The sequence below is a fragment of the Engystomops pustulosus genome, chromosome 3 (assembly GCF_040894005.1).
Source record: "Engystomops pustulosus chromosome 3, aEngPut4.maternal, whole genome shotgun sequence".
Lineage (NCBI taxonomy): Eukaryota > Metazoa > Chordata > Amphibia > Anura > Leptodactylidae > Engystomops > Engystomops pustulosus.
The window spans coordinates 153214059-153342595 of NC_092413.1; the positions used below are offsets into that span (position 1 = coordinate 153214059).

At 42.2% G+C, this 128537-nt stretch overlaps 1 protein-coding gene and 1 long non-coding RNA gene across 3 annotated transcripts; both read right to left on the minus strand.

The window, feature by feature from the left end:
- Positions 1-2418: 2418 nt before the first annotated feature.
- Positions 2419-88136, minus strand: LOC140122124 (probable cation-transporting ATPase 13A4). Of its 2 annotated transcripts, XM_072142615.1 has the most exons (30): positions 87992-88136; positions 73253-73426; positions 70750-70884; positions 65312-65382; positions 64606-64686; positions 63293-63362; positions 57808-57942; positions 57654-57726; positions 56706-56837; positions 55449-55619; positions 54943-55100; positions 53041-53229; positions 52558-52619; positions 51794-51944; positions 50726-50812; positions 48856-49012; positions 47861-47978; positions 47616-47740; positions 40198-40361; positions 34244-34357; positions 33794-33873; positions 32829-32871; positions 31200-31309; positions 26866-26962; positions 22096-22168; positions 12997-13171; positions 9765-9937; positions 9034-9122; positions 5681-5761; positions 2419-4856 (listed from the first exon to the last, which is right to left on the minus strand). In XM_072142615.1, the coding sequence occupies exons 1-30, from the start codon at positions 88049-88051 to the stop codon at positions 4608-4610; spliced, it is 3597 nt and encodes a 1198-aa protein (XP_071998716.1). In that variant the 5' UTR covers positions 88052-88136; the 3' UTR covers positions 2419-4607. The 2 variants fall into 2 exon arrangements, with proteins under 2 accessions (XP_071998716.1, XP_071998717.1); XM_072142616.1 differs by lacking the exons at positions 2419-4856; positions 5681-5761; positions 9034-9122; positions 9765-9937 and having other exon boundaries at positions 13034-13171; positions 26909-26962.
- Positions 88137-96878: 8742 nt separating this feature from the next.
- Positions 96879-99077, minus strand: LOC140120590 (uncharacterized). Its single transcript, XR_011853894.1, has 2 exons — positions 98878-99077; positions 96879-98521 (listed from the first exon to the last, which is right to left on the minus strand). It is a non-coding gene; the product is annotated as an uncharacterized lncRNA (long non-coding RNA).
- Positions 99078-128537: the final 29460 nt, after the last annotated feature.

Consider the following 128537-nt stretch of genomic DNA (forward strand, 5'->3'; position numbering starts at 1 on the left):
ATAGACTTCACCGGAAGACTTCCTGGTGGACCGCTGCTCTGAAACAGCTGGTGGGGCCGGCCCCTCCTCTCCCTCACTACAGGATGTGTCAGGCTGTCAGGCACATCACTTCCTATTCAGAGGCTGCCTGCACTGCCCTCCCACCCTGATGCATCCATATGATAAACTAACCTTCTGCAGACGTCAGCCCTAGTGCTGGGCTCCTCATAAGCCCTGGCCTGCACATTACACAGAGCTTCTCCAGCTAAACACAGGAGGCCATGCCCCCATAGCACAGCCCGAGCTGGTGCATGCTGTGTCTGGGGGGGATAGGGGGCTGGTGCATGCTGTGTGTGGGGGGGTTAGGGGGCTGGTGCATGCTGTGTGTGTGGGCAATGGAGGGCTGGTGCATGCTGTGTGTGTGTGTGGGGGGGTGGAGGGCTGGTGCATGCTGTGTGTGGGGGATGGAGGGCTGGTGCATGCTGTGTGTGTGGGGGATGGGGGCTGGTGCATTATGTGTGTGTGGGGGGGAGGGGGCTGGTGAATGCTCTGTGTGTGGGGGGGAGGGGGCTGGTGAATGCTCTGTGTGTGGGGGAAAGGGGGCTGGTGTATTTTCTGTGTGTGGGGGATGAGGGGCTGGTACCTGCTGTGTGTGGGGGGGATGAGGAGCTGGTACCTGCTGTGTGTGTGGGGGATAGGGAGCTGGTGCATGCTGTGTGTGTAGAGGAAAGGGGCTGATGCATGATGTGTATGTGGGGGGGGGGCTGGTGCCTGCTGTGTGTGGGGGATGGAAGGCTGGTGCATGCTGTGTGTGTGGGGGATGAGGGCTGCTGCATGCTGTGTGTGTAGGGGAAAGGGGCTGGTGCATGATGTGTGTAGGGGGGGTAGGGGGCTGGTGTATGCTGTGTGTGTAAGGGAAAGGGGGCTGATATCTGCTGTGTGTTCTGGTGTATGCTGTGTTTGGGGGGAGGGCTGGTGCCTGCTGTGTGTGTGGAGGATGGGGGGCTGGTGCCTGCTGTGTGTGTGGAGGATGGGGGGCTGGTGCCTGCTGTGTGTGTGAGGGATGGGGGGCTGGTGCCTACTGTGTGTGTGGGGGATGGGGGCTGGTGCATTGTGTGTGTGGGGGGGTGGGGGGATGGTGCCTGCTGTGTGTGTGGGGGATGGGGATGAAAAATGTGTACATCAGCAGTATGCAAAAAAACGAGCATGTGAACCCGATCACATATGCGTTTTAATGCAAACGCATGCAATCAACACCCTGTGTCTTGTATTGTGTAAATGCAAGACACCAGGCGCTGATTGTGAACGCAGGCGTTTGCATACAAATGCATATGCGAACGACCGCAGGCCGCCCCAATGCGCTTTGCGTCCCTTACAAAACGAAATCAAAACGCTAACGTGTGGCATCACCCTTATTGTCGCATATGGTTAGTTGACCCCGCCTACTTGAGTTGGCCATGCCTACAGTAAATTGGTCCTGCCCATACCATTATATATATCACTTTAAGTCTTTTTCCAGGGCCACTTGTTGAGGGCATGTGTTGAGGTTTTCCAGGGCATGTGTTGAGGCTACTATTTACTGCTGGGGCATGTGTGAGGGCTACTATCTACTGCTGGGCTATGTGTGCCTCTTACCTGTATACTGCTGGGGCATGTGTGAGGGCTACTATCTACTGCTGGGGTATGTGTGCCACTTACCTGTATACTGCTGGGCATGTGTGAGGGCTACAATCTACTGCTGGAGTATGTGTGCCACTTACCTGTATACTGCTGGGGCATGTGTGAGGGCTACTATCTACTGCTGGGGCATGTGTGGGGGTTTATATATAATGCTGGGAATATGAAGTGGTTACTGCTGTGGCAAATGTGGGTCTACTATATAATGCTGGTTATGTGTGGGGCTTATTTTATACTGCTGGACATGTGTGGGGGCTACCTGTATATTGCTGGGCATGTGTGAGGGCTACCTTTATACTGCTGGGCATGTATGAGGGCTACCTTTATACTGCTGGACATGTGTGGGGACTACCTGTATACTGCTGGGCATATGTAGGGGTTACTATATACTGCTGGGGAATGTGTGGGGGCTACCTGTATATTGCTGGGCATGTGTGAGGGCTACCTTTATACTGCTGGGCATGTGTAGGAAATAAATGTATACTGCTGGGGATATGTAGGGCTTACTATATACTGCTGGGGAATGTGTGGGGGCTATGTGTATACTGCTTGGGACCCAAGGGGATGTAAAAAGAATTATAAAAGCAATATTAACTTTTTTTCCTTAAAATGAACCTCTGTTTCCAGAAAACATATATAAATTATCAAATAATATCTTAAAAATGAAACAAAATACCAAATATATAAAAAAAATGTAATTTATTTTCCTAAACAGTAAAAAGTAACATAAATAACCATCTAAATCATCACTTTTTTGCCACTCTTAAAAATTCTAATAAAAAAGCAATCAAAAGGTTTATCAAAATGTTATCAATGAGAGCGACAGCTTGTCCTATAAAAAGACAGCAGCTTTATGCCTAATATAGACAAATGTGTACATTTCTCTCACTGAAAACAATTTGCCCGTGTTTGTGTGCCATGTGTCACCAGTATGGAACCTTTAGCCATACTGCAGGTAGGCAAAATTGGGCCCTTTGTCACTTGCAAGTTACCCAATTTTGCATTGCCATAGAAGAATATTGGGGGTCAATTTTGGCACATAACCAGTCAGACTTTATTTTCTCTCATTTTTTGAATCCCTAAGCTTTGACAGAACCCAGCAAAACTCTGAAGCTTGTCATTACAACATTTGACCATCTGCTGTTGGACCAGCTATCAAGGCTCCATTTTCAGGATGCCAACACGATTCATACTAGTACCCAAAGTATACACTACTGATGGGGCACATAGTGGGCATGTGAAAGAGTGCTGCTGTACTTTTAGAGATTTTGTTGGAATAATTTCCTGGTATATTGCCAAAAATGTACAGCCCTTGAGCTACCACAGTGAAATATCCCAAACAGAAACAACATTTTGGAAACAACACTCAGGGTATTTGTCAAGGATTATAGGGGCACTTTGATGCGAGAATTTTTCAATAAATATGACATTTTATTGTCTATATGTTGCACCCAGCTAGTGCCACTATGAAAAGCCATCCACATACTTAGTTAAATCACATTGACAATTCAATACCTATCATGGTATACTGTTCCATCGCCTTATTTAGCCATGTTTATTTATTTATTTTCAGAAAATTGCTCTTCCTCAGACAGAAAGAAGTCACCATGTCAGCCTTTACCCTGATATGGGTGTCATGAAAACAATGTAAACTTATATCACTTTTCCTAATGTATATTTTTAACATGCTTCAGTCCATAAAATGCAGGTGTTGCATTGCATGATCTATGAATCAAGGTCTGAATTAAAGTAAAATTCATATAGTCATTTTACAGGCTTCTGAATTCTAATTTTAACAGATATGGGCCACATGAGTGTCATAGGCACTGGGTCCCACACAGTGGCATTGTTAAATAGTTGAGTTAGCAGTATTGACACCCTAGTGATGACTGAAGGTGAACAAGTTGGGTAGTAAACCAGGTCACTAGTGAAAAAGTGGATTCCAGAGAATTCCTGACAAGGGGTAAGACAGAGTGGTTGTAGGAGGAGGTGAGAGTGACACTGGCCATGTGAAGAGAAATCAGCCTACCTCCCTACCCCTTCTTTAGGAATTCACGTCACCCATTATTAATATGGGGGGGTGGCATGACTGTATACTGAATCTCTCTCACTTCAGACTGGACATCAATAAAAATCTTCTATGGATGAATGCTGGCTAAAATCTCATGGGTAAAGGCACCTCAAGGTACTTTGAGGTTTGTAGGGTTGGGGGGGGGGGGTCGCTGGTGACAGGGTCTCTTTAAATTCCCCCACTGTCTTTTGTGATTCAAATATTCATGGCATAATCAATCTCCCTCTAAAATCAATGGGAGAGAGCTGTGTCTTTTATTTTCCTAACCTGGGAGACTTATTTCCTTATACCTTATCCAGAATTCTCAGCAGAGGATGCATGGTCTTTAAGACTCTGCCTACAAAGAAAATTTCCATAAGGAGTTCAATCCCCTTCTTGTCAAAAACAGAGAGTTACAGTGAGCTTAAGGGCTGAAGGTATAATCAACATTAATTATTTTTCTTCAATCCAAATTTATTTCATGTTAAAACATTAAAACCAGTAGTTACCTTTTGCCCTATTTTAATACAGTGATTGATAGGTGCCATGTAGTGATACAATAGCTTTACAAGCTTAAGTCACATTACAATATTTCCTGTTTTTGCTTTCTATCAGCTAGGGTCAGGTGATGACAATTGTTCTGTTCTATGCTTCAGTCTACCAGAAGGAGGTTTGTAGATAATCCAGGAGGAGACAAAGGCAGCCGCAGGATCATGACAGAACAATTAAATGTTCTCTAACTATCCAGAATCCCATCATATTACAACTTCTGTAACTCAAGTCTTTCTAACAATCGACCATTCCTTTATTAGGTTGGTAGGCCATGTTAGTCCTTTAAATGCAAGAAAATGTGCAGATGGATGTCATCATTGCTTTCACTGTATAGCAATGTAGTTGTATATTATTGTAGATGGTCAGTTCCATTGGAAACAATTTTCTCTGCTCCAGCATCAAAAGTTGGGTTATCATACACATGTTCTTGTACTTCAACGGTAAGTTCTTTTTGATGAGAGTATTGTGTTTGACCCTGAGGAGGCCATGTTGGGTCATTACACAATGCTCTTTCTAATACTCTATACTGACTGCTTGATCTGTAGTTGACGCATGACTTCATCAGTAGCCACAGTCTTCTGTTTTCAATAAATCCTTCCTGTAAAATATAATATTGTTTTGGAACGATTATGTAAAGATTTCCTTAGTATACAATATTCAAGGCTGCCAATAGGAGGAGTAAACTGAAGATGGAGATATACAATCCATATGGAGAAGTTATAGAGCTGCTATAAAATACATAAATTTCTATATTTAGCATACTGTTCTAGCAAAACTACATTGATTACAAATATTGACATAACCTTCATCAACTATATACAGTATTTTTCGGACTATAAGGCGCACCGGAGTAAAAGGCGCATCTGATTATAAGGTTGAATGACCAGCAGGTGGCAGACCTGTGCACAGTACAAGGCAGCTGTTGTCTGTAAGTAAGGTTCATATATAAGGCGCACTGGACTATAAGGCGCACCTTTGATTTCTGAGAAAATCAAAGGATTTTTAGTGAGCCTTCTAGTCCGAAAAATAGGGTAATATTAAAAATATGCTAGCAACAGGATATAGGATACAATTATTTTAGATATATGAGCTTTGCCTGATTCAACATTATTATAGACATTAAAGACTACAATTTTCTACAGGCATAGTAGCTAATGGAGGACTGAGAATCATTCATTTGGAGCTGCTGAAGCATTTTCTTGTAGGATATAAAATGTCCTTTCTCAAATTATCTCTTTATGCAAAATTTTCACCCTTTTACCTATAAGACCTATCCTCCAAATTCATAGGCAAATGAGAAGAGATGTGTCAAGTTTAGAGGCTGTGTCACCTTAAGGGTTGCAGGGGCGGTGCCCCTAACTTTGGTTCTATAGTACCTACATACATGATTATGTTGTCATGTTAAAAATCACAATTTCTTACCTCAACTAAATATGAAACAACAAAAAGTACGGCCACCATAATAATGGTATTCCACCTCCAGTAATATGGCGTGCAAACAAGCTGTGGCAGAAAAGAAATAAAGGTTTATTTTAGCAAATTTTATTTACAGCACCTAACACACTTTTATAGAGCTAAATGCAATTTTTATGTGGTTGTGTATGACTCCTTAAAGGAAATCTACCACTTGAAGTGGCAGGTTTCAGATGGAAATACCGGGCACCAGCTCAGGGTGAGCTGGTGCCGGAGCTTATTTTTGTGAGTGTTTTAAACCGCGGTATCGCGGTTTAAAACACTTTTTAAACTTTATAGCCGACGCAGGGAGGTACGCGCTCGGCGCTTACCATGCGCGCGGCTCTCCTTCACTTCCTATGTAGCCGCGCGCACGGTTGCGCGCATGGTAAGCGCCGAGTGCGTACCTCCCTGCGCCGGCTATAAAGTTTAAAAAGTGTTTTAAACCGCGATATAGCGATACTTCAAGTGGTAGGTTTCCTTTAAATGGGCTTTTCTCAAAACTATGTGATCTTGTGATAAGTTAATACAATATTAGGATGTACTGACAATCCTATTTTCATGTATGTGTGGCCACACTATGTGGAGTGGGGAGGTGGGAATTGCATCCTTTATTGATTTTATTAGTATGTTGTGATATTGTGTTACATCCTGTAACCTGTTTGATCCATAACAAGATTGATCTGTCTATTCAACCTTACAATCTTGTTAGCCACCCATCCTATTAGCCATCACTGATGGAGGTGGCAAGAATCTGACAAGAACTCACAGCTTTTTAGTAATCTCCTGCTGTTCTGCTTTAGAACCTTATATAAGCAACAGGAACTATAGTAAAGCATCAGTCAAAGGAGCCATAGCAAAGATCCCATGTTCTCTTCTGCTCCAGACATCGCTCTACTCTGGCTCTACTCATACTACTAGCATCAGAATCCAGATACAGTGCCTTGCGAAAGTATTCGTCCCCCTTGAACTTTTCTACCTTTTGCCAATTTCAGGCTTCCAACATAAAGATATAAAATTGTAATTTTTGGTGAAGAATCAACAAGTTGCACACAATTGTGAAGTGGATTGAAATTTATTGGATATTTTAAACTTTTGTAAAAAATAATAAACTGAAAAGTGAGTGTGCAATATTATTCGTGCCCTTTACTTTCAGTGCAGCGAACTCACTCCAGAAGTTCAGTCTCTGATCTCTGAATGATCCACCTATGTGTAATCAAATCTCAGTATAAATCCACCTGCTCTGTGATAGTCTCAGGGTTCTGCATCATGTAAACCAGGAACACACCAGTCAGGTCCATGATACTGTTGTGGAGAAGTTTACAGCAGGATTTGGACACAAAAAGTTTGCACAAACTTTTAACATCCCAAGGAGCCCTGTGCAAGAGATCATATTGAAATGCAAGGAGTATCAGACCACTGCAAATCCACCAAGACCCGGCTGTCCCTCTAAACTTTCATCTCAAGAAGACTGATCAGAGATGCAGCCAAGAGGCCCATGATCACCCTGGACAAACTGCAGAGATTTTCAGCTAAGGTGGGAGAGTCTGTCCATAGGACAACAAACAAGTCGTAAACTGCACAAATCTGGCCTTTATGGAATAATGGCAAAAGGAAAGCAATTTCACACAGTTGGATTATATTTATCTTCATCAGACATTTTGGACAACATTGGATCATTCAGAGATCCTCACTACACTTCTGGAGTGAGTTTGCTGCACTGAAAGTAAAGGGGACGAATAATGGTGCTTGCCCCACTTTTCAGGTTTTTTTTTACAAAAGTTTAAAATTGTGTCTTCACAATTGTGTCCCACTTGTTGTTGATTCTTCACCAAAAAATTACAATTTTATATCTTTATTAGAGATGAGCGAGCACTAAAATGCTCGGGTCCTCGTTATTTGATATGAACTTTTCCAGATGCTCGAATGTTCGTATCGAATAACGAACCCCATTAAAGTCAAAGGGAGACCTGAGCATTTTTTCACTGAAATAACACATTAAAAGAACAGTGAAGAACAACAATTTACAGATGTTTACAGATGTTTTGTGTGTAAGAACACATTGAGAGAACACTATTCTTCACATTGCAGGTGTTCGCACGTGTCTTCCGATAAGTTAGGAGATGTGCGCGAACATCTGGAATGTGAAGAATAGTGTTCATTCAATGTGTACTTCACTTAAATGGTCCTGTGTTCCCTGCGTTCACTGTTTTTATTCTATTCTTCACATTTCAGATGTTCGCGCACATCTCTTAACTTATCGGAAGACACGTGCGAACACCTGCAACGTGAAGAATAGTGTTCTTTCAATGTGTTCTTGCAAGGAAGACATCTGTAAACATCTGTAATTTGTTGTTCTTCACTGTTCTTTCGTTAACTAAATGCTCATTATCGCATCAAGCTCGGACGAGTATACTCGCTCATCTCTAATCTTTATGTTTGAAGCCTGGAATGGGGAAAAGGTAGAAAAGTTCAAGGGGGCCAAATACTTTCCCAAGGCACTGTATATACATACATTATATATATATATATATATATATATATATATATATATATATATCAAGTCTATTAATTTTTACTTAAAGTCTCAGCATATTTTTTAAACATTCTTTTTTTGGAAAAGGAGACCATAGAAAACTACAAACCAGGCCAATATGAATCTTCATATGTTGTGGTTTAAGGGCCATAACTTCCTTTTTTATGCATTACTGTAACAATTTTTACAGCAGTTGTCTTTGAGACAAATAGGGCTAGTAAAAAAAATAAAAACGGTAAAGGACCTTTTTTATTTGTTTATTTTTTCGGGAGTTAAATTTACAAATAGTGGGGAAGAGGTTTCTTGTAACCTATATCATATTTTTCAAATTAACTCAAAATGAAAATTAGGAATAAATTCACTGGTGTGTGATGGTCATTTTGAGAAATCATATGCATAGTCTCAGACAAATGGGGCAACTACGGTGATTTTTTTTTTTATAATATAAGAGAGGGATTTTTATTTTATTGGGAAATATTAATATTTATTTCTAAATATTTATTAATCCTTGTATTGTGTGTTTTCCACTGTAACTGGGGCATCTATAAGAGACTCATTACAAGCGAAAACCACCCCATGTGGGGGCAAATGTCTGGTCCAGAGTTATTTTGAATCTGATCATACACAGCAGCTCTGCACAATCTTTGCAGAACCAGGCAATCATGTGACCGAAGGGCAACGCCGGTCCTCTATTAACTTCATGAATTGTGATCCATGCCAGCTGACATTTTTTTGTGATTTTTAGCCAGAAAACCTCCTATATCAATTAACAGAAATACAAGCTTACCTCCATAATACGATACACAGATTCCATATTGGCAAAATAGACAAATAAATAGGCAGCCAGTTGTGCAATCAGCATTATTGTAAACAAATCTACAAATAAAAATGCACAAAATGTTACAATATTGATGATTCATTTACATTACACTTTTAAGGCACAGGAGGATGATTACATCTACCATGTACCATGAGTATGCACTGCCTTTAACTTCAATAGTTAATTTAAAAAAAAACTGTACATGCATGGCACATTAAAAAGCTAAGCTGAGTTGACTCTCAAATTTAAAGTGTTGCATATAGAAACCAGCACACTTCCTGACATGCAGTTGCCAATATATACTGCAAAAATAAATTACTGCCAAATATCATGCGCATGCTCTTCGTAGACAAATTATGCCTTCCCATAATTGCACTTGTAAACTGATGTTTCTGCTCTGTTTAAAAACCCCTAAGCTGCAGACCTGACAGACTCCCATTAGGCCGTGGCCATACGTTTTTCTGGGGGTGGGGGACGGGACTCGACCTATTCTCAGTTTTTAGTGAAACGCATGAAATTGGTTACGCATATGCAATTGGGTGAGCATTGCAGCAAGGAAGGCTGATTAGTAAATTCTGATCCTTATTACTGAAAACTTTGTGAGCGAAACATTCTGGATTCTAAAATTTTTCATTTTATGAACCTTTATTACACACACAGGCCAAAACAAGCAACAACTGGCCACATATCATACTTACAGTTAGTATAGATTGGCTTTCTGAAAGGTCGTCCCTTACAAAACACGAATTCTACAATTATGAGATTCATCCCACTTACAAACCAAATAGTGGTTGTTAGGAAATTTCGATTAACCAAGAGAGCCTCACTTATTGTATTGTTCTCTACACTGTGATTCAGTGGAAGACATCCACTGTAAAAGAGAAAAGAAGCCAAAGTTAACAGACCTGTGAAGTTTTCAGTATCTTATGTTATTAATCTCCAGCCTATATGCTGTTTTGTTTTATTTAGTTTTTTTAATTTCTGCATTCCAAATGAAACAAATTTTTATTTTTCACTTTACAAATTTCAATTTTAGCTGTTCAGTTTTCCTGTATATAATTTTTTAAGAAGCCATAGAAAAAGTATTTTCTTTATTTTCCTGACATTGATGGCAGAATTTAAGGTTTCTCTTAGACCTCAGGGTGACTCTTATTATTTTCTTGCCCTATGGCAGTGATGGCAAACCTTTTAGCGGCCGAGTGCCCAAACTGCAACCCAAAACCCAGCTTCTTTATCCAAGGTGCCAACCCAATATTAAAGCAGTAACTTATTGCTCCCTGTTCAACAACTTTCAATCATATTGGCCACCTGAGGACAACAACACAGTAGAAAGATGGAAGATTTTCATAATTTTAGCTTCTTTCCAGTTTCCCTCTGTACACAGAGAATCGTGGGGCCAGCAGGAGGTCCTCCAAAAATAATTTGACCGTGTCTAATTCTCCCTCTTCCTACAGTCCCAAGTAGCGAAGTCAGTATCAAAATATGACTGAAAGCAGCATCTTTTAAGATGCTTGGAACTGCAGGAAGATTCTTTGAGTCCAGTCTGGTGTGCTGGGGCGATGGCCCGGGTACCCACAAAAAGGGCTCTGAGTGCCGCCTCTGGCACCCATGCCATAGGTTCGCCACCACTGCCCTATGGTATATCTTATCCCCTTTTGTTCCTCTTCTATGAGACTCTATGGGTAATTTAGTACATGTTTTTTGTCTAGTTAAGTGCTGGCACAGTTATTTCCTGTGATTTTATGTGTTCAAAGCCATTAGAACACATGCTATGACTAAGAATCTTACTGATTTTAAATGCCTCAATTTATTTTTAGGGAGCAATGCTGGAAATTAATGTCCTCAGTTTTGCCTGGATGCTGGACTACTTTGCACTTTTGCTTATTCTTGGTTATACACACTGATACCGGCTCAGGATTCCGTGCACCAGCGTGCAGTTGGTGTAGTTGTGTGTCAAACACAAGGCCCATGGGTCAAATCCAGCCCGCGACCCTGTGTTATTCGGTGCAGCTTTTTTTCCCCTGCCCCTTTGTTGTGCTCGTAGAGAGTGCAACATAGGCGTAGGGCAACTACAATACTTATCTTTCCTCACTACCCAGGCTACTGGGGTCCCAATGTGGCTACTGGGGGAGCACCGTGGCTACTGAGAGTTCTGAAGGAGCACTGAGGCTACTGGGGGCACTAGGAGCACTGTGGCTCCTGGGGACATGGGGAAGCATTCTGGATTCTGGGGGGCACTGGGGGCACTGTGGCTACTGGGTGTGCACTGTGGCTGTTGCTGTGGGGGCACTCTGACTATTTTTTTCGTTGTTGGGTACATACAAGCCATGTCGGTGTCTCAGGTTATTGTTATTTACACTATGTTCAACATCTTGGTTATCCTCACAGAGATGATTGTAATTGTATCACTGTATGAATGTAACTACTAAACAGCTCAAGTAGAAACATTTATACAGTAATAAAATGACAGTCGGCTCCCTTTGAGGCAACCACAAGGCTGACGCGGACTTCCGTAATAATGAGTTTAACACTCCTGGTGTAGGTGGAAGGTGAGCTGAGATGATATTGCTTTTTGGTTTTTGTCAGTATACAAAAGGTGACAAATATTTCATAATTCTTAGATTTCTGGATGGTACCCGATGGATGCCTCTAATTTGTCCAATACTTCTCACCATGTTACAACCATAGCATTATGAGCTTGAATAGAGGTGTGGGGGAACACTAGATAGATGTGTCTCCAGATATAACTATTTAAGGTCCAAATGTTCTGTTCTTGTTTAGCTCTGAGGTTTTGATATTTATGAGCTTTTGTCTGACCTCCACTGCTGCCTGCTACTCTACAGTACTTTGTTATAACTGGAAAGCAAGAAAGCAGAAACCATAAGAGAAAGCATATTATCACAAGATGCACTTGACAAAAATATCAGTAAAGTAGTTATTTTATGACTTATAGTTATTCATTGCAACAACTGCCATTTTGAGCATTATGGATTTTAGCACTCTACCCATAATTTGGTAGAGAGTCAAATCCATAACCTTCAAAAGACTTTTTCGGTACCCAGGGATTGTTCCAGAGCACCAGCACCATCATCCTCTAATTATTTACCCTACTATGATTGGGAGGAGATACCGATCTACTATAATTTCTTTCTCTTAAAACTATTATTTGCCGATTGGTAACCTGTCAGCTTATTTTTCCACAATTGTGTCAGGCAACAGGGGTAGTGGACCCAGTCGACTACCGCGAACTATGACGTAAGCTGACACCTGGGACCGTAGTCTCCGGCAGATGGACATATTGTGGTGTGGTACCACCAGGTTGTTCTACAGACGCAACTTTGTCATGGCGGCGGCCAAGGCGTAGTACAGAATTGTAAGGGAAACTCTTGGTCGGGGACAGGCAGGAGGTCGAGACAGACAGCACAGGATCAGAGTCAGGGAAGTTGCGGTAGGTCAGGACAGGCATTGTAGTCAGGAACGGAATCGAGGTCACAATGGGAAATCGGGATAATCACGAAAGGCGGCCAGCGGCAATTATCGTTGCTCTGGGTCTTTAAATGCTAGCGAGCCTAGGAGGTGGGATCGCGCGCACCACAGAAGCCACAAAGACCGACTTGAGCCGGGAAGGTCAGTTACCATGCAGGCTGGCTCCGGGGGCACAGGGAGGAACACGGCTGTGCCTGCGACCTGGAATATGGGTCGCAGGAGCACCCGTGCCGGTTACAAACGGTTTGTGTGCAGTTGTCTTGTTATAAGGTGCGATGAATAATAATATCAGGTATTACTTGCAAAAGATATGCTTATGATGCCTATTATTGACCTCATTCAGTTGACCTATTTTGCTTTATTGTTCTTTTATGTCTAAGTTTTAACACAATGTTTTGTTTTAATAATTTTTTATAAAAATCACAGTTGATAAAAAAAAGTTACCTGAAGACGTCAGTGTCATGGTACCATGGCTGTTGCTGGACCACAACAAATGCAATTGTTTGTACAATTAAACTACAGATGACGTGGAAGAGCATTGACAATAACAAAGGTGGAGAAATAAGCTGTCCGGAAGGCCGATAGGGAGCCAATTTTAGGGCTGGTCCAGTTAAACTCACTGCAAAAGAATACTACGATGTAAGTGTATTTGTTAAGAAGATTTTGAGGCTAAATATAACATGATATACAAAAAAATTTAAATTAACCCTTACAGGACTCCCTCATTCCAGAAGCGATAACTTTTTTATTTTTACGTTAACCGAGATGTATATGGCCTTGTTATCGCAAGACAAATTGTACTTTTTAGTTGTGTTATTTTAAAGTGCGGTGAAATCGACAAAGAACTCATTTGCGGCATATTCTTGTGGGTTCTGTTTTCATGGCTTTCATTCTGTGCTTCAAATGATATTTCCTCTTTATACTATGGGTTGATACGCTTACATGGATACTGAATTTATATAGGTTTTACTAGAAAAAAAAATTATTGTACAAAAAAAATCTTTGCCATTTTGCAAAATTCTGAGGCCAATAACACTTTAGTGTACAGACCTGATAATTCTTTGTTCAAATACTCATGGATAGAAAAATGGCGAAAAAGTGGCGATTGGGGCATTTGGGTGCTATTTTCCGCTACAGTATTCACGGCCAGGAATAATCTTTTTATATATTGATAGAACGGGCATTTTGAGAGGTGACAATACCTATCATGTTTATTATTTTTACTGTTCATTTATTTTTATGCGTAATCTAGGGAAAAGTGATTTAAACTTTTGAATTTTTTGTATTTTTTTTTATATTTTTAATATATTTTATACTATTATTTCAGACCCCCTGGGGTGCTTTCTACTGCTTGCTCATACTATATACTGCAATACTACTGTACTTTTGATATTAAATCATATAGTTACATCAATTGTAATAGTTATTTTGTTGTTTACATTGTGGAATGTGTGATCTAAAATATGTAGGAGCTACTTTTCATAAATTTAAAACAAGAATGTTGGAACACCTAGGAGATATAGGAAAAAAGAGACTATGATGATTGTTCCGAAAAAAAAATGATCTCAGGTATGTCCAAAATTTGAATGAAAAACATTGTGGTAGCACTCAGGGATTTACGGCCTATGCTATAGAACAAACTCAATATTTACCAAGATGTGGTGATTGCAGCAGACAATTATTTGGTAGAGAAAACTATTGGATATTTCATTTAGACACTCTGTTCCCTAAGGAGATGGATTATAAATAGAGATGAGCGAACATACTCGTCCGAGCTTGATGCTCGTTCGAGCATTAGCGTACTCGAAACTGCTCGTTGCTCGGACGAATACTTCGCCCGCTCGAGAAAATGGCAGCTCCCGCCGTTTTGCTTTTTGGCGGCCAGAAACAGAGCCAATCACACGCCAGGAGACTCTGCACTCCACCCAGCATGACGTGGTACCCTTACACGTCGATAGCAGTGGTTGGCTGGCCAGATCAGGTGACCCTGGGATAGACTAGCCGCTGCCCGCGCTGCTCGGATCATTCTGTGTCTGGATGCCGCTAGGGAGAGAGCTGCTGCTGGTCAGGGAAAGCGTTAGGGTGTTCTATTAGAATAGTGTTAGGCAGGAGTGATTCAACAAGAACCCAACAGCCCTTCTTAGGGCTACAATACCGTTATACTTTTTTTTTTTTTATTTGCAGCTAGTACCATATTGTGAGGAATTTGCAGGGGGACTTGCTACCATTGTGTTTAGCTCTTAGTGACACACATATCCACCTCAAACACCAAAGTGGGAAAATTTATTAGGGGTTTGATTTCAATTAGGCACAGTCTGGCAGTTTCTTTTTATTTTACGTTTATTTTATCATAACTCAGCGTCATCTCATCAGTGTGCTTTCCTACTTGGCTAGAAAATAGCCAAAGGAGAATCCAAACGGCTTACTTACGCCTACAATAGCGTTATATATATTTTATTTCTGGTTGATCTGCTGGTGGCTGTCCTTGCTGCAGTGCATATACTAGCCAATTGTCAGGAATTTGGAGTGAGACTTGCGACCGCTGTGTTTAGTGCTTAGTGACGCACATATCCATCGCAAAGACCGAAGTGGGAAAATTTATTAGGGGCTGGATTTCAATTAGGCACAGTCTGGCAGTTTCTTTTTATTTTACGTTTATTTTATCATAACTCAGCGTCATCTCATCAGTGTGCTTTCATACTTGGCTAGAAAATAGCCAAAGGAGAATCCAAACGGCTTACTTACGCCTACAATAGCGTTATATATATTTTATTTCTGGTTGATCTGCTGGTGGCTGTCCTTGCTGCAGTGCATATACTAGCCAATTGTCAGGAATTTGGAGTGAGACTTGCGACCGCTGTGTTTAGTGCTTAGTGACGCACATATCCATCGCAAAGACCGAAGTGGGAAAATTTATTAGGGGCTGGATTTCAATTAGGCACAGTCTGGCAGTTTCTTTTTATTTTACGTTTATTTTATCATAACTCAGCGTCATCTCATCAGTGTGCTTTCCAACTTGGCTAGAAAATAGCCAAAGGAGAATCCAAACGGCTTACTTACGCCTACAATAGCGTTATATATATTTTATTTCTGGTTGATCTGCTGGTGGCTGTCCTTGCTGCAGTGCATATACTAGCCAATTGTCAGGAATTTGGAGTGAGACTTGCGACCGCTGTGTTTAGCGCTTAGTGACGCACATATCCATCGCAAAGACCGAAGTGGGAAAATTTATTAGGGGTTGGATTTCAATTAGGCACAGTCTGGCAGTTTCTTTTTATTTTACATTTATTTTATCATAACTCAGCGTCATCTCATCAGTGTGCTTTCCTACTTGGCTAGAAAATAGCCAAAGGAGAATCCAAACGGCTTACTTACGCCTACAATAGCGTTATATATATTTTATTTCTGGTTGATCTGCTGGTGGCTGTCCTTGCTGCAGTGCATATACTAGCCAATTGTCAGGAATTTGGAGTGAGACTTGCGACCGCTGTGTTTAGCGCTTAGTGACGCACATATCCATCGCAAAGACCGAAGTGGGAAAATTTATTAGGGGTTTGATTTCAATTAGGCACAGTCTGGCAGTTTCTTTTTATTTTACGTTTATTTTTTCATAACTCAGCGTCATCTCATCAGTGTGCTTTCATACTTGGCTAGAAAATAGCCAAAGGAGAATCCAAACGGCTTACTTACGCCTACAATAGCGTTATATATATTTTATTTCTGGTTGATCTGCTGGTGGCTGTCCTTGCTGCAGTGCATATACTAGCCAATTGTCAGGAATTTGGAGTGAGACTTGCGACCGCTGTGTTTAGCGCTTAGTGACACACATATCCATCGCAAAGACCGAAGTGGGAAAATTTATTAGGGGTTGGATTTCAATTAGGCACAGTCTGGCAGTTTCTTTTTATTTTACGTTTATTTTTTCATAACTCAGCGTCATCTCATCAGTGTGTTTTCATACTTGGCTAGAAAATAGCCAAAGGAGAATCCAAACGGCTTACTTACGCCTACAATAGCGTTATATATATTTTATTTCTGGTTGATCTGCTGGTGGCTGTCCTTGCTGCAGTGCATATACTAGCCAATTGTCAGGAATTTGGAGTGAGACTTGCGACCGCTGTGTTTAGCGCTTAGTGACGCACATATCCATCGCAAAGACCGAAGTGGGAAAATTTATTAGGGGTTGGATTTCAATTAGGCACAGTCTGCCATTTCCTTTTTATTTTACGTTTATTTTTTCATAAGTCAGCGTCATCTCATCTGGCATAGCAGTGTGCTTTCATACTTGGCTAGAAAATAGCCATAGCAATAGGATAGCATTGTTTGGCTTTAAAAACTAAAAAACACAAAAAAACCCAAAAAAAACTAAAAAACACAAAAAAAAGTTACAAAAAATGAAAGTTATAACTTTCATTTTCAAAATGTTTAACCCGAGGGCTAGGGGTAGAGGACGAGGGCGGGGACGTGGCCATCCAACTACTGCAGGGGTCAGAGGCCGTGGTCCTGGGCGGGGTGAGACACCACCTGCTGATGAGGGAGCAGGGGAACGCCGCAGAGCTACACTCCCTAGGTTCATGTCTGAAGTTACTGGGACTCGTGGTAGAGCACTGTTGAGGCCAGAACAGTGCGAACAGGTGATGTCGTGGATTGCCGACAATGCTTCGAGCAATTTGTCCACCAGTCAGTCTTCCACGCAGTCCACCCATGTCACCGAAATCGGCACTCCTCCAGCTCCTGCACCTCAGCCTCCACCCCCCCAGTCTGCCCCCTCCCAGGAAAATTTGGCATTTGAACCGGCATACTCTGAGGAACTGTTTTCTGGACCCTTCCCACAGTCACAAACCACTTGTCCGGTTGCTGCTGAGCAATTTTCCGATGCCCAGGTTTTCCACCAGTCGCAGTCTGTGGGTGATGATGACCTTCTTGACGTAGTGGAAGAAGTGTGTAAAGAGGTGTCCGACGATGAGGAGACACGGTTGTCAGACAGTGGTGAAGTTGTTGTCAGGGCAGGAAGTCCGAGGGGGGAGCAGACTGAGGGATCGGAGGATGATGAGGTGACAGACCCAAGCTGGGTTGAGAGGCCAGGTGAACACAGTGCTTCTGAGACGGAGGAGAGTCCTCGACCAGAACAGGTTGGAAGAGGCAGTGGTGGGGCCAGACGGAGAGGCAGGGCCAGAGCAGGTGCATCAGCGCCAAATGTGTCACGTAGTGAAGCTCCCGTGGCGAGGGCTCCCGCGGCGAGGGCTAGATTTTCAGAAGTCTGGAGGTTCTTTAAGGAAACACCGGATGACCGACGGACTGTGGTGTGCAACCTTTGCCAAACCAGGATCAGCAGGGGTTCCACCACTACTAGCTTAACTACCACCAGTATGCGCAGGCATATGAATGCTAAACACCCCACTCAGTGGCACCAAGCCCGTTCACCTCCGGCCGTGCACACCACTGCTCCTTCCCCTGTTTCAGCTGATAGTCAGCCCCCTGCCCAGGACCCTGGCACAAAAACCCCATCGTCGCCTCCACGATCCTCCACAGCATCCACCAGCGTTCAGCTCTCCATACCGCTGGAGCGGAAACGCAAATATAGTGCAACCCACCCGCACACCCAAGCCCTTAATGTCCACATCTCCAGATTGCTTAGCCTGGAGATGCTGCCCTATAGGCTAGTAGAGACCGAGGCCTTTCGCAACCTCATGGCGGCGGCCGCCCCTCGGTATTCGGTCCCCAGCCGCCACTACTTTTCCCGATGTGCCGTCCCAGCCCTGCACCAGCACGTGTCAGACAACATCATCCGTGCCCTGACCAACGCCGTTTCTGACAAGGTCCACCTGACCACAGACACGTGGACGAGTGCTGCCGGGCAGGGCCACTATATATCGCTGACGGCACATTGGGTTAACTTGGTGGAGGCTGGGACCGAGTCTGACCCTGCGGCTGGTCATATACTGCCGACGCCGAGGATTGCGGGGCCTACCTCGGTCCAGGTCTTTCAGGCCTACTATGCCTCCTCCTCCTCCCACCCCTTCTCCACCTCCTCCTCCGAACTACCATCCGTGGGCATGCCGCCATCAGTCGGTAGCTCTAGGCACAGCAGCAGTGCCGTCGCTAAGCAACAGCAGGCGGTGCTCAAACTGCTGAGCCTAGGCGATAAAAGACACACCGCCCAAGAGCTATTACAGGGCATCACGGCGCAGACTGATCTGTGGCTGGCACCGCTGAACCTGAAGCCAGGCATGGTTGTGTGTGACAACGGCCGTAACCTGGTGGCGGCTCTGCAACTCGGCAGACTGACACATGTGCCATGCCTGGCCCACGTGTTAAATCTCATAGTTCAGCGTTTCCTCAAGACATACCCCAATCTGTCTGATTTGCTCACGAAGGTGCGCCGCATCTGTGCGCATTTCAGGAAGTCCAGCACAGATGCTGCCACTCTCAGGGCAGCGCAGCGCCGCCTCCAACTGCCCGCTCACCGACTGTTGAACGACGTGCCCACGAGGTGGAATTCAACATTAACCATGTTATCCAGAGTTTACCAGCAGCGAAGAGCAATTGTAGACTGCCAGATGTCAACTTCCACCAGAACTGGTAGTCAGGTCAGTCAGCTTCCTCAAGTCTACAATGAGGAGTGGACGTGGATGTCTGATATCTGTCAGGTGCTGAGTAACTTCGAGGAGTCAACACAGATGGTCAGTGGCGATGCCGCCATCATCAGCCTCACCATCCCGCTGCTTGGCCTGTTGAAAAACTCTCTGATCAGCATGAAGTCGGAAGCTTTGCGCTCGTCACAAGAGACGGGGGAAGAAGATTCCCTTGTTGATAGCCAAAGCACCCTTAGGTCTGTTTCTCAGCGCATATCGGAGGAGGTGGAGGTGGAGGAGGATGAGGAGGAAGAGGAGGAGAATGTTGGCGAGACACAAGAGGGGACCATTGTTCAGTCCTTCACTGTTCAGCGTGTATGGGCAGAAGAAGAGGAGTTGGAGGAGTTGGAGGAGGAGGAAATGGACAGTCAGGCCAGTGAGGGGAGTGAATTCTTACGCGTTGGTACTCTGGCGCATATGGCAGATTTCATGCTAGGCTGCCTATCCCGTGACCCTCGCGTTCAAAGAATTTATTCCAGCACCGATTACTGGGTATTCACTCTCCTATAGTACTTTATGCATTTAATTTTTCTGGAGGGCCACCTACCCGGTCCTCTGTTTTAAACAATTTTTGGGAGTGCCACATACAGGCACTCAATCTATTTCATTTTTCTGGAGGGCCAGCTACCTGCTCCTCTGGTTTGAAAACTTTTTTGGACTGCCACATACAGGCACTCAATCTATTTCATTTTTCTGGAGGGCCACCTACCTGCTCCTCTGGTTTGAAAACTTTTTTGGACTGCCACATACAGGCACTCAATCTATTTCATTTTTCTGGAGGGCCACCTACCTGCTCCTCTGGTTTGAAAACTTTTTTGGACTGCCACATACAGGCACTCAATCTATTTCATTTTTCTGGAGGGCCACCTACCTGCTCCTCTGGTTTGAAGACTTTTTTGGACTGCCACATACAGGCACTCAATCTATTTCATTTTTCTGGAGGGCCACCTACCTGCTCCTCTGGTTTGAAAACTTTTTTGGACTGCCACATACAGGCACTCAATCTATTTCATTTTTCTGGAGGGCCACCTACCTGCTCCTCTGGTTTGAAGACTTTTTTGGACTGCCACATACAGGCACTCAATCTATTTCATTTTTCTGGAGGGCCACCTACCTGCTCCTCTGGTTTGAAAACTTTTTTGGACTTCCACATACAGGCACTATCCAAATTAAATTGTCTCCATAGCAGCCTCCACACGTTGTCTCCATTGCTACCTCCAAAAGTCGTCCATATAGCTGCCTCCATACATCGTCCCCTTATCAAACGAGGTGTGTCAGGCAGAAATTTGGGTTGTTTTCATGGATTCCACATCAAAGTTGTTAACTTTGTCGCCACCCTGCTGTGTTATCCACAAAATATACTGGCAAACTTTTATCATTTACCAATATTATTTCAGCGCTTCTTGCGCATCTGTTTACATTCCCCTCACCCGCCATATCCTAAACTTATAAGAACGCTACTACACTTGATCTTATACAAAAGGTTCTTAGAAGTGCTTTTTGGGGAGTAGCCTAGAGACAGGGGCTTGGATTGGCGAAAGCTCGCCTGGCAGCGGAGCGCCAGCTCCATGCCAAGATCCAACTAACATAGTTTTAACTGCAGCACCTTTAATCTACTACTAGTTCACTGCCTCCATACATGGTCCCCTTATCAAACGAGCTGTGTCAGGCAGAATTTTGGGTTGTTTTCATGGCTTCCATGTTAACTTTGTCGCCACCCTGCTGTGTAATCCACAAAATATACTGGCAAACTTTTATCATGTACCGATATTATTTGAGCGCTTCTTGCTCACCTCCTTTGGTTCCTCTCTGCCACCCATTGGTTTGAAGCCTGAGTCCATTTAGGGTATGTCGCCATGCCACTCTCTAGCCTGCAGCTGCTGCCGCTGCCTCTGCATGCCGTCCCCTATAGTGTCAGGGTCAATTATTGGATGTTTTAGATGCTATCTTGCTTCATTCTGTCACTCTGTCATGGCCATGCTGTTGCCCATAATTTTGGCATAATGGTGTGATTAAGCAGCCTCAGAGGCATCCATGCATGCTGCCCCTGCTGTTTCCTGTCCATTTCCGTGGTGTTTCCATCCTTTTCTGAGGTTCCCAGGTGTTTGGCCAAGCTTCCCTGTGCAGAGCCTTGGTCCCCTTGAAAAATGCTCGAGTCTCCCATTGACTTCAATGGGGCTCGTTATTCGAGACGAGCACTCGAGCATCGGGAAAAGTTCGTCTCGAATAACGAGTACCCGAGCATTTTAGTGCTCGCTCATCTCTAATTATAAACCCTAATTATGTTCCATTACTGATGAAAAGAACTATTTCATAGTTAGTTGACTTATTTAAACACCTACTGGTCTGAATGGATGCTTAAATTGTCTCCCACATTTCTTTTATAATTTATCTAGTGCCGATGCACACTGCGCATGCGTTGTGAACGAGTTGTTCCTCAGGAGAGCGCTTGTGGTTGGTGTTTACCGGTGTTTGCATAAGATAGCAAACTTTTATGTACTGTAGGCAGTAAGTCTTTTGATACATGGAATGTGATATTATTTAGAATGTACTTGGATCTTAATTGGTACAAAGATTAAAATATATTATTGACATATCAGCATAAGTATATTATAAGTTTGTATGGTGAATTTTATAATACTGATGGTGTATTTTGGAAATTACTGTTTTTAATTATATCATCTTTTCCCCTTTTTTAATCTGTATGTATTCAAACAGGGAGTTGAGATGTACTGCTACAATAGTATAGTATAGGTGAAAGGACACACTGTAGGAGGTTTATTGGTAATGTTCATTATTTATATTCAGTATGTAAAAGAATGGTTTGTACATAACCTTAGTATAAAGTATAGTGAAATTACTCTATATACAAACACTAGTTGTCATATATCATGTCTACAACACTTACTTGTCAATGTAACGGTGATGGTGATAGCCATATCTTGCATTAGGTAATGGCGAGTTCCAAGAACCTTTTGTTTCTGCATAAAAGGGGAAGGAAAAAGGGTAGAACCGTTAAACACATAAATAAGAATAACATTACAGTGAATTTAAGTGGACGATATGTTGCAGAAATATTTGAAAATCGCACCATACATCTGATAGCAGCGCAGCTCATGCAATTGCTCAATGTATAAACTGCCTTTTACTAAGTATGGAGCTCAGATATTTCTGGAACATATCAGCTGTTTCGAAATGCACCCCTACCAATGGAGTAAAAAGTTTTAAAGCGTCTAAAAATAATTCAAACAAATTTTTTGCACTTTTTTATAGGAAAATTCTTTATCAAAAATGCAATAGAAACATTAAAAACATAATAATCAAATGTATTCATGAAAATCTGCATATGAACAATCATAGATTGTTTCGCCGACCCTTTGTGGCACGCCCCGGAAGAAGCTGAGAACGGCGAAACCCAGGGTCGGGCCAGCGAGTGGAGCTGGCGTCCCGTTTTGTAAACTGTTTTATGCGCATTTTAAACATACTCTTGTGAGTATAACTTTTAAGAATAAAATACAAGGTTTTAAGAACGTAGTATGCGATTTGGTGCCTACTTTCTCTTTTAGTTTTTGCTACCACACTGTTGAGTGAGTCTAAGGAGAAAACTGCACCTTAAGGACGTTCTGAATAGTGACCTACATCTTGTTGCCAAACTTTCCTCATCGGTAGAATATAATTGAAGATCTTTGAAAGAATTTTGAACAACAGCCGTATTGGAATCATTGGGAGCTCCGGTCAGGGTTTTTTATACTCCTTTTTTTATTGGCTAAACATATTAGGTAAACACACCAAGGTGACAAAAAGTGGGCCCCCGTCGAGGCAATGTGGATAAACGCCTATTGCAACTAGAGGCAAGATGGATCGATTGAATTCATTGAGTCCCAATGGTTTAAATGAGGGGTTCACCTTTGCAGCTTTCTTGTAGGAAGTTACATGCTTTCTCCCTTGCATTATAATACATTGAGGGTACCAGCCCCGTTTTCATGCACTCTTCTACCCCCCCTCCCCCCCCTCTTTGGTGGTTTGTCTCTTATGCCCTATCTATAGAAAACAGCGCTTAACAGCGCTTGTTATAAATATCTATACCTAAATGAACTATATATGTGGGATGTAGCAAAATACATTATATTTTTTAATAAAAAAAAAAAAAAACTTTATATTTTGGAATAATTTGCTAACCTATCAAGATAAATATTCAGTTGGAATTAGAACTATATTATTCTACATAAATTTGATTCCTATCATCATTAATCCATTGCCAATCATGCGTTGCACCTTTAATATAAATCTATACAAACAGCCATGAGAAACACATTGGTTTAATTCAAACATAATAGTTTCAACTGGTAAGATTGAATATGGCCCAGATCGATTTTATAAATGGTTTGTGCCTCACCGAGTATACTTTAAAACGTATGAATACAGGCGCCCTATACTTACCATCTGGCGTAAAGAAACCAAGTTCCCACACAAGCGTATTTGCCAGCCCGATGTAGGGCCTTGTAGTCTAAGTGCCGGCGCATGCGCTTTTCACCCTACGTAATGAAAAAATCAAAGTCCACGCGCATGCGCACTTCAACACCCCTACGGACGGACCTATAACCTAAGTGCCAGCGCAGGCGCACTGCCACTATCCTTTCGGTGAAGGGAAGTAAAGTCGGTTCACATGCGCAGCGCATAAGTAGGACGTAAGTACTAAGCTCCAATTGGAATTCTTTATATCGTTGACAGGTACCAACCATTGGACAAAATCCTGTAAACCCCATGGATGACCTATCCAGTATTGGTCTGGCCGATCTGACATCACAAACGGAGTCTTTAAAGCCTGACTCCTCATTTCCAACACTCATATATAGCCCAGGCACCCCTGAGGACGCCATCATCTTGGCAAAACATGTCGGGGGGGGCTATTATCCTTTTTTAGACAGCAATGATATGGTGTTTAGGGATCAGTTCATATGTCCATTAACAGTTAGAAAATGAGGAGGAAAAATATTCATAGACAGGGAGAGCTCTAGTGGATCTACATACCAGTAAATAGTGACTTGGAAGTCAGCCAACGGTAGCACACTGCAACATCAGTGAATACAGTTTTAGCAACTAAGTTGCAGAACTAATAAAAACAATACTGATTTAATACATAGACAAATCAGAACTATACCACTGGCGACCTCTAGTGGTTCCCCCTGTATTGAACTGACACGATAGACAACTCCGCTCTATGGAGTTTCTACAATATCCTACGCCATGGATTTGTAGAAATTTTAATTGTGTGTTTTCAAATAGGTTTCAGCAATCCAAGTTAACTTTTAATATGTTCGACCATTAAAAAGTCTAAGTTTTAGACCAATGGGTCTCAGTGAGGTCCCCAGGGACCTTTTTTGTAAATAACTAATCTGTGTGTATGGACCCAGTCACATAACACATCCACGTTTAGCACTTGATTTAGCAAGAAAAAAACACAGCTATAATGGTGGAAAAAATACACCACATTTATCAACTGAGAATTTCGAAAAGAATGCAAATTTAAATCGCAAAACTGCACTATGTAGGAGTTAGTGTAAGTTGGTCCATTGCTACGACAGGGAGGAGATTTATCTTAAACTTGCTCAATTTTAAGTTTGAGGTATCTGAGAATTTCCTATGCAAAAACATTGCAAAAAGGCAGAAATTGAGCAGATGTTAAACATAGGTGCGACTGGTGCAGTCTATTCTCATAGAACACACACAGCTGAAGGCATTCAACACAGCACATACACCGGACTATAAATCCGACTATTAGAAACCTGCCAGTCTAACACATAGACAATTGTGCAAAATACTGCCTGATAATAAATCCCCCCATAGATTTAAAACATTCCATCCCATTGTCCTACCCGCCACAAGTTTCTCCACTGGCAGGAGGAAGAAAAGAAGAAGGAGAAACAACCCTCCTATGTGTTATTCCTTAACCAACACTTCTCAATTTGCTGGCCTGAAACTGAGAGCCTTTGCCACCTTTCTATAGTAGGAGGGTCTTTTGCACTGCATTTGTGGACTATACAAACAATTTCAATATTCATAATTCTTACAATCAACCTCCCAAAGCTCTATAGTTGCTCATCATCTACCAGACTAAGGACAGTCACATTCAAATTCAATGCAGTGAAAACATATCCAAAGACATCTTTCCAAAAGATATCTATTGATGGAAATGTCCATACCGTTTGAAGGAAATGTGCCTCTGGGAGTTCACACCTGCCATACAAGTCTACTGGAGTGGACCGGTAATAAGATTACTTCCCTTAGAATTTTAGACCATGCTCGATATCAATTTCTCTTTAAAGTCAGATGTAAATTTGCTGTATAAAGATACAATGGTGAAGAGCTCAGCATGGAAGTAAAGCTCTCCCTGCCCTCCATTGCTGGGATTGACATCATGCACCAGACTTCAGGACACTCAGTTAGTGATGTCCCTGCATCCAGGACTATCACTTACAGGGAAAGGGACATAAAGACCTTGGGGGTCATTTATCTATATTTTTCTTCCTCTTTTTAATGTCTTTTTTTAAACATTTTTTGGCACATTGCAAGTTTTGCGCTTTGTTGGGGACATTTTAAAGTGTCCTCTGGACATTTATTTTTCATTAGAAAGACCCATGTATCTTCTATTCCAGATGTGCTATATGTCGCAAATGTGCAAATGACATTTATCATTTCAAATTGTCTAAAATTTGCAACATTTTTGGCGGATACATTTCCAGACCAAACCATACTTAGATAAATGGAAAACTTAGAAAATGGAAAAAAATGACTTGAGACATATGTGAGACATTTTTGCCACATTTGTAACAAATGTTTTAAAAAGAGATCTGAAAAAACACAAGAAAAAATTGAGATTGATAAATTACCAAAGAAGCAGACAGAAAAACATAAAAGGAAAATGATCTGGAAGGTGTTAATCTGTTTAACAACAAACTGGTAGTTATTTTTTAGGTCAAATTCAGCTGACAGGTTTCCTTTAACATCTAAATATTGAAAAGTAAAAAAAAATACCTCCAAACAATTTTAGATTAATAGTTAAGAGTTAAAAGTTACAGTGTTATGTAGAGAAACTGGACAGGAATATAACAATGTTAAGTCGTATTCTATGATACTGGCAATTCCAGTTTTTGGGACAATATAATGAACCTTACTTTTTTTTATTTGAGTATAGGACATCAGTCTCTTAATGAGGCTAAAACTCATGACATGTCATTTTCGATCTGTCTTCGATCAAGGTAACACAGCTAATACACAGACAGTGCTTTCTGTACTGTACATAGTTGTGTCCATAAATTTTTATACTAACATGATGCAGAGAATTTAACATGACTTGTCAGCCAGGACATGTAAAAAGCCTTTTTTCCTCTATTTTTGTTAGCAACTGTAAAAAAAAAAGCAAAAACTGCATCCAAAAGGTCCGTCTGACAGATTTCATTTTGGTGGCAAAGCACACCCTCAGACATACCGGGATCCTGGGGCTTATTAGTATATCCAGTTTGCAGTATGTTGGCCCGGGGGTGGGGGATTAAGAATAGTGTTTTCCCCTCAATGTATTAAACCAAACAAGCTTTAGAATTGTTTAAAGAATGTATATCCACAAAAAGATCTGTACATTTCCAACAATGCACAAATGTAACATATTTTTTGATCATACCCAATATAGAAGCACCAAACATATAAGTTCAATCATAGCATACATTGCTATATACTTGAACATGCAGAATGAGGTGACAAGACAATTTCTTCCTTCTCTGAAAAGTAAAATAAAAAATGTAAATAAACATTAATAGTAAACATTAAATACAAAAATACAAAGACTAATTGCAGAATTTATTTAATTGTGTACACCTACAAAAAAGCCACATTTAGAAAAGTACTTTTCTATACACAAAATATTACCTACAATCATAGCCAGAATATGGAATATATGTAATTCTTTACTATTACAAGACATCCTCACATTATTTATAAAATCTATAGATCACAAATTCACAGAAGACAATACACCAAAATAACAGTCATGAATCTATCTACAATAGCAAACATCCAACATCCAGGTGGCATATTTTATCGAAAGTAAAAAATTAAAACCTTTAGTTCAATTTGGTTCACTAGGCTTAAACTAACCGTGACAAAACACCATTCCAGTACACTGAACCTCTTGAATTTTCCTGCTTGAAAACAATAGATCAGAGAGAGAAAAATGTAGTTCTTGTGCTATTGTCATGATAGAGGAATATGGGAAATCATTAGACATATTAGATAATCTGCTGGTCCTGCCAGAATAGTTTGGCTCAGCCAACATTCCTGTAATATGAATTGGGGTGTGGTTTTGTTTAGGCTGAATTAAGGTGTATAGTTCACTTTATGGATTCGTTGGAATCATTTATATTTTAGTAGAAGTTTAGCTCATGGTGGATAGAGGGGACCAGACTACCCATCTGCATGGCATTGTCAGAGTACCGTGAAGATGTATTGGTGATAATAAGCTCCAGGCCTGGTTTGTTTAGTTTCCGCTAACTTCTGTTACTAACCTTGAAATAAAAATAAACCAGGAGAACAGCCCTCTCTTGCTTCAAATACTGTGGCCCTGTGATAGCCTCCTGGACATTATACCTATGGCATAACTGGAGCATGCAGAAGTAGGCAGTTGGTAATCTCACTGGGTTTGGTGGAGATTAATTCCAATTTTTGGTTGGTTTTCTGGATTAAGCTGTTTGGATTAAGGAGAGGGTCACCTGTCTACAGCTTCTCACACGCTCCATGTCGGACATCAAAACTGTTGTTGTATTTACATATGTTGTTAACTTTGGCCTAAACAGGAGCCTACAATACTTTATCTCTCAAGTGCAATGTTGTTTCAATTGATGAACACATGGTAAGTGTGTCTTTAAAGTACAATGTCTAGAATGCATCAAAAAATGTTCCACAAACTCATTTTGTGGAGACTACAGAAGTAGGCAAGAAAACTGTGGGATAAAGGATAGTGTACAGTAAAGTACAGTTCTCCTGAGTGTAGAATGTCATAGCATCATAGAGGTTCCTCTTCCTTAAAGATGCTGTCCCAACTTTTCAAGTTATCCCCTAACTATAGGAGACCCAGCAATCCAGGGAACAGGAATTCCGTTCTCTAAATTGATGAAGCTGCATGTCACACATGCATTTTGCCACTACTTCCAACTATTATGGGAGCAAAGGAAATCGCCAATCACATTGCTGGGCTATCTTTGGCAATCAGCACCAGAGACATTGAATGGGAATGTTTGTAGCTCAGGGGTTTGCTCAGCTATTTCAACGAGTGAACGCACCCTCAAGCACTTCCCTGTGGAGTAAGGTTCTCTGTATTAAAGAATGATTCATCTTTATTGGAAGAGGAAGATTATTAGATTATTAGGGATGTGTGCAGGTTGTTTAAAAATAATAGGCAGTGCAGCTATTATGGGTCAGGACAATGCAGAAGGAGAAGGATGGAGAATGAGCACCCTGGAGAAGAAGGAAATAAAACTGGGTAGGTGTGACCACCTGAAGGAATGACGTTGGTGGGAATGGATTGTCGGACTTACAGTTTTTAAGCTCTAATTAGAGATGGGCAAATCAATTCTAACTATTCTAAATTTGTTTCGAATTTCAGGAAAAGTTTGATTTGTCACAAATCCAAAGTTTACAGTGTTTCATGGGAACGAATTTCAAAAGATTTTTTTCCCCCCTTTATTAGCAAAATGGCCACAAGCACAATGCGGTACATGGGGCAGAGAACTCTGGGAAGAAGAAAGGAACATGGCGGTACTGTTCCTCAGTGTATGGGGGTAGTGTTCCTCACTGTACGGCTGTATTCTTCAATGTATGGAGGTAGTGTTCCTCACTGCATGGCCATAGTGTTCCTCACTGCATGGCCGTAGCGTTCCTCACTGCATGGCCGTAGCGTTCCTCACTGCATGGCCGTAGCGTTCCTCACTGCATGGCCGTAGCGTTCCTCACTGCATGGCCGTAGCGTTCCTCACTGCATGGCCGTAGCGTTCCTCACAGCATGGCCGTAGCGTTCCTCACAGCATGGCCGTAGTGTTCTTCACTGCATGGCCGTAGTGTTCCTCACTGCATGGCCGTAGTGTTCCTCACTGTATGGCAGTATTATTCACTGTATGGAGGTAGTCAGGGGTGTAACTTGAAGGGATGCAGAGGATGCGGTCACAACCGGGCCCAAGAGGCTTTTGGAGCCCATAAGATCTCACTTTCCCATACGAGAAGATTAGTACTATAAACCATACATTATAGTCGGGGCCCTGGCACAGACTTTGCACTGGGGCCCGACAACGTTAAGTTACGCCACTGGAGGTAGTGTTCCTCACTTTATGGCTGTATTCTTCACTGTATGCAGGTAGTGTTCCTCACTTAATGGCTGTATTCACTGTATGGTGGTAGTGTTCCTTACTGTATGGTGGTAGTGTTCCTTACTGTATGGTGGTAGTGTTCCTCACTGTATGGTGGTAGTGTTCCTCACTGTATAGGGGTAGTGTCCCTCACTGTATGGGGATAGTGTCCCTCACTGTATGGGGATAGTGTCCCTCACTGTATGGGGGTAGTGTCCCTCACTGTATGGGGGTAGTGTCCCTCACTGTATGGGGGTAGTGTTCCTCAATGTATGGGTGTAGTGTTCCTCACTATATGGGGGTAGTGTCCCTCACTGTATGGGGGTAGTGTTTCTCAATGTATGGGGGTAGTGTTCCTCAAAGTATAGGGGTAGTGTTCCTCACTATATAGGGGTAGTGTCCCTCACTGTATGGGTGTAATGTTCCTCAATGTATGGCGTTAGTGTTCCTCTCCGTATGGAGGTAGTGTTCCTCAATGTATGGCGGTAGTGTTCCTCTCTGTATGGGGATAGTGTTCCTCACTGCATGGGGGTAGTGTTCCTCACTGCATGGCGGTAGTGTTCCTCACTGCATGGCGGTAGTGTTCCTCACTGCATGGCGGTAGTGTTCCTCACTGCATGGCGGTAGTGTTCCTCACTGCATGGCGGTAGTGTTCCTCGATGTATGGCGGTTGTGTTCCTCACTGTATAGGGGTAGTGTTCCTCACTGCATGGCGGTAGTGTTCCTCACTGTATGATGGTAGTGTTCCTCGATGTATGGCGATAGTGTTCCTCACTGTTTTTTTTAAATTTTTCCATATTCTGGCGCTAATAAGTTTTTTATACTTTTGTGTATGGAGCTGTGGGTGGTGTAATTTTTTGCGACTTTTCATGATGTTTTTATTGCTATCACTTAAAACACTATAAAACCTTTTGATCACTTTTTATTGAAATTTTTTATAGTTTTCAAAATAGCAAAAAAGTGCCATTTTCGACTTTGGGTTCCATTACGGGGTTAATGCAGTGAAAAACCGTTATTATATTTTGATTGGGCATTTTTGAACCCAGCGGTAGACTTTTAGTTTCACTATTTTTTCAGACTCTCTAGGGTTGTCTGATCGATCCTGTCATATACTGCCATACTACACTCCTCATTCATTACAATATGATGATCGCACATTGTAATGAAGGGTTAAACTGAGGCAGCCTTGGGTCTTTGGAAGACCCAAGGCTGTCATAGCGATGGATCGCCGCTTCCCAATGACGTCACAGGGAGCGACGAACAAGATGGACGCGGCCATCTGGCACCATTTTTTCAAGTACCGACCATGTGTGTTACCGGTAAGCCTTTGCTGAAATATGCAGGAAAGACTTACCGGCTATGGAGAGGGCTCAGCCAGTGAGCCCTCTCCATGCACCCGCACCCGGCTTGTGATGTACTGTTACGTCAAATGTCGTGATTCGATTCAAATCGAATTTTATCGGAAAATTCTGCGAACCATGACAAATCGAATTTTGACAAATAATACTTAGCAGATGCAATAGACAGTAGCTAACACTACCAAAGGTGTCCCTTAAAATGATTATTTAGCATAATCCAAAAGAGAAACAAATTACAATTTTCATAAGCCTGGAAAACTTACTTGATAAGTTTTGGCACACATTCAATATTAGGGGTTTTTGATGTAAATGGCGATGCTACGGAAGCCTCCAGTTCTGACAGAGAGATTCCAGCATGAGCCATTTTTAAAGCCTGAAAAACAACATTAGATTATTTCAGATCACAGAAAATCCGAGGTGAGCCGATAGGCCACACCGCCTACGATTTCAACAGAAAACAGATTTGTTCTGGCTGTAAATTTGGAGGTTGTATTTATAAATATGGATTTCATATTGAAAATAGTCCAAATGTAGCATTATTTCACTGGTATAAGAAAACCTATTTCTCTGGGTTTTACAAAACATATCATATTGCGTCATAGTATTTGCTTCAAAAAATTTTGATATAAGAAACAGTGTGGTTGTTGATTTGACTTATGCAAATAGGATCAACATTTTTTGAAAGTGGCACATTTCATAAATAAATTACAGCAGGTAGTTGCACTGAAATTTAAGTTGCACTTAAACAAACTAGGTAAATTAGATTTAACACAAATAAATTAGTTGTGTACTCTGTATTTCTCAAACTTTTAGGCAAAAAAAATTGAAATCAAAAGCCGTATATTATATACTGTTGGTACAGAAAGTATTGAGACCCCATTAAAATTTTTTGTCTTTGTTTCATTGCATATTTTATTGAATCACTACGTGTTACGGCTCCAGGCTGGAGCCTTTTCAGGTGCAAAAGAAATTTCCTGATGAAGGCTCCGGCCCGGAGCCAAAAAGCGTAGTGATTCAATAAAATAGAAATAGTCAACTACCAGTTTTCTTGTGGCCATTGGACGTTGCAGCGCCTATACCAGTGGTGGCGAACCTATGGCACGGGTGCCAGAGGCGGCACTCCGAGCCCTTTCTGTGGGCACCCGGGCCATCGCCCCAGCACATCAGACAGGACTCAAAGAGTTTTCCTGCAGTTCTAAGCAACTGGGAAGCAAATATGCTGCTTTCAGTGATATTTTAAAGTGACTACTTAGGAAGAGGGAGAATGTGTAGACAGGGCCTAATTATCTTTGGAGGACCTCCTGCTGGCCCCACGATTCTCTGTGTACAGAGGGACACTGGAAAGAAGCTACAATGATGCAAAATTTCCATCTTTTTTTTCTACTATGTTGCTATCCTCAGGAGGCCAGTATGATTAAACGTAGTTGAAGAACAGGGAGCAATAAGTTACTGCTTTAATTTTTGGGTGGCACTTCGCAACCCCAAATGAGGGTTTGGGGTTGCAGTTTGGGCACTCGGTCACTAAAAGGTTCGCCATCACTGGCCTATACCATCGAGAGCCTCAACCCCAAGTGCATTGCATCTATCCTGCTCATCCACCTTCCTGGGTGAGCGGACCACAAAAGAATCTCGTGGCTAGCAGAGTCTCCAGTCTCCCGGAATGCTCAAGAGCGACTTTGTTCTCTGACACGCTTAGACCCTTCTGTTACCAGGTGAGAGTTGCAACAATCCACCTTTCACCCCTTGTAACAAAACCACTTGAGTCTCGTTGAGCTTTTGCTTTTCTGTTTGTGGTCCATCCTACCCTATACGAGCGGAAAGCCTCCCCTGAGAGGACACACTCGAACCCAGTATTTTTCCAGATATTAGAGAAACTATTGATGGTTACTTACTCCACAGTCATTAGCTCCATCACCACACATTCCAGCATAATAACTAAGGGAAATAAAAGAAAACAATACATTTTCTTTTTTTAACTGCATACATATACTCCTCTACATACAGAAATTTAGGGCAGTGGGATTTAATGGGGCACTGGCCTCCCGATGTATTCAACCGCTAGCTCTGCTGGCATTCAATTGTCCTTTAGCCTAGACCCATTAAGATTATGAAGGGGCATAGGCAATAGCTAGCGTGCAGGCGCATTAGAGAATCAGCCTATGTGGACCCACTTCACCAACTGCCACAGTCCCCTTTATGGCCCCTCCTCGGTCAATTGGTGTGGAGGTGGTGTGAGAGGGAAATTAGTGATATTGTTGGTGGTTTGCACGGAATTGTCATTATTTCTGAGCTTGTATGCCAGATAATGGTGTATGAACCCTAATTAAATGTAATACACCTGATCTTTTATTTGTTTCATGAAAAATTTGTAGAGGGTGTACCACTAGCTTTTCATATTTGGTAATTTGCTAGAGTCTCATTTCAAGAAATTAGTTTCCACAATAAGTCAAAGTAACAAGAAATGACATCCATATCCAATATGATCTGTGACTACTGCTCTCTATCCCTACTGGTTTTCAGGTTTTATAGAAACACTTAGTTCTCTAATCCATCCCCTATAGAAGTACACAGAGTTTGCTGAAACAACATAGTTCAAAGAGTATGACAGCTTATATTTGACAGCAGGGGGCTGCAGGAGCATGTTGAAGTTTAGATGAGATCCCAGTGGTGGGATCTAACCTAAACTTCTTTCAATGGAATGCCCCTCTAAAACTGCCAATACTAGAAGATATATATATGAGATGAAGGTTTTTACTTAAATTCATTATCGAGATCCTTGTGATTATATAAGTGGATAACTTTGGATTTCCACAACTTTCAAACTCAAGCAGAGTATCAGCTAGGTAAGTTTACTTACTCTATTTTCTGAAATTCTTCAATAAGACTTGATTTTTGTCCTGGACTCATTCTGGCAAAAATGGTTCCACTGACAAGAATCTGTAAAAAAGTGTATTTAAAAGTTAATATAAACAATAGTGCAAACATATAAGTATTTATATATGGGCCATTTAAAAAATATATATATCAGACAATGTTACAAAGGCTGCAGTGTAAAGCTTGCCAAAAATTGTTGCCTCATAAAATTGCACTTTTGCAGGTAAGACTTAGTCTTACCTGCAAAATCACATAGGACACAGGACGGCAGGGCTTCCTTCCGGACCATATGGATGTGGCCTGAGGGGACTTCTATTAGTAACAAAGACTGTTTCTCACAGACATTAGAATACAGAACAACAATATTTAATTGATGGCATAAAATATTTGCTGTAAGTGCTGCTAGCTCATATAACATTATCCTTATACTTACTTTGGGAAGCAATTCATAGAAATTATTCACAATAACTTCATATGATTTTCCTGTCATTGCAAAATAAAATTTCTTGATCTTGTTATCTGGGTCACAGATGTTAATGCAAGAGTCCTGTGCATAAGGAGGAAAAATTTATTATTTTAACATAATCACAATATACAGCATAGTGAATGTAATGGTGTCGAGACTCTACCACAGTAGCAGCACACAGCAACAGGGTATGTAAGATCCAGCAGTAAACTAACCAAACTTTCTAGTTTTTCTGGCTGCAAAATATCATTAATAAATTATATGTGCATCAGCTGGAGAAATTACCCTCTTAATAATCTAATTAATCTAAATTTTCTAAGTACAACTATTTAAGTGCACAGAATTATTCCAGAACACGCATTAGAGAATATGGCCTTGCACTCCATCATAATCGTCAAAATCATAATTTTCACCTGGTCTCACCATCATTCACTGGTATGTCTGCTTAATTCGACACTAAAAGTCCCATAATCTCTTGTGTTTCTCTGCACCCCTAATGTTTATTAGTATGAGTAAATGTATATCTGTTTCCCTGTTCTCCCTGGAGACTTCCTGACTCTTTTCTGGGTCTTTCTGCCCTCTTGATTAACACCTGGTATTTGTAACTAATTTCTCCTGGTGTATAAAGAACAGACTACAGGTCACACCTGACTGTGGTCTTACCCAACTTTTCTATGTGCAACTATTTAAGTGCACATAGTTTCATAGTTTATACGGTTGAAAAAAGACACTTGTCCATCAAGTTCAACCAAGGAAGGGTAGGGATTGGATGAGGAAAGGATTTAGGGGAAACAATTCTATATAACATAACAATCAATGTTATTTAGGTGTAAAAAGGCATCTAGACCCTTCTTGAAGCTCTCCGCTGTCCCTGCTGTGACCAGCGCCTGAGGCAGGCTATTCCACAGATTAACAGTTCTCATAGTAAAAAAGCCCTGTCGCCTCCGGTGATTAAACCTTGTTTTCTCCAGACGGAGACAGTGCCCTCTCGTCTTTTGATTTGATTTAATCTGAAACAACTTACCACCATATTTTTTTTATGGACCATTCATATATTTATATAAATTAATCATGTCCCCTTGTAGTCGTCTCTTCTCCAGACTAAATAAATCTAGTTGTTTTAATCTTTCCTCATAACTAAGACCCTCCATACCTCTTATCATTTTTGTGGCTCTACGTTGGACCCTCTCCAGCTCCAGGGCATCCTTTTTATGGACCGGTGCCCAGAACTGGACAGCATATTCCAGGTGTGGCCGAACCAGTGCCTTGTATAGTGGTAATATTACATCCCTATCACGAGAGTCCATACCACTTTTGATACATGACAAGATCCTACTAGCTTTAGAGGCAGCTGATTGACATTGCATGCTGTTATTCAATTTATGATCTACTAGTACCTCCAGGTCCTTCTCAACAAGGGACTCTCCCAGATTTACTCCCCCAAGGACATATTTTGCCTTTGGTTTATTGGCCCCCAGGTGCATAACCTTACATTTATCCACATTAAACCTCATTTGCCAAGTGGATGACCAAACATTCAGTTTGTCCAAGTCACCCTGCAAATAACCAAAGAAGCGACAAAATGAGCGTGCGTTACTAAAACATAAAATTTATTGATATGCGTTAAAATGGGTCCTTCTACCTGCAGCTCCAGGGAACGGCTATGGGGGCGGCTTGTGCCCCCTCATATGCCAATTTGTTCCTGGGGCTGTGGGAGAGGGACCTCTTCCTGTCGGATGGTGGAGATGCAATGTGCTGCGTCCTCTTTTGGGCGCGGTACATTGATGACATCTTCATCATCTGGCAGGGAGATGAGGATGGACTGAAATCCTTCTTTGATGTGCTGAACAATAACCAACGGAATATTAAACTTACTTGGTCATTTGATTCCAACTCCATAGATTTCTTGGATATTCGTGTCATGAAGGACTCCTCAGGATATCTTCAGACGGACGTCTTTAGGAAAACTACATCAACTAACAGCTTACTACATGCCACCTCAGCTCACCCACCTCAGACCATCAATGCTGTACCCATTGGTCAATTTTTACGCATGAAGAGAATCTGTTCTTCTTCTGAAGAATTTGAAAAACAAGCCGAAGATCTCTCGTACCGCTTTCTCGAACGCGGCTACATCAAGAGAAGTATTTCCAAAGCATACAGAAGAGCTTGTACTACTGACCGTAACTCTCTTCTCTACCCTAAGAAATCTGGGAAAACTGTAGAACCCCCTCGATTCATCACTACTTACCACAACCGGTGGAAGGATATGCAGCACATCCTTCAGAAATTCTGGCCGATCCTTACTTCGGATCCCATTCTGGAAAAAATAATAACCCCCTTCCCATCTATTGTGTCCCGCAGAGCACGCAACCTCAGGGATTCACTTGTGCATAGTTACTTTGTTCCTGACCCACCTACACGAATTTTTGGAGCACAACCACCAAAATGGGGCTGCCTTCCGTGTGGGAAATGTATTGCATGCCCAAATGTGGAAAAATCAACACACTTCTCCCGATCAGACGGGACAAGACAGTACAAGATCACATGGCCCATCAACTGTACCACCAAGGGCGTAATTTACTATGCCACGTGCCCATGTAGAAAAATTTACGTGGGCATGACGACACAGGAACTTAAACTCAGGGTACGCGAGCATGTCACCGGGATCTTGGCTTCATCAGCTGTGCTCCAAGAGGAGGATATCCTGAAGTTGAAACCTATACCTCGGCATTTTAAGCAAACTCATCACTCAGATCCATCAGGTTTTAAGGTAATAGGAATAGACCACGTTAACTTAGATCTTCGTGGTGGGGCTCTAAAACGGAGATTACTCCAATTAGAGTCGAAATGGATTTGGACACTTCATACAGTGTCCCCTCACGGACTAAATGAGAACTTCGGGTTTTCTGCCTTCCTGTAGATATTTTTCATCTACAGGCTCACCCTTCTGCCTTTTTCTGCTGCTCTCTGTGTCCGTCTCTTGTGGTGCTCCTTCATGTTTTTAATCCATTTGTATGTTTAAAAATTTTAACTCATTTTGTCTTTTCTCATTTTTTCTTTTAGTATAGAACGTTAATTCTGTGCCGGAAGACTTGGAAGCCACTTATGTTTATTGCCCTTCGGCGACACTGGACAATCGTTGGAATGATTTCGTTTCGTCATTTGCCAGTCACCAGGACCGCGATGCTCTGTTTGTCTTAGCGATCTTTCTACCCTGCCTCCACTTCATCTTTTCTCCTGTCCCATGGTCCACCACACCCTTGTTCACTGTGCTTTCTTTCCACCTTCATGTTTTTTTGGCACTTTTTGCTGCTTTTCACACACCATTTTTTGCACACTCACCTTTGTCACTCAGCGTCACTTTTCGCATCTTATCTCCATCATCATGCCTTTGGATCATCCTCGCACTCATGCACCTGCGACTTTGATTATATGTTGCATATGACCACTCAGCACCTACCTGTGCTCACTGCTCTCCATCTCTCCAGGACCTCTCACCTGTATATGGTCCCGGTGTACCATTTCACATCACATCACTTTTCCTTGCAACACTTTACGTTCTTCCGTCCTTGCGGCTTTTCATCCGCTGACGGTCCTCTTCTTGTAGTTCGCATACTCATCCACGTTTGCACACTCACCATTGTACACTCACCTCACACCACCCATATCACTCACATCGCATTTTGCACATCACTCACACCACTCACTTCAACATTCACTTTTTATATAGTTGGCTGGGCAACCTGCTCTTTCTTTTGCCAATGTGTGTAGCACTTGGTTTATGCACATTCATCCTACATTTACATATTTTATCATTTTGCTTCAAGACACTGGCGATACATTATTTCATCCCACATCCAACATGGCGTCTGAAGTCCTTAGGTGCAAGGTGCGCATGCCCGTTGACCGCTGTGCGCCCGCGCGTGTGGGCGGCGGCTCATGTCGTCATCCGGATCATGTGACTTGCTCCGGGTGACGTACTTGTCCCGCCTACCCACAGCGCGGACGCACAAGTCACGGACCATGCGCCCAATATACTTCACCTCCCGCTCATCTGGCGCAGGTGCGCCTCGGTTCTCCTATTGGCTAGCTTCCATGATTTAATCTTTCCGCGCCGTCCACAGCACCACCCCTTGACAAAGTCCTGCGAGGACGAAACACGTGTCGGGGAGGTGCTGGGCAGCTCTCCTCTTATGCGCTGGTGATACTTTATAATTGTAGGTATAACTGTTTCATTTTTCTATTTGCGCTTCCATTAACTCATTCAGTACTGACTGATCTCTAGGGTTTTGCACTATGCACTTTATGATGTTATGAAATATCTTGTCTATTGTCTACTAATTATTTGTGCTGCCCAGCGCCTATCTTTGGCTGTTTGCCTTGTAACCACCTGGTATTACGTAATTGTCTTATTTTTTTAACGCATATCAATAAATTTTATGTTTTAGTAACGCACGCTCATTTTGTCGCTTCTTTGGTTATTTGCTTTCTGAGCTTAGCAATTTGTACATTGTTGGTGCCCTACATCTATTGTGGCAACATCGTCTTAATTTACGGTACATTTGGTCCATATTTTGCTTTAATAGGTCTTTCAAGTCACCCTGCAGCCTATGAACATCCTCCATAGACTGTATTACACTTAATTATTCACAATAAGTCAGTCCATAGACTGTATTACACTTAATTATACACATAATTATTCCAGAATTGAATCAGAAGGGAACAAAGTGACATAATCTGTAAGAATTTTGTCTTTCAAAATGTTATCTGAAAAGTGCAATAACCTCTTTTCTCTATCACCTTCTCACTCCGAATCTTTTGTACAACATGATGCCACTATAGGTGGCTGCCTGTGCATTGGTTTTGTCTTTTTAACTCCCCCCCCCCCCCCTCCTACATACCCAACCCTCCCAGCGGTACCAACTTGGCCTCTCACCCTATCTCTCCCCACTAAGCGGATCAGCAGCAGAATGGACTCCATGACAAACAACTGTTTGCAACAGAGTGCTGGAAACGGATCCTGGCAGACAAAAGCACCAGCATCAGCTTCATCGGAGCACCTGAAATGTAAGTGATAACACCAAAGCCTTACCGCAATGCTGGGGGAATTCTGCACCAAGGCACCAGTAGTAGCCACAACCAGGCTTGGTACTTGGCATAAGTGGAGCTGTAGGCAGTGACTCTTCTGCCAAACCAACACCAGCAGCAGCACACCACTAGTTCACCACAACACTGTTAACACCATATGGGGACCACTCGTGTAGTATCCCCTACACATGTCTGTCTAATATGTGTCTATGTGTCATTGTGACTGGTATATTTTTGTACCGTAATTGCTTCCCCAGGTAATGTTAAGTAATGTGTTCATGTAACCTGTATTGTGCTGTATCACAATGTCCTATAACTATGTTGCAACCAGGGAACTAGCAACATATAAGAATGCACTCAACATGCCTCTAAAAGTATTTATGTATTTGTATAGTTTAACCTGTCTCTAACTGTGTAACAATTGCCGGAACACTATGTACAAAATAATTCCCCCCAGAGTGTATTGTATTGTATTGTTTGACCAAATAAGTTAAGCAACTATGCAGTGTTTTATTTATGAATATAGTTCATGTTGTATTTCTTCAATTGCATGTTATTCAAAAAAAGTCCTGGTTTCCTCTGCACCTAACGCACCATATGACTACATTTATGGGAAACTATCGTCATAAACGTATGATTTTTTTAAAACATCCAATTGAAAAAATGTTTATATATGACAGATGAATTAAATGAAATGTGAAAGCCCCTTTAACTTTTTGAGGAAACAAAGATTTTATAGAACTGTCACTACCTGCTGGTTTATTCTCTCAGTAATTTACCTTTATGGAACAGTACACGCTTGAGGCTAAATGCATAATACTGCCAATTACCTTTGTAATGTGACCATTTTCTTGATTTTCTTCACTATTTCCCCAGGTAATTGATGCTGGAGAATTTTCCTCTGGGGCACTTGCTTCTATGACAATCAAGTGGCTTCCTGGCGGAATCATTCCTGAAGCTTTCCCAACCGTGCAAGCAGTCTGAAGATTGTCTCCTAAAGAAAACATGTACCTGATGATGTACCTCACCTCGATGCTATAATGCCCATTACTGGGGTCCCTTTTTCCTTTAACCATGGTTCTAGTGGGTAGGTGTGGATCGCTTTTGCATTATATTTATTATATATAGCTTTTATATGTTATTCATTCCCTGGATATCCTCACAACATTTGTACTTATGAAGTACTATTTTTAACATATGTACTTACTGAGGACCACAGGCACATCTACATCTTAGAGATATTTGATACCTTCCACAGTCATCTGTAGGATGGTTTTGGTTTGGTTTTTGTAATAATTATGCATTCATGCCGGCACATTTAGAGCATATCATCTCTACTGCAGAAGAAATAAAGCTGGTTCTCTAGTGCCTTCTATAGGTAGCTATACTGGAATCAAGTCCTGTCTCAAGTGCCTTAAAGGGGTTTTCCCACAAACAAAAGTTAGGCCCTATCCACGGGATAGGGCCTAACTTGTGGATCAGTGGAGGTCTCAGCAATGAGACCCACACAGATCACAAAAACTAGGGGTTCAATGGGGTCCCACGTAACTCTGTTGGATCCCTCGTCGCTCCTCACACTAATGGAGCAGATGGCCATGCAAGATCTTTCTGCTCCATTAATCTCTATGGAGTTTTCGGAGATAGGTGAGTGGGACCCTTGGCAATTTCCCAGGGGTCCGACGGAGGTACTTGGGACACCATTGGACCCATTGTTTTCGTGGATATGTCTAACTTTTGTTTGTGGGAAAACCCTTTTAACCCCTTCCCGACATTTGACGTAATAGTACTGCATGGCGGGAGGTGTGTTCCCGCAAAATGCAGTATTATTACGTCAAGCTTCTGGCGCCGGCTCCTGAACGGAGCCGGCGCCAGAAGCTGCAGGTGCCGGCTATATATTATAGCCGACACCTGCCTCTAACACCCGCGATCGGAGATTTCTCCGATCGCGGGTGTTAACCCCTAACACGCCGCGGTCGCGCTGACCGCGGCGTGTCAGAGGCATTTAAAGCTAATATAAGTTGAATCGGACCCCCCCGCGGCGCTTACCGGGGGGGTCCGCTGCTCCGATCGCAGCCCCGGGACTGCCGGTGCCCGGGGCTGCGAGATCTTGATCCGGAAGCCGGGTCCGTGCCTCCTGGCAGGACCCGGCTGTAAGACACTGGGCATGCGCAGCATGCTCAGTGTCTTACATTACACAGTGCAATACATCTGTATTGCACTGTGTAACCTGTAAAATAGCTTGAACAAGTGATCAGAAGATCACTTGTTCAAGCTTAGATGCCATTAACTGTAAAAAAAAGTTAAAACAATAAAGGTTTTTTAAAATAAAAATAAATAATAAAATAAAGTGAAAGTCCCCCCAAACACCACATTTCCCTGTACACAAGCAATAAAGTATAAAAAACACCAAATCACAAAAAAACCCCACTTATTTGGTATCGCCGCGTCCGTAACAATCTGTACAATAAATCCTAATCATAATTGGACCCTCTAGGTGAACGTGGTAAAAAAAAAACCCAAAAAACTTGCCAAAAATTAAAACTTTTTATCAAATTGCTTTACAAAAAATGTTCTAAAAAGTGATCCGAAAAAGTTACAAGCGCCAAAATGATACCACTGAAAAGAACAACTTGTCACGCAAAAAATAAGCTCACAACCAGCTCCGTCAACCAAAAAATACTATAGTTATGCTGCTATAAAAATGGCAATACTAAAACAAATGCAATTTTTTCTATTCTAGTTTTCCTTCAATAAATTTGGACAAATATAAATAAAACTATATAAATGAGGTATCACCGTAATCGTAGTGATCCGTAGAATAAAGATAATATATTATTGTTATGCTACAGTGAACACCCCCCCAAAAAAATGCTAAAAATCCAAAACAAGAATTGATGATTTTATTTTCCTCCACACGAAAAAAGTTAATAAAATTGCTTCGATAAGCTAAACACCCTCTAAAATAAAGGTTTTTTTACAGTGCATCTCGTCTCGCAAAAAATAACCCCTTATTTGTCTAAATTGCTTAAAAAATAAAGATTGTATAGCCTATTCCCAACGCGCGTTGTAATAGAACGGTGTGGCAGGTAGTGACTTGCCAACACAATTCAGACACATTGATCGGGGCAAGATGGCGGCTGATCCTGAAAGCCATCCATCCTGCCCCATTGAACAGAATGGTTACGTCCCCCCGCACCCCCCCCCCAGTTCATGATCGGTGCTATTGGCTCATCAATGCAGACCAGCCAATAGCAGCGAATTTACTTATGGCGTCAGTAATACCGGTCACCATGTCTGTAGACACGGTGATCGGGGCAGGGTGGTGGCTGTTCCTGACAGCCACCAATTGTGCCTTGTGGTTCAGAAGGGTTTTGTAGCCCCCCTCTGTCCATGTTTGCTTCTATTGGCTGGTCGATTTGGTCCAGCCAAAAGCAGCAATATTCGTCACAATGGGCATCGCTAGGGTGAATAAGAGAAACACTTGGCGATAATTTCCCTACGAAAAACGAAGATATGGTACAAAAGCGCTGGCTGTGCACATTGTACAGATTATGCTGTACAACTCTTACGTGCTGTTCCAATGTGCAGGTCCTGCCGTATCATTTCTCCGTTTTCAAGAGGAAGATATTAGGAAACTAATATTGGGAAAAGAAGGACGGGGCCCCAGTATCTCTGGTTTAGATGTTCCTGTATTTTGCCAGGGCAGCATTTTCCCGGTGAATTCTGCTGCTTCTAATGGTAGGACTCAATAAAGAGTCTGTTCCAAAAGAGGAGTTAGGATGGACACTACATACTACTAAGAGACCTGCGACAACTCCAGAGTGACAAAAGTTTAGTTGGTCCCTTGGTATATTCCACCTCCTTATACGCAACACATTCACAATTGACACCCAACCTGTTGTGAATTAATTTAGGTAACATGAATAATTTTAACAACTGTTATGTCCCGTTGCTCCCTATACCCCTCGATTATCTCATAAGGGGCGCCACATAACGGGCACTGAACTTTCCAGAAATAATTGCAATTTGCATCTTGGACTCCATTGCACATCGTATTTGGAAACCACCTGTATGTTCAAAATGCTCATTTCACCACGCGTATTACACTACACCACATATTACACCTTGCTATATTCCCCAAGGGGTGTACATTGAACAATTAGGGTCACTTTTCGGGTTTTCCTCTGTTTTGGTACCACTACGGCTCTCCAAATGCATCCTGACACATGTGAAGGATTTCTGTAAAATTTGGCCTCTAAAAGACAAACACCCCTCTTTTCCTCTACTGTGCGCCCATAAAGCATTTTATATGCACATGTGGGGTACTTCTACACTCGGAAGAAATAGTTTTACACCTTTTTCGGGGTTATTTAATATATTATCCCTTGTGGCTTACAAAAATTAGGAGTAAAGTGACATTTATAGGAAAATTTTCACCTTTTTAATGTTTAGGGCCTAATTGGATCATTCACCTATAGGGGCAAATACATATATAACACACTGCAAAATTCTCTAAGGGGTGTGCATTCAAAAATTAGGGTCACTTTTCGGATTCTTCTCTGTTTTATACCACTAGGGTTCTCCAAATGCATGTCAAACATTTCTTTCAAATTTGGCTTCTAAAAGGCAAACCTCCCCCTTTCCTTTTACTGTGCGCCCATACAACATTTTATATACACATGTGGGGTACTTCTACACTCGAGAGAAATAGGTCTACACATTTTGGGGGGGTTGTTAAATTTTTTTATCCCTTGTGGCTATAAAAAATTAGGGGTACAATGACTTTTATAAGAAAATGTTCACCTTTGTCCTATTTAAGCCCTAATTAAATCAAACAGCTTTATGGACAAATACTCATATTACACCCTGCTAAATTCTCTAAGGGGTGTGCTTTCCAAAATGTTGACACTTATTGGGGTTCCCCTCTGTTTTGGTACCACTACGGCTCTCTAAATGCATCCTGACACATGTAAAGGATGTCTGTCCTAAAAGGCCAACGCCCCTCTTTCCCTTCTGAGCTTCACTGCGTACCCATACAACATTTTATTTGCATGTGTGGGGCAATTTTATACTCGGGAGAAATGCTAGTACACATTTTTTGGGGTTGTTTAATCTTTAATGCCGTATGGGATACAAAAATTAGCCGTAAAAGTGACTTTTTTGGGAAAATGTTCATCTTTTTCCTTTTAGGGACCTAATTGAAGCAAACACCTGTGGGGGAAAATACACATATTACACCTTGCTGAATTCTCCAAAGGGTGCACTTTCCAAAATGGTGACAATTGTTGGGGTTCCCCTCTGTTTTGGTACCACTAGGGCTCTCCAAATGCATCCTGACACTTGTAAAGGATGATTGTCAAATCTGGCTTCTAAAAGGCCAAAGCCCCTCTTTCCCTTCTGAGCCCTACTGTGTACCCATACAACACTTTATATGCAAAAGTGGCGCAGTTCTGTGCTTAGGAGAAATAGTTGTACACATTTATGGGGTTGTTTCATCTTTTATCCCTTGTGGCTTACAAAAATTTGGGGTAAAAGTGACTTTTTTGAGAACATTTTCACCTTTTTTCCCTTTTGGGGCCTAATTGAATCAAACACCTCTTGGGGCAAATACACAAATTACACCTTGCTAAACTCTCCAAGGGGTGTACTTTCCAGAATGGTGTCTCTTGTTGGGGCTTTCCTCTGTTTTGGTACCACTATGGCTCTCCAAATGTATCCTGACACATGAAAACTTTTTCAGCCATATTTGCCCTGCAAAAACGAAACAACGCTCTTTCCATTCCAAGTGCCCCCCTGTGCCCGTACAGCAGGGTACAGTGACAAAATGGGTATTGGCATACTCAGGAGGAATTGCCCTCAACATTGTAAAATGCATTTTCCTTTTTAACCCATTGTGAAGGTGCAAATTTTAGTGTTCAATGAATCTATAGTAAGATAAAATTACATTTCTGTAATTTCACTTTCATTTATCTTTCACCCTCATGAAACGCTCATAGGGTTAACAAAATTCCCAAAGGTTGTTTTGAATATTTTGAGGGGTGTAGTTTCTAAAATGTCATTTGTGGGGGTTTTCTGTCATGTGGGCCTTATAAAGTCACTTCTAACTAAACTGACCCTCCAAAAGTAGGTTTTGATGAATTTCGTGTAAATCTGAAAAATTGCACCTAAAGTTATAAGCCTCCTAACATCCTAAAAAAAGGAAAAGATGTTTGAAAAATGTTGCCAAGTTAAAGCAGACATATGGAAAATGTTAGTTATCAAGTTATTTTAGTGATATGACCAACTTTCCAAAAAGTAGAAAATTTTGAATTTTGAAAACATTGTTTTTTTCAAAATTTTGGGCAAATTTCCATTTATTTCATAAATAAATACTAAATATATTGATTAAATTTCTCGACCAACATGAAGTACAATGTGTCACAAAAAAACAATCTCAAAATCAACTGGCTATGTTAAAGCGTTCCAAAGTTATAACCACTTAAATAGACACATGTCAGATTTTAAAAAATGGGCCGTGTCAGGAAGGTGAAAAGTGGCTTCAGCGTTAAGGGGTTAAAGTATGACTAGAGATTTTACTGAAACTTGACACATCTATGCAGCCAGATTTTTTGTTAATCCAAATCAGTACAGAACAGGGTAAAGCTTGGCTGATGAAAATGCCTTTGATACAGAACCTGCAGGTACTGCTACAAGCTGGATTTCTGCAAGAAAAACAAGTACCCTTAACCCCTTACCGCCGAAGAAACTTTTTACCTTCCTGACATGGCCCATTTTTTCAAATCTATAAATGGTTATAACTTCGGAACACTTTAACATATCCAAGTGATTTGTACTTCATGTTAGTTGAAAAATTTTCAATTTTCTACTTTTTGCACACATTGTCATAACAGCAAACTTGATAACTAACATTAACCTAATGTCTGCTTCATGTGGACATGGATTTTTATGCATCCTCTCATTTTTGTAAGTTGTTATGGGGCTTTGAACTTTGGTGCGATTTTTCACAAAATTTCATAAAAAACACAAAATCACGCTTTTGAGGGACCTGGTCAGATTTAAATTGTGTGCAATTTAGAAAAATTTACTTTTTTTTAGCTAAATAATGTGTTTTTCGAATAATGCATACCATACATTTTCAGTGGATAAAATACCATAGCTCCGCAAAGTTTGATACCCAATTTCTCCCAAGTACCCCATTACCCCATATTTGGTAGTAACCTGCTGCATGGGCACATGCCAGGGCATTGAAGGGAAACTGCACCATTCACAGCAGATTATGCATTGGCCCTTTTTAACGGCTATACAATCTTTGTTTTTTGACAATTTGGACATACAAGGGCTTTTTTTCTGAGACATTAGATGCAATTTTTAAACACTTCATTTTAGTGGGTAATTCGCTTATTGATGAGATTTTATTAACCCTTGAATGTATGGAGGAAAAGAAAAATTGTAAATTCTGGTTTCTTTTCTTCTTGTATCTTTTTAGGGCCTTACACCATACCATAAAAATAACATATTATGGTATGCTTATTATATAGATCATTACGATTATGGTGATACCTCATTTATATTGTTTTTTTAATTTATTTTTACAATTTTACTGAAGAAAAACGTATTCTTATAACACAGTCTAATACAGATATACACACATGTTACAGCTGGGTCCTGCCAGGAGGAAGACACTACGCAGCCCCGGGGGGGTCCAATCTAGTGTGACCGTGGCGTGTAAGGAGTTAAAGTCTGTGATCAGAGAAAATGTAGATCGTGGGTGCTAGAGACGAGTGCCAGCTGTAACATACAGCTGACAACTGCAGCTTCTGACACCGGCTCCGTTCAGTGCCAGAAGCATGATATAATAGTACTGCATGATGTGGGAACTCACCTCCCGCCATGCAGTACTATTATGTCAAATGTTGGGAAGAGTTTAATAGTTGTGTCAAATACATCTCACCCAGCCCATATAGTAGCACTGCACTGACAAGAAGCATTAGCTGTGTATATCCAAATATCTGTCTACATTTGCCTGTCTTTGTACCCCTTGTCCATATTTCAAGGCTTTCTAAAGAGTAGAGCATTGACTTACAGTGCAACTACCCAGAATGTAGTATGTACTAATTACACATTTGTATTCTTTATGCTTAGATTGCCACTTACAATAGGTTACATGGTAGTTTTACTTAAGATGTATGAAATACAGTCACAAATTAATAATATTTTTTTTTGGTCATTAAATCAAACTACTGCATACCAGTTATCATAACGGTCCTTATCTTTGCTTCCATTAGTTCCTGCAGCACTGGTTTTGTCTCAGGTTTGAGTTTATTCTCCATTATAAGAAATCCAAGAAACACTAAATCAGATTCTACTTCTTCCCTGGTAAAACATGATAATAGGAATTTCTAAATACAAAGTATATATCTCACCAATGAGTTACAGCGATGATCAGTTATAATAAACAACCATATCTATTGATAATATGTTATATATTGGTACCTCTCCAAGCCTTCTATAATCTGGACATTATTTGTAGATAATTTCTTATATGCCAGAGAAATCACTCGGAAACCTTGTAAAGTATAATGTTCCAGTTCTTTGGTGAAATTCAAAGGCACTGCATAACAGAAATAAGAAAATGAATGATAAGCTTAGTGGCCATAAGGGTGTGTGTGGTTACCACTCTATAGGGTTGAGGGAGTTTATCCATTCCTATCAAAAGCAAGGCCAAAGCAGGGGAAAACAGTATGGCTGTTTTATATAAGGTGGACAGTATTCTATAAGCTTCTTGATTGTATTACTGGACATGACCATAAAATATGGTCAGGTAGGGAACCTCTGCCACCGCAGTTTCTCCAACACAATGGGGAAGTTGTAGGAAACATTTTGTTTAAACGTGAAGGAGTAAAATACCATCTCATGCGTGTTTTTGTGATGGTTTCTTGGTGTGAGGAGCATCAAAGTAAAGTGTTTGCTGTTTGAATTGCTTTTATCCATTGGATATCTGAGAAGGTAGCATTTAAATCTGATTCCCATTGGTGCATGTACGAAAGTTTTGTGAATTTTTTTGAGTTTTCCAAAATAAAATAACAGACAAGACAAGAATCCCAATGTACAAATTTTTATGTTGGAATATTATATGTATGTTTATGAAAAAATAAATAAAAACAAGTTTAAAAAAAAAGGAAAATGAATGACAAAAGATATTATGTAAGACATACACCATGCTTATCATTCCATCCCAAGGCCCACAATATTTGTGCATGGTCATACCTAATTGTAGAAGGCCTGCTTAAACAATGTATTTAATCTATTTAAAATTCCAATATCTAAGTATATTGGCTGCTTTTGGCAAGTACAGAGTGGTCTCCTATTCCCTTACCCTTTGGAAAATCATAGTCAAAAATCTGATGTATCATGGTGACACAGGAATCGGTAGACAGGTAAGAATGCATTCTGTTTAGGGTCAATAATTTTTATCCTCATATTAATACCTGTTTCTTGATTACAAAATTTTTCCACCATTTCTGGAGCTCCTTTCATAAAAACAAGAAACTCATCGCTTCCCAAGACTTCAACAATGACGGACATGCGCTGCAGGCTGGATGAGAACGGAAACTGATGCAGGATCGCCAAACCTTCCACTGGAACCTGATTAGAAATAATATGTTTTAATTTAACCCCTTAAAATATTTTATTTTTAAATTGTATTTTTTCATTTGAACTATTTTTTTTTAGACCCTCTAGGGCAGTGGTGGAGAACCTATGGCACACGTGCCAGAGAGGACACGCAGAGCCCTCTCTCTGGGCATGCGCACCATCTCCCCTGCTTTCTCTTTATTGATCAGTGAAGCTTCGGCAAGCAGGAAAAGCTGCTGATCCCGATAGATCCAGTGATCTATCTCCCTTTAGGCTGCATCCTGACCTGCTCTGTGCTCGATAGTGCTGCCTTAGACACAGCAGCAGGTCAGTGCCCGCCCCTCCTCTCCCTCCCCATCCTCTCCTGCAGCCTCGAACACAAGGAGAGTGAGGTAAAATGGCCACAGCTGCAGCTGAGTACAGATAAGGTATATGTGCAGCCCCTGAGGAGGAGGGCAGGAGCTGCTCTGTGTGGTTTTCAAAGGCAGCAGCTGAGTGTTCAAAGTTGGACCTGTCAGGCAGCTTTGGGACACTGAACAACTATAGGTGCTTATAGTTTAGTGTCCCAAACTGCCCTGTATGACAGAGATCCATGGCCACATATATACTGCCCTTGGCCCAGATCTCATGTTGCTGTGCTATGCTGCCTGTGACCCTGGGGTGCACTACACCGCCCTCACTGACTCTGGACCAAGGGAAGTGTGTATGTGACAGGGTAGATGGCTGTCATATGTTGTGATTTGATTCAAAATTCACCTTGGCTCCATACCCTTCACCCTACAATACACACTTTGCCCTACACTCCCCAATCCTTCTTATTGCTCCTGCTACTGTCAATATTTGTTCCATGAGCAGCTAAAGCATCATAGCCTTCCACCCCTGTTTAGGATGTGATGTTGGTCTTTCTTTAGTGGTCTGTTGAATCAGTATAGTGGTATTTATCTTGTTCTACTGGTAAAGGTCATCGTGCGGCAGTATTATATGTCCCTTTTAGAGTGGTAATTTCGGTTAATATTGGGCTAAATAGCCGTGTTGGCACTTTGCGATGATTACATGGACTTTGGTTTGCAGTTTGGGCACTTGGTCTCTAAAATGTTCGCCATCACTGCTCTAGGGTCCTTTGACCCTAGATGGTCTGATCGTTCCTACCATAAACTGCAATAAGACCGTATTGCAGTATGTGGCATTTTTGCACAGCATTCATTACAATGATCCACTGGCTCATTGTAACCAAACTGCAGAAACCAGACAGCCTTGGGTCTGCCAAAGATCCGAGGCTGTCATGGTATGTGTTCTTACTGGTGATAAGCTGATGCAGCATCAGGTTGATTGTGCAACTGGTCAGACAGTTTTCTATCTTGCTGGTTTGTTGACTGATTTTAGAAACTCATTATTAAAAGTTATGTTTTATGAATTTTGAAGCCCTGTTTGGATTTTGGCTCTTGCATCTAGTGGTGTTGACGGGGCTGGGGGGCTACTCCACCCTTCCCTCCTTTTTGTACTTTTTGGATTCACACAGAATACTTAGACATGCAATTAACTTTTTTATTCTTACTTTCTAAATTATTCAGAATGTATTAAATGCAGATTGCAAAATCATTATTTTGTTTAAATAAATATTTCTGATAAAATAATAATCTTGAGAAATGGCTACTCTGCCCTGTTTATTCTCTCTATATATAGGTTCCATACCATATTTTGATGAGAGATTTATAGAGAGTTTACCATTTTAGAATCTGGTCCAGGTCTCACAATTTTATGCTGCTGTGATTCCTCATCTTCATTGTTTATCGGGTCAGTGTCTTGTAAAACCTAAATGTATAAATGAATAAATACTGATCACATTGTACATCATTATACAAACATACTCTGCAACCTGATCTGATGTCATAATTTTAGCAAGTTTCAATTACCGTAACTATGTTCTGAAAGAATCTATGAAGCATGCACTGAACAATAAAATCTTTGGGGCAGATTTTTCAAGCTGTCTAAAAGTCAGAATATTTCTAGTTGCCCATGGCAACCAATCACAATTCCCCTTTAAAATATTCATGAGCGCTGGCAAAATTAAAGCTGAGCTGTGATTGGTTGCCATGGGCAACTAGAAATATCCTGACTTTCAGACAGCTCAAGGAATCTGCCCCTTTGTGTCTGAATTGTGTTCCCAAGTTCCTAGGTGGTAAGATGAATACTTGGATGTTTAGTGATTTAATGCTATAGGATCATTTTTAAACTAACAAATGTATTCAATGAAGTAAATTTGATAATATTGTCTGTAAGCTAGACATTGCAAAGTCAGACTTATCTGTTATAAACTATGCGAGTATCTAATGGTGAATGATAAATCAGTTGCATTATGATACTGTCTAATCCACAACTACTTTTTTTCTTTTGAATAAACTTAGTGCATGGCATTTACATCAGAACTTTTGGAACATTTTTAATAGTAAATCACCCCACCATGCCTACTGTCTTAATCAATACCTTAGCATTATGTTAAATTGTGATGTTCCAATTGTGGTGCTAGTTGGACATTGGTTGGGATTTATCATGGCTTTTATGGATGAATACCAACCATGTACAAGTCTTGAGTTAGTCACAATTACGTGCAAAGGAAGCGGAGTGCCACTGTTTGATAAATCTGCACTACTGTCTCTATGTGCTAGAAACAGCTCTCATCAGTCCCATTACCTTGATAAAACAGTTTAAATACTGGGCTAGAACAGAACAGAAATATAATGGAACATTTTCATAAACATGACAGTAAAGAATTCTAGGTTACACAGAACATACCCAGCCTGTACCCTGGAACATTTTCAAGTCCAATGGGTCCCCCTGTATTGTTCCATCCAATACAATCAAAGAATGACAACTGACCATTCCTGCTAGTAGTGGACTCCATGACAAGCTAGTCTCAGGCGTAAAGCAATATTTTTCCTGGAAACTGCAAGGCAATGCACATATGATCACAACAAAACAATATTAAAATATTAACATCATTAGGATAGGTTAACAACATCAGGTTAGTGTGGACTATCAACTGTTCCAACAAGCACACCATGCTGCTTCTCCCTCATCTGCTCAATTGAAGCCAACCAGACTACACCTTGCCTGATTCCCCTGGCGATTCTTGGGTTCTAAGGAATGCCTGCTTGATTTAAATGGCCAAAGAGGCCCTTAACCTGGCTCTTATCAGTTTCTGCCTGCCAAAACTATGTCTTGTGTTTTGGATTCTGCCGGAATGCCACCTGGACTTGGAATGTTGGACTTTTTTTCTGGGTAATCTCTGGTGCTTTGTAGACTGGTGTACTCTAACCCACCTATAGCAATAGCTTTCCTGACAAGGACACTTGGATAATGCCCTTAGGATTAGCCCATAGACAAATTGCTTAGGTTTGTTTAGAACCTGCTGTTTGTTATGTGGGAGAACTATACAGTACATGGAAGAAGGAGCAAATGAGCAGAAGGCTTCATCCACATTGTAGTGGCCATGACAGAGTACTTTTTGCTCATCTCCCTTTCAAATATATTGATTATAGGAGTTGTGATGAACTTACCTTTCTCCATCTGAAGGCACAATACCCCATAATTCCATTCCATCTTCAGTTAAGGTACCTGTCTAGATAAATTAACATTATATATTGAGCCATTCAAGGATATAAGTAAAATCAGTGGGTTTGATTTTAATATATTCATTGTTGTGGTGATTTGACTAGGTAAGAACACAATGGCAGATTTAGTTATATTATTGAGGACAGGTATAGTCCTGAAATGTATAGTGACAGATGTTGGATTTTTTTAAAGACCTATAAGTTGCTTAATATGTATCAGCATTGTAGAGAATTTCTATAACATTTTCCACCCCACCTCATTACTTTCAATTTATATAACTTCGCTCAGAAGCCCCACCCATTGGCAGGCAACTAGAAAACCATTGTTATTGTAACAGCTTCTACCACAATATCATTTATATTTAATAGGTGAACCAATTACCACATGCATCTGGTGCTTTACTTCAAAACAATGTTACAATACTTTACCTTATCAAAACAGATAATATTTAGCTGCCCGCACATGTTAATCCTTTGGGCACTTAGACAGAATATGCCGTTTCGCTGAAGCCGAGTTTGGGAGTACAAAATACAGACTGTGACTCCTGCCGGTAGAGCTGCTGGAATACTGACAGTAATAAGAAGCAGTGACCACAAGACGGTGTCTTTTGTGGAAGCCTAAAGGTGGTTCAAGCACAAATACAAGATTACATTATCAAAAACATAACTCAAACCTATGATCACTATTCCCTGTTAACTAATATTTTACCTTTTAATTATAGTATATAAGGATAGTCTTGCACTGCAGAGTGCTATCCAGAAAACATGTGCTGGCTACAAATCGTAATGATGTATAATGTGCCCCCTGCACTGCCCCAACAGAGTGGAACAACTTTTTTGGAACTATTTTCTACTACTGGTGAGAGGCAGCCTTAGATTTGCGCAAACATTTTTGACTTTTTTTTTTAAAAAAGTCAAAATTTTCACATTTGTATTCCGGTAAAAACTCTGGGAACACTACAGAAAACTAGTTTTGTGAAGTGCAAAAATTTTGCACTGAGCAGCCTAGGGATTGATAGGAGCTAAAACAGCAATAAAACTGAATAAAATTGTAAAGTAAGGGGTTAAAAATTTAAAATTATGTTTATTGTGTAAACACCACTAGGCTGTTAAAGGATTGTGAACCAAACATACCTTGAGAATGCTGTAGCTACACTGATGCAGAAATATATCTTGTTAAATCCCTTATCCAAGTGACTTTGCACAAAAAACATTTATAAAATACAGGAGCTTGGGAAAGCTGGGTGCATACTGTCTGCTGTGTTTCACAGAGCTTCACAACTGTTCAGGCAGGACTAATCAACCTGAGCTGGATGACTCATACACAGCAAGTGGGGGATGATGCAGCGATTGATTACTTTTGCCTGTCATGGACAAGACAGTGAATAGAGCATTATCTGAAGCAGTGCATAATTAGGGTTAGAGGAGAAGTGCCAGGGCAGCCACAGGAACAACCTCATTATAATAAATTTATAATTGATTTTTCAGCAAAACCACTCAGTACAGGGATTAAACAAGATATGTTTATGCATCAGTGTAGCTACTGTATTCTAAAGGTATGTTTGGTTCGTAATGCATAAAAACAAATGGTAGATTTCCTATAAAATTTGAGAGCTTTCTTTCATAGGCAAACCCTTTTAAGATATGAATCAATGATTATTTTGCAGATGCCTCACTGGCACCTAATGTTAATATAAATCACGTTTTTAACAGTAATTTCAGCTTTGGAGAGCCCCTATCCTACTTCTACCATTGACAATATGGTAATGACAAAAAGGTGAATTTCTGGCCTCTCAGGGATCACCTGGTGGCATTGCACAGGGCCCTGAACAAGTGACACCCCAACCACTTAAACTTATGTAAAGCAATATACTACGAATACATAAGCAGGGCCGGCACCAGCACTTGGTATACCTGGGCAAGTGGCAGGCCCCAATGCTGCTGGGAGGGGGAGCCCACATAAGGCTGTACATAAGGAATCTATAGGGGTGAGGGGGCGGTATCTAAGTAATTCATAGGGTGCAAGGGGGGCGTTATATAAAATACCCATGAGGGGGCTGTATATAAAATAACCATAAGGGGGCTGTTTGGGATGACAAACCAGGGAATATTTTAGGGAACAGGAGACTGTTTTAGTTTCTGGATTTTTAATTCCACTGTGTGATTTTACGGCAAAAGGGCCTTCTGAGGCTCTGTCGCCCAGGGGCCTACTGAAACCTGGAGCAGACCACACACATAAGGAATAGTCCACAGTTGTTGATGTGAAAATAACTGTTGCTATTACGTTATTATATCATGGATCAAATTTTCTTTATAATGTAAGCTACTTACACCACTTTTTGCATAGACAATAGCTGTGTAAATCACGCCAATCACCGTAACAGCAACTAGCCCCATCAGAAATCTGATTGCGTCCCTATGGAGTTTGAAGTTAACTGGCTTGGGGTAGAGGATAGACCTAACAAGGTCACCTTTTGCTGTATTAAATCCTAAAACATTGAAAATAATATTCATTAAATAAAAGATATTATATAGAGAGATCACAACCCCCCCCCCCCATAGTAATACACATGCTGGACCAGTTAGACAGTCACTGGCTGAATCAGCTGTCGCTGTCTACAAGTATATATGTAGACAACACAATCCTTTACATTTGCCCTGCTTGAATGGCAGCCTCAAGACAACTCTCCCTTAACAATTTGGAACTAGTCCTACTCTTAAGTTTACTTAAGTCAGGTGCACCCCATGTGGATCATGTCTGTGTATTATTGATCTATAAACTCACATTTCAATATTTGGAATATGTTTATAATACACACTAATTATATTCACATTACCTGTTCTTACTACAACAGCTTTTACTGAACATTTTTGGGAAGCTTGAGTCTGGATGACCTCAGTTCCACAGAAGAGCACATGTCTTTTGTAATCCTCACCACTGTGTACCTTCCATGGAACAGAATTGTCGACATTTGGCAATGGAGTCTTTGTCACTGGAACACTTTCGCCTAAACATACCAGTAAAAAAGGCAATATTTAATAGGGATATTATTTGATAAGGAGACCCCAAAGCGTCTGTAAAAAAAACCCTCTTAACTATTTAATGGATACAGTTTTCAGCCCCATTCAAGGGGTTGTCTCAAGTTTGACTGCTTCAAGATAGGAGGTAAAATTCTTATTGGGGGGAATCTCATTCAAGTCAATCATGGATCATAAGGCTGTAAGCATTCTACACACTTTTCATATTGTATGATTTAAAAAAAAAATTAATTAGCATTTTATTGCATCAAATAAGTATTTGATACCCTTCCAAACAGTAAGAATTCTTTCTCTCTGTGTTAATCTGCACTCGTTACATGTATTATTTCCATCTGCTTGAACTCGTTTCCTGTATAAAGGACACCTGTCCACACACTACATCATTGACACTCCAACTTCTCCATCATGGGAAATACCAAAGAGTTGTCTAAAGACAACAGGGACAAATCTGTAGACAAGGCCTGGATGGGCTGCGGGACAATAGGCAAGCAGCTTGTTGAAGAGCCAACAACTCTTGGCACAATTGTGGTGAGTGATCAGTTTAGTTTTTTTTTTTACCCACAGGCTATACCCTACAGGTTGCTGGCAGGGAATACATAATAATAAAGGGTGGGCTGGCTATATACTTTGAGGGGCTGGCAGGCTATATACTACAGGGACTGGCAGGCTATATACTACTGGGAGCAGGCTATATACTACTGAGGGCTGGTAGGCTATATACTACTGGGGGTTGGCTATATACTACAAGGGACTTGCTGGCTATATACTGGGAGACCCTCGGCTTATACTCGAGTCAATAGGTTTTCCGAGTTTTTGGTGGCAAAACTAGATACTTCTGCTTATACTCGGGTATATACTGTATCAGTTTTATACTTGGTATGATTGAGGTCTCTAGGATCAATACATAACATTGTCTGCAGGTTTTGATGGTCAGAACTGCTGATGTCCATTGAAATATTTTAATTTTTATTACCACCCTTGTATTTTGTCGAACAAATGTCCATATAGTGATCGAGTCAAATATGACAATGCAAACTTTCTTTTTTCATTTTTACCTGTTAACATTCCTTCATTAACAACACAGCTTCCAGTAATTAATAAGGAATCGCAAGGCAAATAGATTCTCCTCCCTGTCAAAATCATGACATCTCCAGGAACCAAGTACTGAGATTCAAGTTCTTGTATATCTGAAGAGAAAATGTAAATTCAGTTCTTGACCATGTAATCCATGATAACATCCTTAATGAAAAATCATTGGTGGAAATAGTGTACAATATTACAGTATAGTGTTAAATATGAATGACAAAATAAGGGGCTTTTATTTTGTTCCCAGGATAGGAGCTCAGAAAGGACCAGCTTGTCCATCTGCAGCTGAAATTTGAATAGGTGTTTAAAAAAACTATTTTAACCTTGTTTTTATGTGAATAATTATAATAATTTTTAAAAATAATACTTATTTCTGCAATATGTGCTCATTAAGCCTAATAACAGACTTACGTTTGCCAATTCTATAGGAATTTTTATTCCATTTTACAGGATTACAATGGAAGATGACAGCTCTATAGCAAACACTATCATTGCATCCACCACTGACATTACATGAAGCTACAGCTTATCTAGTTCCCCAATCTGAACAGATCATGCCTAGAAATCTCTCCCACAGATATCAGCGTTGGTCTATTGTTGTCAATAGACTTGTGGCTGCTGTAAGGCGTGCCACTAAATGTTGTTAATAGAATAGAAGCTCAATCAAGACGACAGCACCCACAAAAGAACTACTTACAAATGAATCAGAAGATTAAAACAAATATGTTTTTCATACATTTACTTTAAGTGTCAGATCTGGCATACAGAGTAAAGTAACATGTTTGCTGATGAGGCCCCCATTATACAGCTAATAATGTGAAAACATACATTTATTTCTAAGCTTACCTTTTCCTAATAAAGTTAAACTTTATCTAGATAACTAATAACTAAGAGCTAAATATTGATAATCCAGTTACCTCCATCTTTGCCAAGAATGGTGACCTTCATGCTGTTATTAGATGAGACCATTTTATGTAATTTAACAGATTGCTGTGAAGAAATAATGTAATTAATTATAAGAAATTACCCAAAAAAGTTGTAATAAACTATATAGAATCTGACATCACTTACCATCCTCAGATTGTATATAGTGGCACCAATGGAAAGCAGGGTTATGGCAACGAGAACGGCCGAATACTCAATGTAACCAATAGCGAACCAAAGACTCAAAGAGAAGGCTTGAAAAATATAATAAGGATTCAAAACCTGTAAGAAATCACAGAGCTCAGTATTATTTGATTATTAATAAATAAAGCTGGATGTATGTGTTTGTGTGTATCTCTGTTAAATGAATTTGTACTGTTGCAATCACCAAATTTTGTACAGTTGTTGCCTGTGACTCAGGAAACATCTTTAGACCAGGTTTTAAGACAAAATTTTTACCCCGCGCTTTCCAAAATCCACTTATTACCCAACATATACAGAAACTATTGCTGATGCTGCTGTGGCATTTGAAAACTGAGCCGTGATTGGCTGCTGTTCTTCTACAGGTCATTAATATGAGCTCTCAGCTGTGATTGATTACTATAGACAATGAGTAGAAGACGCTTATGTATGAGGAAGGAAGGATAGAGACAGAGATAGGTGGAGACTTATCTGAGGTAAAACTATTCCAGTTGCCTATGGAAACTAATCATAGATCAGCTGTCATTTTATAAGCAGCTGTGGGAAATTGAATCTTGAGCTCTGATTGGTTGCCATGGGCAACTAGAGCAGTTCTGATAAACATGACAGTCGGAGACAGAGACAGTCATTGAAATGAGAGTGTCAAAGACCGAAAAGCACTTGAATGAGAGTGCCCGAGACAGACAGTCACTTAAAATGAGAGTGCGAGACAGACAGTCACTTAAAATGAGAGTGCCGAGACACACAGTCACTGGAATGAGAGTACCCGAGACAGACAGTCACTGGAATAAGAGTGCCCGAGACCAACAGTCACTGGAATGAGAGTACCTGAGACCAACAGTCACTGGAATAAGAGTGTCCGAGACCGACAGTCAATGGAATGAGAGTTCCTGAGACCAACAGTCATTGGAATGAGAGTGCTCGAGACAGAGACAGTCACTTGAATAAGTGAAAGAGATTATCAGAGACAATGGGGTTCATTTACTAAGGGTCCGAACGCCGCACTTTCGTCGGGTTTCCCAAATATTTATGTTTTGCACCAGGAAGAAGAAGATGAACTCCGGCGGACCTCAGCGTAGCAGTGACAACTGCTGGATATCGGGCGCACGACCTTGGTGAATCCCAGCAGAACCGAATCCTTGTCCGACAACGCGCCGCGGGATCGTGACTGGACCGGGTAAGTAAATGTGCCCCAATGTTTGGTAAACAAGGGTGCCACTCTCCAATTGTGTGGGATGGTGCTTTTATCAGATTCTCAATCCAAATATCCAATAGAAAAGAACAAAGCAAAATATTTGTCCTAAAGCATTTTTGATAAATAATGCTAACCAATATATATCAAATGATATAAAATATGCTCCATATATTTGTCTTCAGATGACCAAAACTTCACACAAATATTCTTGTGATTTTTTTTTCGCTTTAATGAATATTGCACTTTTGGTGGAGATGCAAATACATGATATTTGAATTAAAAGAAAAACTAAAAAGAATTCAAAAGGATGTGTGCTGTGTTCTTTTCTATCAGAGACATACAGTCACTGAAAGAGACTGCCAAAGACAGACAGTCACTGAAAGGGACTGCCAGAGATAGACTGTGTCAGTGACTGAGACAGTCAGTGACTACTTACTATCCCGGGCAATTACAGGAGCTACAGCTAGTCTAATATATAAAGCTGAGGGTATGTATGTATGCATGTATGTAAATCCACTAAAGGAATCTGTACCATTGCATTTACAATCACCAAATTTTTCACAATCGCTGCCTTTGACCCAGAGAATGCCATTTTCACCCCTTGTTTTCCAAAATCTACTTATTAACCACCATATACAGGAGCCATTGTCTGCTGCTGCCGTAGCACTTGTAAGCTGAGGCGTGATTGATTGCTGTTCTGCCACAGGTCATTAATATGAGCTCTGAGCATTTATTGGTTACTATAGGTAATTAGTATAAGACAGCTCATGTGCGAGGTAAGAGGGATAGGGATACAGAGATAGGGGGAGATTTATCAGAAATATCTGAAGTAAAACTGTTCCAGTTGCCCATGGAAACCAATCAGAGTTCAGCAGTATTTTTAAAAAAGCTGTGCAAAAATTAAACTTGAGCTTTGATTCGACGCCATGGGCAACTTGAACAGTTCTGCTCTCAGACACTTCTGATAAATCTCCCCATAGACAAAGTGACATTCTGAGACAGAGACTGGAATGAAAGTTTCAGAGACAGTCACTGAATGAGAGCATCAGAGACAAACAGTCACTGAAAGAGACTGCAAGAGACAGACAGTCACTGAAAGAGACAGCGAGAGATAGACAGTCACTCAAAAAGACTGCCAGAGACAGTCACTCATAGAGTGACAGTCACTGACAGAAAATCAGAGACAGCGACGGTCAAAGAAGTTTATAAAAAAGGTACTGTCAGTGACAGAAATTATCAAATACAGAGACGCTGGGAGCTACAGCTAGTATATCATATTTTTAGGATTATGTCAGGATCCTGTTGTATTTTTACGCTTGACTACTAGTGGTTGCGGTTTCGATATTTCTGAAATTTTGATTCCTGTGTGGGTCTTACTACAAACACTGATTGAGTATTGTGACTTCCAATCTACTGCCCCTAAGTTCTTCTTATGTCTACTGCTGTTCACATCTCCTCCATTCATCCCTGCAACTAGGTTATTTTGCTTGGCTTTCTCAAATAAATAGGCAAGGGCCATTGGAGTTTGAGAAAGTCCTGGTATGCTAGCAGTTTGGCATACACGCTGGTGGGCTTTGTGACTGTCCTTGCGGGAACTCGATGGTTGGCACAGTGAGAAGAAGGAACTGTAAGGTACTATATTTTTAATATATCACCTGCCTATATTGCCTGAATATTTTATCATAATTTAATTGGGAAAATTACTTTCTCTTGTTTTTTAACCCCTTCCCTTCGCGGCCCCTTTTTTGTTTTTGTGTTTTCATTTTTCACTCCCCACCTTCAAAAATACATAACTTTTTTAATTTTCCATGCACTTAGCTGTGTGATGGTTTGTTTTCTGCGTAAAAAATTGCACTTTAAAATGGTAGTATTTAATATTCCATGTTTGTACTGGGAAGTGGGAAAAAAATTCCAAATGCAGTGAAATTGGTAAAAAAATGCATATGCGCCGTATTCTTATGGGCTTGCATTTTACGGATTTCACTGTGCGCCCCAAATGACATGTTTACTTCATTCATTGGGTCGGTGTGATTAGGGAGATACCAAATTTGTATAGGTTTTATAATTTTTCCATCTATTTACAAAAGTATGACCTTTTGATCACCTTTTATAGAATTTTTTATATTTTTTAAAATGACAAAAAAAGTTTCGACTTTGGGTGCTATTTTACATTACGGAGTTAAACACAGTGAAAAACATATTTTATTTTGATAGATCCGGCATTTTCAGACATGGTGATACCTAATGCGTTTATGATTTTTTTTACTGTTTATTTATAACAGTTCTAGGGAAAGGGGGGGATGGATTTTAATTTTTAGTCTTTTTATTATAATTTTTTTTTTAACTTTTTTATTTTTTTTAAACTATTTTTCTGGCTCCCTAGAATACTTTAACCCTAGGTTGTCTGATAGATCCTATCATATCATGCTACAGTATGTCAGTATATGGGGATTTTCCTCCTCATTCATTACAATGTGCTGTTCGCACATTGTAATGAGAGGGTTAAAACGAGACAGCCTCGGGTCTTCGGAAGAAGAGGCTGTCAAGGCGACGGATGAAGCCGCCACGAACAGTGAGTTAACAGCCGCAATCAGTGCTAGCACCGACTGTGGGTGTTAACGGTAAGCCTTTGCTGCAATATCAGCCTGTGAGCCCTCTCCATGCACCCTCACCCTGCATGTGACGTAATATTAAGGTCACATGTCAGTAACGGGTTAATCATGGATAATAACAGTCACATTTCAAATATCTTTAAATACATCAAATGAATATGAATAAAACTAAATTAGTGTTTAACTCCCCTTAGTGTACTTTGCACCTAATATTAATTGGCTAGTTCCTTTTTACAGACACCACTTCTAACAAGTCAGAAAACTTCCTGAAAATGGTCAGTTCAGGTGCAAATTACTCCCATAATACCAAGCTAATTGAAAAAGTGCCCCAAATTTTAAGATACATATCTGGAGTTGTCCAGTCAGAACTTCATCATAGATGAGGAAAAACTCGCCTGGATGCCCAGAAGGCACAGAAAAGACCTGGCTGACCAGGTATAAAGGAGCAAACCACACAGGATTCAAACATACAGTATTATCAGTACTAAGACTTTTCACAGGATTTATGACTCATAAACCCGACTTTTACAAATTTCTCTGTTATCATTTTGTTCCTGTGGTTATATTATGTTATGCTTTAAGATGAAGCTTTATTTTAATTCAGTGACAGTGTAATGTTTCTGTAATCTTTTTATCCTTTGGTCAAAGGTAGGACAATGTTATAATATGTTTTTTTTGAAAAATAAGTTAAAATAATAAAACTATAGAATAAAATACACATTTAGTTTTAATTGTATTATTTTATAATAAACACATGTCCAACATATCTATTTTACCCATACAATAAAAGAAGCAAAAATATTAAAACAAAAAATGCTAAAATGTAGTCTTTTCTTGTCCATGTGTTTACAAAAAAGGAATATAAAGCTTGGTAACCTCTAAATAACAGGACAAACCTAGGGATACTATGAAATTCAGCTTGGGGTTACAGCATTCAGACGGAGAATGGTCTAGATCAGTGATGGCGAACCTTTTAGCGGCCAAGTGCCCAAAAAGCAACTCAAAACCCCCCTTATTTATCGCAAGGTGCAATCAAAAATTAAAGCAGTAACTTGCTGCTCCCTGTTCTTCAACAACTGCAACACAGTAGAAAGGTGGAAAATTTGCATCATTTTAGCTTCTTTCCACTGTCCCACAGAGAATCGTGGGGCCAGCAGGAGGTCCTTCAAAGATAATTCGGCCCTGTCTATTCATTCTCCCTTTCCTACAGTCCCAAGTAGCGAAGTAATTATCAAAATATGACTGAAAGCAGCATCTTTTAAGTTGCTTGGAACTGTCTGGTGTGCTGAGGAGGAGCCCACAGAAAGGGCTCTGAGTGTCACCTTTGGCACACGTGCCATAGGTTCGCCACCACTGGTCTAGATCTTTCTGTGAAAAAGACATAGTCCAGTGTACTTCTGGATTTAGAAGTGCAGGAATCTGCTGTTGTTAGCTGCTGATTGACATTAAAAGAAAGTGATTGACAGCTTTTTTTTTTTTATTGCCAATCAAGCAGAGAGGGTTATCAATAATGATTAAGACACCCACCTCCTTTTCAACTAACAGCTCCCTCCACTCTGCATTGGCTACTTTTTTTAAAAAAAATTGTGCTGTACTTTTTCTTGTGATTAAAAAACAAACTCACCTCTTTAAAAAGCAGCTTCCAGATTGGAGTCACTTCTACCTCTACTGTGTTCAGACCACATACTTCTCTTCTGTATAATAACAATAATTACAATAACATATAAATAAGATGTAAAATAGTAGACCAACAAAATAGTTATGATCTCAGAAACTTAAGAAAAATTATTAAATTAATAGGTTTTCAAATAACTGTAACAGTTAAGTAAAAAAGAAGCTTTCTATAGAATGACAACAAGCAGAGATCTAGAAAACCATAAGGAATTGCTACAGAAATATATTTTAAAATTGCATAATTTCTCATCATATAAACAATAGGGGAGATTTATCAAAAGCGTCTGAGAGCAGAACTGTTCTATTTGCCTGTGGCAACCAATCAGTCTTACATCAGACACCTTTTTGAGGTCAATGATACAAATGAAAACATCAATGTTCTAGCCAGACAAGTCACAATGGCAGCCGTTTTAAATAAATCCCAACAGGTAGGGGGCAAAAGTATGTGTAAATATTTATTTTGTTTGTGTATTTTATTTTTGATCATTTCATCTCAGTCCCTGCATTTGGCTACATTTGTGATCACTGACATATCCTACAATGTTATTGTAGCATGATTTTTTTGCAAATCTATAACATCCATGCTCTAGCTGTCCATTAACCCCCTCTTGTTCCCATTTCTGATTTCATATGGAGGCATAAAGCAGAGTTTTGCTGTTGGATTACAGATTTATTATAAAAAGAAGAATACTAAACATGGTAAACCAGGGACACATACTTATAGATTCACACTGTGCCTGTGGTAATCTTCTTATATTAGTTATCCATGGCCTCCTCCCTTCTAAAAACAAACTTTTAAAATTATACTATTGAGTCATTAGGGCTTCTGGGGGATTTTACCACAGTCATGGTGCCCACCTATTAGTAAGTGTCCCTGTTTTATCATGCTTCATTTTGATGGTGGACTTCCTTTAAATAAGGCAACTTTCTGTACATGTCTGACTTCCAAGAAGCCTAGCCACAGGACTTGGGATAACATGTCCATAATGCCGTCACCCTCTGTGTCTCTCTTCTCACTGTCCATCCACAATTACAGAGATTGAGACTGAGAGGAGTTGCATCTTGCTGCAACTCCTCTTATTCACTAGAGCTCAAGTATGTAAAGAAAGAAGCATGTAGGGTCCACACACGATACAAAAGTAAGTAGCAGGACTGCTGCATCACTAAATACTCAGGGATATAAACAAAGCATTAATGGCACACTTATGACCTCTTATGTACAGGAGTTGCCAACCTCTAACTATTTTACCTATTTCCACTCACCTCATTTCCTGCTCTTCTTTAGTGAAACCAGAACCAAACCTTGTGTGTACATCTGAACACGAGTACTCATCTTCTAGAGCCCTGAATCACAAAGAATATATGGGGATAAGAGAAATAACACATAATAAAATAATGGGGGACCATTGAATATATATAATTTTGCAACTAGTTCTCCAAAAGTATTTTGAGCTGTGATTGGATTAACAATGTTTTTGGTGAATAAAATTTGGAAGTTTAAAAATAAGGATCAGGAACTTCAGACATTACTTGGCGTTAACCAACACATGTTAATACATAATGGCCCACAGATATATTGTTGTGTCTGCAGCAGTTTTTTGTCTATAGTTGCATATAAAAAAGTGCCTTCGGAGCTTGCACATGTATATAGAGTATTATGTTTATGCACCACATGTTTTAATACTGTGCACATAAAGGGGCGGGGTAGTGTGTATTTCTAGTTTGCAACACATTTATTACTGAGATGCGACACAATACTGTCACAACAGCATGAAGTAAAGTGCACCAAGAAAAAATATGTGCAACTGTGTCGTATTCTGAAAACTGACCGGATCAACTAAGAGCGTGCGACCCTATTAAATTATGTATCGCAACTTGCAAAAAGCAAGTGCAAAGAAAAGTAATGCAGAATGCACCAGTTTTAATATATCTGGGCCACTATGTAGAAAAATATTAGAAATTAGCTCACCCAATTTTTTGAAAATTTCCTTCCAGTGTGTTCCAAGCATATCTGATTTTCTGTACTCTTATACAGCGCACCTAACAAAAGGTAAACAAAATCATAGCTTCGGTGCTTATGGGACACTACATGGAGCTTTTTTTCACTTCTGCATAAAAATGTTATGTTAAGTAAGGAGCCATGCAGAATTTACTTAAAGGACACCTGTCATCAGGTCTGTGTCACTTGTCCTGTCACTACTACCTGTTGGAGCAGCTCACAAGAATTCCAACCCAGCCTTTATCTAGTTATTTCATACATTAATCATTGTAAAATCATCTATTCTTTATTATGTAAATGAGGCTGGTCAGAGGCAGTGATGTCACCCCTGTTCCCCCTCCCCTCTCCTCCCCCTGCTCATGTCTGTGTACATAGCTCCCAACCGTCCCGATTTTGACCGGACTTTCCCGTTTTTCGTACCTCTGCCCCGCGTCACGGGCAGCTATGAGATTGTCACGGATTCTCCCCCCAGGTCCCGCTGTGTCCCGGCACTGTGTCCGCATAGTAAATACTTTGAAAGTCTGAACTCACAGTACAGAATGGCTTCTACAGACATCGGGAGGGAATCCTTTTCAGAGAAGTGTCGGGCTTAGCGCAGAGCAGGGACCACGTCATCAGCTTCAGATCAGCATCTGTCCATATATGGTCACTGCATCTCCTAGGGTTCCCCAGAGCAGACATCGGGAGGGAATCCTTTTCAGAGAAGTGTCGGCTTAGTGGAGAGAGCAGGGACCACGTCATCAGGTCAGATCAGCATCTGTCCATATATGGTCTCCAGGGCTTCCCCAGACACAAGCTCTTTATATAATTAAATTAAATAAAGTTTTGCCCAGGCTGAGATTTGAACCTGGGACCCTCTGCACCATAGACAGGAGCTTAACTAACTGAGCTATAAGCCCAGTTATACAGAGCTAAGGATTTCTGGTAACTAAGACATGTTATCAGCCAGTGTTACATTGTGACAGACTAATGCACTGATATATAGAGAGGGATCTTATCAGAGATTATTATTGTAATTATTGAGACTATTATTATTATTATACATTTTATTATTTTTATTATTATGGAGATGATTATTAATAATGGTAAAAATAATAATCATCTCAATAATAATAATAATAATCTCCATAATAATAATAATAGTCTCAATAATTACAATAATCTGAGCAGATCCCTCCTCTATATACCAAGGCAGTAAATCTGTGTCACAGTGTAACAAAAGACATAGTTCTTAGTTACCAAAATTCTTCACCTTGTTATTCACAGAGGCTATAGCTCAGTTGGTTGAGGCACTGTGTTATTATTGTACATGGACACTGCAGGTTCTGGGTTCAAATCCCAATGAGGATACTTTTTTTTTTATTGAGATGATTTTTATTATTTTAATATGGCTAAAATTTGGGGCGTGGCCAGGGAGTGATTGGGGGTGTGGCTTAGGGGGATCGCGTGCCGCCATTTTGTCCCTCTTTCCTTTTCACAAATGTTGGGAGGTATGTGTGTATAATGTATAGTAAAGCATTGCTAGTGTGTGTATGTCATCTGCTGACATGCTGCATCCTCCTAATATACAGGTGAGAGACACAGACATCAGCTACACATGAATCTGACATGTTCTGCTGTAACATGGCTGCAGCCTGAAGCTGCTGTATCTCTCCTAAACACACACACATGCACACACAGGCTGCAGGGGGTGTGGCCACCAGCACCAGGAAGCACATCATTATACAGCCTCACATCATTATACAGGCTGTCAGTCAAGCACTGGGGGTGTGGCTGTGCCTCCCACTCATGAATAGAGTGGACAGCTTGAATATGCTAATGCTTCATTGGACATTTTACAGATCATTAGCATACAGCTTTAGGACCTCATTGCTTAGGTTTACAGGCATGTAGAGGGACAATGAAGGGATAGAGGCAATGCTCTCTAATGGCAGTTTATGAAAATATATTTAGTTTAGGGGGGTTATTTTGCATGACGGGTTCTCTTTAACTGTTCAACATTTTTTTAAACAAACCATAGAATATAGCTAATTGTATTGTGGCAACTACAAAGCTTGATTTTCCCTTGTAATGAGGTTGTTCACTCTAGAGGCAGCAGAGAGAAGGAGAAGCTTGGCAGAATAATATTTCATTCATTTTGTGGGAAAATAATAACTATAACTAATTAACCATGTTCTTTTTAGTGTACTTTTGAGTCTACTTACATAAGTAGCTCTCATCCACTAAAAGGCTACCCTTCCCAGAATGAACAGATATTGTAATGAATAACAAACTTATCTCCATGTAATCTATTATACCTGACTGCGGATTGGCATTAAGTTCACTTGAAAGGTTTCCTTCAATTCCTTTATTTTGTACAGAAAATGTTACCTACATTTTGATATAGAACTCTTTAGAGCAATGTGTACTTCCCAGGATCACTGCAATGCAGCATGATGCTCAAGGTGGATGCACCATGTAGGGGCATAAGTAGGAGAGGCTGGGGCCCAAAGCAGACAAGGGGCCTCCATTACCTTTAAAAATATGTATACACATGTTTATACAATCAGACACATTTATACACTCATATATACACACATTTATACACTTATTTACACATACATGTATGTATACAGTCATACACACATATATGCACACAGCATATACACATAATATACACACTACAGAGTAGATACAAATTATATATGGTCCTTCCTGACGTAGAAATATGCTACAGCCTGTAAACTTGAACTGGTGTGATGGTATAATAATCTAAATGTCTGTTGGTTATTTCAGGGCGTCTACACCAGTTTTCTGGCATAAGAAATGTTCACCAAAATATATACACTGCAGATCAAAATTAGAGAACTATGTATGATCACTTGATTTTTCAGATATAATGTAATTTCCATTGAGCAATATTTGGTGGATTTTTGTAATCAAAGTATACTAACATAAAACCTTTATTTTTCAAAAACTTTGATGATCCAAATTAGAAAATAGCAATGACTTTAGCGCAGAGAAAGATTATAACTACATTTTCAGTAGGTTACACCAATCACCAAACAATAGACCATAATTTTGTCATCATAATTTTCTAGAGGTTTTTCCTTGGGTCACTGTTCACAATACTCCACAGAAAAGTTGAGTCTAGCCTTTTGATTCTTTCTGCTAATGAGAGGTTTGGTCACTGCAGAATGGACTTTCAGTCCAAACCAGAGGTGTATTTAGTAGACTTCTTCATGCCCCCCCCCCCCCTTAGAAAATATGCATACAGTATATAACCACATACATAGAGTATATACACACACCATGCACACATATACATCATTTACACACATACAGAATATCAGAAATATAGCATATTGTAGGGGTTCAACTCAAATGGTAGCCTTTAGGCGTCTTTATTTTGGACATAAAAATAACAGGAAAAAAGGGCAAAACAAAACACATAGTCCATATGATAAATCTCAGTCCATGTTATCAAGCACAGTTCACATTCACAGACACAGTACCGTACTTCACCCTCCTGGGTTAGGAGCACCTTTTCAGTCCTCAGACTTCCCCACACAGGAAGGCCCAGCTCTGGCTCTGCTATTCCCTGTGTTCCACTCAGCTACACACAGGTAGGGAACCACCCACCCTTCTCCTAAAACAGGTGGCTTTACATAGGGCTGTAAGCCTGGCCTGGACCGTGGGAGTAGCCATCCCACCCAGCACTGTGACTGCTCCAGAAAAAAACCTTCCCGGATCAGCTGCATTGCAGCTATGCTAAAATAACAAAAGTGTGTCAGTGGCCGAATGCCGCTGACACCAGCAATATTGGTTTTTACTTCACCAAGGCCCGGCACCACGGTGACACGTATCTACCATCCACCACAACACCTTGTGCCTTTCTACAATATATATATATAGCATAAATACACACATATGACATATACACACATACATTTATACACTCATACACATGTATACATACATACACACATACTGTCCACATTTATCAAAAACAGTGCAAACTGTACTATGTGCATTTTGCCTGTGTTGTGTGCAGGGTGCGCCTGTTTCATGAATTGTGGAATTGTTCTTCATGAATCTGGCACTCTCTACACTGCTCTGACAGACCGCACCAATTTTTACATAGGTTGTACAACACATTTCTGTCAGACTCTGCATGCTAAATGTGGTGCATGGTGCAACTGTGCACCAAAATGCCCCTTTCATTGTCGAATTTTGTGTTGTGTTGGGTATAGAGCAACAGCGACACAAATGAGTCGCGTGCGACGGATCTGTGGCATGGACACTTTGTTTATGTTTGCAGATAAAAGAATGTGCAAAGTCTGACAGAAAACTTTAGTAAGGGTTTTAATAAATGCGACCCACTGACTATCAGGCAGTCTTCTTATTCCAGGGATCAGAGGTCACAGATATGATTTAATGCAGCCCAGTAGCTGCAGACCACATTGGGGAAGTCTACGGCAGGAAGTACAGAGTAGAGTTTCCTGGGTTTCCAGTCCTGCAGTACCCTCCCATAACATTTCTTGTTGTACTGCGGATTGTGTGTACTGTTATTTGCATATTATGCTTTATAATGGTACGGATGCTCCATTCTTTAGTTTGTCAGTTTGGGTGGCTGGGCCTTATGACACTGCACGCAAAGAGAACCTGTCATGAAAAATAACCCCCCTAATCTAAATAGATTTTCATAAACTATTAGAAAGCATTGCCTCTATCCCTACATTGTCCCTCTACATGCCTGTAAACCTAAGCAATGAGGTCCTAAAGTTGTATGCAAATAACCTGTGAAATGTCCAATTTGTCATTAGCATATTCAAGCTGACCAGCTTATTCATGAGTGGGAGGTACAGCCACACCCCCAGTGCTTGACTGACAGCCTATATAATGCTGTAAAGGCTGCTACATGTGCTTCCTGGTGCTGGCCACGCCCCCTGCAGCCTGTGTGTGTGTGTAAAGGAGAGATACAACAGCTCCAGGCTGCAGCCATGGTATAGCTGAACATGTCAGGTACTTGTGTAGCTGATGTCTGTGTCTCTGTGTATTAGGAGGATGCAGCATTTCAGCAGATACAGCACACACACAAGCAATGCTTTACTATACATTACACACAGACATGAGCAGGGGGAGGAGAGGGGAGGGGGAACAGGGGTGACATCACTGCCTCTGACCATGTGACCAGCCTCATCTACATAATAAAGAAAAGATGATTTTATAATGATTAATGTATGAATTGACTAGATAAAGGCTGGGATGGGATCCTTGTGAGCTGCTCCAACAGGTAGTGTTGACAGGACAAGTGACACAGACCTGATGACAGGTGTCCTTTAACAGCTGCTATGTTACGCCCCTGGCATTATACGAATCAGCCATAGTATTCGGATTTAGAGCTTAAGATACTGAACAGAACATACCTTGTAATCCGGCTTGATTAAAGTTTTGTTGATAAGAGATTTCTCATCCGAGATCACCTCCTGTAATCCTTTATCTGTTGATTTAAAAGGCCCAACCCAAAATACTTTTTTCTTTGTGTATTTTTTAAAATCATCCTAAAAAAAAATGAAAATCGTGAATAATGAGAACTATGCTGTTAGTGAATATTTAATTTGAAAAGCGCTATGGAATTTGATGGCGCTATATAAATAAAGATTTTTATTATTTGCTAAATACACTCACCGGCCACTTTATTAGGTACACCATGCTAGTAATGGGTTGGACCCCCTTTTGCCTTCAGAACTGCCTCAATTCTTCGTGGCATAGATTCAACAAGGTGCTGGAGGAAATTCCTCAGAGATTTTGCTCCATATTGACATGATGGCATCACACAGTTGCCGCAGATTTGTCGGCTGCACATCCATGATGCGAATCTCCTGTTCCCCCACATCCCAAAGATGCTCTATTGATTGAGATCTGGTGACTGTGGAGGCCATTTGAGTCCAGTGACCTCATTGTCATGTTCAAGAAACCAGTCTGAGATGATTCCAGCTTTATGACATGGCTCATTATCCTGCTGAAAGTAGCCATCAGATGTTACAGGGTACATTGTGGTCATAAAGGGATGGACATGGTCAGCAACAATACTCAGGTAGGCTGTGGCATTGCAACGATGCTCAATTGGTACCAAGGGGCCCAAAGAGTGCCAAGAAAATGTTCCCCACACCATGACACCACCACCACCAGCCTGAACCGTTGATACAAGGCAGGATGGATCCATGCTTTCATGTTGTTGACGCCAAATTCTGACCCTACCATCCGACTGTCGCAGAAGAAATCGAGACTTATCAGACCAAGCAACGTTTTTCCAATCTTCTACTGTCCAATTTCGATGAACTTGTGCAAATTGTAGCCTCAGTTTCCTGTTCTTAGCTGAAAGGAGTGGCACCCGGTGTGTGGTCTTCTGCTGCTGTAGCCCATCTGCCTCAAAGTTCGACGTACTGTGCGTTCAGAGATGCTCTTCTGCCTACCTTGGTTGTAACGGGTGGTGATTTGAGTCACTGTTGCCTTTCTATCAGCTCGAACCAGTCTGCCCATTCTCCTCTGACCTCTGGCATCAACAAGGCATTTCCGCCCACAGAACTGCCGCTCACTGGATGTTTTTTCTTTTTCGGACCATTCTCTGTAAACCCTAGAGATGGTTGTGCGTGAAAATCCCAGTAGATCAGCAGTTTCTGAAATACTCAGACCAGCCCTTCTGGCACCAACAACCATGCCACGTTCAAAGGCCTCAAATCACCTTTCTTCCCCATACTGATGCTCGGTTTGAACTGCAGGAGATTGTCTTGACCATGTCTACATGCCTAAATGCACTGAGTTGCTGCCATGTGATTGGCTGATTAGAAATTAAGTGTAAACGAGCAGTTGCACAGGTGTACCTAATAAAGTGGCCGGTGAGTGTAGGTTACAGACAGGTCTAGGGCTAGCAGTCCGAGGGAAAGGAAAAGTATGCAAGCGACTACTTAAAATAACTTAAAATAGTTTTTCTATTGTTTTAGGAAATAGTGTATTTTTTATTATTATTAGGTAGTTATAAGGTATTAGCTGTTCAGTGGTGGTGATTTTTCTGCTGTGCCCAGGCTTCCCAGTCCCACACTGTATTTGCAGCATCATAATATATTTATATTGTTATTTAGTGTGTAGGGATTCTTTTTGCTTTTTTTTCTATCACTAGATCTCAATGCTTTTGATAGAGTTTGGAAATATTGGCCCATGAGATTGGGTTGGAAGCAGCGTTGAGTGATCAACCTCCACCCTGTATACAGAACCTTATGTTTAGTGCATTATGCTGATAGTTGCTATGTTAAAAATCAACTAGCTGGGTGGTGTGTAGATTCTCAACAGTATAGTGTGAAAGATATTTGGTGTGTGATAGTAGTTGAGTTCAAAAGTGGCGAGTCTGGTATAGAAGGTTGTGAAGAAATAAAACCACAGGTATATTGTGGGAAATGAATGTGACCGGAAACAGCGGAGTGAAAAACAGAACATTCTGGTGGTACAAGTATAGTCAGGATTCCCAGAGGTATAAATCCATTTATATACGGAACAGACAACATGTTCCACATCTCTACAGCTGGTGCTTCATCAGGTCTACTAAGTGATAAAGAATAAAACACAGAAGCAACTAAACGTTTGTATGTTTTGTATGTTTGTAACAAAATGTCTGGTATACAGGATTGTATATGTGTGATGAGAATTTTCAAGCACCTCCTCCACCCTTTGAAGTGACCAGAATCCTACATGCAACAGTTCTTTCTGGATGGATTTTGCGTACCAAGCTTGTAGCACACCACTTAAATGTGTAATGGGCAAATAGTTTAGTATTAAATATTATAAATTTCTGTCTCAGTTCATTATGGTCCTCAAGTTTTCTGCTTGCAGCCATTTAAAAATCTAATAGTCAGTGAAATTGGATATACATACCGTGGTTCTCAGTAACATAATATTAGCTGTCTGAAGGTCACATGGAGTGCATTGACACCAGACATCCCATTCTGGTTTCCAATAAAATAAGAGGAGAAGAAACCCAAGGGAAAAGATATATCCAATAATGCACAAGACTTGTCTCCACATCAATGTTCTGTATCCAAACAGCTCCTGTGAAATCAAAGCAACAACAGGCTGGACTAAGAATAAGCCACAGAGAATATTGCATAAACAAAAGAAAAGGGGGACCTTTTAACAATATTTAAGCTCTGAATATTCATTCATCCCAAAGGAAGCACAGATCAGTGGTTGAGATTAAGTTGTGCTGGTTTCTGCATTACTTAATACAGACAATGTATAATAGACCCTATGGGGGATATTTATCATACGCCGGTGCTCGTGTGCCAGCGCATGATAGGACCATTGCAGCATTTTTGCCGCACGATACATCAAGAGGCCTCGGCTTTATGATGTATCGGGCAGGCTGCTGCGCAGCATTTATTCTACACCAGAGAGGGCGCCGGCAGCAGCGAGTGCGGCGGCATGGGAACAGTAATGCCCTGCGCCGGCACACTCCGAGCTACGACCTCCCCTCGGCTAGCCGCGCTTCCCCATTGCTTCCCTTCACACCCCACTGACGAGCCGCAGAGACCCTGATAAATATGCCCCTATGGCTCTTATTTTGTATAATGCCCTTCTTTGTGGCACCTAAACTGCACAATGCCTCCATAGTGGCCCTCCCTGTATACTCCATTGCTAGCAAATAAAAATCTCTCCTTACGTCCATCAGCAAATCTACTTTAGTCTTTGATGTCAGCAGATGTAAAAATAGCCATTTCTATTATATTGCACATGTTATCATCCAGTAGTGCTACAGGCTAACGAATCCCTTCCTAAATATTGTGTAATCACTGAGGATGCAGATTGATTTGAAGTTGGAGTATACTGCCCAGGACAGAGGCACATCCCTTGAAATCCAGGATTATCTTACTGAATCAAGAGACAGATAATCCTCTGGCAAATTTCCCTTCCACTCACAGAAGTCATGACTTAAATGTTCCCTTGCCACCATATGAATCAAAATCTTGGGTGTGTGTGAACCTTTGCCACCATATACCATGTAGATTCTGAGGGATCTTTGGGTGACCTCAGCACCAGGCTTTTGTTTTAGAGTGGATTGTGGGTGCATTGTTTAATATTACCCTGAATATTAAAAAAAACTTTTTCAGTTGTTATGAAGTGATGAATAATTAGGAGTGCAAATATTTTAAATGACTCAAATCAATTTGGCAGGCATTAATCGTTTAATTATGGTTCTTGACGCACCAAAGTTTTTAAAGGATTTAAAAGTAGATACAATTAAAATGGTAACATTTTGGAAGCTACCTGAGATATTACAACATATGTCTTAGTCATTGAACTAGGGAACTCATTAAAGACCAGAAACAAAAAAATGTTTGCAATACCTTCTTTGAACAAATGACGTGACTGTTTGGAGACGTGTTTCTCAACCCCAGACCCCGGACTGTTGAGAAACACTGTTCCAGAGAAGAGATTACAAATTTGTTCTGCTATTGTGATTTCGCTACCTGCTGCCTCAGAGGCTGATCTAAGTGTGAATATGTGAGTCAGGATATGTGTACGCACCTCTGTGTATCAACATGTAAACCCATGTATGAAAGTGGGTCGATGTGAACCCTGGTGCCATATTTTTAATAAAAAATCTACTTTATTAAAAAATGGGGGAGATTTATCATGCACAAGCATATGATGAAATCCCCCGCCCCTTGGGAAACATCAAGAGGCTCCGGCCACTTGATCTTTCTGTCGGCCGTGTTGTGGAGCATGCCTTTAATTCTTCACTTCTGAAAGTTCGCTTTCTGCAGAAAGTGCCTGAGGAATCCCTGTCCACTGCCGGCTGTACCCCTTTCACACCCACTTAGCGTGGAGGTGGCATAAAAAGGAAAATAATCGCAACTACTGGTGGTTCGCCGGTAATTGGGATTTTCCACTCACTTCTGCAGGGCTTCCCCTGAGATGCACCAATTCTTTAGAATTAATTTTATTCTAAATAAAAGATCGAATATGACAAAATTGAACCCGTGCCTCCCAAATATCTTTTTTTGTGGGGTAATATCCATTGGAAATTACCTACTGAGCCTATGTACAATAATACACTTGAGGCGCATATCCAGCGCCTAAAAGGGGAAAGATGTGGCAGCAGTACATGCCACATAAGTTCTCAACAGAGTTGTGCCTCAATTCTAGAACAACACCATAAGGTTAGTATTAACCTATTCCATCAGACGCTAATGGCCTATCTTAATATGATCTTGCGCTTGGTAGCGCTGCTTTGCCTCTGTTTATTTTTTTTTCTCAAACATCACTAATTCTCTGCAATGCTCAACCCCTTGTAGACTAATATCAAACCTTCAAAGCTACTCTAAAGTGTAACTAGGGTGTTATTCTGCATCACTGGCCACCCCATGCATGTGATGAATGCCCTGTTTATCTTTGTTATTTAGTGCCCACACCCTCCACCCCACAACAACCACTTTGCCCTACAGACCCCCTGCCAAATTGGACTCCCTAATCCTTCACTATGCTCCCGTAATAGAAAATAGTGCCTCAAGTTGAAAATGCCACTTTTTCACCATTTTGCATCATTTAAAAAATGTAATAAAAAGTGATCAAAAGACCACACAGTCCTCAAAAACATCATCTCATTTTGGAACAAATGACACCCCACACAGCACCGTACACTGAAGTATGCAGTTAGGGCCATAAAAATTGGCTGTAGAAGATGGCGAAATTAATTTTTGTTTTTGTACAGAAGGCTTTAATTTTTGTAAATGTATGAAAACATTATAAAAACTATATAAATTAGATGTCCACTTAATGGTACCGACCCAAAGAATAAAGGAGAAATGTACTTCCCAGTACTCGGCATGGAATATGAAATACTGTCACTATGAAGTGCAATTTTTACACAGAAAACAAGCCATCACAGAGCTCTTTACATGGAAAAATAAAAAAGTTATAGATTTTTGAAGGTGGGGAGTGAAAAATGGAAATGAAAAACAAAAAGGGCCAGGTCGTTAAGGGGTTAAGCAGCATTTCCAATAAAACCAATGAATGAGCCAGTTACTGCAATTTTGGAGCAACGGCAGATTATTAGATGTTTGCACACTGCATCTCTTGCCTGTGTGGGGAATGGGGTGTAGCAGATTGCAGTGGGTACCAGGTACTGAGGCAGGAGGTGGTGGAATGAAGTGCGATTTGTTACGCAGAAAACAAGCCTGCACAAATGTCTTTCCATGGAAATCTAAAACAGTTATAGATTTTATACGGTGGGGATTGAAAAATTGAAAGGGGTTTACTCAGGACTATTGTCACTGTATGGGTTAATGAGTATATGGTGTAACATTCCTCACTGAATGGTGGTAATACCATATTTGTCACTATATTTGCTCCTAGTATAGCTGTCAGGCTTGCGGGTTGTGGACCACTGCAGACGATGACTCAAGCCACTACCTGGTACCCGGTTTTCACCAGAGCCCGCCGCAAAGCGGGTTAGACAAGCTGCGGCGTGATACCACCAGGTCGTTCCTCAGGCGTGACTTGTCTGCAGTGGCGGCCAAGGTTGAGGTACAAGAACGGCAATCAATCTCGTGGTCAAAGTCCAGGCACAGGGTCAAGGCAGGCGACAGAGATGCAATGTCAGGATTCAATCCGAGGTCAGCAACAGGAGGTCCAAGCAGGGGGTACGGGAACACAGAACAGCAGCACGGAGGAACACAGGTATACGGAAACACGGAGGAGCTCAGGTAACACAGGAACACGGAGGGACACAGGAACGCAGCAGACACAGGAACGCAGGAGACACAGGAACGCAGTAGACACAGGAGACTCAGGAACGCAGGCTAATCGCAGCAAAGCTTTCTCTCAGGCTGTGAGGCACAAAGATCCGGCAGGGCTTGCAGGAAGAGGCAGGCTTACATAGATTTGGGCAATATGGCCAGCGCCAATTAATGGCCCGCTGGCCCTTTAAATCTTGAGAAGGAGCTGCGTGCGTGCCCTAGCAGTCGGGGACGCGCGCGGACCGCGGAGGGAAGCGAGCCGGGAGCCGGGCCAGGTGAGACGCGCTGGCGGCGTACTGGCGGGGGCTGGGCAGCACGGGTGAGCCCGCGACCCGCGATATGGGTCGCGGGACCACCCGTGACAATAGCTTTATTGGTATTTCTATAATGGTCTTTATTACCAGAATGATTCCATTAATGTTGTTATAATGGTGGTGCCATGATGTGGCAGTATTATTTATCTCTTGTATAGTGGTATTCTGGCATTATTGCTCTGTTGGCACCTTGCGATAGAACCGTTGCAAATTGGTTTGCAGTTTGGCCACTTGGGCTTTTAAAGGTGCACCATCACTTTCATAGACTATAAGCTCTTGTGAACAGGGCTCTCACTCCTGTTTCATATGGCTATGTTGTTACTCATTAATGTCTTATTTTATTTGTTTATGTCCCACCAAAATATGTAAAACACTGTGGAATATGATGGTGCTATATAAATAAAGATTATTATTATTAATATAATTAAATCAACATATATTCTACAGCTTCGTCATCGTCTCTCCATGCATTATAATTTAGGCCTCATTCACATGGACATTTAGAGGACGTATGTATGGCCTCAAGCTTGAGGGCTTATATACGCCCCCCATAGACAGCAATTAGCAAACGGAGCGATTCGGTGCCGCACTGCATACACCGGGAAAAGATAGGACATGCCCTATCTTTCTCCATGGGGAGGGGTCACCGCTCCTCCTCTCCATGGTGCCGGATGTGTGCCCCGCTGGGTGAATGTAGCCTTATGGTGTATTTCTAAAGCCTGTTGCAATATTACCAGTGATATGGAATAATTCTATGTATTTAGTTGTCTTGTTATAATTGCTTATAAAACGTAAAACTATTTTTGCTATCTACTAGTGTGAGATGACAGGAGGCATCTTCTTTCTCATAACTGTTAATTTTGCTGAATTAGTTAAAAATAAGATCACATATCTATGTTTGCCATAGTTCTTCTCATTGTTTGCTTTTGACACTGAAAGAGGTCAAGGTAACCGACCATGTCCTGTAAAAAAAACTGTGTCTGCCAAGGCTAACTAGCGCCCTCACACCTATGTCCTCTATACATTCCATGTTTGTGATTGTTTTTTAATTCTGTTATTTTATATTGTGTTAATTTGTGATTGGATAATGTATTCCTAATTAAATGTACAATTTTTGCATATAAACTGTATGTCTCATGAGCTCATGTACAGAGCTCATGCATATGCATAATATGCAAAAGACATTCGTAAAATTGTTACACCATGCTGTTTTATGGTATCTTAGCTGAAAAGAATGTTATAATAACTGCATACATTATATATGTTTTGCCTCACAGAGTTTTAAAAGGCCTTAGAAAAAACAACTAGGAAAAATTAGTGTACGGAGAAGTCAAGAAAGGACTCCTGGACATAATCCCACTTCAAGAAACAGCAGGGTCAACCACTGAATCCAGAACCGATGTCCACGTCTGTATTGTGCTTTCAGTTGTTCTATTCCATCACGTAAAGAGGAAACCCGTAAAGAACTATTAATTTCATTAGTTGTATAAATACATCAGTTTTCATTCGTTGGTCATAATTTTTTCAGTTTGGCTTCAATGTCAAAACAATCATAGCCAGGACAATAGGTAGGCAGTGGTATACATCTGCCTAGGTCAGCACCTAGGTCAGTGATGGGCAACCTTTTGAGCTTGGTGTGTCAAACTTCGCCAAAAAACCAAGCATAACTCGGGTGCTGTGTCACCTTTAGAAAAAACCTAATTTTGTAATAACATGTCCAGCAGCGGCCTGCCCTTATTAATAACATGTCCAGCAGCGGCCTGCCCTTATTAATAACATGTCCAGCAGCGGCCTGCCCTTATTAATAACATGTCCAGCAGTGGCCTCCCCTTATTAATAACATGTACAGCAGCGGCCTCCCCTTACTATTAAAATGCCCCTAGCGGCCTTCCTTCCCTAATAAAATACCCCTAGCGGCCTCCCTTTACTACTAAAATAGCCCTAGCGGCCACCCTTTACTACTAAAATACCCCTACCGGCCTCCCTTTACTACTAAAATACCCCTAGCGGCCTCCCTTTACCACTAAAATACCCCTAGCGGCCTCCCTTTACTACTAAAATACCCCTAGCGGCCTCCATTTAAATATAATATAATAATAAACTTATATACTTACCCAGTGATGTCTTCTTCCCTGTAGCTTTACTGCAGGTCTGACGATAAAGGCGTCTCGGCTCCTCCAGGTTGCACCGCGCACCTCGGGTCACGTGACTGATGTGACCTGATGTAAGGTCGCCTCAGTCACGTGACGAGCAGCGCGCATTGGACTAGCAGCCTGGAGGGGCCGGAGCAGTTGCAGACAGTGGGCGGACCAACACGGCGCCGGACAGGTGAGCAGGGGGCAGAAACACAGGGACGGGGGCAGCGTAGGGGTAGCAATTACACAGGGGCAGCACATTACACAGGGAGGGGGACGGACAGCGGGCGCTGGGCGGTCGCGTGTCACCAAAAATGACTACGCGTGTCAGTGCTGACACGCGTATCATAGGTTCGCCATCACTGACCTAGGTCTAGATAGGAGAACAGTTTCAATACGCCCTCCTGTGGCTGTTCATCAATGTTTTAATGCATTTTAAATAAAATATGCCACTTCTTTGTTTTTCTCTTACAAATGCAAAGCAAAGCATTTCTGCTGAATGGAAAGAAGAGTGAAAAATCACCTGTTACCTGCGGCAAAAGGATCAAGAGGTTGAAATTCCCAACATCTGGTACTAGGGAAGAGTCAGGAAGCCAGAAGAAAATAAAAGGTTCAGCTAGTCCTGTCAAATTCCCTGGGTGTGAATAACTCATGTTTGGCTGATAAATGCATATTGTTGGCTTATAGGTGCAGTTTGAATTTTGGACTTTCTTTTAATGCTATAAAACCAATGGTAATGAAAGTCTAGTGAGCTCACCTGCAGTATTATAAATTACTGTAGAGGCTCAGTAGACGTAGGTGCAGTATGAATAGCATGATAATTCTAAAATATAGTTATGGCAATATTTAATGATAGTTCCCTGCCCTTACAGCTCATCAATGTGTCAATTATGGGCTGTTTTTATGTTGTGTTGGCAGGTTATTTGAGACGGAAAAGAAATGTTACACAATCTGACCAAACAGGTTGTGCAGGTCTGCTTAAAGTCGCTGAGAAATTATTTAAATGTGGCTGTACGCTCACTGAGGAGATATAAAAATATATAAAATGAAAAACATCTTTGCTGCTCATAGTGCAGATTTTAATTCTGATAAATCTCTTCAAAAGCTTAAAGTTAATTCGTGATTGGTTTCTTTAAGTTTGCAGAAAAAAAACACATGAAGGACTCCAAGACTATGGGGACATGTATAATTATCTCTGCTGGTCAAATTGTCTCATTTTTGTGACTTTTGTTGTTTTTGCAACTTTTCACCTGTCGTTTTTAAACTGCACCTTAGTCTGCACCTTGTGCAGTGTGTCTTATCTATCTTTATTTTCCAGAAGTTCCGTGCGACTTTTCACTTATGTATCACTTTTTTTGCTTATTTTTGTGACTTTTTAGGCGCAAATCGGCACCTGATCCAGGGTAGATGAAAAGGAAGGATTTTTTTCATGGATCCTATTTAAATGTTTAACATTATTTACAGTAACCTGTTTTTTGAACATTCAGAAATATTAGCATTTTCTTTTTTTTTTATTTATTGGTTACTTCTAAGGGTGAGGTCACACGATGCTTTTCAATTGCGTTTTGAGGTGATTTGCCTAATTACATTACTATTAACATTTGCGTTTCCAAAACGCAATATAAACGTGATTTTAACGCATGTGTTAACATCACGTTTACTATATTTTTTGTAAATGCAAATGTTAACAGTAATGTAATTAGGAAAATCACCTCTCCTCAGCTTTTGTAATGTGTTTCACAATGCAAGTAAAATGCAAACGCACCCAATGTGATCACACCCTTAACACCATGTCTGACCGCAACCTCATGTGTCGTCATCTCCCTGGGGTGTGACTAGAGTGCTTAAAAATGCAGGACACAGTGAAGAACACATTGCAGATGTTTCCATACATCTGCTAACTTATCAGAAGACATTAGTGCAGAAAGGTGTTCTTCACAATAGTATGTGAAGAACAATATGTGTGAAGAACACATTGCAGATGTTTAACATCATTTTCCTTTTTGAAGTTCCACGAATATTCCATTGAATAAAAAAAAAAAATAAACAGGACTGACTTCCTTATTTCTCAATAAAATGACACATTTTATTGCAGAGCCTTGTTCCCCTTGAAAAATGCTCGAGTCTCCCATTGACTGTATTGGGGTTCGTTATTCGATACAAGCACTCGAGCATCGGGAAAAGTTCAACTTCAGTAACGAGCACTCAAGCATTTAAGTGCTCGCTCATCTCTAGTTATAACATTGGAATGTTTTAACATATGTAGATGATTTTGAGATTGTTTTCATATCTTTTTTTTTTTTTTTGAGATTCTTCATTTTCAAAGTTTGAAATGTTCTGCTTTCCAGATAGCTAAAATACCCAAAAATCAAGATAACTAACATTTCTAGGGTGCCTGCTTTATGTGATATTTTATGTGTCCTCTCTTTTTTCTAGGATGCTATGAGGCTTAGAACTTTAAGTGCGATTTTTCAAATTTTCATGAAAATCGCCAGAACTCAGCTTTCAAGTGACTTTGAAAGGCCTAAATAATAGTAAAGCCCCTATATAAACTACACCCCTCAACGTATGTAAAATAACTTCTATTAAGTCTATTAACCCTTTAAGTGTTTTACATGGGTTAAAACTAAATGGAAGTGCGATTTAGAAACTTTTTAATTTTTTGGGAAATACATTTATTTAGTATGACACTTTCATAATGAATAAAATGATGAAATCATGAAATGATGAAAAGTTTGATGCCCAATTTCTCCTGAGAGTAACAATACCCCATATGTGATGTTAACTGCTGTATGGACACATGGCCGGGCATGGTAAAGAAGCAACGCCATTCAGAGCAGATTTGTATTGTCACAATGTACAGGCTATAAAATTTTAAGTTTTTTGGTAATGCGAACATATGAGGAATGCCTCGGGGCACACGCTAGACCCCGGGGCTGCCGCAGGATGCATCAGATCCCCCAGTAAACACACCAGGGAGGTCCGTTCAACGGGGAACACATTTACATGCCACGGTCATGCTTGAGTTTTTCCGATCCCGAGTGTTAGTGCTGGGTCTGGGCTATGATGTCACAGCCCAACATCAGCGAGACCCAATGCACTGCAATCTTCTTAATGAGCGCCGTAAAAATTTTTATTCATGGCCACATAATCACATTAGTGTATTAAAATGAACCTAACCCAAACTAGTACTAATGACAATGTGCAAAGTCATCCAAGACCCTCACACATAACCATACTGTATATTGTCTCCTCTCTCTTAGCCATCATGGTGAACATAAGTTTCTAGTGATGCCCCATCATTCATGCCCCCGCACATGGCACATTTTTAAAAATATTAGTCTCCTGTATGGGTCTCCTTTCATTCCTTGTGACAGGAGAGGCTCCTCCTCTCCTCTTCTTCTGGATACCTCTAATTAAGGGGTGTCAAACTCATTTTCACAGGGGGCCACATCAGCCTTGTGGGTGCCTTAAAGGGGCTGAATGTCATTTTATTAATGTAGAAATGTATCTACTCAAGTTGTTTACTAACCACAGTTGCCCCCACAGTGCCCCCCACTTTCCCACTGTGATAATACCACTGCAGATGCTTTGGCCCCCTTTAATGAAATTTCCACAGCAGAGCCCCCCTTTAATAAAATGGCCATTGCAGAGCCCCCCTTTTATGAAATGGCCATTGAAGAGCCCCCCTTTAACCCCTTCCCGGGTGCAGGTGCATGGAGAGGGCTCGCGGGTCGAAGCCGAAAGGGCGAAACCTAGGTCGGGCATGAGGTCCTCTGGCATTTTTAACCATTTTGATATGCATGCTTTTAATATTCTGTTTGTGAGTATGCTGGAATAAAATTCATTTTACTGTTATCCTTGGTGATCTGCACCATCTGTCCACATTCTTCCTGATACAGGACCGGTGCTGTGATCGCGTGCACGAGAGTGTAGCATGGTCTCCCACAGGATCCAGTATAGAGAAGTGAACATCGTGACAGGAGGAATTACTGAGGAATTTCTTCCATCTTCGATCTATAAGGAGACCGTTCTGTAGAATTCTCAATCTTAACGTTGTATTGTGGAGTTAGAGCACTAACATTGTTTTTTATGTAAAGTCTGTTGCACGCCTTATGTTAAAAGTGATCCACAAAAAAGTTGTTGGTGACCTCTATCGGTCCAGTGTGGGGCCGCGACAGTTTCATGATTTCTGGCATACGTACTTAATGAATCTGCCGCATCCAGCATTATACATGGGCAGAGAACTTTTAGTGCAGTTTCCCACATTCTTTGTAAATGTGCCCCAGGGTCTTCAATAATCTAGTGCACACTGCATGCGCTGATAGTGCTTAAACTGAGTGCACTATGTCAGAGTACATTCTGCACAGTCTACAGAAGGGACATACCTGCCACCCAACTCCCCTATAGGAGCAGGTTTCTGTTTTGCCGATAAGAAAGATGATTGACTATTGTGAACTCATTCATTTTAAAAAAAAAGCCAAACTCTTCCCCATTAATCAGTTAATTGTTTAGTCGGATATTGGGTGACTGTTGGTTCTCTAAAACTGATCTTCCTGGGGCCTAAAATCTGTTTTGAATTAAAGAGGGAGAAGAATGGAAGACTTCATTTAATACATTTGAATATCTGTTAATGGCATTCGAAGCGTGTGATGCCCCGGCTGTCTTACAACAGTTGATAAATGATATCTTATAGCATATAGCATCAGTCACTCATAACGATCATATCAGGAATCAGGCCATGTCTTCCATCAGGTAGGGCGGCAACACCTCGGGTGCAAGTCGGTGGAGAAAAAAGGGGGGCAAACAGCCACCCACATTCCTTACACCTCGTGTCCTGGTGATGTCATAGTGTGCACACGGGCAAAGTGCTCGGAGCTGGATTGTGCTATTGCTACCTACATACTGGGTGGGAGGAAGCACTGTGCTGGGGCTACCTATATACTGTGATGGGGGTGGTGGGTTGTAGTGTGCTGGCTTGTTATGTACTTGGGGGGCAGTGTGCTGGATACCTATATACTGAGGGCAGTGTTCAGTGCAACCAGGACTTGGTCCTGGTGCTGTATTTCTGTATGAAGTTTGTGCATAATGGCTCCAAGGATGCACAAGCATGGAGGCAGTGCTCTAGGGAGGAGCAGGCAAGCAGGGACAGAAGAGGCTACTGCTCTTCCAGGGAGAGAATACTCCATGCCCCAGTAGTCTCTCCAGAAAAAGCATATTATTTAGATAAAATGTAGTTTTGTGTAGATAGTAGTCTATAATTAGCTAAAGATAGATTATGGTTTAGAATGTAGGTAGCAACCTACCATCAGATCTACTTTAATAGCAGTGACATAACTTGGAAAGACTGGGCCCCATAGCAGACTTCTGCATTGGTCCCCTTACCTTTATAAACAGACGTATTTGTACACACCTGTTCATACAATCACACAAATTTATACAAACATTTATATACTTATATACACACATTTATACACTCATAGTATATACAGTATGGGGGTTATTTATCATATGCCGGTGCCCGTGCAAAAGGGTATGATAGCCTCGCCGCTGCCGCGTCTGCGGAACGCTTATTTCTAGTCCAGGCCCTAGGGTAGAAAATTTGCTGGCAGCAGCAAGTTCTCAGGTGTGGAGACAGGAAACTCTTGTGCCAACCCACTTCCCGTCTGCCACGCTTCCATCACGCCATACACATAAATTTCTTATTATTTATTCATTCTGTACCCCAGGCCCGTCTCTCTGTGTAACTGCTGAGAGTAGCGCCTACAGGGCCCTGCTCAGAAGGGACATAGCAGGATGGGCCTGGGGGCATGCCTTACCACAGCAAACCCTGTAGCAGCCACTATGAATGCTACATCAGTACTGTAGTTACGCCACTGCACATATATATCTATGTGCACGCACACATACATACACACATATATATATATATATATATATATATATATATATATATATATATATATATATACACACACATATATGTACAGGCGGTCCCCTACTTAAGAACACCCGACTTACAGGCGACCCCCAGTTACAAACAAACCACTGGTAATTTACTGTACTTTAGTCCAAGGCTGCAATGATCAGCTGTTAGTTATCAAAGATGTCTGAAATTAAGACAATCCAACAATTTTAAAATCCAATTGTCACAGAGAATTATACTCACCTCCAACTCATTCCAGCACTGGTCTCCTATAGATAGCAGGCATCAGAGTTTACACTGAATGCCTACTATCTATATAGGCTATTAACTTACCCGTAGAAGTGAATGTCACATTTCTTCGCAGTGGTAATAGTAGCATCTCCTCCAGCTTCCCCTGCAGTTGTTGCAATATTAACATTGGGTCACCTCAGTCACGTAACCAGGGCAGACGCACCAGAAGGTGGGGGGACGCTTATTTGGTGCATTGGCAAGCAGGGCAGACTCTGCCAGGGGCAGGGACAGAGTGAATGACGTGCCTGGCCCAGGAAGCATAAATATACTAAAGAATACCTCTGTCTCCTCTCCACTGTGGAGTAGAGAGGGGCAGGGTGAGTGGGGATTAGGTAATGGCAACGCGAGCAGAGCACTGTCCATGACAGCGCATAGACTACGCATCCTCCATGTAATGAAGTTTGGGGCATGCAGCTCTGGAAGCCAATCTTGGTGACAATCATGGCTCCCCGTGACGTCATCAGGGAGGCGCGAACGGTTGCCATGACAGCCTTGGGTCTTTCGAGGACCCGAGACTGTCTCGTTTTAACCCATTTATTACATACTACATACAGTAGTATGGCAGTATATGCTAGGATTGATCAGACAACCTAGGGTTAAAGTACCCTAGGGGGTCTAAAAAAGTGTAAAAGTAAAATAAAAAAAATTATAATAAAAAAACCTAAAAAGTCAAATCACCCCCCTTTTCCTAGAACTGATATAAATATAAATAAACAGTAAAAATTGTAAACAAATTAGGTATCGCCGCATCCAAAAATGTGCAATCTATCAAAATGTAATAACATTTTTTCACAGTGTTTAACTATGTTTAAAAGTCGTAAATGGCACTTTTCTGCAATTTTTTAAAATATAAAAAAATCAATAAAAAGTGATCAAAAGGATGTACAGTCCTAAAAATGGTAGCATTGAAAATGTAATCAAAAGTCGCACAAAATGACACCACCCACAGCTCCATATACTGAAGTATGAAAAAGTTATTAGCCCCAGAAGATGGCAAAATGAAAAAAAAATATTGTACATGAGGTTTTAAATTTTGTAAATGTATGAAAACATTATAAAGTCTATACAAATTTGGTATCCCCTTAATCGTACTGACCCAAAGAATAAAATATATATTTCACTTGGGGTGCACAGTGAAAGCCGTAAAATCCAAGCCCACAAGAAAATGTCGCAAATGCGTTTTTTCACTATTTTGACTCCATTAGGAATTTTTTTCTGGCTTCCCAGTACACGGCATGGAATATTCAATACCATCACTATGAAGTACGATTTGTTACACAGAAAACAAGCCATCACAGAGCTCCTTACATGGAAAAATAAAAAGTTATAGATTTTTGAAGGTGGGGAGTGAAAAATGGAAATGAAAAGCAAAAAGGGCCAGGTCAATAAGAGGTTAAGCAGCATTCCCAATAAAACCAATGAATGAGCCAGTTACTGCAATTTTGGAGCGACTGCAGCTATTTGCCTGTGTTGGGAATGGGGTGTAGCAGATTGCCGTGCAATGGGTACCAGGTACTGAGGCAGGAGGTGGTGGAATTTGGGTGCTACGGGTGACAATTCCTACCCAAGGATGAGGGGGTTTCAGGTGGCTAATACCCGAGCAGGGTTGAGGGTGCTATAAAATTTGATCTTGGGCCCAGAGGACTCTAGGAACACCAATGTAACAGATTATGTACTTGCATGTTACATATGTAATTGTATTCTAAAAGTAACTATTGTGCTATTATTTTCTTTTAAAATACATTACTTCTATGTTTTACCATTGTCCCCTGTCAGAAACTGATGCATAAATGTGTATGTTGTGATAATCTTTATCATTAAAGTATATACTTTAAGACAGGAAAGATCGGTTTACATTTACAAAGGTCAATGAATTAGAATTTCGACATAAATACCTTGTGCTAAAATTTTGGCACAGGCAATGATTATTGGTTTGTATTACAAAGAAGAAATACGCATAGGAAAGTGGGAACTCAAAGTGACCCAAACCCATTATTGCTATGTAATAGATTTAGACTAAAATAACAGCCTTGTTACTCTCTTAGACAGCATTAGTATGGTATATTCAAGTCATTATCTGTCCTTATTTTCACTTTTCTTTATAGTACATGTAATAATTATTTTACACTTTTTTAAGAAAAAAAACAGTAACTAATATTAAATGAATGAAACTGATTTTGCATTCAGTTTCATCTTAAATGTCGTCTCACCATTTCATTCTCTTCCCCAGGGTTCAGTAGGGCACGCTGGTCTTTATTTTCGGTATCCATTTCTTGAATTTCGTGGATGCCTTGGATCACAGGAGCTACAGTCTGTGCACAGGTTTCATGCAGCGTTTGGAGTGAGTGTCCTCAATAGCTCCTATTCTTTCAGCATTAAACAATGAACACACCCTCTTAATTAACTCATCTCCACTCAGAAGTTCTCAGTGCTCACCTACACTATTGTATTCAGTGAAATGCAGGATTGTGGCTTTCAGTTTGACGTTTACATATTCACAGATGTGTCCAGCAAATATTTAACCAAATGCTTAGCACTTTATTCCTAATAATTTAAAGACAGCAGCTTACAAATATAATAGGCTATGCGGATAGAAACTACAGAATCGCATAGTAGTCAGATAAAACATATCAACTGATAACCCTGGAACCTCTTTTACACTTGTGTAATTTGTACACTGTCTATAATCAGTATTTGTAAACCCAGACCACAAATGACATGAAAAGACAAAAGTTATTATAGAAAACTTGACAACCTCCTTGCTATTCTGCATTCAATGTTTTGGCTTATGAAAAATTATTGTTGAACCATCACCCTGCTCCCAGTCAGGGCCAACAAGACTATTGTCAGCACCCATTCAATGGCAGCGAACCCACAAATCACTATAGTGGAGGTCTCCTATGTTTCAATAGAGTGCTTGTCATTTACTAATAAAAAACAATGTTAGTGCTCTAACTCCACAATAAAACATTAGGATTGAGAATTCCACAGAACGGTCTCACCCAGTTCCCTATAGATTGAAGAAAATCCTTGGTAATCCTTTCTGTCACAATGTTCACTTCTCTATACTGGATCCTGTGGGAGACCACGCTACACTCTTGTGCACGTGATCACAGCACCGGTCCTGTATCAGGAAGAATCTGGACAGATGGTGCAGATCACCAAGGATAAGAGTAAAATGAATTTTATTAAATCGCATGGTGAATAATATTAACCCCTTCCCGACATTTGACGTAATAGTACTGCATCGCGGGAGGTGCGTTCCCGCAAAATGCAGTACTATTACGTCATGCTTCTGGCACCGGCTCCTGAACGGAGCCGGCGCCAGAAGCTGCAGGTGTCAGCTATATATTATAGCCGACACCTGCCTCTAACACCCGCGATCGGAGATTTCTCCGATCGCGGGTGTTAACCCCTGACACGCCGCGGTCGCGCTGACCGCGGCGCGCAAGGGGCATTTCAGAAGAATCGGACCCCCCCGCGGCGCTTACCGGGGGGGGTCCGCTGCTCCGATCGCAGCCCCGGGACTGCCGGTGCCCGGGGCTGCGCGATCCTCCTGCCGGAAGCCGGGTCCTGCCTTCTGACAGGACCCGGCTGTAACACACTGAGCATGCGCAGTGTATTACACTGTGTAATGTGAAGAAGAGCTTGAACAAGTGATCAGTGGATCACTTGTTCAAGATAACCTGTAAAAGTTAATAAAAATGTTAAAAACACTACATAAAAACACTACATAATAAAAATAATTAATTAAATAAAGTTAGAGTCCCCTAAACACAAATATTCCCTATACACATGCAATAAAGTGAAAAAAACACAAAATCGCCAAAAAACCCCACATATTTGGTATCGCCGCGTCCGTAACAATCCGTACAATAACTCAGAAACATTATTGGACCCGCTCGGTGAACGCCGTAAAAACAAAACCCGAAAAACACGCCAAAAATTTACATTTTTCATAAACTCTCTACACAAAAATGTTCTAAAAAGTGATCAAAAAAAGTTATGTGCGCAAAAATGGTACCACTGAAAAGAACAACTCAACACGTAAAAAATAAGCCCTAAACTAGCTCTGTCAACCAAAAAATATTAAAGTTATGTCTCCGAAAAGATGGCGATGCAAAAACAAATGAGATTTCCTCTATATTAGTTTTTATCCAGTAAAATTGTAAAAATAAATGAAAACTATATAAATGAGGTATCACCGTAATCGTAGTGACCTATAGAATGAAGATAATATAATATTTTTAGTGTACGGTGTATGACCCCCAAAAAATATGAAAAGAAAGTAAACCAAAATTGACAATTTTCTTTTCACCCATACATTCAAGAGTTAATAAAATCTCATCAATAAGCTAATGACCCACTAAAATGAAGTATTTGTATAGTGCATCTCATGTCGCAGAAAATAAGCCCTTATATGTCCAAATTGCCAAAAAAATAAAGATTGTATAGCCAATAAAAATTGACAATGCATAATCTGCTCTGAATGGCGCAGCTCCCTTCGATGCCCTGGCGTGTGCCCATACAGCAGGTTACCACCACATATGGGGTATTATTATATACGGAAGAGATTGGGTATCAAATTTTGTGGAGCGTTTTGGTATTTTATCCACTGAGAATTTGTATATTTTTTGAAAAACATATTAATTTAGCCAAAAAAAATTTTACTTTCAAAATTGCATCCGATTTTGTTTTAACCCCTGTAAAACAATTAAAGGGTTAACAAACTTCATAAAAGTTGTTTTACATACGTTGAGGGGTGTAGTTTCTATAATGGGGTAATTTATGGGGTTTACTTTTATTTAGGTCTCTCAAAGTGATTTGAAACCTGAGCAGGTCCCTCAATAGCAGGATTTTGCGTTTTTTATGAAAATGTGAAAAATGGCACCTAATGTTCAAAGCCCCATAACATCCTACAAAAATAAGAGTATGCATAAAAAACCATGTCCACATAAATTAGACATTTAGTGAATGTTAGTTATTACGTTTTTTTGCGGTTATGACTATGTATGGAAAAAGTAGAACATTTTGAAGTTCAAAAATCAAAAATTTTTCCAAATTTTCACCAAATATCTGATTTTCTCATAAATAAATGCAAAACATACCACCAAAATTTTTCAAATAACCTGAAGTACGATGTGTCACGAGAAAACAATTTTAAAATCACTTGGATATGTTAAAGCGTTCCGAAGTTATAACCACTTATAGTGACACAGGGCAGATTTGAAAAAATGGGCCGTGTCAGGAAGGTGAAAAGTGGCTTCAGCGTTAAGGGGTTAAAACGTAACATTTATTTCATCAGTAAAATATATCAATCTAAAAAAGACCACTATTGCCACAAATACTGCACCAAAACCAACACCTTTTTACCACTATGGAGTATTGGCATATATACAAATTATATACAAGGCACACATATACGTGCCATCGTAACCAACGATGACAAGGGGGGTCCCAGACAATTTGTGCCTATGGGAGAAAGTCACTGGTATTCACAATACATACAGACAATGTACCAATAGAAGGACAGCCAAACAATGAACGCAATAGTTCCAAAAAGTCAAATACCATTAGATCCAGATCATGTTAACTTACTGATCTTAATACAGACCCGGTAATAAGAGTAGTAATGCTGAAACAATTATCACAGTATGCGGGAAAAAAATGGAAAATTCTTACCAATCCTGGGTGCAGGAATAGACCATCAAATTCATGCAGATGATGATGAAACAATATGTCCCTTACAAACTAATACAGCACCTATTGTTGTCCATAAACTCCCGTCCTGACAAGGACGGTCCACAGCTGTTTCCTGTTACGGGACCATCTGATGACGTAGGGGTGAAACATCAAGGGCGAGCTACATGATAGGGACCTATATGTGTGCCTTGTATATAATTTGTATACATACCAATACTCTATAGTGGCAAAAAGGTGTTGGTTTTGGTGCAGTATTTGTGGCAATTGTGGTCTCTTTTAGATTGATATATTTTACTGATGAAATAAATGTTAAGTTTTAATATTATTCACCATGCGCTTTAATACTGATTGTATTTATAGTGTGTATAAATGGCCATTCCTGTAGTAAAAATAATTTTATTCTAGCATACTCACAACGAAATATTAAAAGCGCGCATATCAAAATAGTTAAAACTGCCAGATGACCTCATGCCCGACCTAGGTTTTGCCCTTTCGGCTTCATCTGGGGCCTGATCTCTGAGCAATTTATATTTTCAGGTGCATTTGAGAGAGAAGTTAACCCTATATGGGGTATAGCTGGAAACAAAAAAACTCTTTTCCACATGATTCTCCCAACAGCCTATGACAGTGATGGCGAACCTATGACACGGGTGCCAGAGGTGGCACTCTGAGCCCTTTCAGTGGGCACCCAGGCTTTCACCCCAGGACAGAGTTCACCAGGCTGTCCCAGACATCTTGAGATGCTGCCCTTTTTTTTTAAGGTGACAGATCCTTGACTGATTAGAACTGCAGTAAAAGTGAGAAGCTATAAACAGGGCCAGAATATCTTCCCCTTGATGGCCCCATGATTCTTCCCGCACAGAGAGAACCTGGAGAAAAACTATAATGATGACTAAATTTGCCCTTGTGCTTTAAATTGTATTGGTGTCCTCAGGGGGCCGAAACAATTTAATGGGAGCAATAAGTTACTGTTTAAATTGTCGCGTTGGCACTTGATGTTAAAATAGGGGGTCTTGGTTGTAGTTTGGGCACCTAGTCTCTAAAAGGTTCGCCATCACTGGCCTATCAACATAACAATATCATCTTACATCCAAACTTAGTTTACAAATGGCATTTGCAAATAACATTTATAAATATATCCTGACCACATGCATGAAGCACCTACACAACATATATCTAAACAAAACACATTCAATTTCACTTACCTATCTTCTAAAATACAGTAAGACCTAAAAGCTATAAAACATGTAGTATTCCTATTTGATCCTTACAGTCTCGAATCTCCCAACAAATTAAAACAAACCACCTCACCCTCCATATCAGCTCTCAGATCAGCTCTCAGATCAGGCACACACTCCCTTACAAAAAAATATTTCAAAGGAGTGTGGCCAGCCATGAAAGAGTGAGGCCGCATGGACCCTGAGCTCCGCTGTGCATCCCTCCTCATCCAGCGCCATCAGGCACCCAGGCATAGGGAAACCCACCAGAAAAGGGCTAGTTAAGACCCCTCACCCACGGCCACTTCTTCGCCGAGAATATGGCCTCAGCTCCTCTCAACACGCGGAGCCAAGATGGCCACCGCCACCCGTCCCCGCCACAAGCGGCTACAGTGGCTCTATCAGCACCAACAGCAGGTACGGGCGCAGCATTAATTAACCCCGGCCGCTCTGTTTCAACCCCAAGCAGCGCGTCTGCGAAGCCAGCAGCCCGGTTCGAAGACAGAATTATGGCACACGTCGCATCAGAAGAATTGGCACATGCTGCTCCCAATCAGCCTACCACCTACCTGATGCCACCGCCTCAGTGAGGTCTTGCAGAAGCACCAGCGGGGTGCAGGGCCTGCTACCAGCAGCGCAGGAGCTGCTACCAGCACCGCAGAGCCTGCTACCAGCACCGTGGACGACATCCCTCTGCAGGGGGAGGAAGAAGAGGAGCTACCCGGAGAAGGGATAGATCCAGACCAGGCCGAGACACGGGCTGGAAGTCCACCCAGAACCCCTACAGGTGACAGGCACAGAGACATGAGTGGGGACCCAGGGACTTAAGCCCTCACAAAACTGACCAGAGGCCTTCCTGTGAATACAGGACTGGAATCCCCTTAACTTCCTCCCTGCCACATGGGACACATAAAGGGAAAATGCCCACATCTGCTCACACAGGGCATACACCTAACCCATACCCAGGAACACTCACTCCTGCTAGGGGCTTGATGTAAGATCCCTCTTCAACACAGCTAGGACTCACTGGTGAGAGAATGCCCACCTTATCTGATCTTCATACCTTATATGCCTCTTTGCCCACTAAGGCTAACATGTCTAACTTCGCAGCGCAGATCACTGCCAATTGCAAGCAGGAACTTGCTAAACTTCACTATGAGATTTCAACGCTGCCAGGCAGAATCGATGTCCTAGACCAGGCCAAATCCTCAATGGAAACGTCCCTTGAGACCTTACAAGACACAGTTCAGTGCCAAATGCTATTTGCTATACAGCAACATATAGATGATATCGAAAATAAAAGTAGGAGCAATAACCTATGTATTAAAGGCCTGCTGGAAAGCGTCTAACAAGCTACTCTTCTCTCAACAGTGATCGCTATTTTCAATGGCCTTTTAGAGCGCCCACCATATATTGAATCGATGGAGCTCATCGGGCCCTAAGACCCCCTGACCCGAACTTCCAAACCCCTAGAGATGTCATCTGTCGGATCGACTTTTATGCGCTGAAAGAGCAGCTTCTCTTCAAAATCCGCTCCCAAAAGCAGATAACATACCAAGGGTCTACCATAAAAATAATGCCGGACTTATCCCGCTATACACTAGCACAACGTGCTGTTCTTCGACCCCTCCTAGATTTGCTGCGTGAACGTGACTAGAGATGAGCGAGCACTAAAATGCTCGGGTACTCGTTTTTCGAGATGAACTTTTCCCGATGCTCGACTGCTCGTCTCGAATAATAATTGAAGTCAATGGGAGACTCGAGCATTTTTCAAGGGGACCAAGGCTCTGCACAGGGAAGCTTGGCCAAACACCTGGAAACCTCAGAAAAGGATGGAAACACCACGGAAATGGACAGGAAACAGCAGGGGCAGCATGCATGGATGCCTCTGATGCTGCTTAATCACACCATCATGCCAAAATTATGGACAACAGCATGGCCATGACAGAGTGACCGAATGAGGCTAGATAGCATCTAAAACATACAATAATTGACCCTGACACTATAGGGGACGGCATGCAGATGCAGCGGCAGCAGTGGCAGGCTAGAGAGTGTCATGGTGACATACCCTAAATGGACTCAGGCTTCACCAAAGGAGGTGAGCAAGAAGCGCTGAAATGATTTCCTATGTGAACAAAAGGTTGACGGTATATTTAGTCGATAACACAGCATGGTGGCGACATAGTGACCAAGTTCCATAACGTATCTGGTGAAACACCCGAAAAATGAGCCTGACACAGCTCTTTTGATAAGGGGACGACATACGGAGGAAGCCATGGAGACGACTTCCATGATTAAGAGCGACAGTATGGGGCATTCATATTGCGCTGCTATGATTGCAACTTCAGGTCTCCAGCATGGCGGCGACAGATGGGCCGAGTTCCACTATGTATCTGGTGAAACACCTGAAAATTCTGCCTGACACAGCTCGTTTGATAAGGGGACGATGTATGGAGGCAGTGAAGTAGTAGTAGATTAAAGGTGCTGCAGTTAAAAATAAGTTAGTTGGATCTTGGGATGGAGCTGGCGCTCCGCTGCCAGGCGAGCTTTCGCCTATCCAAGCCCCTGTCTCTCGGCTACTCCCCAAACAGCACTTCTAAGAACCTTTTGTATAAGATCAAGTGTAGTAGCGTTCTTATAAGTTTGGGTTATGGTGGGTGAGGGGAATGTAAACAGATGCGCAAGAAGCGCTGAAATAATATCGGTAAATGATAAAAGTTTGCCAGTATATTTTGTGGATTACACAGCAGGGTGGCAACAAAGTTAACAAGTTTGATGTGGAAGCCATGAAAACAACCCAAAATTCTGCCTGACACAGCTCGTTTCATAAGGGGACCATGTATGGAGGCAGTGAACTAGTAGTATATTAAAGGTGCTGCAGTTAAAACTATGTTAGTTGGATCTTGGGATGGAGCTGGCGCTCCGCTGCCAGGCGAGCTTTCGCCAATCCAAGCCCCTGTCTCTCGGCTACTCCCCAAACAGCACTTCTGAGAACCTTTTGTATAAGATCAAGTGTAGTAGCGTTCTTATAAGTTTGGGTTATGGCGGGTGAGGGGAATGTAAACAGATGCACAAGAAGCGCTGAAATAATATTGGTAAATGATAAAAGTTTGCCAGTATATTTTGTGGATTACACAGCAGGGTGGCGACAAAGTTAACAAGTTTGATGTGGAAGCCATGAAAACAACCCAAAATTCTGCCTGACACAGCTCGTTTGATAAGGGGACCATGTATGGAGGCAGTGAACTAGTAGTAGATTAAAGGTGCTGCAGTTAAAACTATGTTAGTTGGATCTTGGGATGGAGCTGCCGCTCCGCTGCCAGGCGAGCTTTCGCCAATCCAAGCCCCTGTCTCTAGGCTACTCCCCAAACAGCACTTCTAAGAACCTTTTGTATGAGATCAAGTGTAGTAGTGTTCTTATAAGTTTGGGTTATGGTGGGTGAGGGGAATGTAAACAGATGCGCAAGAAGCGCTGAAATAATATCGGTAAATGATAAAAGTTTGCCAGTATATTTTGTGGATTACACAGCAGGGTGGCGACAAAGTTAACAAGTTTGATGTGGAAGCCATGAAAACAACCCAAAATTCTGCCTGACACAGCTCGTTTGATAAGGGGACCATGTATGGAGGCAGTGAACTAGTAGTAGATTAAAGGTGCTGCAGTTAAAACTATGTTAGTTGGATCTTGGGATGGAGCTGGCCCTCCGCTGCCAGGCGAGCTTTCGCCAATCCAAGCCCCTGTCTCTCGGCTACTCCCCAAACAGCACTTCTAAGAACCTTTTGTATAAGATCAAGTGTAGTAGCGTTCTTATAAGTTTGGGTTATGGCGGGTGAGGGGAATGTAAACAGATGCGCAAGAAGCTCTGAAATAATATCGGTAAATGATAAAAGTTTGCCAGTATATTTTGTGGATTACACAGCAGGGTGGCGACAAAGTTAACAAGTTTGATGTGGAAGCCATGAAAACAACCCAAAATTCTGCCTGACACAGCTCGTTTGATAAGGGGACCATGTATGGAGGCAGTGAACTAGTGTTAGGGTAGGATTCAAGACATCCTCTTTTAGTATGCGTTGGCTGCGTGTTTCTAATCAATAAGCATGTGTGCACATTGTAAGAAATTAATTCAGACACATTTGCTGATTTAAATCTCACTCATGAGATCATGGCCATGGCAAATCTGCACTGCTAGAACTTTATTTGGTTTCACAAAACTATATAGAAATTATGGAAGAAGCAGAAGGGGCGGAGAATTCCCAGCTCGTGTAGTCTCTTGATTGGAGAACTTCCTTGCTGTTGCTTATTGACGTCAGGATTGAAGTCTTGTTGACATTCTTTAGCTTTAATTGTTTTCATTATGATCACGAGGCCAGCGCCATCTTATAATGAAGTCTCTGTTACAATGATTTTAGGAAAATAGAACAAGTAGAAATGACAGGATTTGATCAATCAGCAGGTTTACCTTAACAGTCCCCCCTAAATCCTGGAATTTCTCTCAGCTACTCTTAGTCTAGAAGGACCTATAGATCTGCCCATATGTGCTTCGCTCTCCTCTTCACCAGTTGGATGACAGCAGACCCCTGTTAGGTGTGCCCCCATTTAGTGGACTTTCACATATGGGAATCAAATCTCTACTCTACCTCTCCCTACTCCAGGGGCTGCTTGATATGTTTCAGGGGTGGTTGATCATAGAGGGATATCTTCATTATGCAAATTTAGGTAACTTAAGTAAGGGGTCTTTGGCTTGTCTAACTACTGATACCGATGATACTAGGTGGACTTGATGAGAGGGACCACATAACCCGCAATAAGTGACAAGAGCAAAATCACAATCCCCAATATCATCCGCACTTAAAGGAAACCCTTCCAATCCCCCAACTACAAAGTGAAGGATATAGCGTCCACTTCTGAGTTTCTCTTGAGGTCCCTGGACAGTACTTCAATCTTTTCAAGAGCATGGGTAATGGATCCATAGGGGGCGATGTCATCCGGGATGTACATGCAACAAGCCACTCCCACCATCTTACAGACTCCTCCCTTCTCAGCAAGGGTCATGTCCAAAATCATGCAGTTCTGGGAAGCATCTCGGATATAATTTACAAATCTCTGTTGATTACAATAAAAACAGTTACCCAACCAATATCTTTACTCATAGCTCTCTGGGGAATAATGGACTCTAGACTTGCCCATATCTGATTGTGGGCCTTGTACTCATCTGGGACCCCCCTTGGTGCTCCCACTGTATCTATATAAACGTTGTCATCTAGGTGCTTCTCTCTCAGACCTCCAGAATCCTTTGGGATTCTCTACCTTTTCTTTATGTGTCTGATCAACCTTATCCCTGGGGATCACGAGGAAGGAATACACAAGTGTTATCACCGTACACTCACCTTCCCAGCCTCTAGGCCTAACCTGACTCTCCTATCCCCACAAATCCAGTACACATCAGACACTGCTAATACAGGGTTACCTGTGCTGTCAATGTTAAAGAAGGTCATTGTCGTGTTGCACCAACCGTAGGTAAAGTCTCCTACCCTGGGGGCATCCTGGTCACCCCTATAGTTACAATGATAGTCATGGTTGGGGTGTCCCTGAGCATACAGTCAGTCAGAAGAGACTGACTAGCAAGAAGAATAAGTAAGCATGGAATAGAAAGCGTGGAAGCATGCTGACTTCCCTCTAGCTTCACAGACGTGGTACTGGTCAGCAGGACTTGGAAAGGACCATCATAGCGAGGCTCCAGACTGTCTCTCTGGTGCGTCTCTTTACCACCACGTAGTCTCCAGGCTTCAGGTTATGCGTCCTGAGGTCTCTGTCTGCATCTGAAAAAGGAATCAGAAACACTTTTGCAAGGCCTGGCTCAACTGTATGGCATGGTTCCACCTGGTTTCCTGCCATCAGCTATAGGGCCTTTGGGAAGTCGGGGCCTAGTCTGGGTGCGCAGCCAAAAAATACTTCAAAGGGGGGCAATCCCATCTTTCTGTTGGGTGTGGTCCTAACTGAATGGTGGGCAGCGGGAAAGCACTCGCACCATGGTTTCCCTGTTACTTCCATAGCCTCCTGGATCTCTAACTTAGGAGTGCTGTTTAGTTTTTCATTCCCACCACTAACTTGGGAAGGGCAAGGGGTGTTCAGGGCCTGTTCTACACCCAGGAGGGACAAGGTTTCAGGTCTTTACCTGTCCAGTGAAGTGGGTTCTGCGACCGGACTCTATGGTCTCTGGAAGACCAAACTTGCAGAAAAATCTCACTCACCAACTTCTTGGCTGCAGCTCTGGCAGTAGCCTTGGTCATGGGAGAAGCTTCTGGCCACCCTGGAAAGAGATCAATGCACACAAGCACGTTCTCCTACGTACCACTTTTTGGTAGCTGGATAAAATCCATCTGCAATCTCTGGAAGGCTTCTGTGTCAGACGGCAGGCGAACTAATTACAATGGGTATGTGCAATATGATTACTAATTACTGCTATCATGATAAATACATTTGTTTACCTTTAAAGTAAGATATAAAATAGAGCTGTCTTATTTGTTCCATGATAAGCTACAATGAAATGTGTGCTCTTAGATTAAGATATGCCCCCCATTTGGATGTACAGGCACTATGCACTTTAAACATTGTATACCGATTTTAGGATCATTCCTCCTTCTGGATTCATAGCATATCTCCTCAGGCACACCTCCCTTAGGAGGGCAGCACTTATCCCCATGCATCACCCTGCAAGATTTGTCTGATTTTGTGTAGTGTCTCCGCTTCCCCTTATATGTGACCAGCCTGTTCTCTTTGCTTTTAAATTGTTTGTCATTTGATTTGTAATAAAGATATAATTGTATTTTGCAATTTTTTGGTTGGAATGACTTTTTTTGTAGATAGGTTTTGTGTTTATTGAAGTCAACCACGATGTATATGTATGAGTTTATTACAACAGTGGAATAGGAGAAGGAAACCCAAGGAAATATAGATTGAAATTATATGTTACTATACTCCCTCCACTGTATGTACATGCGTGCAGCTGCATTGTTAGTACTAATCTCTGGAAGGGATACAGCGGCTTGGGTGTCACCTTCTGTGGGGACTTTACCACCTTACCTGGGCTTTGGCGGGCACAGACTATACAGGCTTTCACTAGTCTAGTGACAGGGGTAGTAATGCCTGGGGCAAACCACTTGTGGTTTATGAGCGCTAGCATGGCCATTTTGGATATGTGTTTGTGTCCGTGGCCTACTTGACTTACTGTTAGGTGCAAGGCTCCGGGCAGGCACACCCTCTCTCCCAGCATCCAGGTCCCATCGGCATCTGGGCTCCAGCTTTCCTCCACACTTCCTTCACTTCTGATGACTCTCGGGCCACCAGGGACTGGAACACCTGTGGATCAAACTTTTAGCTCAGAACTCACCGCTGAGACTTCAGGACAGTCTCCAGGCTCCATCTGTGCAGCTGCCTTCGCCATCCCGTCAGCCACATACTTGCCCTTGGCTTGTGGAGTTACCAAATTGTGTGTGGTTTAACTTTTACTATCCCCACCTCTTGTGGAAGTAAGAGAGCATCCATGAGCTCTTTAACCAGCATGCCATGCTTAAAGGGGGTCCCTGCAGGGGTGAGGAAATCTCTAGCCTTCCATATGGGTTCATAGTCGTGTTTAGACCCCAGGACTATACCTTGAGTATAGATGTTTGTCCTTTTACCTTCCACCAGCTGTAGCGCTTCCCTGAGTGCCGTCACTTCACTTCCTGCGCTGACCTATGTGGAGGGAGTGGTTCTGCTTGTACTACCTCATGTGCACCACTGACCACTGTATATCCAGTGTAGAACCATCTGTCTTCTCCTGGAGACCTGGAGCCATCTATGAGAAAAAACTCAACATCTGCATTACTCACCCTTCTCTCCCCCCCTCTGAAACCTGGAAGACTGGCGATAGAACGAAGGATTCAGAGCTGTGCACCTTATCAGTGTGTCCTGGGGCATCAGGAGTGCACACTGGAGTTATGAGCTGTCTGGCCTTGGCTCACATGCTTGGGCTGTACTTGGGTGAGGACACTGTGCGAGGTATGTGGGGTTTGAACAGTAACTGAGTGATCTAGGATCTAGGATCAACTCACTGACCTTGCTGAGCAGATTGCTGGCTGCAGCTACTGACACATGAGGGGCTCCCCTCAAGACTGAGTCTAACTGGGCCTAATAGTGGGCCACTTGGGAGGCCACCATGTTCCTGGGCTAGGACACCTGTGGCCTAGATACTCCGTGCAAAATAAAATAAAATGTCTGGTTCAGTGGCATGTGCCTAGGGCCGGGGAAGACTTGCCAGCTTAGGGCTATGGAATGCATCAATTGCCTCCTGACTAAGGGCAAATGGGGAAGAGGCAATTCAGTCAGAAAAGGGGCAGCATTGGGCTGGAGGCAGCAGACCTTATCCTAGGCCTCTAGGAGCTGGCCAGTCCTAGAAACATGTGAAGAGGCTTAGGGCCTCAGGGCAGGGGCACATTCTGGACTGCCAGCTTTCTTTCCTCTGTCAGGTATCTGCCTGTGGCTGAGAAGCAGTGGCCTAGGAAGACCACCTTCTCCTGGCAGTATTGGAGTTTGTCTCTGGAAACTTTACAACCCTTCTGGAACAGAAAACACATAAGGTCAATAAATGCATCCAGGCAAACAAAAACAGTAGGTCATCCGCATACTGAAAAGGAGAACATCCAGTAAGGGGCTAGTCTGCCAGTCTACTCCCTGTAGGGCCGTGGGGTATTGGCTGGGTGAGTTTTACCCCCCTTGTGGGAATCTACATCAGGTATACTGGAATACTACAATGGTAAAGGAAAATAGGTCCTGGCAATCTTCATGTAGGGGCACAGAGAGGAAAACATTTGCCAAATCAATAACAGTGAATAATATGTCACTCTCAGGGACTGCTGCCAGTCTGGGCTAGGGACCACTGGGCTTCAGTACACTCATTGGCAGCTTGGAGGTCATGGACCATGCTACATGTATCCGGTTGTTCTTTCTGAATCATTTCATGACCGGGAATGGGCTAAAATCATCATCGGGCTAGCAGTGGAGAGTCACACATCAGTTCTACAATGAAAGGCAGTAACTCTGTTTGGGGGGGCCGTTCAGAAGGGGGACTGTTCTCGCTGACATCCCTGTCCATTACCACCACCCCTTGTCCTGCCCTGTTGGGGGCGTCTCCGCCACTCACTATAGTAATGTCTCCTCCCCACAGTCGAAAACACGCCCACTTGGGTCGGTCGGTTGAGACTATTGGAAATGTTGTCAGTCCCTTTGCTGTGGTCTGTGAAACTGGTCTCTGTTTCCCTCTGGCTTTCAGTCACAATCTTATCAATCCCTGTATACGCAAATCTGGTAGAGATGTCTCCAGTCCGTTAACACCTTTGGTAACAACCCATTACAAAACAGATGTACACTACACTGTCAGGTCATTCCCCATGTGTCCCAAAGCTGCAAACCGTTCCCACGGGACTCTTCCATTACCGTGTGCGTCTCCGCTTTATCTCATCCAGACATATAGGATTCTCTTAACTATCTATAAACTTTTGGCCAGACTCCAACATCTCAACCAAATCCAGGTACACTTATGTTGGTTTTTAATCAAAAAGGAACAAAAGTCAGTAATAGGCTCTGTAATACAGTTGGGGGGCTAGTTCTTGCTTAGATTGTTCATGAGTTACACAGGAGGACATCACATCATACTGTATTCTTGTTCCACAACCAAATAAATTCCTTCAAGTCTTTTTTAGATTGTCAGGGAGAAGTCTAAATGCAGCGATCTGCCCCCTTATGTAAACAACTTCAGCTTACTGTAGCGTCAAGGTCAGAACAGAACACAAAGTGATAACACAGCTCAGACAGAGCCCTAGATTTTTGGAGAACTTCAGCGTCAAGGCCATGTACATGTCTTCACAAAACAAAACGCAGCTCCAACAGCCCCCACCCTTCTGTTAACCCCTTAAACGCCAGAAAGCAGGTACCAGAGACATTGCAACACTTTTTATAGTAATTTTTCTCTAATTGTCGGAATCAATAAATTTTAATAATACTCAAACAAACAACATCCCTCACTCCAAGACCCCTAGCAGACGCCCGAAAAGATGAAAAAAAAAACGTCTGGCAGGACGCCCCAAGCATGGTCAGATGTTGTCCTACAAAGCCCCACAACAGCTTTTATGGTTGCCAACAGCAATCAACTTTCAGGGACTTGAAGGGAATATAACTTAAAATGGCCGCCACTGAAAAATAAACCGACTTAAGATGGCCGCCACTGAAGAATGGTAGGGCGTGTCATCTTCTCTAACCACCAGATACAGGGGTGCAGTCTGGATTACAGGGGCCATTTTTCACTCCAAGGAAAATATAATTGAATCTCTTTTTCTCAAATATCACCTGTCTCTTTCTTAAACGGCACTCTGAAGGATCCCTGTCACTCTGTCCTGGTCCGTCAGTCAAAGTTGGAGGTTCTCAGAGTCTGTTTGCATGTTTACAAGTTGTACAATCATCAGATCCTCTAACACAGTGTTTCTCAACCTTTCTAATGCTGTGACCCCGCAATACAGTTCCTCATGCTGTGATGACCCCAAACCATGCAACTCACAGTAAAAACACTGTAAAATTGCGGCTCCGATGGCTTTAGGTGACCCCTGGTTTTGGTCGTTCGACCCCCGCTGGGGTCCCGACCCACAGGTTGAGAACCACTGCTCTAACACATCCCAAAACTCTCAAACCTTCATTATTACTTTTTATTTCACCGCAAACCTGTTCCATTAAATCAAATTGCACTTTTTCAACAGTCCTACTTAATTCATCCTACTTGACTCAACAACCTTCTCTCTACTTACATCAAGCAATCTTCTGTCTACCTCATTTTTCCCTTCTTTGCACTGAACTATCGCTAGCGCACCAGTGGTTCCCTCTGGGAGGACGTCCTTTCTATTCCGAAACCGCAGCATAATTTGTCCGAGACCCTTACCGTGCAGCTGCTCATGGCTTAAGGGCTGACCTTCAAGCTCCCCGATCACCAGTTATAGAGACTTAGCTCACCGCGTGTCAGTTACAGAGGTTTATCAGAAGGTCTGACCTTCAAGCTCCCCGATCACCAGTTATAGAGACTTAGCTCACTGCGTGTCGGTTAGAGGTTTATCAAAAGGTCCCCGCTTAACGATCTCCCTTTTTCTCTTAATTCCTGTCAAAATCCCCAGACACCCGTTCTTTACCCGTTCTCCTATTCTGGCGGCCTATGTGTGCAGACATCCGTCCTTTTTCTCCTAATTCTAACGGCCATATGTCTGATCTTCACTGCGGCTTCGCTATACTCCTCTCTATATGAACTTCGAACGTCCTCCCCCTCCCTTTCTGTTCTGGCTCAGCAAAGCGCATACACACAGCAGCCAAGGCACTTCTCACACAGAACTATATAACAATTCAGACCCCGATGCAGGACACCAGGTGGCTATACACATTTACCCTCCAATCCCAGCAGTCTACAGCCACAGGTATCACCACTCCCCGAGTCACAGGCAAGTCACAGGTTAACATATGTTATCTGAAACTTACCGTGATCGTGGGCTGATCAGACCCAGTCGGGAAGTGGTAACCCCAGAGGCTGCAAACGGTGCTGGAACGAGGGGGCGTCCTGGTCATCCTGATCGCGAAATCCCAGCGGTGCCTCAAATGTTAGGGTAGGATTCAAGACATCCTCTTTTAGTATGCGTTGGCTGCGTGTTTCTAATCAATAAGCATGTGTGCACATTGTAAGAAATTAATTCAGACACATTTGCTGATTTAAATCTCACTCATGCGATCATGGCCATGGCAAATCTGCACTGCTAGAACTTTATTTGGTTTCACAAAACTATATAGAAATTATGGAAGAAGCAGAAGGGGCGGAGAATTCCCAGCTCGTGTAGTCTCTTGATTGGAGAACTTCCTTGCTGTTGCTTATTGACGTCAGGATTGAAGTCTTGTTGACATTCTTTAGCTTTAATTGTTTTCATTATGATCACGAGGCCGGCGCCATCTTATAATGAAGTCTCTGTTACAATGATTTTAGGAAAATAGAACAAGTAGAAATGACAGGATTTGATCAATCAGCAGGTTTACCTTAACACTAGTAGTAGATTAAAGGTGCTGCAGTTAAAACTATGTTAGTTGGATCTTGGGATGGAGCTGCCGCTCCGCTGCCAGGCGAGCTTTCGCCAATCCAAGCCCCTGTCTCTAGGCTACTCCCCAAACAGCACTTCTAAGAACCTTTTGTATGAGATCAAGTGTAGTAGTGTTCTTATAAGTTTGGGTTATGGTGGGTGAGGGGAATGTAAACAGATGCGCAAGAAGCGCTGAAATAATATCGGTAAATGATAAAAGTTTGCCAGTATATTTTGTGGATTACACAGCAGCGTGGCGACAAAGTTAACAAGTTTGATGTGGAAGCCATGAAAACAACCCAAAATTCTGCCTGACACAGCTCGTTTGATAAGGGGACCATGTATGGAGGCAGTGAACTAGTAGTAGATTAAAGGTGCTGCAGTTAAAACTATGTTAGTTGGATCTTGGGATGGAGCTTGCGCTCCGCTGCCAGGCGAGCTTTCGCCAATCCAAGCCCCTGTCTCTCGGCTACTCCCCAAACAGCACTTCTAAGAACCTTTTGTGAAAGATCAAGTGTAGTAGCGTTCTTATAAGTTTGGGTTATGGCGGGTGAGGGGAATGTAAACGGATGCGCAAGAAGCGCTGAAATAATATCGGTAAATGATAAAAGTTTGCCAGTATATTTTGTGGATTACACAGCAGGGTGGGACAAAGTTAACAAGTTTGATGTGGAAGCCATGAAAACAACCCAAAATTCTGCCTGACACAGTTTGTTTGATAAGGGGACCATGTATGGAGGCAGCTATATGGACGACTTTTGGAGGCAGCTATGGCGATGACGTGTGGAGGTAGCAATGGAGACAACGTGTGAAGGCAGCTAAAAAGACAACGTGTGGAGGCTGCTATGGAGACAATTTAATTTGGATAGTGCCTGTATGTGGCAGTCCAAAAAAGTTTTCAAACCAGAGGAGCAGGTAGGTGGTCCTCCAGAAAAATTAAATAGATTGAGTGCCTGTATGTGGCAGTCCAAAAAAGTTTTCAAACCAGAGTAGCAGGTAGGTGGTCCTCCAAAAAAATTAAATATATTGAGTGCCTGTATGTGGCAGTCCAAAAAAGTTTTCAAACCAGAGGAGCAGATAGGTGGTCCTCCAGAAAAATGAAATAGATTGAGTGCCTGTATGTGGCAGTCCAAAAAAGTTTTCAAACCAGAGGAGCAGGTAGGTGGTCCTCCAGAAAAATTAAATAGATTGAGTGCCTGTATGTGGCACTCCCAAAAATTGTTTAAAACAGAGGAACGGGTAGGTGGACCTCCAGAAAAATTAAATACATAGAGTACTATAGCTAGAGCCAGTTGGCCCTGGCAAAAAATAGCCAGTTTCCTCTGCTTTAGTGTACAAAGAGGAGGAGAAGGAGGACAATGAGGAGGAGGAGTGCATACATTATTCAGGTTGAGCTTCTTTCACCTGGTGCAGAATGAAAATGCGGAGAAATCCAGGCTTTATTTATCTTGATAAGCGTCAGCATGTCAGCACTGTCAGTTGACAGGCGTGTACGCTTATCGGTGATGATGCCACCAGCTGCACTGAAAACCCGCTCGGACAACACGCTAGCGGCAGGGCAGGCAAGAACCTCACACTCCTTTCCTCTCCAGGTATGAGAGTGGAAAGATTTTGCTTGTACCGTGGGTCCAGGAGAGTGAATACCCAGTAATCGGTGCTGGAATAAATTCTTTGAACGCGAGGGTCACGGGATAGGCAGCCTAGCATGAAATCTGCCATATGTGCCAGAGTCCCAACGCGCAAGAATTCACTCCCCTCACTGGCCTGACTGCCCATTTCCTCCTCCTCCAACTCCTCCAACTCCTCTTCTTCTGCCCATACACGCTGAACAGTGAAGGACTGAACAATGGTCCCCTCTTCTGTCTCGCCAACATTCTCCTCCTCTTCCTCCTCATCCTCCTCCACCTCCTCCCATATATGCTAAGAAACAGACCTAAGGGTGCTTTGGCTATCAACAAGGGAATCTTCTTCCCCTGTCTCTTGTGACAAGTGCAAAGCTTCCGACTTCATGCTGACCAGAGATTTTTTCAACAGGCCAAGCAGCGGGATGGTGAGGCTGATGATGGCGGCATCGCCACTGACCATCTGTGTTGACTCCTCAAAATTACTCAGCACCTGACAGATATCAAACATCCACGTCCACTCCTCATTGTAGACTTGAGGAAGCTTACTGACCTGACTACCAGTTCTGATGGAAGTTGACATCTGGCAGTCTACAATCGCTCTGCGCTGCTGGTAAACTCTGGATAACATGGTTAATGTTGAGTTCCACCTCGTGGGCACATCGCACAGCAGTCGGTGAGCGGGCAGTTGGAGGCGGCGCTGCGCTGCCCTGATAGTGGCAGCATCTGTGCTGAACTTCCTGAAATGCGCACAGATGCAGCGCACCTTCGTGAGCAAATCAGACAGATTGGGGTATGTCTTGAGGAAATGCTGAACTATGAGATTTAACACATGGGCCAGGAATGGCACATGTGTCAGTCTGCCGAGTTGCAGAGCCGCCACCAGGTTATGGCCGTTGTCACACACAACCATGCCTGGCTTCAGGTTCAGCGGTGCCAGCCACAGATCAGCCGTGATGCACTGTAATAGCTCTTGGACGGTGTGCCTTTTATCGCCTAGGCTCAGCAGTTTGAGCACCGCCTGCTGTCGCTTAGCGATGGCACTGCTGCTGTGCCTAGAGCTACCGACTGATAGCGCCATGCACACGGATGGTATTTCGGAGGAGGAGGTGGAGGAGGGGTGGGAGGAGGAGGAGGCATAGTAGGCCTTTGAGACCTGGACCGAGGTAGGCCCCGCAATCCTCGGCGTCGGCAGTATACGACCAGCCCCAGGGTCAGACTCGGTCCCAGCCTCCACCAAGTTAACCCAATGTGCCGTCAGCGATATATAGTGGCCATGCCCGGCAGCACTCGTCCACGTGTCCGTAGTCAGGTGGACCTTCTCAGAAACGGCGTTGGTCAGGGCACGGATGATGTTCTCTGACACGTGCTTGTGCAGGGCTGGGTCGGCACATCGGGAAAAGTAGTGGCGGCTGGGGACCGAACACCGAGGGGCGGCCGCCGCCATGAGTTTTCGAAAGGCCTCGGTCTCTACCAGCCTATAGGGCAGCATCTCCAGGCTAAGCAGTTTGGAGATGTGGACGTTGAGGGCTTGGGCGTGTGGGTGGGTTGCACTATACCTCCTTTTGTGCTCCAGCGTCTGGGGTATGGAGAGCTGTGGAGGATCGTGGAGGCGAAGATGGGGTTTTCGCACGGGAGGTGTTTGGGCCGGGGTCCTGGGCAGGGGGCTGACTAGCAGATGACACAGGGGAAGGAGCAGTGGTGTGCCCGATCCGGAAGTGAACGGGCTTGGTGCCATTGAGTGGGGTGTTTAGAATTCATATGCCTGCGCATACTGGTGGTAGTTAAGCTAGTACTGGTGAAACCCCTGCTGATCCTGGTTTGGCACAGGTTGCACACCACAGTCCATCGGTCATCCGGTGTTTCTTTAAAGAACCTCCAGACTTCTGAAAATCTAGCCCTCGCCACGGGAGCTTGACTACGGGCAACATTTGGCGCTGATGCACCAGCTCTGGCCCTGCCTCTCCGTCTGGCCCCACCACTGCCTCTTCCAACCTGTTCTGCTAAAGGACTCGCTTCCGTCTCAGAAGCACTGTGTTCACCCGGCCTATCAACCCAGCTTGGGTCTGTCACCTCATCATCCTCCGATCCCTCAGTCTGCTCCTCCCTTGGACTTCCTGCCCTGACAACAACTTCACCACTGTCTGACAATCGTGTCTCCTCATCGTCCGACACCTCTTTAGACACTTCTTCCACTACGTCAATAATGTCATCATCACCCACAGACTTCAACCGGTGGAAAACCTGGGCATCGGAAAATAGCTCAGCAGCAACCAGGCAAGTGGTTTGTGACTGTGGGAAGGGTCCAGAAAACAGTTCCTCAGAGTATGCCGGTTCAAATGCCAAATTTTGCTGGGAGGGGGCAGACTGGGGCGAAGGAGGCTGAGGTGGAGGAGCTGGAGGAGTGCTGATTTCGGTGACATGGGTGGACTGCGTGGAAGACTGACTGGTGGACAAATGGCTAGAAGCATTGTCCGCAATCCACGACATCACCTCTTCGCACTGTTCTGGCCTCAACAGTGCTCTACCACGAGTCCCAGTAACTTGAGACATGATGAACCTAGGGATTGTAGCTCTGCAGCGTTCCCCTGCTCCCTCATCAGCAGGTGGTGTCTCACCCCGCCCAGGACCAAGGCCTCTGACCCCTGCAGTAGTTGGACGCCCACGTCCACGCCCTCGTCCTCTACCCCTAGCCCTCGGGTTAAACATTTTCCAAATTAAAGTGTAAACTTTTAATTTTATTTTTTTTAAACAAAACGGTGCTATCCTATTGCTATGGCTAGTTTCTAACCTACACTGACAGCACACAACTGGATTTTGTGCTGTGCCTGATAACTTTGAGTTATAAAAAGAAATTAACGTAAAAAAAAATAAATCAGCAGACTCTGCCTAATTCAAATCAAACCCCTAATAAATTGTCCCACTTCGGTGTTTGAGGTGGATATGTGTGTCACTAAGAGCTAAACACAACGGTCGCAAGTCCCCCAGCAAATTACTCACAATGTGGTACTAGCTGCACTACTAATGGCAGCAAGCCCAGCCACAAGCAAACCCAAAAAAAGTAAAATATAACGCTATTGTAGGCCTAAATAAGCCGTTGGGGTTCTCCTTTGGCTATTTTCTAGCCTACACTGAAAGCACACTGCTTTGCCAGATCACTTTGAGTTATAAAAAGAAATTAACGTAAAAAAAAATAAATCAGCAGACTCTGCGTAATTCAAATCAAACCCCTAATAAATTGTCCCACTTCGGTGTTTGAGGTGGATATGTGTGTCACTAAGAGCTAAACACAACGGTCGCAAGTCCCCCAGCAAATTACTCACAATATGGTAATAGCTGCACTACTAATGGCAGCAAGCCCAGCCACAAGCAAACCAAAAAAAAGGAAAATATAACGCTATTGTAGGCCTAAATAAGCCGTTGGGGTTCTCCTTTGGCTATTTTCTAGCCTACACTGAAAGCACACTGCTTTGCCAGATGACTTTGAGTTATAAAAAGAAATTAACGTAAAAAAAAAATAAATCAGCAGACTCTGCGTAATTCAAATCAAACCCCTAATAAATTGTCCCACTTCGGTGTTTGAGGTGGATATGTGTGTCACTAAGAGCTAAACACAACGGTCGCAAGTCCCCCAGCAAATTACTCACAATATGGTACTAGCTGCACTACTAATGGCAGCAAGCCCAGCCACAAGCAAACCAAAAAAAAGGAAATTATAACGCTATTGTAGGCCTAAATAAGCCGTTGGGGTTCTCCTATGGCTATTTTCTAGCCTACACTGAAAGCACACTGCTTTGCCAAACCAAAAAAAAGTAAAATAAAATGTTATTGTAGCCCTAAGAAGGGCTGTTGGGTTCTTGTAGAATCACTCCTGCCTAACACTATTCTAATAGAGCACCCTAACGCTTTCTCTGACCAGCAGCAGCAGCTCTCCCTAGCGGCATCCAGACAGACAATGATCCGAGCAGCGCGGGCAGGGGCTAGTCTATTCCAGGGTCACCTGATCAGGCCAGCCAACCACTGCTATCGACGTGTAAGGGTACCACGTCATGCTGGGTGGAGTGGAGAGTCTCCTGGCTTGTGATTGGCTCTGTTTCTGGCTGCCAAAAATCACAACGGCGGGAGATGCCATTTTCTCAAACGGGCGAAGTATTCGTCCGAGCAACGAGCAGTTTCGAGTACGCTAATGCGTAATGTTCGCTTATCTCTAAACGTGACATATCTTATAGATGGGGATTCCCCTTTGCTTTATATGTCCGCCAAGGTGGCAAGGAATTCTTTCTACACTCTACTGATGATCTGCCATGCTTCCTACGTGATCTGAACTTACTCACAGTACGTTTTTCTGCTTGGCCCTCTTTTTCTACACCAGCAAAAGGGCGAATTAACCCACTGTCTGCCAACCTAACACCACTAGGGCTACCGAAGAGGAGTCCCCGGAAACTACCTCCCCATGCCAATGGTCATGAACCGCCACCTCCACCCTGACAACAAGGCTGCACTCTCTCTAATGACTGTTCCTGAGTATCACCCGGATGTTGCTGCCATACTCTGATTTTCCTGCTCCTACACTAATATGCCCTTTTTTCTGTGGTTCGTAATAGTTTCCCCTTTATAAAATGTGACAAATTGTCTTTGTTTTTGCCTGATGGCCTACTTTATTACCATACTATCATAGGGATGCTAGCCGAGGCTCACCTGGCAGGAATCTCCCACCCCAATAGTTTGAGGATCTCGGTCGGCACTGGTTGTCAGCCCGAAACCCTCTATAACATTTGTTGATAGATACTGCTGCAGCTCCTTTTCCCTCCTTTGGCGCTGCTTTAGTCTTGTTCTCTCTACTTCTTTTCCTACTGCTTACCCCTCTCTCTCTATAGCAGACTAGACTACATCCTGACTCAACACAACACACTTCCCTAGTTAGCCTCCACGCCAATTGGCAACATACTCCAATATACACCTCTTCTTGTCCAAACGAGAATGGTCATGGAGGTTAAATGAGTCGTTGCTGCTAGATCCCCTCTGCACATCCAAAATATCATAAACAAACATAAACAACTACATCCAGGAATGAGAGAACGACCCGACCGCCTTATTTACCCAATGAGACACCCTCAAATGACTTAATCGGGGCATATTTGTTAGACATGGGGCCTGTCTTAAAATGGAAAAGGCTCACAACCTGCAGACAGCCCTAAAAAAGGTCTCCCTTGAATTTCAACACAAACAAGCCCTATCGACCCCCACACTACGCGACTTACAGGCGCCAGGTTAGAAGTCAAATGCCTACTCGACCTCGCCTATGCTGGAATGTTGCAAATTTGCTGCAGTAGGTTTTACAAGTATGGTAAAAAATGTGGCCAAATGTTAGCAAGAGCCCTGAAGAAGTGGGCAGCCCAATCCTTCATCTCAAGCATCAAAATTGCCCCGAACAAAGTAGCTTGTTCCACCTCGGACATCTGCGAGGCTTTCCATTCTTTCTACGCTGATTTATACAACCTGCCAAGCGCCCCACCCCCACCCTCTTCCTCTCGGGATACCAATCTACCCCCCCTCCCCATTCACTCCGCCCGCAGCAGACACCATTTCCGCGCTATAGGCACCCTTCTCACACACAGAATTGTGTGTGGTTAAAGCCCTGCCTGGGTGAAAAAGCCCAGGCCCCGACGGATTTACAGGGACATTTTACAAACACTTCTTATTAATACTGAGCCCCATTCTACTGAAGGCATTCAATACCGTACCCCCGGAAACCCCCTTCCCCCCACAAACCACCGTCGCACATGTTGCGGTAATCCCGAAGCCAGGCAAGGACCCTCAATACTGTGCCAGTTACAGACCTATTTCTCTCCTTAATGTTGATTTAAAAATTTACGTTAAGCTTATAAACAATCATTTGAATCTCCTTTTGCCAGATCTTGTTCACAAGGACCAAGTAGGGTTCGTGCCTGGCAGGGAAGCCGGCGACAATACCATTAAAACCCTTGACATCATACATTATGCCCAGTCCCACCAAATTCCTATGATGATACTATCCCTGCACTCCGAGAAGGCCTTCAATAGAATCTCATGGTCTTCACTGGCAGACACCCTTCACAACATAGGGTTAGGCCCAGTTTTTACTGTCAAAATACTATCCCTATACAGCAACTCATCAGCTAGATTGAAAATAAATGGATCCCTCTCTGCTCCCTTCTACATCTGCAATGGAACTCGCCAGGGCTGCCTCCTCTCCCCACTCCTTTACGTCTTGGTGATGGAACACTTGTTAGGTGCTGTTCGTGTTAATCCCAATGTCCAAGGTGATTCCATAGCAGGAGTTGAATACAAATGCTCGGCCTTTGCTGATGACCTCCTAGTGTAGGTCACCAATCCAGCCCACTCTCTACCAGCCCTGATGTCCACCCTATTGGCATTCGGGAAATGGTCCCATTTTAAAGTCAACATGACAAAGTCTGAGGCTCTAAATGTATCCCTGCTGCATTCAGATGTAGAATCCCTCAAATCCAACCTCCCCTTTACATGGCCTTCGGGTAGTATCACCTACCTAGGTGTTAAAATTTCTAATGACTTGTCTCAAACACTGGGTTCTTTAGGGCATCCACACATTTAGCGACCTTTTTACAGACAAATTTCCAATCCCATTTCAAGAACTGAAAACTAAGTTCATGCTTTCGGATGCTGATTTCCTTCTTTACGCCCAAATAAGAGCATTACAACCCAGGGGCCCTACTCCTTCCTTGTCCCTCCCAGACCCTTTAACAAAAGTAGCAGGGGAAAACTAGCATAATTCTGAAGTCCACTAAACATATATATGAAGCTATTAGAAAAAAGGAGGCCAAGAACACCATGTCACACCTCATAAAATGGCAGAATGCCCTAGGGCAGTAATAGCGAACCTATGGCACTGGTGCCAGAGGTGGCACTCTGTGCCATTTCTGTGGGCACTCAGGCCATCAACCTAGGACAGAGTTCACCAAACAGGACCAAATCCATTAAATCTTCCTGCAGTCCCAGGCAACTTATGAGATGCTGCGTTCAGCACTATTTTACAGCGACAATTTATTGGCTGTTTGGAACTGCTTGAAAAGTGAGAAAGTGTTAAAAGAAGTGCATTATCTTTGTGGTTCTCCTGCTGGACCCACCATTATTCCTAAACAGAGAGACCCTGGAGAGAAGTTACAATGAGAGTCTGAATTTGCCCACCTTTTTCAACTGTATTGGTGGCCTCTGGTGGCCGATACAATTAAAAGATGTGGAAGAACAGGTAGCAATAAGTTACTGCTTAATATGGCACATTGGCACATCAGGGTAAATAAGTGGGTTTGGGTTGTAGTTTGGACACTCGGTCTCTAAAAGGTTCGCCATCACTACCCTAGGGAAAGACATAGACCAGAATGAATGGGCCTCAGCATTCTATTGGGCCTCTAAAGCATCCAACTCAGCTAACATGATGGAAGTACACCAGAAAATTCTAACATGGTGGTACTTCACACCAAAGAAATTAGCAAAAATATATCCATGTACATCTGGAAAGTGCTGGAGAGATTGGGGGTCTGAGGGCTCCCTACCACACATTTTCTGGGAGTGCCCAAAATTAAGTACCTACTGGAACATGGTATTTGTTCTAAAGTATCAACAAGAATCATTAGATTGGATCGGGTATTGGCACTGGTGGGAATGGGGATTACTAAAATACCGACTAAGAGTCGTAAATTAGTGGGTCATATAATAATAGCGGCTAAGCTGCTAATAGCAAGGAAATGGAAAAGCAATGCCCCCCCCCCCCGACGATACATGAACTAACCGACATGATGGCAGAACACTGCATGTACAAGAAATTAGTAGCCTACAGAAATGGGACCCTTTCAGAAATTTAAAGACATGTGGGACCCTTGGGTGAACTTATATCCCTTGTTATCCCCAGATACAGCAGGCTTATCAGCATAACATCTTTCAATAGTTCACTCGAATACCAGCATTACACATTATTTATTGGTATTTTCCTCGCTTGTGAGAGAAGTGAGTTTAAATACTTACCTTCTGTGCCTATTGGTTGTTGTTGTTGTTTTTGTTGTTGAACATAGAGTTATGGTGTATGACCAGGATCTTTCAAGTGCATATAATCACTAGAGGAGGATTCCCCTCATAAAGAGCACCTAAGCTAATGGGTTCTGACCAAAAATAAGACGATTATGTATAGAATTAGCGGACTATTGTAAAGGAAGCCAAATTGTCTCATGCATGTTATTTTGTATCCTAATATCAACAGTCATACATGGTTGTAATGTTTGATAAAACGTTAATAAAAATTCATTTAAAAAAAAAATAATAATTCTAATGACTTGTCCAAACTGTTTAGTAATAACTTCTCCCCCCTGCTAGCCAACTTTATTTCAGATCTGGACACTTGGTGGAAAAAAGATTTCTCTTGGTTCGGCAAGTTAAATATCCTCAAAATGACCCTTCTCCCCCGACTACTATACCTCCTGCAAACCATACCTATTGCCATACCCATATCCTTCTGGGAGAGGATAAGCCGATGCTTTTCTACATTCATTTGGTCCCCAGGCCGCCCCAGAGTAAAAAGAGACATACTGATATTGCCAAAGGATAGGGGAGGTGTTGCTCTCCTGGACTGTCGCCTCTACTACTTGGGGGCAACACATGCCAGATTACTGGATTTCTTCCACCACAAACGTTTCAAAGCATGGGTGTCTCTGGCGCAGAGTATCTGTCCCAGGGAGATTTCCACTCTCCCTTGGACCTGGTCCCCCAGCCCTAAAGATCACACGTGTGAAATTTTCTCCAGCTCACCTAGATCTGCGGTAACTTTTATACGCTAGCACAGATCCACCCCGCTGCAGGGCAATATATCCATGATAAGAGAAAGAATTCCAGATCCAGCTATGTGCAGAGTAAAACCGACCTTTATTTCATTTTCAGGGCATCCATCAGGTGGCATGGTCAAATTGTGAACGCGTTTCTAGCACAAACAAGTGCTCTTAATCCTGATTAAGAGCACTTGTTTGTGCTAGAAAAGTGTTAAGAGCACTTGTTTGTGCTAGAAATGCGTTGACGACTTGACCATGCCACCTGTATTTTACCTGATGGATGCCCTGAAAATTAAATAAAGGCGGTTTTACTCTACACAAAGCTGGGTCCGGAATTCTTTCTCTTATCGTGACTAAAGATCACAGCCCTCTCTCATTTTCCACCAAACACACATCGCGCATTTTGAAAGGCCTTGGTCCATGACGTTTCCTGGTAGACAAACAGGGGCCCCGCACATCCGTCATGGACAACCCGCTATTCCCACCTGGTCTCTCTAAGGGTGAATTCCTCTCAGGCACTCACCACAAACCTCTCCGATTTACACAGGTACTAGCGGGCACCACTCTTCAACCGCTCTCTGTTCTTCTCTCAGGCAGCACACCAACAGCCACCCATCATCTCCAATATGCGCAACTCCAACACTTTTACACCTCCCTCAAACCACACACTCAACTATCCCATACCCTGACGCATTTTGAACAAATGTGCACAGCACGCGACCACACACCCCATGCTCTCTCAGAGATGTATAAATTGTTAGTTAACTACTCCCAACCACATACCTAAACCGTCGTTCTGCAAAGCTTGGGAAACAGAATTGTGAAAAACATTCTCCGAAGGCCAATGGTCACAATGTTTCTTCCTAGGACAGAAAGCAGTTATAGCCTCCAAACACCAGGAAACTAGCTACAATATACTGACTAGGTGGTACAGAGTGCCCTCGGTTCCCATCAGTTCCGGATAAATATTGGCATTGTGGGTCTACGGGAGGTACAATGTCTCACATATGGGGGCAATGCCCTCGTCTACAAAACTTTTGGTCTGGTGTTCTTCAAGTAACTGAGGAGATCACAGGTCTTAAATTCCCCAACACCCCAGAAGCAGTCCTACTATACATGTTTGACATACCAGTCTCAGCATATAAGAAATCACTGACCAAGCATCTCCTGCAGGCAGCTAAAACAATTATTCCAAGGAAATGGAAATCTGACTAAACTCCCCCCCCCACACACACACAATGAGTGAGTGGTTCGGGGAAATAGCCCTGACGCACAGAATGGAAGAACTTATCGCTCAATCACCAAAGGACCGCACGCGATTCTCTAAAACCTGGTTCCAATGGCAGCAGTTTGTGAGCTCTCCGCTCTACCCCACATTGCAAGATTAGACTTTCTGTGGAGGTGGTGCAGCTGGGAAATGCCTCACCCACTCCCTCTGCACTTTCAGCTGAGCCCCTGGTCCCTTCCCTCCTTTTCCCACCCCTGCCTACTTAACTATTGTTCTTTCTCTCTCTTCTTTTCTTTCTGTGTCCCCCGGCTGTGCTGTAATTGAATGCCATGAGCAACTAGATCTGTGTGGATCCTGATGAAGTTATGCACATGTTATACTGTACATTACTTATATAATCCCCTCCATGTCACAGCCAACTTTGCTTTATAGAATATGGCAGTTTTTAGGTTTCTCCATGGTGCATAAAATTTGTTTTCTATTAAAGTGACCATGTGTGGATTTATTTTTTGAGCGATGAGATGCATTTTTGAATGATACTATTTTGGGGGGTGTTGAAAACCCATCATAACTTCAGACAACATAGACATCTCAACAGCCAGCAGAAGAATTAGACTGGATTGGGCTGTGTAATGCTTCTGATCTACTGGATAAACAGCCTGCATCTCTGAATAATAGAAAGTGCTAGTTTACCTTGAGGGTCAAAAACCATCAAAACAAAAAATAACTTTTGACTGCTGTATATCATTACCCCCTGTGGATGTTCCCAGGACTAGGAGAAGCAAATTCTTACATAACCTGTCCTTGTCCTTCCAGTTTGTGGAAGATATGTCAAGGAGGGAGTAAAGGATGTCCTATTGACCTCTTTACCATTGCTGAATTGGCTAAGACAGTAATGAAAGTGATCCAAGAATGTTAGAGTTGTTGTTGTTGACATAATTGTCTTTACAGAGCAACTTGCTCATTGTAACGAATCTGCAGAAACCTCAGGGCTGCCAAAGACCTGTGGCTGTCAGGGCAATAGATCGTTGCCCCCTGATGATGTTCGGAAGAGCGACGCTAGCACCGACTGTGGGTATAAGCGGTGGGTGTTTCCTGCAATATGCAGCAAACCCCACCTCTGTATAAAGAGGGCTCAGTCCTCAGCGTGAAGAGGTTAAATGTACCATAGATTGTTGTACATGGAAAAAGAGTCACAAGACTTTCTTGATGGAATTCAGATGGTTATTCTGATGTATGTGATGGCATGCCTATAATATATTAACAAAAATCGATTTTTTTTGTTCAACAATAAATGTAATGTCTTGTTCATGGAAAACAAGACCATTTTAGGAGCAATAAAGAAGAGCAATAAGACACTTATTTTTGAGTAAACACGTTTTTGGCATAAAAGTTGTCAGGCTTAGAGGTTGTGGATCCTCTGAACCACTGCGGACGATGGCACAAGCCACTACCTGGGACCGGAGTCTAAGTGGTACCCGGTTTTCACCAGAGCCCGCCGCAAAGCGGGTTGGACTTGCTGCGGCGTGGTACCACCAGGTCGTTCCACAGGCGTGACTTGTCCGCAGTGGCAGCCAAGGTCGAGGTACAGAATCGGCAGGTAATCTCGTAGTCGGGGTCAGGCAGGAGGTCAGGACGGGCAGCACAGGTTCGTGGTCAGAGTCGTAGCAACAGGTCAGGACAGGCGGCAAAGGAGCGTAGTCAAAAACGGAACTGGGGTCACAACAGGAAATCTCAAGAACAGCACAAGGCATCAAATACTGCTTTCTCTAGGGCGCAAGGCACAGAGATCCGGCAAGGGTAACAGGAAGAGGCAGGGTTAAATAGTTTAAAGGGAAAAGGCCAGCGCCAATTAGTGGCGCGCTGGCCCTTTAAATTTGCAGAACTTGCCGCGCGCGCGCCCTAGCTGTCGGGGACGCGCACGCACAGCCGAAGGGGACGGAGCAGCTGCGGACGGAGCCGATGCCGGCGGGGCAGGAGCCGGGACCTGTGAGTAGCGCTTGCGGCGCGCTGGCGGGGGACCGACGGCACGGGTGAGCCCGCGATCCGCGACGGGGATCGCGGGACCACCCGTGACAGAAGTGTTGATATAATTGCAAATTCTTGTGCCCTGCAGGAATTTGTGTTTATTATATTGACTATGTGACCTCCATGCCATGTTGGAGTGGAGGGGACGTAGATGAGCACAGCTGCCGGTGGAGTGGAGGGACATAGGGCATTCATGTCCCATGCCTGCATACTTTTCAAAACTGTGCAAAGTTTTGTTCTTTCTTTTTTTTCCTTTGTTCACAAGTTTTGTGTGTGTGTTTAGCTGGTATGTATTGTTTGTACATAGGTGACTAGTTAAGATCTTTCTTCCCTACCCTCTACCGGTATATTTCCTTAGTTCCTGTCCCTTAATTTGCCCTTTATTCATATTATTCATATTATTCATTATTCATATTACCCTGTATTTATAGCCTATTGTTCAACCCTTAATAAAGAGGGACGAAAAACCAACAAAGACTACAAAGAAACACAATGAATAGTACCAAATGCAAATTTTTATTGAGCCAAAAAATAACACACTGGTTAAAAATGATCCCACTCCAAAGGGGACACAAGCAAGAGTTGCATCTCAGGCAACATATCAAAACATTCAATAGCAGGGGTTAGCAGGGGTTGCTGCTATCTCGGGCAACGATCACATCAACATGGGTAAGCCTTACATATTGGGCAGAATTACTTACCTGGTCCCTTTCGCGATCCAGCGGCGCGTTCTCTGCGCTGGATTCGGGTCCGGCCGGGATTCATCAAGGTAGTTCCTCCGACGTCCACCAGGTGGCGCTGCTGCGCTGAAGTTCCCTGAAATGCACTGAAGTTCACAATTCTATCCTGGATGAAGGTGAGTGCAAGCTCCGCGACACAATTCCCTTTTTTAAATGCGGCGGTTTTTCCGAATCCGTCGGGTTTTCGTTCGGCTACGCCCCCCGATTTCCGTCGCATGCATGCCGGTGCCGATGCGCCACAATCCGATCGCGTGCGCCAAAATCCCGGGGCAATTCAGGTACAATCGGCGCAAATCGGAAATATTCGGGTAACATGTCGGGAAACCGCGAATCGGGCCCTTAGTAAATGACCCCCATTGTGTACTCTGTTTAGGTAATATGACTCGATATTTCCTATGCTTCCCAACAGCACCATTTTACATCTGTACATGGCCACTGATGCCTATATTTGTTTACATTTAGCATTGAATGTTTTGATCTGTTGCCTGAGATGCAACTCTTGCTTGTGTCCCCTTTGGAGTGGGATCATTTTTAACCAGTGTGTTATTTTTTGACTCAATAAAAATTTGCATTTGGTACTATTCATTATGTTTCTTTGTAGTCTTTGTTAGTTTTTCATCCCTCTTTATGTTGAACAATATGTTATATGAATGTTTCCCAACAAACCCCATGGAGTATACCTATCATAGGGAAGCGACACTATTATACTGTGATAGACGCTGCATGACCATTGTAGCATTGCTACTTTTCCCTAATTGTGTGTGTTCAATTTTGGTTTATATTACCCTGTATTGTATACTTAGAAATTACAAGTACCTAGGTGTCATAATTGATGACAAACTAGGTTGGTCTGAACACTGCAGCGTAGCAACTAAAAAAGCAGCATCAAGATCATATTTTCTCAGGAGACACAGGTTCTTCAATGTAAGAAACAAGATCCTGAGAATGTTTTACGAGTCCTCAATCGCAAGTGTGGTATTCTTTGTTATCACCTGTTGGGGAGGCACTGTCAAAAGAAGAGAGGAGAATAAAATGTAAAAAAATATTAAGAGGGCTCAAGGCACTGTTGGCCTTCAACTCGGTCAGTTTGGCAGGAAAGATGCCAAAAACAGTAAGGGGCGCACCTCTGCTCCATGTCTGGCTGCTGATTCAGCTGTTTGCCTCTTTATTTAGAAGAAGCTCATTCATGGAAAAACTGCACTCAAAACTGTGTTAAAACAATGCTATAGCACACAAAATATAACAAACATGTGACAAGAAGATGAATAAAAATAGTTATAAAAAGTAAGTAAGCGAGGTCCTGGGTTTCCTGTAAAACAATGGATTCAGGCTTGGGGGGGGGGGGGGAGTGGCAACCTCACTGTCATCCATATAAAAGTACATTTAAGCGAAATAACATATCCTTGTCTGCTGTGTAACATATCTGGGCTAAAAACATTTTTACTGCAGTTACAAATTCACCAATAGTATTATTGTGTACATGAAATAAAAATTGATAAAAGCTGTATGTACTGTGAGACACTGAAGGGGTTAACTGTGGATGGGCGGTTTGTTTACCCTAGGGTTTCCTATTATGCAAGGCCTGAGTGCTGAGGTTGTGTTGTCCAGCACCTTGGACACAGGTGGTAGAAACAGCCTAATCAGCCTGCATAAAGCTGCTGAGCAGAGCGGAGAGAGCGTCGTCTCTCTGAAAGGAGGCTGGAGAGCACACAGCCCTGACCTCTGTGCCTGGAGCAGCAAAGTCTTTTTCTTAGTGGTGAGTTAGAGAATCACTGTATAGTTAGTACCCTGACGGGTAGGTTATTATTTGGTTTTGATGCCTGAATGTGAAGGCTGTTTATTTTGTTTATGCTGCAATAAACGCAGGCAAGACCTGTTTTGGACTGTACCTTGGTGTCCCTGTCTTGAACTGCATCACAAAACCCCGCTACCACGGTCTCTACTGGGCCAAATCTCCCACAGTACACAAGGAACATAAACCATTCAGTAAAAAAACGTAAATGAGCGAATTTCTCTTTGTTATCTAGAGATAATATCTCCTGGAGGGGGAAGAGGGCTTAACATCAGAGAAAGCCACAGAGTAAACACTGCATGTCTATAACCAAGAAAATTTTACTATCACTTAACATGTTTTTTATTTAGTTTACATAGCTGTTTACAATCTCTCCACTCTTTTCTTATGGGCTTATTCATGTGTAAACCTCTAAAAGGTCATATATGTTAAATGAAGGGCCTGGGGGTAATGCACCCACATATTGAGACAGAACTATTAGACCATTAGTATAGATAGATAGATAGATAGATAGATAGATAGATAGATAGATAGATAGATAGATAGATAGATGTAGTAATTTGCACCAAGAGGGTTGATTCAAGTCTATGGGGGGACATGTATCTTTATTTGTACTAGTTTAATTGTCTCATTTATGCAACTTTTGTTGTTTTTGCGACTTTTGCTGTCGTTTTTCAAGTATACCTTGGTCTGCACCTTGTGCAGTGCGCCTTATGTAACTTTATTTTCCAGATGTTCCGTGCAATATTTCACTTTTTTTTGCTTATTTTTGCAACTTTTTAGGGTCAAATCTGCACCTAGTCCAGGGCAGGTGCAAAGAAAGAGGTTTTTTCATGGACCCTGTTTTAATATTTCACATATATATTTATTTCACATGCTGCATATATGTAAAATTTTGCACATTAAAGTGGGCATTGAGAATTTGGGCTTTTTTTTTTAAATTCATACATTTTTGCTTTTACTTTTTATATTTATTGGTTACTTCTAAGGGTATATATCTCTGATTGCTGAATCATTTTTCACCCATCTACTGTGTCTTTAAATCCAGTCTCACTCTCTGCAATGGTATATATCTGTTAATTGCCCTAGTATTGCATGTGTCTGTTTCTTTCTGTAACATTTGACCCTTTTCTGTCCTACCTGATTTAATGTTCATCTATGCCCCTCAATGAGTTTGTTTTTCTCTGTTCAGAACTTGATCCACATGTGTTAAGTCTCCTAGATTAATTGTTTTATGAGCTAAATGAGGGCCTGGTCTCTTGTCTTCTCGGGGTATAAATTTAGTGATAGTATAGGATGCTTGCATTCCTTGTTTGCTTAGCATAATATTCTGCTAAGTAAAATAATATTCTGAGAAGTATGAAACTGCAGTTTGACATTGCAGTTAGACAGGGCAGGAGACAGGTAAGATGGCAGAGAAAAATGAACAATTATGTTTGTCTCAAAATGTTTTCCATTTTCTCCCTGTTTGCCATGGTTGTTTTACTTGCCCACCGTCCATCTATTCCACTAGTACCAACTATCCATATCAATGCCTCCCTTCTTCACTCACCTTTCTTTACCACTCACACACTCTATACGTTATGTAACCAGACTAACTTATCACAGTTTTCTGCTAAGAAGCAAGAAATAACTTCTTATAAATCTCTAAAGCATCTTTTGTCTCTTCTCTTTCTCCTTCTGCTTGCTGCAGGGGACGTCTCTCCTAACCCAGGCCCACCTTCTGCTTATTTTAACACTTCACACAGAAACCCTGCTAACCTTATAAAGATTCAGTGTATCCCCTCTTCTCCTTCTCCACCTGTAACCCCTTTTAAATGTGCCTTATGGAACGCCCGCTCTGTGTGTAATAAACTAGAATCAGTTCATGACCTCTTTCTTTCTAAGTCTCTTGACATGCTTGCCATTACGGAAACCTGGATCCAGCAGGATGACTCTGCCTCCGTTGCAGCATTGTCTTATGGCGGTTTACACTTTTCGCACTGTTCCAGACCTGAGAATAGGCAGGGAGGTAGGGTAGGCATACTACTCTCTCCACAATGCACTTTCCAGGTCATTCCTCCTGTTCCTTCTCTTACTTTCCCATCTTTTGAGGTCCACACCCTCAAACTTTTCCGCCCATTCTCTCTTCGTGTGGCTGTAGTATACCGTCCTCCTGGCTCACCCTATCAGTTTCTTGACCACTTTGCCTCTTGGCTCTCTCACTTTTTATCCTGTGACATTCCAACCATCATCATGGGAGACTTCAACATCCCTGTTAACACTCCCATTTCCCCTCCTGCCTCTCAGCTCTTAGCACTAACTACTTCTCTCGGTCTTTCACAACTCTGCGATTCCCCCACTCATAGTGAGGGAAACATTCTCGATTTGGTCTTCTCCCGACCATCTTCAATATCTGATTTTACCAATTCCTCCTTTCCACTTTCAGACCATAATCTCCTTTCTTTTACTTTCAATAATCCTTCTCATTCTCAGAAGCCTTCCACCCATCACTCATACCGGAACCCACGTGCAATAGATACTCATAAACTCACAGAAAACTTACAGACTGTACTGTTCCCCATCTCCTCTTTCACCTGTCCAAACCTGGCTACTAACCACTATAATCACACTGTCAGAAGTGCCCTAGATGAGATGGCACCACTCACTATCCGAAATTTTCAACACACACGCAGGCAACCTTGGCACACTGAACAAACTCGTTTCCTTCGGCAGTGCTCCAGGATTGCTGAACGTCTGTGGAGAAAATCGCGCACATCTGCAGACTTTCTACACTTCAAATTTATGCTAAAAACTTATAACTCTGCCCTCCACCTTGCTAAACAGGTCTATTTTACTAATCTCATATCCTCTCTCTCTAACAAACCCAAAAGGCTCTTTGATACCCTTCACTCCTTACTAACACCAGAGGTGCAGCCACCTGTCACAGACCTTGGGGCTGAGGATCTGGCCGCCTATTTTAAGGATAAAATTGATTGTATCCGCCAGGAAATAATTGCTCAATCCACTCACCCCTCCAATCCCCTTCCCTCCCATACCTTATCTTGTTCAATCTCTTCCTTTGAGCCACTCACAGAGGAAGAAGTGTCCAGGCTCCTTTCCTCTGCTCGCCCCACTACCTGCATCAGTGACCCCATCCCCTCACATCTGGTACAGTCTCTCTCCCCAGCAGTCACTTCTCACCTAACTAAAATTTTCAATCTCTCTCTCTCTTCTGGGGTCGTCCCCTCTTCTTTCAAGCATGCTACTGTTACCCCTTTACTAAAGAAACCTTCACTGGACCCATCCAATGCTACTAACTACCGACCAGTTTCTAACCTCCCTTTCATCTCCAAACTCCTGGAACGCTTGGTCTATTCTCGACTAACCCGCTATCTCTCAGCTAACTCCCTCCTTGACCCCCTACAATCTGGTTTCCGCCCTATGCATTCTACTGATACTGCTCTAACTAAAGTCTCCAATGATCTCCTCACTGCAAAATCCAAAGGTGACTATTCTCTCCTCATTCTCCTGGATCTATCGGCAGCGTTCGATACTGTGGACCACCAGCTCCTCCTTAGGATGCTTCACTCCATTGGCCTAAAGGACACTGCACTCTCTTGGTTTTCTTCCTATCTCTCTGACCGCACTTTCAGTGTCTCCTTTTCTGGATCTTTCTCTTCTCATCTTCCTCTCAGTGTCTCTTCTCTTCTCTCTCTATACTGCCCCCATTGGACAAACCATCAGTAGATTTGGTTTCAAGTATCATCTTTATGCTGATGACACCCAGCTATATACTTCTGCTCGTAACATCACCCCTGCCTTAATCCAGAACACTAGTGATTGTCTCTCTGCTGTCTCTAACATCATGTCCTCTCTTTTCTTGAAACTTAATCTTTCTAAGACTGAACTTCTTGTCTTTCCACCATCTACTAACCAACCCAACCCTGACCTCTCCATCTCGGTCTGTGGGATCACTATAGCACCAAGGCAGCAGGCCCGCTGTCTTTTGGGTTGTGCTGGACTCTGACCTCTCCTTTTTACCATATATTCAATCTCTTGCTCGCTCTTGCCGTATGCATCTCAGAAACATCTCCAGAATCCGGCCGTTTCTGACATTTGAAACTTCTAAAATGCTAATTGTTGCACTTATTCACTCTTGACTAGACTACTGTAACTCCCTACTAATTGGTCTTCCACTCTCTAAACTCTCTCCTCTTCAATCTATTCTTAATGCAGCAGCCAGGCTCGTCTTTCAGGCCAAACGCTACACGGATGCCTCCAGTTTGTGCCAATCACTGCACTGGCTACCTGTCTCCTTCTGTATTCACTTTAAAATAATAGCCCTCATCCCGTGCTCTTCGATCTGCCAGTGACATTAGATTAATCTCTACCTTAATTCGAACCTCCCATGCACGTATACAGGACTTCTCCCGAGTTGCACCAATTCTCTGGAATGCCCTTCCCCAGACTCTGAGACTAATACCTACCCTCCAAAGCTTCAAACCTGCTCTTAAAACCCATCTCTTTAGGCAAGCCTATCACACTCGCTAACTGCATGAAATGTCAACTCTCCCTTTACTAATCCATCCTATGTCCTATCTTCCATCTGTTATCTGGCAAACAGCTGATATATACCAAGCTCCAGGCTTCTCTGCAGTCTTTTTCACCTAGGACCCTGTAAATAAGATGGCGGCTGATGGCTGGTTCAAGCAGCAACATCGTTGTTTAGTAAATTATTTATTAAATTATTTTATATTGTTCCCTTATAAAGAATGGCTGGACCATTATACAACCTCTTGTGTCACCCCCTCATCCTCATAGTCTGTAAGCTCTTGTGAGCAGGGCCCTCACTCCTATTGTTCCATATGACTGTTTGTTCTTTGTAATGTAATATAGTTGTATATGTCCCCTATGATTTGTAAAGCGCTACGGAATTTGATGGCGCTATATAAATAAAGATTATTATTATTATTATAAGGGTGAGGTCATACATGACATTAACACGTGCGTTTTCAAATGCATCACAACAGTTGAGAAGAACAGATTTGCCTAATTACATTACTGTTAACATGTTGTTTATAAAACGCATGAAAAACACAATATTAACACAAATGCTATCATCTTAACAAACACATTTGTTAACATTATGTTACCATGTATGTTAACATATCAACATATGTATTTTGTAAACACAATGTTGACAGGAGGCAAATCTCCTCTTCTCAGCTGTTGTGATGCCTTTGAAAATGCATTTGTTAACGCCACGCGTGACCACAGCCTTATATGTCGTCATCTCCCTGGATTGTGACTAGAGGGCTTAAAAATGTAGGCCATGACTTTAAATCCAAATCCTCAAATGGCTCTTGTCCATGTGGATTTAAGAAATTTGCAAGAAAAAGTCTCAAAAAGAGTCCTAAAGTTGCACCTGCAACTGAAGGCTAAACATGTATCACAAGAAAAGAGAGATACATATATGATCATACATAAGGGGCAAAAAAGACCTTCCAAATGACTCAAATATACAGCAAAGAAAAACATCTATACATACATGTCCCCCTATGACTTGCATCAAAGTGGACCTTTTTATTGACTTGCATTAGCTGTAGTCTAATCTCCACTAATGGTTTCTGATATCATGATCTCCACTGGCTGCTGTCAGGCTTGAGGGTTGTGGATCCTCTGGACCACTGCAGACAATGACACAAGCCACTACCTGGGACTGGAGTGTAATTGGTACCCTGTTTTCCCCAGAGCCCGTCGCAAAGCGGGTTGGTGCCACTAGGTCGTTCCACAGGCATGACTTGTCTGCAGTGGCGGCTAAAGTCGAGGTACAGAGATGGCAGACAATCTTGTGGTCAAAGTCCAGGCACAGGGTCAGGGCAGGCGGCAGAGGTGCAACGTCAGAGTAAACTCCGGGGTCAGCAACAGGAGGTCGAAGCAGATGGGTACGAGAACACGGAACATAGGACAGCAGCATGGAGAAACACTGGTACACAGGGCAGCAGCACAGAGGAACACTGGTACACAGGAACATGGAGGAGCTCAGGTATCACAGAAACACAGAGGGACACAGGATAGCAGGAGACATGGGAGCGCAGGAGACACAGGAACGCAGGTAAATCGTAGTAGAGCTTTCTCACAGGCTGTGAGGCACAAAGATCCGGCAAGATAGCAAGGAAGGTGCTGGACCTTTAAATGGGAAGTGATCAGCCAGTGCACCAATTAGCGATGCACTGGCCCTTCACATTTCCTGGAGGTGCCGCATGCGCGCCCTAGGAGACGGGAACTTGCTCGCACGGAGCTCGGCAGGGAATCAGGCACGGGAAGAAGAGAGCTGCGCTGGCGCCACGCCTGTGAGCCCCGTAGAGCACAGGTGAGCCCGTGACCGGCGATATGGGTCGCGGGACCACCCATGACAGCTGCCCTGAGAGGACGGGCTGTATTGCCAAAAAAAAAGCTTTCAGTGTGGTTTTATGTATGATTTGCCACAAAGGGCAAGACAATGGCAAATGAGGCATGGCCTTAGTTAAAGAACCTTAAAAAAATGTAAAAAATGTAAAGTTCCAAAATGTGGCATCTTTTTCTAGGCTGGACTTAGCTAACTAATAAGAGCTGAAAACTTAGACAGACAGTCTAAATATTGCCAAATGATCTTCAGGAAGCCTTATAACTTGATTAAAACAAAACCAGTAAATCTATTCTATTTCCTCAGTACAGTGCAGGGAAATGATTTGGCTTGGTGAGAGGCTTGTGACGGGAAGTAAGAGTTCTCCTTAAGGAGACTGCCAATTAAGACCGCCGTGAAGGTGTGTGGAGTCTTATAGCCATTGATGCTCCACTAGAGGATTCTAGGAAAATATGAAAAGTTTTCCAGGATGGGATAAGAAAAACATACCTCTTTTAGCTACCTTGTAAGGCAGTTCCCTTGACATCAAGCATGACCTTCAGAAAGCCTTATATCATGATGTGGGATTAAACCAAACCAGTAAATCTATTCCAGAAGGAACAGATTCCCAACAGCAGACAGCACTGTTTAGACCTGGTTGGTTTGGTTTGAATCCCTCATAATGTCATAAGGCTTCCTGAAGGTCATGCTTGATGTCAAGGGAGCTGCCTTACAAGGTAGCTAAAATCACATCCTGGAAAACTTTGCATATTTTCCCAGGATACCATAGTGGAGCATGCCTACACAGTGGTCTTAATTGGAAGTCTCTATAAGAAGAACTTTTACTTCCTGACCCAGGTCAGGAAGAGGAAAGGACAGCAAGCCCTAATATGAAGCCAGGGTCAGTGAGAGGGTATACCAGAGGCAAACTCGTAGTTAAGAGATTAAAGGGAACCTGCCACCAGTTTTTCACACTATATTGCCATAGATGTCCCTGGATACCAGGTAAAATTATAAAGTTGATACAACAGTCTCAGTCAGGTTACTGATATAGTCGTGTTTTAGAAAAAGCTAAATTATTGGAAGA

Bases quoted from the DNA above. Each gene is read 5' to 3' on its own strand.
- LOC140122124 (XM_072142615.1), bottom strand. From the start codon at position 88,051: ATGGATACCGAAAATAAAGACCAGCGTGCCCTACTGAACCCTGGGGAA. The intron at 73,427-87,991 runs GTGAGACGACAT...TTGATTTCACAG, and splicing joins CTGGGGAAGAGAATGAAATG to GAGCTGTTTGGATACAGAAC. The intron at 9,123-9,764 runs GTAAGTATGATA...TTTTATTTGTAG, and splicing joins AAAGCCAATCTATACTAACT to ATTTGTTTACAATAATGCTG.